Genomic DNA, 142,362 nt, shown 5'->3' on the forward strand with positions numbered 1-142,362 from the left:
TGGCACCTTGCTCTGTGCCTTGGGGCCTACCCCGTGTGGGTCTAGAACCTGGTGTGTTTCCCCAGGATGCAGCACAGTGCTCTGAGGGCACATGGAGAGGGAGGGCTGGTGGGCGTCCCCGTGTGGGCACCAGTGCTGAGTGTCTTGTGGGGTGTGTGCAATGTCCTGTGAGAACACGGCTCTATTTCAAGGGCCTGTTTCTTCCTCTCTAGAACCATGGTCCATGGTACCGATGTCTTCAGTAGAAGTGAATCGCCCAGAGTTGTCACTCAGCTTCTAGCCCACATGGGACCTTATTCCTATGGGTCAGTGACCGATTGCCTGAGTGGCCTTCTGGAGGCTGTGCTCGGCCCCTCAGGCTCAGGACCTGCTCCTGGGCTAGGATGCTCATGTGCCCATACCCCAGGTAAACTCTGTCACCTGGCCCTGGGCAGCTCGCCACGCTAGGCTGATTCCTGAGAAATCTGACCACGTGTGCACGCAGAATCCACCGCCGAAAACTTAGGGGTTGCCATGTGGCCTGAGTGATGGGGAAGGGTCACCAGGACCTCCAGGACCCTTGTCCAGCCCTCCCGGGGCCACCTGCTTCCTGTCTCTGGCCTCCAGGAGGTGCCCTGCCTCCCCAGCCATCTCCCTCTTCTCTGTGGCTTCGTCTAACTGGGTGTGCGGGTTGTTTTTGAAACTAGAACAGGAGTTCACCGAGGGGACCCTGAGCTCTCCTCCTCCTTGCCCTTGAGAGAGTGCAGAGAGGGAGCGAGCTTCCACCCTCCTCTGAAAACCCAACCGAGTGCAAATGTAAGGATGCCCCTCTCAATCTGACTCCACAGGGGATGAATGCCTTCAGAGCAGAAGAACAGAGCTTCATTGTTCAAGGTCAATTTTCCGTAATTAAAAAAGCAAGTTGCCTGTGAAACTGGAAGCCTTGTTAATTAAAAGTGATTTCTATAGGAATGTTTCCTGGTTTCTCAACTTTTCAAGTCTTTTTCTTGTGATCCTACTTTGAAATTGGTCTTGTCATTTGTCTTGAAACCTAACGGGTATCTACTTATTTATTGTACAGCTAATTCTAATAAAATGAAAATGCATTATCATAATTGGACTATATTTTAAAGTAAGAACATGAGAACTTTCTACATCAAATAACTATAACCAGGACTGCTTTTCATACCCTGTATTTTTCAAAGGTAATGAGAGCAGCTATTTTTCTTGTATTTGAATTGTCACTGCTTAACTATCCCAGTCTAATTACCTTCAAGGTTTTAATTTCATAAAAGTTACAGAATTATTTGAAAATAATAGTTTCGGCATCGACTAATAGAATTATACATGAAAAAAGTTCCATCCTCTGAAGCTAAAAGGAATCATGACAGCTTTAGACGTCTCTGCTTCTCTCTTTTTATTTTTATAATTATAAGTATTAGATCCCATCATTATGAAAAAATAATACACTTAATTTATTAGGAAAAAAACGGATTGTGTCTGCTACACAATGAGAATCCGATTCTCAACTCATTAGGCACTTGGGGAAATTCTTTGAGATGGCAGAATTTCCAGAAACTTTCTTGCCAGAGTTGACTTTCAAGGTGAATCATCCACATTCTGGATAACTTCAAGTGCCTAGGAACCATAACCTGCTCCTGCAGAGGCCCCAGCCTCCCCCAGGCCTTGGTCTGAATTTTTCATGTGTGAAGGAATCCACTTTATTCATTTATTTTTCCTTTTCAACTAACTATGACCCAAAGCTACCTGTTGGTGAACATGCATGTGTGGCTGGGGGGAGAAAGGCAGGAGAAGGGTGGGTGGGCTGCCTGAGCTCCTGTCAGCAGACATCCCAGTGCAGATCTCCCCTCCAGAGCCAGGTGTCCAGCCGCCGGTGAAGTGGCCCCCACTCTTGCTTCTGAGCTGTGGGACTCAGGCATGTGGTCAGGGAAGTAATGGTTTCCCCTGTACATCCCAGTCCTCAGAGCCCGTGAACGTGGTACCTTAAGTGTGAGAAGGGACTTTGCAGGTGCGATTAAGGATTTTGATGTGGGTACAGGGTCATTAAGAGTGTCCTTAAAAGACAGAAGAGGGGGCAGGAGGGTCAGAAGAGGAGAGGAGGCAGCAGGAGCCGAGGTTGAGGTGACAAAGGGCACCAGATGAAGAACGCAGACAGCCTCGAAAGGCTGGGGAGGCAGGAAAGGAGTCCTGTCCTGCACCCTCCAGACGCAGCCTTGCCCACCCACGTTAGCCTCTGACACCCCTGACGGCACGATGACAGATCTGTGTGTGCTGATTTGTTAGAGTTGCCCTATGAAACGCAGACAGAGACAGTTCACGAAACCTCACGGGGTTTTCCTATTTAAAATGGGCTAATTATGCCTCCATCACGGTAGGATAAATGTCAAGTGGCAAAATGTGAATGTGTTTCAGAAACGAAAGCAAGACGTGTGCCCACCAGAACCCCCACAGCCCCATCTCCCTTGATGCCTCAGGGGCCATCAGGCGTCACCGTGATGCCCAATCCGTGGCTTTGAGGGCCTTGTTTCTGACTCTCATGCCCGAGCTGTTGTCTGGCTTAGCTCCCTCTGCAGTCAGAACTCGAGTAGGCAAGACGAGGTTGCTAGGTGGGTAAGTCCCTGGGGGCTGCTGGGAGGTGGTGGCAGCTTGAAGAGTGGACCCCCTGAGAGGGCCCAGTGGGGTCGCTGGGGGTATGTCCTTGAAGGGGACTGGGGGAGCTGGACCCTTCCTCTCTCTTTCTCTCCCCCTGTGAGCTGAATGGTCTTTCCATGGGCTCTTGCCGTGGTAGGCTGTGCTGCCCCAAGCCCAAAGAGATGGGGCCAACTGACCAGGGAGTGAAACCTCCAAATCTGTGAGCCAGAATAATTTTTTTCCTTTCTTTTGTTGATTATCTCAGGCACTTTGTTACAGAAACAGAAAGTAAACACACAAAGACTCTAGCAGCTGAGAGGGGCTGGCCAAGGCAGCACCCAGGTGGCGAGTTGAGGCTTCTGAGCACCCTCTGGCTTCAAAGCCCAGGGCCACCTGCTGGCTCTGAGGCCATGAAGTGTTTACCAGCTGTGAGCCACATTCCCTACCCATCAGCACCACTTCCCTCCTGTGGCTGTGGGGAGGAACAACCCGGCAATTCATAGGAAGTGCTGAGAGGAGCCTCCTTGATGCAGGGCACAGCCTGTCACCCCATCCTGGCCAGGGGTGCAGGCTCCCCACTTTCTCCCCACTCCGCTGGTCTCGAGGATTTGAGGGTGGCATGTGGTCAGGGGATGATTCTGTGCTGCTGTCTCCCCTGGGGAGTGGTTGACCTCTCAGGGCACAGCGGCAGCTATGAAAGGACATGGCACCCTTCCCAACAAGATCAACTGGACCCAGAGCCCGCAGGACACTGGAGAGGAATGAATCTGCACCTCCCCTGCCCTCGAGAGTGTTGCCTGGTCCCGGGGCCCTCTGCTCTTCAGTGCCCCGCGTCCCCTCCACCGTCTGTAGGTAAGGATCCTGTCCTGTAATCTCCTTCCTTAATGTTCAAAAGGGCAACTGAGAAAGCTGCTGGTGTCCCATGGGAACACACCCGAGGGACAGGGGCATGATCGTCTGCATCACGAAGCTCTTCAGGGAAGTGTGCAGGACTGCTCCCTCCTGTGGGGTGTCCTGCAGTGGCTGCACACACCCACGTGCCAGGCTCGGGACTTTAGACTAGAAGATGTCTTCGCAGTCCTGGGTTTTGGCCAACTCATCCTCTCCAGTCTGGCGGCTAGACATGGGGGCCTGTCCCAGTGTGCTCTGGGAATTCCTGGGAGTCCCTGGAGGGACAGACTCACATCCCAGCTACGTTCACGGACACCTGGTCCTGAGCTCACAGCTGTGTGGGTGTGTGGCTGCTCTGCTCCTCCTGGTCTCTCCGGCTCTGGCTCCTCTTAGCCACGATGGCTGCCTGGAGCCGGTCTCAGTTCACCACCACCACTGCCTACCAGGGAAGACCAGCGTCCAAGCAGATCCCTCCAGATGTGCCCAGAGCACCGGCCCCTTGAGACGCCGGCTCTGCACCCAGGCAGGGGTGGCCCCTGGGCTGGTTCTGACCATGGCCCCACCACAGTACTTCCTGGAGAAGAAGGAGAAGCTCACGCAGACAGACTACTGTGCAGCTTGACAAAGGTCCTCCTCCATCAGACTCTGGCCAGGTCCCTCTGAGCCCTCCTCCTGACGAGGCCCAACCTTGGCCTGGGCTTCAGACTCAGCTAGAGCCACTCCACCCAGCCTCTACGTGGAGAGACTTACAGAACACCAGCAGAGCTTCCCACAGCTCGAGGACATGTCCTTGGGGGTAGTGACCCCAGCTCCCTTAAGCTCCTGCCTCGGGGAGTTCCGGGCTGCCAGGAAAGCCTGCCATTGGTGTCACCCACACCTGGTGGCACGTGGACGGGCTCCTGACGTCCCTCTCAGAGCAGGGACTGGAGAAAGCTGGCCACTGTAGGTCCCTGCCTCTCTGCAAGGCCTTTCTTCCCCCAGAACTGTCTTCTCTAGGACCTTTGGGCCGACTCCAGAACCCGCAGCACCCAGGGGCAGAGCCGAGGCCTGACCTGGAGGCTTGCTCTAACTCCCACCACTGCTTCCTGTCATAAAGACACCAGGAGCTCATCTGTCCTCTGGACAAGCACCAGTTAGCCCACGCAGACATCCCAGTCACACGGAGCAGCCCATCTTAGCACACTCCAGGCTTGGAGAAGTCCCCTGGTGATCGTGTCAGCAAAACGGAGCTGAGTTCGTGCCGGACCCTCTTTCCCGTTGCCCTGGTAGCTGCTGAGTAGAATCTGTTCTTCCCACTCGCCAGGGTCAGGGCATCCTTTCACAAGCTCATGGGGAGGACAGCACAGCTCCCTGGGCATCTGGTTCTCACACCCTGACCATCAGAGCTGCGTGGGACCAGAGAGGGACAGACTCACATCCAGCTGCTTTTCTGGACCCTCTCTTCCTCTTCCCTACAAAAGGCCTCATTCCCCTGAGCTTCAATCCCAGGCCCCCCCCCCCCACACACACACACAAGGGAACAAATGAAGCCCTGTTGAGAGGGAGGCAGGGACTGAGATGGCTAGGCACGGCCACTCCTCCAGTGAGGTTGCCCTTGGTCTGCTCCCTGGTTCCCCTGAGCTCCTGGCTGAGGACCCAGAGCTGTCCTAGCACAGTGCAGTAGCCACACCATGCCACACCCAGAGAGACCTGGTGGCCAGCTGCAGGCCACTCATCCTGGCAGATGGCCCTGGGCAGCTCTCTGTAGTGGTGCCTCCCAGTTAGCCTGCTCCTCGGGCCCAGCTTTCTCCTGTGAGAATTCTCCATGCCCCAGAAGATGGCCCAGGGTCTTTCCTTCTTGGAAGAGAGTTGCCCCCCCTCCTCCCCTCCTCCAATGCAGCCTGGTCCCTGACCTGGTGCTGCTGAGCGGCTGCCCTGCCCACGCCTCTCACTTGAAGCCCAGCTCACTTCTCATCATCCAAGGGCACTGCCGTGAGCCCCAGGACACTGGACAGGAACGCATCTGCAGGCTGCTTTCCCTCCCCTACCCTCGGTGGTTCTTGGGGACGCCTTCCTGGGAACCTCCCTGGGCTCTTCACTTCCCGCGACTCTTTCTTTCGAGCCATCATGTGGCTTCCAAAATAGAACACTCGAGAGGGAAAGTGAGGGAGACCATCCGAGTCCCAGGCATTCCCGCCCGTCCCTGGCTTGGCTTGGCTTGGCTTGGCTTTGGGTTAGTTTTTGTTTTTGTCCTCTCTGCACACACGTTCCACGTTCTGATGATAGCAAGATTGATCATCAGGAAGAGAGACTCTGACGGAGCTGTCGGTCACACTCAGATTGACCTGGCCAGACCCACTCTCAGGGAAGTATTCAAGCAAGTGCCACAATGCACGTGTCATCTCATACATGCCACGGTGTGCGTATCCTCTTTTTTTTTTTTGCCAAAACTTATTGGATGAAGCACAACCCTGCCCAAGAAGACAATGCAATGTCCTGGTAGATATCAAGAAGTCTCTGGCCCTTTCTGAACACTGCATTTGTAATCACACCCACAATACCCCCTGACTCCTCTCTTCACCTGCCTTTGATGAGACACTCCTGAATAACTCTTCGAGGTGTTCTTGTACGTCATTACCTTCTCACTTACTTTCTGTTGTTTCTTTCTCTAAGAAAGTCAAGTCCTTCTTTAAGTTCTTCTCAAGAAACTACTTCGTTTCCTTCCAGAAACAAGCTCAATCTGTCCACAGGCTGTTTCTTGACTCATCCTCCATTTCTGTGGTCTCTGTGCACAGGTGCAAGGCTCTTGTCCATTTCCATGTCTTGACCCCACCCTCCCACCAGCCCCCACTTGGCCTGGGTCCTCCCAATGCAAACTCTGGAGAGGGTGGGTGCCGGTGACCTCCAGAGCCTCCCCTGTCTCCTGTGCTGGGTCCTCCCTTCTCCTGAGGGCACAGCCCCTGCCTGCAGCTGCTCATCCAGTCCCTGATACTCTAGATGGTAGGTGTTCTCCTGCGTCTGGCCCTGCAGAATTCTAGCTCCTTATGGAGTATGAGGTGTTTTTCCTCGGCCCTGGAGACAAGGGACACACAGGACTGGATTTCCATCCCTATGGATCTTATTAAGGGCGTTGTGATCAGTTAAGGGGCCTGCATCTCTGTCGGAGTTGGTGGTGAGCTCTTTGGCAGTTTGATGTCCTGAGTAGAAATGATGCTGTTGGTGAATTTCTGATCCTTAGAATGTTCAGGCCAAAATAGAGACATGACAGAATGCTCCCACCCAAAGTGTACCTGGCTGCAAAAGCTCTCTTCAGAGGAAGAATGTCAGCTCTTCCCCAGGATCCAGTGGCCCTGGCTGTGGGGTCCCTATTGTGATGACATTTGTGCATTCTTCAGTTTCATTTTCCACGATCACGCCTGAGCTGAGACATCTCTGCTCTGAGGCTCCCAGCTCCAACGCTGCTCTGGAGGGCTCACTGCGTCCCCACCTCTCGGCTGCTTAATTAGGGAATTAAATTTTTCTAAAGACTTTCAGTTCACTGAATTTAATCGACTGAGGTTTTTTTTTCTTTCCTGAAATTGCTCTGTTGGTAATAAGTTCTTCAGTAGGATTTAGTATTTGGAGTTGTTTAAAGCAAGTATTCATGTTAAATGGAATTACTTCACCACTTTTTATGTTAATGTTTTACAGTCTTGAAATGATTAAAAAGATGCCACTGTTTGGTAGGACATCTGTTTGGGTGTCATGTTTGCTTTTGTTTTGAAAGATGGTAGCATAGTTTCCCAGCATTTCTTTGGCATACGCATAGGACCAGAGAGTGGCAGCTACTTAGAGTTCTTTTGTGACCCTCTTAGATGATGCACAGGTCAGTGGAGTCAGAGGGGCCACTGGGGAGGCCTGTGGCTGTTTGCTTTCTGTCTACCCCACCCTCCAGCCCACTCCACACACACACACCCTGAACCCCGTCTTGTTTATTTGTCTGGCTTAGCTCCTAACAAGGGGAAGGGACGCCCCCATGGAGTATGAAAGAAAGCAATCCCATCATATTCACACACCAAGAAGGTGAAACCAGACCAGGTGTTTTTGCCTCGTGACCACACAGACTGCTTCCCTGGGGAAGAGCCGGGCTGAGCCAGGAGTTGCAAGTGGCGGCCACTGACCACCCGCTGCACTGGGCTTCTCACGTGACAGGGAGTGCAGAATGCACGCCTCTCAAGGCCCTGCTGCTGTCTCCTGGAAGCTATGTGGCCATGGGTTGCCCTCTGATAGCTACTCTCTCCTCCGTAGGAGCTGAGCGAGCCTCCTCTCTCACAACAACAATTCCCGGCAACCTCTGGGACCAGGGGACCGTTACTAACTTCTCTGAACCATAGTTTAAAAATATTTGTAAAATGAGGTTAATAGGGCCAGCTTCCTCATTGGGCTCTGGGAGCACTCACCAGAGTAACGTGTGCAGGAGTGTGTGCAGGCCTACCAGGAGGCAGAGGCCACCCCAGCTTTGGACCAGACACAATTCAATGCCATCATTGATAATGAAGTATAAAGTTGTCCACTAGTTGATCAAAGGGATACAGAGAACTCCAAAGTTTCATGGAGGTTGTTCTACATTGATATCTGGAATGTCCTTCAAAGGCCCATGTGTTGAAAAATACTTCCCATGGCCCCTTAAGGAGGTGGGGGGTCTTCAGGCCTTGGTGAGTGCCCTTGGAAGGACTTGTGAGATCCCCACGCCCCTCTTTCTTTTGCTTCCAAGTCATGAAGTAAAGAGTTTGCTCAGCCTGTGCGCTTGCCAAGAGGCTAACCATAGGCTCAAAGCAAAGGAGACAGCAGATCATGAACTGAATCCTCTCCAGCTGTGAGCCAAAACCCCTTCTCTTTTTAAATGGATTATGTCCAGCATTTTGTTACAGTAACAGAGACCTGACTATCATAGCCAGCAATTGCAGGAAGCAGCTACCATCTTTTGAGCTGGGAAACAAAGGAAAGAACTGGTGTTATTAAAGTTTATAATCTAATAGAAAGGACACAGGGAGCTAAAATTCCCAATTCTGAGGTGCAGCTTGGCTGGTGCTGATATCTTTGGGTGTCTTGGCTGTTGCTGGTTCTGTGAATGTGGGGAAAACCACAATTAGTTTCAGTGGGGATGATGCCTCTCCTTCCTCCTCCAGCCTTGTGGGATTTCTACCCTGGCCCCTCTTAGACGCCTGGAAGTGGCTGGCCAAGCTGAAATGTAATTTGTAGAGTCTGAGAGTCAGGATCACAGAGCAGAAGCACAGGAGGAAGACTTTACAAGACCCATCATCTCTGCCATTAATTTCTATGAAACAAACAGGTCATCTTTTCCTGCCTTTTTTTCTTTTTTTTGCCTGCCTGGTAGTTTTTGGATGTCAGACATTGTGAATGTCATGTTGTTGGGTGCTACACTTCATTGCTCTTCTTTAAAGGGTGTTGGCTTATTTTTCTGGCAGGCCATCAAGTGACCTGTGAACCTGCTGGGTTCTGGTAAGCCTTGCTCTTAGGCCTTGTTTGGCTGAGTCAAGAGCAGCCTTAATTCTGGGAATCATTGCTCCTGTTACCAGGGCATGTGGGCCTTTACTCAATGCCTGAGTGTTTCGAGGTTGCTTCACTGTGAATTATTTCCAGTTCCATGGGAGCTCTGGAAATTATTCAGGACTTTTCCTGGCCTGGGGAGGTTTTAGCTTCAGGGAATTTTCTTGCATAGATCAGTATCCAAAGACTCCAGGGAATTCTTCCTTCACAGGCCTCTGCAATTTTCTCTGTAGCTCCTTACTCTGCCCTTCAGTCTTGCAGACCTCAGTCTCCCTGGTGCCCAGGTATGGGTGACCCTTGGCTGCGTCTTCCAGAATGAGATGGCGTGTCCGCCTCAGTCACACCTCTGTTGACACAAAACGGGGCCCTTGTCCCAGGTGATATTGTGCAACATCTAGTGTCCGTGGGCCAAACTCTAAGCCTTCAGGGGTGGGATGGACAGAAGCTGGTGGACCAGAAAAGGAGCTCACCCACAGTATGTGTCAGTTCCAGTTAAGATGAATTATGCTCTTCTGGGTCGAAGGGTTCTAGTGACTTCATCTTGCAACCCAGTATCCCACTGGTCTCCTGGAGGCTGGAGTTGTATCAGCAGGTCACCTCTGGTCCTCCCTGATGATGAAGGGGAAGGAGATACTTCCCAGATCAGTGACCACAGAGCATGTCCCATGTCGCTTTCCTCTAGGAGATACCACATCGGGAACAGGAGGTGAATGGGGGCTGCTACTTGGTTGAGTGTGAAGCTCCCTGTGTATGTCTTCCAGGGCCTTCTAGGGTTAGGTAGAGAGCAGACAGTAAGTGAAAGAAGTTGGTGACGTTCCCACCCCCAGCATCCTCTAGGTCTTGGAGCATGGCACTATTTTCTGCCAATCCACTGGAATGTGACTTGATTTTTAAAGTTTATGATTGCAATGGAAGTGAGGCAGTTTTAGAACTTCTGCTCTATCTTCCCCTCTGTGAGCTCTCAGGCCAAGGACCCAGTGTGGAGGCTCTACCCATTGCCCAGTGTGTCCATTTCCAGTGGACCCTTTGTGTGGTGAACCTGGCCAGGGCTCCATTGGTACTGGCCTCTGCATTCCTGCACTCCAACAGGGAGGCTGATGCTTTGGGTCCCCGGTTTCTACAGGGACTCTGTAATCAGCAATTTTCAAAATGTTCGGGCGCTCTCCTTTCCCAGTAACTGACACTCGCGCTAATGGTTAGGGGTCCTCTTGGGGAATAACTGGGAAAATAACTGCACACAGTGGCCTTCATGGAGGTAGATCCTTGCTCCTGGGGACCTGGCTGCCCTTTCTGTCAACTGCTTCTGGGTCTGAAAACTAGCTCCACTCTGAGAACCGGGCAAGGAACCTTGACTTACTACTGACAGGGCCGCACTCCCCCTGTTGATCATCCCACTTCAGGTGTTGGTGTAGGATAGATGGGTTCCTATGTAGACGAGATTATATAGACCAGGGTTTCTCAACCTTGGCACAACTTACATTTTGAGCCAGATAAGTCTGTACTATGAGGGGCAGTCTTACCCCCTGTGGCCTGTTTAGCAGCACCCCTGGTCTCTATGCATTGGACCTACATAAGACTCCTGATCTGCCTAGGCTGTAACAATCAAAGATGTCTCCTGGGGTGGGGACAGAGGGTCACCCTGCTCCTTCTTGGAGAACCACCAAGTGGAGGGAGGGCCCTCTGTGCTAGTTGCCCTCTGGCTTTCCTCCGTGGCGCCATGACTCACCACACCTGTGCCCACGTCGCAGTGCAGGTGAGCCTGCTGGCTTCTCTCGGTGCTTTCTGCTCTTCCTGGTGATTGCCCTCACCTTCCTTTTGATGGTTGGATGTTATTTCTGGATCCTACTGTCCAGTTGCTCTCAGGAAGCCAGTTGTGTGATGGCTTCCCCGCCCCAGTCCTGGCTGCAGAGCGCAGACACACGGGCCCTCTCAGGGACGCTGGGCCCTCATCAGCACGCCCCTTACTGCTTCAGCCCAGGCCAAGCCCTCCCTGTGACGGCCCAGAGTGTGCCTGCATTGTAGCACGCCTTCCTCAGCCCTCTTCACTTCACGCCATAGCGCTTCTGGCAATTCTACCGCAGCCATTGCTACCTCGGCCTGTCCCAACCCTGGGGAGATCAAATGCCACTGCGGCAATTGTAGGTGTCATCTCTGTGAGAAATAGACAGTCCATTTCAGCCAACAGAATTTAGCCTCAAACGCAAAATTACTTGGGGAAGGCAGCAGGAAGGGAGAGCAGAGAGGAAGGTTACAAGCAGGTTAACCCCAGAGTGGGAACAATTCACATCCCCTTGATAAAAAGGAGGGGAGGGGGAGGGGCTGACCAGACCACTGCTCTGCACCAAAGGCTGTCAATCCAGGAGAGCAAGGGAGGGGAGTACACAACTTTAAATAATCTGAAGGTGCACAACTTTAAATAATCCAATAGGAGGCAGTAAAGCCCAAGTGATGTTTGGGAAGATGCACCCCATGGTACTCAGCCAGTGAGGAACTGGTGGCGGGGGCTGTGCTCTAGGGGATAAAACTGATTGCAACCACTCTGGGGTGTGCCCGCTCCCCGGACACCTGATCTTGCAATGCTGTCAGTAAAGTCTAGCTTTTTGCTGTACGCTGTGTCTCTCAGCATATTCTTTGGGTTGGGCAGGTGAGCAGTTGTCTCAAAATCCCCCAGGGTTTTCCAAGAGAGTCGAGCCCGTGTCCTGGGGGGTTTCCCTGCTGATTGACATTCTCTTGTTCAACTTTATGTTCTCTCCTGCCAGTGCCTCCCCGCCTCCACCCAGTACCCTGACAATCCAGCCCCGTCCCATTCTCCTGGCTTCTGCCAGGAACTGTTGGCCGGGTCCTGCGGCTCTTTTGGGCACAGCCCTTGATGAGCTTCCCTCGTCAGGCTTAGCCAGTGCATGTAGTGATCTAACCTCATGATGGCCTGGTGGCCGGGAGGGGAGATGGGCAGCTCCTGGGCCAGCTATGGTCTTCCTAGATAGAAGCCTTTATTTCTCTCACGCAGTGCAGCGGGAGCCTGGCCTGCAGCAGGAGGAGGAACCTGTCCTACAGGCCCCGGGGAGACAGGGAGCTCAAGGGCTTAGGGGATGTCCTCTCCATCAGACCCTGACGGTGCAGAACGCTCCCCTCTCTGAGTATCCAGCTTTCTCTGGGTTCTGCTGTGCCCACGGAGAAGCCGCTGGCCCTTCCTCAGCTTTGTCTGCCTGTGGCTCACAGCAAATGACCTTTGGCTCGGAGGCCCCAGACTTCATCCTTGGCCTTGAATTCTCCATAGTCGCCCCAGCCTTGCCTTATTTCTCTCCACAGCCTTCGTTTTCCCACGGTCCTCTACCTCCTCCTTCCCGCCACTTCTCCAGGAGTGGCCTCCTTTCCCTAGGTGTGCCACCCACTTCCCCAGGCGAACAGCAGAGCACTGCAGGCTGCTGCGCTCCACGGTGCCTCCAGGGGGACGGCCACCCAGCAGGGGCCCAGCTCCAGGTGTGCTTCTCCCTCTGCTCTGGGCATCTCGGGGCAGGTCAGAGCACCTGGAGGCAGATGGAGACGAGGCCGTGGGGTGAACCTGGAGATGGCCGTACTGGACCCACGTGGGAGTGAACGGGCAGGACAGCCGGAGGAGCTGGGCCCTGGTTCACACAGATGAATTAGCCTGCTGACCTGTGCAAGCTCTGGAGTCAGGGTGGGTGACTGTGGAGTGTCCCTGCAAAGGGACCAGGGAACACTCTACCTTGGGGCCAGGCAGCTCCCTCAGGCTGGGAAGACTCTCTCTATCAACAAGTTGGGAGCTGTGTCCATGAGCAACATTCTCAGTCATTGAGAGAATGAGCCCCTCAGTCCTGAGAGGACGGGTTTGGTGGTCTACCCTGTGTCCACTGTGGAACCGACCTTGTCTCTGGTCCAGATGCCTTGGTCAGCCTGGGTGTGTAAGAGAGCACGCCACACAGGCGTGCTCAACAGCAGCAATTTGTGGTCTCAAGATTCTGGAGACTGCAAGTTCAAGATCCAGGTGTCATGTAGCTGATCCTGAGGCCTCTCCTCTCTTCTGGGCCTGTAGATGGCCTCTGTCCCCCCTGTCCTCACACCCCTCTTTGTGCATCTTGACGTCCAGAACTCCTCTTCTCATAAGTACACCAGTCATTTGGGCCGGGGCTCGCCCCGTGGCCTCATTTGACCTTGACTACCTCTCTAAAGGCCCTATCAACAAATACTGTGTCAGGACTTCAACACGTGAAATGTTGGGGAAACAATTTAGTCCACAACACCAGGGGAGAAGGCTGGCTCTGCAGAAAGGCTCATGGATTGGCAATTCTGGAAAGCACTGAGGAGAGTGGATTGGAGGACTTTGCCTGTTTGAAAGTGGGAAAGGAAAAATAATTAAGGAACTTCACAAAGCGCAGTTCGGAAAGCTGTCAGGGCTGCTGGAGTGGAAAGTCCTATCAGCAGGTACTCAGCGTGGCCTTCAGCACCAGCAGGCTTTGCCTACAAGTGCCCACAGGGCTTTTCCTCAAGGTCCAGGTAGTCCTATCAGTGGACCGGCCTGGACAGTTAATTGGGCTGAAAGGAACTGCATGTTATAAAATGACCTTTTCATCCAGAAACAGAGAGAAATTTAAAGCTTAAGCACACAGAAGCTTCAGGTAAGATTGTAACTTTAAAATTAGGAGAGGAGACGAGGCTGAAGTCCACCCAGCCACGGGATGGATTTGTCTCCAAATCATTTCCTTCTCTTCTGTTGGCTGGTACCTTTGAAGAGAAAGAGTGACCTCGATGACTTCAAGGAACATAAGACGTCCACCTCTATTATATGAGGTGGCCAACAGCTCTGCAGGGGTGGGCAGGGAGTGGGGCAGCTGGTCTGTGAGCAGTGTCACAGTGTCATTTGCTAACACCCCGCCAGGCCAGAGCTCAACCTTTATGCTCATCTGGTTTTCCTTCAAAATGTCAGTAAAAACCCATCATCTCAGTTTAAAACACGTTCATTTTGTTAGAATTTTTTTTTGACATTTTAGAAAGCTGGATTCAAATTTGACAGCAGAGGTTTTTGAAAGATGCTTTTCCTCATTTTCAAAAGAGAAAATTTTTGCATGTTGGGTTTGGAAAGTGAATCTCATGTCATAAAGCAGGAGAACTCTTTTTCCTACAGTGGTGTCATGGTGGTGATCACTGGGATGTTGTTCCCTGGGTAGTTTTGGGTGACAGTTCTGTGCTGGCACCATGCCAGGTATGAGCAGTGAAAGAGTGACCAGGGTTGTAGGTCTTTCAAGGGCTTAAAGTCCAGGAGGGGAGACAAGAGCTGAGAAAACCACTGCACCCATCAGTGCGCTGTTAAAATAGATGCTTCCGGGAGAAGCTTCTAGAGTCACATTGTGTCTCCACATCTGCAGGCAAAACCTGGACACCCCGTGGGTGGCAGAGGAAGGGGTGAAGTTCAAGGCAGCAGGAAAGATGAAGAATCAAAGACAGGGGTTCACAGCTCCACCATAGGGTGGGGGAGGCTGGGACTTGGGGTCCGTAGGTACCCACAGGTTGCTTCCCTCGCTGTGGGTCAGTGAGGGCAGGAAGGAGAAGGCAGTCAGGAAGGTGGGCCACGTGGTCTCTGTTCTAGGGAAGATGACCACATCCTCTGTGCTGAGGCTTCTGGTTCACGGTCCAGACAGCACTGAGCACTTGCATGGTGGGCACCAGGGGCCACAAAGCAGGAAGACCTGAAGCACCAAAGCAGAGGAAGGAAGAAGGAGGTGGGTTCTTTTTCACCCCCGGTCCCCAAACTGTGTACAAACGATGCATTTGACACAGAAGTCTTAAGAGAGCCCTAGACCATCAGTGCACAGTGTCACTGTAAATCATCCCAGAGATTGCCTGGTCCAACTCTGCCCCTTGTGGCAGTGTGGTGCCTGCAAGAAAAGGAAAGGAATCTGTCCCTATTATATACACCTTTTTTCATAAATTATAGGACCACAGGTCTATATTTCAATTCAGTGAGGGTGAAGCATTCTGTAAGATCTAATGGATGAAGTCGTAGATCTGATTCTTCTGAAGTTCCTTCGGCATTTATTCCCCAGTTTAATATATTTGGAGCATATATTTTGCTGAGGTTGGCAGATGCAGAGTTTAATATTTCTGTATTACCAGTGGAGGAAATCAGACACCGGGCAAGGGAGAGACTGCGTCAAATTCAGGCATAAGACTCTGCCTGTGTGAGCATCTGGTCTAGGTTTCTGGTTCTCGATCCCATCTGCTGTAACACTGTTTGCATGATCTGATGGGCGTCAGATTATGGGGCATGTTGAAGTTGTTTAAATTAAACACACACACACACAGAGAGTCCACCCTTTATATCTACCAGTTCCAAATTTGAAAATTCAATCAACTGAAGTTTGAAAAGATTCGAAAAAAATTCTGTCCATGCTGAACATGTACGGACTTTTCCTTTTTTCTTAAACAGTACAGTACGACAACTGTTCCCACAGCATTTACCTTATTAGGTGATGTAAGTCATCTTGAGGTGACTTAAAGTCTAGGGGAGGACGTGCAGAGGTTATATAAGGGATGTGAGTATTCACAGATTTTAGTATCCACAGGGATCCTAGAGCCCACCCCTCTGGGACACTGAAGGACCACAGCATGTAAAGTAAATAATAGCCAAGGGACTCTAAAAGAGGTGGGAGAAGGGGAATGGGCAGGAGGCAGGAGGAGAAGGACGCCTGTGGAGCTCGGAGGAGCAAAGCAAGCTCTCTCTGTGTGTGTGTGTGTGTGTGCATGCGTGTGTGTATGGGCATGCGTGCGCATGCGTGCATGTCTCAGCATTGCTTCAATCTGTGCTTCTGAGACTCGACCTCTTATCAGAACCACATGGGAGGGTTAAAAGCCATTTGTTGTCCTTGTCCCTGGGGAGGCCTTCATTCCTTGGACTAAGGGCTGGGCTTGAGGGGCACCACAGCCCTTGAGAGTCCCCGGGGGAGCTGGTGGAGGTGTGCTGGGGGCCAGCCTGCAGGTGGAGCCTGCCCGGGAGCACTGTGGGGGGCCATGGGGTGTACACTCAGTCTCGCAGGTAACCCCAGACCACCAACCTCCCGTGGCAGTGTAGCTCCACTGTGTGGCCACCCTTGATGTTTGCTGTGTGTTCTCGAGCACAGACTCGGCTCCCCATGCCCAGCAGGAGTGATGGACCTACTAAGGACACCCGGGGAGGTCACGTGGTCTCAGGGCTGCTTCCTCCTGGCCTCGCTCCGTGGCTTGCAGATTACATCTTCCTGCTGTGTACTCATTGGTCATCCTCTGTGTCCTGGCCTCCTCTTCTCAGAGCTCAGGCACAGACTCAGTGCCCACGAGCAACTCTGAGTTAGGAGGACTGACTCCCACGGGAGCCGCAGGAGAGACCCAGCTTCTGCTTTGAGCTCCCACGCTCCTGTCTGGGGAGAGGAGGCAGTTGACGGGTCAGCCTGGGGCACTGCTCTGCACAGGGAGGAGGGACATGGGGGAGGGTGTCAGGGACCCTTGTCTTGCCCGTCTCCTTCCTGGGCTAGGAACTAGGATGCCCATGTTCATTGTGCCTCAAGGTGTTGTCTTGTGTCTGTTGAGGGTCCTACAGGTTCAGGAATGAGCCAAAGGGCTGAGCCTCTTCCTAGAGAGGCTGGACCAGGAGGAGGCAAGGAGACTTTTAATCACGTCCAGGGCCCATGCTGAGTCTCCTTCCCCGAGCTGTGACAATCACAGATAAATTCAGCTGCTCTTTTTTCTTGTCACAGCGTGACTAAAAACCTTGAGAATCCACATGCATGTCCAGGCCTGCTCCGACACCACCTGCTGTGTCCTTGTAGCGGGGCTGTGAGCAGGAGGACAGATGTGGGGCAGGGGACAGGGGAAGAAATGGCGAACTCAAAGGCCCAGGCTCATGGCATCAAGGGTAGGGAGGGTAAAAGCTCCTGGGAAAGCCAAGAGGGACGGGGACAGCAGGTACTCCCCTTCCTGGAAATGCAAACCTCCTTCATGCCGACATTGGAAAGCGTTCTCCCTGTGTGTGTACCTCGTGTCCCCAAGTAAGCCGCTGGTAGCACCCCTGGGGCCACCCTGCGTCTCTCTGCCTTTTCTTCTCTCTGTGCAGAACTGGAGCAGCGAGCTCCCTGCCATTCTCCTCTGCTCCACTAGGTGGCTCTGGGTGCTCTCAGATGACTGCGGGCGCTCAGACAGGTGAAGGAATCTCATTGGCTCACGGGAGGCGTGATGCCACCGGGCAGCTCTTTTTAAGAGAAAAGCCAGGACCTGAAGCAGCGACCCCTGAGCAGTGCTCTCTGTGCCTAGCGGCGGGGACGGGCTGCTGTGTGGAAGCCAACATGAGTGAGGTGAGTGATTCCTGGGCTTCAGGGGGAACTTGGGAGCGAGGAGAAGGGGTCTTCCACATGCCGCGTCTCAGGAATCGTGAAGGGCTTAGGAGTGGTGCCTGAGAGGAAATCAGCCCTGCAATTATGTGCTTGAGGACCGATGCTCTGCATGTCTTGGTTTGACTGGCAGCATAGACACTGGATAACTTTGCAACTTTTAAAATCAGCCTTACCAAGAGGAAGGGATGAATTGTTTGCTTCCGATTTTATTGTGACTTTGGAAAATGCTTTGGCTTATACAGGGAGCGGATGGTTTTATTCTCATGGAGATTTGGTTTTATTCTCATGGAGATTTGGCTTCTCCCAGCAAGCCCGTCTTGCCATTGTGGACACCTTAGCATGCAGCTACCTGGGGGAGATCAAGCCTGGGATGGCGGGGAGCTGGGGTGAGGATTCGTGCTGGGGTGCATCTCATGCAGGCACACTGCCACTACAAAGTGCACCTGCAGTTAATCACAGCACCAGGGACAGGCACAGACAGTAGGGACCATGGGAAGCCCAAGGGTGTCGATATGTAGCTCCAACACCGGGGGAGGCACTGGCGGAAGAGCAGCTAATTTCAAATGGAAAGTCGCTTCTGCATATGTGTACACGGAATGTTTTGTTGGGGCAAACTGATAGCTTGTGTATTTTTAAAAAGACTATAATCGCTTTCTCTCCCACAAGGCAGATTTGGGTTGTAAATACCATCCTCATTCAGTCTGATAACCCGGCCAAGTCCTCGTCGTTTCCTCTTGGATGGCACTTTAATGATTACTTTTAGAGAACTCTTATCATCTTTGTATTTTTAAAGAGATCTGTTGGACAGATGGGCGATCTTTTTTTGGAAGTTTAGAGTAAAATTAACAACTTCAGGAATAAAATGCCTCCCCCTGCTCTTATCTCTCGGCTGGGTGACTTAGGATATTGACATGGTGGGCAGGAGGTCAGAGCTCTGACAACTTAGGAACTGGGCTTGGGATGGGCCAAGAGCCTGAGGTAGGAAGGCAACGTGGGGTGGGAGATGGGCCGTCTCCGGCAGGCCACCTGGCAGGCTGCCAGGCAGATGTGGTAACAAGGGTGAAGCGCTGGGCACTGTCCCCAGCATTCCTGAACCTGCCCCTTCTTTGAGCCTCCCAACTCTCCTCTGAAGTAGGTGCCATTATTATTCCCAGTGGACAGATGAGGAAACTGAGGCTCAGAGAAGTGAACTAGCTGGCTCAAGGTCACCAGTTATGGACCATCAGAGCCAGAGCTTGGACTGCAGTGCTGGGCAGTTGGCCATCAGGTGCATGCTGGTGTCTGAATGTGGGTGGACTCTCTGAAGAGCTGGGGCCGGAGGAGGGTGCGAGGCCAGGAAAAGGAGGGTGGGGCTCTGAATTAGGGCACTGCCTGCCTGCTTAGGGGAGGGGCTTTGCATTGGACCCTCGGGGATCTGAGGAATGTGTGCTGTTGGTGGTCAGCTCACCTTGCTCACCAAATGAAGGGATGGCAGTGCAGATGGGTTTTCCTTTATACAAAACCTAGTGGGTAGAAGGGGCCAGAAGCCACATAGCCCTGGGGCCCCTCTCTTGGGTCAGGTCAGCTAACCTGGAACATGAGCTCAGTTGCCCATCTCCTGCTGAGGCTCCTTCCCTATGTGGTCTTCATGAGTTCTGCAGGGTGCTGGGCGGGGCAGGGCCACGTACCATAAGTCTCCAGGGAAGAGCATGCATCCCAGAGCTCACCCCAGGATTGGGATCGTAACCTGGTTTCTGTTGAATGTGTAATTAGGGCGCTCTGCAGGTCCCGCCCCGCCTCCAGCACATCACGAGATGGAGCGCTCTGCCTTGCTCCTTGAGTGTGGGCAAAGCCCCCAGCATGCAGTCCCTGCTGCCCTGCCCATCACCCGGCCACTCCTCCTCGTTCTCACCCTGTCACCTTCCACCTTGCAGCCCCACCTCTGCCCTCCGCTCCTGGCTGCCCTCCGCTCCTGGCTGCCCTCCAGGCTCCTGGGCATGCATGCATTCCTTGGACAGCAGGAATTTGTCCTTTGACTAAAACTTAAATCTGCTTAAAACATTTAATAAAGTGGAACAGAAGTTGCTTTCTGAGGACTGGGTCCCCCCTTCCAAAAGTTCTTAGTTGGATGAATTAAAAGTGACTTTTTTTCGTTTTAATAACTCTCAGGCAAGGATGGATTCCAGATGATCATTTATTTGCTCCTGTGACTAAGAGTCAGAGGGCCGGGCAGGGTTTGTCAGTTTCGTCCGACCTCAGGCTTTTGGAGGGTCTGGTGGGCAGATAGTTCCCGCTTGGCTCCTGGAGCTGGGCTGGCTGTGCAACTCCCAGCGCACTAGCTGTTCCTGGGGCTGCGCAGGGAGCCGGGCTGGGCTCAGAGCACCTGAAAGGGGCAGAAGGGTCTCCAGTCTGGAGGACAAAGGCAGAACAGCAAACTGAGCCTGACGCTGGCTTTAAACTGGGCAGCGTTATGACACAACATCATCTTCATCCCCTGGGACAACATTTTTTGGGGGACTGACATGTGATTGAAAAGAGCAGCTCAAGTATTGCAAGGAAATAAAGTCCAAATTTAGGGCAACGTGAGAGTGTGGAGGTGGTTTGTGGGGGCGTCTGATTTACATTTCGGTATTAAAGTGTGTCAGATGTGCCTGGAGCAATCTATGAGATGACTCGGGAGATAATTTAGCAGGGATCAAAATGCAGGCTGGAGTCTATTCGCTGGATCAGAAGCCCAGCTTACAAAGCGCGGCAGCATCTCGTCTTTGGTCTCACTACACACAAGAGAAAGCCTCCCTTTGTTTTCAGCCACCTTAAGAAAAAAAAGTCCCAGTTTGTCACTTAGGTATCTGTTTTAAGTTGCTTTTCCAAAAAAACTTATTTAGTGGGGCCAGGAGTGAGATCTTGATGGGGCCAGGCGCACGTCTGGAGAGGGATGTGAACCTTGGCACACCCGTTGCCCTGCGGGGCGGCGGTGGGGAGACTGTGCCCATTACATAACACATCAGCTGGCAGCTGTTAGTGAGACTGGAGACCCCTGGGGAAAAGCCTCCTTCTAGGCCTGAGCTTCCCGTCCTGAGGGCTCTCTCCCGGCTTTGGCCAACGTGGGATGGCGTGGCTCAGGGTTGTGACTCAGGGTGGTTTTCCATCTAGACCTTGGCCGCAATGAAAGGATGATGCCTGCCAAAGGCACCGTGCAGACAACACTAGCAACCTTTGTGGGCGAATCTTTAGACACGTCTGTCGTGAGCCTGAAACACAATCATCGCTGCTGTGTGCTCCAATTATACAGCCATCTCGAAGGAAACTCGGGAGCACGGGAGGGCCTTGTTCTGGAGGGACATTTTTCAGGGGAGGCTACCCTCACTTAAATCTTAGGATGGGGGCTTAGAAAAGACAGGAAGTTCTTTTTGTTTTTGATCAAAAGTAGACATTGGTTTTAAAATACCATGCAACATTGTTTTAGGGAGCAGGTGCTGAGCTATCAGGGTAACCCGGCGAGGGGACAGATAATTAATAAAACAGTGCTAAGGTCAGAATTATTATTGTCGTTTGGTGTTTCTTATGATGTCACAGGGAACTGAAAGGAATGCTAATGGATGGATGGTTAGGTTTGTAAGGACCTATGTGTTTGAGAGTCCTAAAGTGCTGATTCTGAGGGTAACCACATAGATTTTGCAAGTGGGCCCAAAGACCCAACGATAGACGGCCGATGGCACTTCACATCCTGATGTGATTTTAACCTCATTTAGGGGTGTAACCTGTGTAACTGCAGCGGAGATACAGGAGGGTCCAGTAGGATCCATTTGATTTTGCTGGTCCACACAATGAGGGCCTCTGCTCTAATTGGGGATATTAAGACGCTGACTGCAGCTTAGATTCAAAGCTTGACTTTTCCTAGCAGGGAAGAGGCCAAAACTAAGCATAAAAATGTGTTTTCTGGGCTGGTGACTTTAATGGAGAACCATAAAATTTATTTCCCCATCCCGCACTTCATTAACTAATGCCGCAGGATTAAAGAATCTCATTGTTTTTCTTTTGAATTCTAAGAATGTCAGAGCACAAGATGTATTATTACTTTTCCCCAGAAAGAAAAATTGAATCAATGACTCACAGTTTTATTTTATTAAAGGTTTATTGGAGTGGAGGGATCAAGACGAAAGGGTTCTGTAGTGGCAACTCCCTTGAATCCGAGACGGACACACTGTCAGCATTACTGATTAACATCCCGTTTCTTCTCTGTGTTTCATTAGAGGTGTTATCATAGGTGGGAGACGTTCACGATTTGTTGATGCTCCCTCTGTTCCCAGCCAGCTGGGTCCGCGGAACTATTTGAGCACACATTGAAGCCTCCAGCTTGGGGTTTTTCATTAATTTCAAATGGCTTTCTGGAAAGGGCTCACACTGGGGGAGGAGAAGGATTTCAGGTGCTGCAGAGACACAGGTTTATATTATATTTGAGTGAGACTTTTGTACAACACAGCTTTTAAGAGCATGCTGTGGAAGGGTTACCAGTTGCACGTCATTGATCAGAAGGTTCCTCCCCAGGCTGTGAACTTCCTGGTGGGGACAGTTCTACGTTGTCCACAGGCCTAGACCCTGGATCGCCTCCTGGTTTAGGTCTAGTTCCTGAATGAACTGATGAATTTCCAAGAAAGGATTTGTCAGTTACTGTCACAGATGGGCCAGGCACCCTCTTCTCTAAACCCTGAGACTAGTGGTTGAGGTACGATCCGAGGGACCCAGGGCATCTTTTGATCTTTCTCTTGGGTGGAAGCCTGGGTTTGCTGTGCAAATCCTTTTGAGTGGGAAATGGGTACACGAGCATATTTGCAAAACAAATGCTTTCATGGCCGAAAATGAGTAAAAAATGGGAAGTGCCTCAGCAGAAAGAACTCCTGACATTTGGGGAAATATCAGAAAAAATACTAGGGGGGATGCTAAAAGTCTAATGTCTGTATTTCATGTCACCTTCTCCGAGACCATTTCACTTTAGGTACGTCTGTTGGATTTCTAACAAGAGAGATCATACTGAGACGCAGAACTCTGGACACCTATAAAATCAGAACATCTATAAAATCATTGAAACAGAAATGCAGTTTGACCGTAATTAAAAGAGAATAAGAAAGAGTCTAAGCAGATGTTTAGTAAGAGAGCTCCCAGCATCAAATCACAGTCAGCCAGGAGTAGATTCTGGCACATTATTGGAGGTAAAATAGATTCCACATCCAGAAAGCAAGTTGCACATGTAAATATTTTAACTAGCAATTAAATATATTATCAATAATTTTAATATTGTTAATAGTGATTAAAATGATTACTTCCCTTAAATTATCTGTGAATGTTAGTTTATGTTTGGACTAGGACTATATGGCGGTTCATACACAAAAGGGGATCGATTGAGATTGGTTCTCTGGGGATCTGAGGATCGCATGGTGACCTGCGTCCTATGCAGCATAATAGAATCTCTGCTTCTCTGTATCCCAGCCATGCGCCATTTACTATTCTTCTCCCTATTCAAAATGAACAAACAATGAATAAACATTTTCCATTTGACCGGGAACGGGTGCCTTTGAGTGCAGATGTGAGGAAGTTCTGCAGGTCTTATTTTGTGCCACAAACAAAATGCCCATCAATGTCTCAAACCTATAAATTCACCGTACATTTCTGACTTCCTCACATGGACAATTCAGCCTAACTTACACGTTCCAGGCATCACGGCGCTTGTGAATTGTTTGTGCCTTGCAAATAGCTCTAGATTTATGCTTCAGAATCTCACTGAATTACTTCTCATTCCATTTCTGAAAGGGAAACGCTTGGCTGTATTTATGACATTGTCCAGGAAAAAAATCAATCACCCAATAAATGCCATTATTTTATATTTTGCTCTTAACCTGCCACCTTCTAAATAAAAGTGAGACAAATTAGAATCATAAAGCAGGGATGTGATCACCCAGAAATTGCAGGCTCCCCCGCAGAACATCCAAAGGAAAGGAAGTAAAGTGAGAGCCATCAGGCCACTCAAGGAGGCCACCTGCCCACTGCCAGGGAGGGGACCAGAGAGCAGGGGAGGCCTTCTCTCAGCGAGGCTTCTGCCCTCACTTTGCAGACAGAGTTGGACTTTGACGAGATTAAAATGGCCACAGTTGCACACGCTTCTCTCCTCCACCCAGTGGCCTGAATCTCAGTGCTGATTACGGCTACTTGGTGATGTTGAATTCCAAACCTGAAGTGGGGTTGTGAAAAAAGACATGGTCGTCTGTCATCTGTCCCACAGCACCACACCTTTTTTGGCTTGGCTGACATTCTAACAAAGTGACTGGTCATTTTAATTTTTACAACCCTGAGAGGAGGACTCCAGAGTCGACCATACTCATGGATGTTGTCTCAATCAAAGAAGAGGAAAAATATAACAAGGGAATATGTTGTCTCTTTCCTAAGATTTTTTAAAAAACTCATACCTAAATCCATCCATCACATACCTAAATTCCAATACTTACAAAACAAATTAAGGAATTATTCATGCTTTAGAATTTAAGTTTCTTATGTGTATGATTTCCTTATTAAGTTGTACTGTTTTGTTAGGGATTTAGAAAACTATCACTTTTTTTTTTTCCTTCTTGAGCCTAGCAAAAGGCTACGTGTACCTAGGGTTTTCTGTTTCTAATTGTACTTTGCTCCACACTTCTTCTGATGTGAAAGAAATTCCTGATTGCATGGACAGGTGAAAGTCTGAGCTGGGGAATGGCCCTATTGGAGCATGGGCGGGGGGCTAGTGAGGGGTGAAAGCCCATGACAGACACCAGCATCAGCACTAAACTGTCACATCAGGACAGGGACAGGGCTAAGCCTTCCTTCAAAGAATCATGTCTTAGAGGTTTCAGGAAGTTCTGGGTGGAAAGAACAGGGAGCACAACTCCATGATGCTGCCGCATTTCCTCTTCGGAGCAAGGAAAGGGGTTTGAGCAGACAGCAGCCTCTTGCCCAGTGAGACGGGGTCCTCTCCCTGTCCTTCTCTGGTTCTCCGTAGTTAGCTGTCACTGTCCTAATGATAAGCCTCCCATCCAGCCTGTAGTTGGGTGGCCCTGCCTCCTCAGCCCACCTACAGATCTGGGACAGGGCAGGGCCGTGGCTTCAGTGCTCTGGAATGCGGTCCCCAAAGTGTTTGTTAATAAACCCCGTGGGGGGAAAATCTCGAGTGTGTGTGTGCACAGTAGATTTTTAGATGTATTCTCAAATTACACACATGTGCTGCGGTGCTACTGAATTAAGGTGCAGTTCTAAAATACACTAAAAACACAATTTAAAAAGAACCCGGGATTGATGAGACAAGCTGTGCTTTCAGCTCTTGTGTGGATCACGATGGTTCACGAGCCCAAACCTCAAGAGACAGTGCCCGCCTCCAGGAGCGAGTGGTTTGCGGGAGAGAGTGGAGAGCCGTAGCTCAGGTTCTCTCTTGGTAGCCGCACTTCTCTCTGGGCCTGCTGCTGGCTGTGGTTTCCAAGCTTGCGAAGGGCTGGGGACGTTGCTGTGACACTGGAGGTCAGCTGGGCTCTCTCGGCGCCGCTGTGTGCTGGCGGAATCCACATCATTTTCCATCTGTGATTTAGGCAGGATTTTTTAAATTGTGGTAAAAAAAACTTGAAACTTGCCTTCTTAACCATTCCTAAGCGTGCGGTCCAGCAGTGTCCAGTGTGCTGACACTGTCGGGAAACCTGTGTCCAGAACCTGCCCAGGCTGCAGAACCGAAACCCTGCACCCGAGGAACACGGGCTCCCCTTGCTCTTCCCAGCCCTGTAGACCCCGCTCCACTTCCAGGCCCGGCTCCTGGGGCCCCTCGCGAGGCCGTCTGTAGGAGGAGCTATGCCACATGTGTCTTTGGCTTCCCTTACGTGGCTTGGCCTCTTCAGGGTCACCGTGCAGTGGCAGGTGACCGTGGAGTAGGAATATAGAACCCCTTGTCCCCTGTGGGAAGGCAGGCTCCGTTAACGGCGGGTCATGGAATCTGTGCATCCTCCTAATGGAGCCCAAGGGACTGCCACGCAGCGCACAGTGACATTCCAGGAGCATATCATCATGAGGGCGGCGGGGACAGTCCCCAGCTATGGGTTCTCCCTCTTCCCGGCCCATGAAGTCCATATCCACCTGGATACTAGACCTTCATGGAATCTGATTCCTCACTGATGGTGGATCACAAACAAATGTAAACAGACATTCTCACTCTTTACTCCATGAGGCTGCGACCCTGAAGCACCCTACACCCTGGAGGTGCTGTCCACTGTGGTTTGTGCTGGTCTGGGGCCTCCTGGAGTTGTGTTGTGCACAACCTGTGCAGCCGAACATGGTGTCCTCCCTGTCCTTGCTGGGCTGGAGTCAGCCTGCTCAAGGACCAACAACCTAGAGAAAAGCGGTGGTTTGTATAGCCCCACTTCGATGTCAGAGACTTGAAGGGGGCTTTCTCACTTCATTCAAAGTGATCCTTTTATTTATTTACTCGAGACAAGCTTTGCGAGGTTGCCCCTGCTGGCGTTAAATTCCTGGGCTCAAGTGATCTTGCCTCAGCCTCCCAACAAGCTGGGACCACAGGCGTGTGCCGCTGTGCCTGGCTTCAAAGTGTTCATTTAAAAATTGGGACAAGTGACCCAAAATTAGTCTTGCCAAGAAACCACAGAGCTCTTTAGGAAAAGCGGGTCCCCGTTTTGCTTGTGCATTTCCCATCCTATTGAAGCTCCAGTTTCCTGTCATGTTCTGGATACAACCCAATTTCTCTTGCACCTGTCCCAATTCCATCAAGACTTGGACAAGAAACACATTAAAAATAGACTGGCCCTGGGTGTTTTCCTTGTCTTGAGTGAAGAGAGAGCAGAGACGTCTGGACACAGCCATTCTTTCCCTCCCCGAGTCCCTGCCCTGTTTTCAGGATTCCGGTTTCCACCCTGACCTCCTCCCCTCCTCTGTCCTCCCACACAGGTGAAGGTGACAGATGCCCGTGTCCCTGCTGCATGGCCTGTCCCGATTCTCTTCTGTTCGCCTGGCAGCATGTGCTTGACTTTTGAGCCTTGTGCTTGCCCTCCACTGCTCTGATTGAATCAGAGAGCGAGTTCTGAAGGCCCCAGTACAGAACCCCGAGGACACATCGGCCTGGAGACCGTCAGTCCTTGCTGTGGTCAGTGCTGTTGCCTGCATCATCAGTAACCACATATGTCGGGCGCATTTCTTTCTGTCTGCTACGATCATGAAATTTTAAGAGACGGTGTCTTCTGTACATTCCCATGTCCCTAGCACATAGCATGAGACACACATTGATGTCTTAGGATCCGTTATGTGTTGGACATGCCGGATGGAAGAGTTTATGGGCTAGTGGGAGAGACAAGGTCACAGAAAACGAGCTCTAGCGCACACGGCACAGGTCTGGTCTGTGGATAAACCAAGTGCCAGGGAAGCGCTGGATTCCTGGTCATGGTGCAGGCTGGGAAGGGAGGCAAGACAGAGACCAGCAGACACTTCCCAAAGCAGCCATGCTCACAGAGCTAGGGAGTCCACACACTCCCTGAAGATCAGTGCCACCAGCACTATCGGGTAATAATTAATTTATTTATGTGTTTATTTATTTAGGTACCAGGGTTGAACCACTGAGCCACATCCCTAGCACTTTAATTTTCTTTTTTTTTTTTTTTTTTTTGAGATAGGGTCTCATTAAGTTGCTTAGGGCCTCAGTAAGTTGCTAAGGCTGGCTTTGAACTTGCAGACCCCCTGCCTCAGCTTCCTGAGCCACTGGGATGCTGTCAGGTGATCTTAAGAGTCGTGCATTTTAGCACCATCTGAGAATTTAGCAATCTCTTAGGTCAATGGATGCCTGCACATCAAGGCTGATGCTATAGTTAAGTTTCAACTGCTCAGTGTTAAAAGCGGCTTGGAACATACTGGACATTTTTTTCCCCATTCTTATTAATGAATATGGAGCTCTATTGACTTTTCATATCTCCCTTTAAAAGTGTGAAGTGAAAAAAATCTCTTCAGTACATTGGAAATAGGTCTCATGAGGACAGCCACTTACTTTTTTTTTTTTTTTTGGAGTTATACACATGACTTTATTTTAAAATCTGCATGTTCTAATTGTGAGAAATGTGTAGGCGAGTTTGAAGGTCAGTGATTGGCCTTCCGGGGTCATCTATCCATGGCGGGATATCACGGTGCTGTTTAGACCTCGGGGTCCCTGGAGGCTTCTTGCTATTGTTATTCTTTTTTTCTCTTTTAGTCCGTTCCAGGAATGGACTCATCCTGTATTTATAGCTCCCTTCTCACATCTGCTGAAGTCCTGTCAAAATACCTAGATAATACAGTTCCATGTCTCCAATATTATTTCTGGCAATGTTCTCTACCCCAGAAATGTGGGCTATTTAACTCTTCTTGAAGAAAATTTCTTAAAATAGACATAGCGATTTGTCAAGCACCTCCACCAAGTACCTCCTCCAAGTTCATAGCTATCTTTTCATCTGGATTTAATCTTCCCATCTTTCAGCCACTCGTCTCACTGGGGGGCCGTATTTTATGAATGTCCACGTCATGGGTTTTCTGCTGAGTTCTTGCCGAAAGCCAGATTGGCTGAAATTCATGTGAGAGTTCCCCCAGGGTTGAATTTTGAATGAGGATTTTAAATTTTCAAATGACAAAAATACAAATGCAGCCTAATGTGACTCCACTGCTAGGAGCAGTGGCCTCGGGGGACCTTTGTTCTTGCTTCGGGGGCTCCGGGCTCTGGTGGTGTTGCCCCAGGGAAGGGACATGGGGTTGAGCCTCCAGGACCTCCAGATCTGTCAGAAACGCGCTGTGTGAGAGCAAGACCCGTCCTCACCCTGTCCTCTTGGGCACCTGTGCCACAGACCTCTCTTGAGGGGACAATGCTCAGAGGTGGGACATCTAAGAAAGCTCATGTCCTGGTCAGGAAGGACCAGGACAATATGTGGGGCCTGGTGAGAACAGAAGTAGGGGCCCCTGGATAAACATTATTAAGAATTTCACGACAGTGGAAACAGATCAGAAGGCCCGGCTTGGGGCCCTTCTGAATGTGGCCAGTGTGACTGCCTCAGTCACACCCCCATGAGGTCAACCCTGGGTAAAGGCAGGTGGCCTGACGGCTTTTGAACGAAAAAAGAAAAGGAAGAAAAAAAGGAAAAAAAAAAATAGAAACAGAGAGTGGACAGAGCACGACTCTCTCACTCTCGGAGCGCGGAGCCTCGTGTGTGCAGAGAGTATCCTCCCTGTCCAGCGGGGACTTTGGCATGGCCTGCGTCTGGCCCTGGGAGGAGAGGGCTGAGGGTCTTCCCCAAGTCTGTGGCACCTCCAGGCTGGCATGGAGGAAGCCCGCCTGCAGCGAGCTTGAAAAAGAAGTCGTCTTGGCTGAGGGTGGGCTTGGTTGACCCTAAGAACCGGCGACGAAGTAATAAAATCAGTTAAAATGCACTTAGAACGTGTGTGTTTATGTACGTTTAAAAGCATCTAAATGCTAAATTCCAACCTCAATGTGAAAATTTCCCCGAATTCTGATTCCTAAGATCCTTCCCGGGTATTGGTTGCTTATTCATGTGAAAGGTCACAATGACCAGTTTTGTCCAACGACTTTTTCTGTCCTCACATCTGGCTTCACCTCCTCTCCTTGAGCGCCCCGTGTGCAGGGGACACAGAACACAGATGCTCAGGCTTGTTCAACTGAAGAAGCGCGCTTACTCCCTGGGCTTGGGAACAGTCGGCCTCAGCAACACAGGGTCAGTGGGTGCAGATGTGCAGCGATCTGGTGGTGGAGTGACCCTGTCCTTGGAAGACAGCCTTTACCTAAATCAGAAGTAGCTTTGTTTTGCAGCAAATTAAATTGTTCTGGATTTCAGAGGGATGCAAAATGAAATACGGAGCAAATGTCCATCATGAAGGGCAGAGCTGTCGTTAGAGTGGGCAGGTGGTGGGGCCCTGTGCATGCTCTCACACAGAGTGGGAGAGTTTTACCTCCCCAGGGTGCAGCTGGTCAGTGGCTCCGTAGCTTTTGGCCAGTCTCCGGATCCATCTCATTGCATTTCTTGAGCCAGAACAGTTGATTTAGGACCAAACATTCCCCTTACTTCCCAAAGAATACAGCCAGGCTTCTAGCATATTCTGAAACCACTTTCATTTTAGTTGAGTGGGAAAAAAAATCTGTTTCTTTATTACCAAAGAAGCAAATCTCCAGCTTCGGAAGCTCGGAACAATCCTCCTGGAAACTGTTGTCTGTGGTGCCAAGTTAGCATCTGCATTTCATCACAAGAAGTCACTGCCGAAGCCAGGGCTTCAGCTTTTATAGCAAGAGTGTCCATAGAGTCGTGGAACTCACGGACGGACAACCAGAAAACCCACAGAGTGAGTGACCGAGGGAGAGCTTTTTTTTTTTTTTCTTTGTACCAGGGACTGAACTCGGGGCACTGGACCACTGAGCCACATCCCAGCCCTATTTTGTGTTTTATTTAGAGACAGGGTCTCACTGAGTTGCTCAGCACTTCACATTTGCTGAGGCTGGCTTTGAACTCCCGATCCTCCTGCCTCAGCCTCCCGAGCCCCTGGGATCACTGGCATGTGCCACCGCGCCTGGCTGGGAGGCCTGTTTTCATGGTCCCTGTAAACCGTTCTCGCAGGTGCAAGGAGTGGGCAGGCGGACCTTGCGATGGAACAGAATCAGGACAGTGAGCTCTGCTTCATCCAGTTCCAGGACCACCCTGTGGGATGTGTTCCTCCATCTTTTACGTAAAATGGCCCAAAGGGTTTCACAAGCAGACTTTCGTGTGATGTCATGAATGTCCACACGGGTCCTTTAAAATAAGGAAGGGCAAGAAATGAGATTCCTCCTCTGCAACCAGATGGACGGGGATGGTTGCACAGTTGGTGGCAGAAGGTGTCCTCAAAGACAGGGCCTCCGTCTTCCAAGCCAACGTTTCCCCCTCTGAACAGGCGAGAATAATGGCGGGTGCCCTCAGTTCCAAGTCAGCCTGCCCGGGCTCAAATTCCACCCCTCTGACTTGGTGTCCTTGCTCTGACACCTCCCAGCGTCTCAGGTTGTGCCTGGTAGTAAGCGTAGGGCTGTTCCTCTGGAATGGAAAGTCACTGTTGTCGTGGTGCTTGAGAAAATGTAGCTGCTCGCATTTCAAGACTGAGCCTGGAGCCTTGGGGAGAGGGAACGAAAGGGTCTATTTACTTGGCAGCGTGCTTGGGGCTCCTCTTGGATAGCCCCAGGTGTGCTGTGGGCTCTTTCTTTCTTGCTCCACTTTTTCACTTAATGAACAAGCTGAATGCAGCGCCTATGGCTCCTGGCTCAACTGTGGGGGAGCTGGTGGGGCCAAGCCCAGATCAGGCAGCACCCAGGATGGGTGCTGGGGGCCTGCAGGGTGCCACTCTCCCAGCCCTCTCCCAGCCCCCAGGGCTTCTTCCTTCCGTTGTCTGAGGTCTTTCTTTGCCTTCTCTTGACTGGACTCAGCAGAGGCTTTTCAAGCTGTGTTGGCAAGGGGATCAAGCTGAATGCGGGCGCTGCAGGTCATTGAAAAGAGGCCTCTGTCACCATGGCCAGTTCCTGTCCCAGGGCGACCACCTGTGGGTTTGTAGCCACACATTAGCTTCTCTGGCCCGTGAAACACAAGAGTGCTCGGGAAACCACATCGTTCCAGGAAGGGCAGCTGCGCTTGGTGCTTATATGGATTCCCTTAGATCAGAGGTTTTCGTTACTTCCAGAAAAGTGGCTCTGCCTATAGGTTCTCCCCTGCTCGTCTCTAAGGTGAATCTGGCCTTAAATGGTGAGCTGCAGCTGTGTCTCCTCTCTGCTTCCCTGGTCTTTGGTGGGCAGCACTCCATCCTCTCCCGGCTCCTGACGCTGGCTGAGTAGCCACCATTTCTAGGAACAGGGAGAAGGAACAAACCTCTCCTGCCCTCTCTGCTCCACCCAGTCTGGCGCCTTCTGTGGCTCCTGTGAGAACGTGCTAGTGATTTCTGGGTCCCTGTGCCTCTGTTGAAGGCTCGCCGTGCCCTTCCTCAAGCAGCAGCCGTGCCATGTTGGCAGGCCTCTGGGCTTCCCACCAGCTGCCATTACCCTGAGGATGATCTGAGGAAAGGACACACACGATGGAGGAGGTGGAGGTGAGGGAGAAGCTGCAGAAGGTGAGCACGGACATCCACGTTCCTGCAGCCTCCGGACCTCACAGAACCTCGGGGCTCCCTTTGGCCGAGCAGCAGCTGCTGCCGCATGTTGAATCTTGTGTCCTTTACCCAGCTGCAGGCTGTGGAGAGTCGCAGATCAGGCCGGGCATGCCCCAGTTGTGCCAGGGCCACTGGGCTCTCCCAGCATGCCCACGTTCCTCCTGGACCCTCCCTGCAAGGGACTTGAACCCAAACCACAAAATGCATCTGTGCCAGAGTCAGAGGCCCGGAAGCTTCCACAGGAATTAGTAACTTCACGCCTAGCAGGGAGGGCTGCGTCCTTCATGAGGAAAAGGTCACAGATATTAGTCCTTGCTCTTTGGATTCTCATAATAGCCATGTGAGGTATGTTTAATTTGAATTAATTCACCATGAACAAGAAATTGGCAGATATAGCAGCTGAGGCGCCCAGTAGTGCAGCCCTTATTTGGGGTCATTCGGCCATATGTGGCCAAGCCGGATGTGCTCTCTGCTTAGCCATAGAGCAGGTGGAGCACAGTGGAAGAGAAATGGGCCATCTTCTCCCCCATCCCCCAGGCCACTCCCCCAGTCCTCTCCCCCTCCCCCTCTCCCTCTCTCCCTCTCTCCTCTCTCCCTCTCTCCCTCTCCCCTCTCTCCCTCTCTCTCCTCTCTCCCTCTCTCCCTCTCTCTCCTCTCTCCCTCTCCCTCTCTCTCCCCTCTCCCTCTCTCCTCTCTCTCCTCTCTCCCTCTCCCCCTCCCCCTCTCCCTCTCTCTCCTCTCTCCCTCTCCCCCTCCCCCTCTCCCTCTCTCTCCTCTCTCCCTCTCCCCTCCCCCTCTCCCTCTCTCTCCTCTCTCCCTCTCCCCCTCCCCCTCTCCCTCTCTCTCCTCTCTCCCTCTCTCCTCTCTCCCTCTCCCCTCTCTCTCCTCTCTCCCTCTCCCCTCTCTCCCTCTCTCCCTCTCCCTCTCTCTCCTCTCTCCCTCTCCCCTCTCTCCCTCTCTCCCTCTCCCCTCTCTCCCCTCTCTCTCCTCTCTCCCTCTCTCCTCTCTCCCTCTCTCCTCTCTCCTCTCCCCTCTCTCCTCTCTCCCTCTCTCCCTCTCCCCTCTCTCCCCTCTCTCTCCTCTCTCCCTCTCTCCTCTCTCCCTCTCCCCTCTCTCCCTCTCTCCCTCTCCCCTCTCTCCCTCTCCCCTCTCTCCCCTCTCTCTCCTCTCTCCCTCTCTCCTCTCTCCTCTCCCCTCTCTCCCTCTCTCCCTCTCCCTCTCCCCTCTCTCTCCTCTCTCCCTCTCTCCTCTCTCCTCTCTCCTCTCCCCTCTCTCCCTCTCTCCCTCTCCCTCTCCCCTCTCCCTCTCCCCTCTCTCCTCTCTCCCTCTCCTCTCTCCCCTCTCTCCTCTCTCCCTCTCTCCCTCTCCTCTCCCCCCCTCTCCTCTCTCCCTCTCCCCTCTCTCTCCTCTCTCCCTCTCCCCTCTCTCCCTCTCTCCCTCTCCCTTCTCTCCCTCTCTCCTCTCTCCCTCTCTCCTCTCTCCTCTCTCCCCTCTCTCCTCTCTCCCTCTCCCCTCTCTCTCCTCTCTCCCTCTCCCCTCTCTCCCTCTCTCCTCTCTCCTCTCCCCTCTCTCCTCTCTCCCTCTCCCCTCTCCCTCTCCCCTCTCTCCTCTCTCCCTCTCCTCTCTCCCCTCTCTCCTCTCTCCCTCTCCCCTCTCTCTCCTCTCTCCCTCTCCCCTCTCTCCCTCTCTCCCTCTCCCCTCTCTCCCTCTCTCCTCTCTCCTCTCTCCTCTCCCCTCTCTCCCTCTCCCTTCTCTCCCTCTCTCCTCTCTCCCTCTCTCCTCTCTCCTCTCTCCCCTCTCTCCTCTCTCCCTCTCTCCCTCTCTCTCCTCTCTCCCTCTCCCCTCTCTCCTCTCTCCCCTCTCTCCTCTCTCCCTCTCCCCTCTCTCCCTCTCTCCCTCTCTCTCCTCTCCCCTCTCTCTCCTCTCTCCCTCTCCCTTCTCTCCCTCTCCCCTCTCTCTCCTCTCTCCTCTCTCTCCTCTCCCCTCTCTCCCTCTCTCCCTCTCTCTCCTCTCCCCTCTCTCTCCTCTCCCCTCTCTCCCTCTCTCCCTCTCCTCTCTCTCCTCTCCCCTCTCTCCCTCTCTCCCTCTCTCTCCTCTCCCCTCTCTCTCCTCTCCCCTCTCTCCCTCTCTCCCTCTCCCCTCTCTCCCTCTCCCTCTCTCCCTCTCCCCTCTCTCCTCTCTCCCTCTCCTCTCTCCCCTCTCTCCTCTCTCCTTCTCCCCTCTCTCTCCTCTCTCCCTCTCCCCTCTCTCCCTCTCTCCCTCTCCCCTCTCTCCCTCTCTCCTCTCTCCTCTCCCCTCTCTCCCTCTCTCCCTCTCTCCCTCTCTCTCCTCTCCCCTCTCTCTCCTCTCTCCCTCTCTCCCTCTCTCTCCTCTCTCCTCTCTCCCCTCTCTCCCTCTCTCCTCTCTCCTCTCTCCCCTCTCTCCTCTTTCCCTCTCTCCCTCTCTCTCCTCTCTCCCTCTCCCCTCTCTCCCTCTCCCCTCTCTCCCTCTCTCCTCTCTCCCTCTCTCCTCTCTCCTCTCTCCCCTCTCTCCTCTCTCCCTCTCCCCTCTCTCCCTCTCCTCTCTCCCCTCTCTCCTCTCTCCCTCTCCCCTCTCTCCCTCTCTCCCTCTCTCTCCTCTCCCCTCTCTCTCCTCTCTCCCTCTCTCCCTCTCTCCCTCTCTCCTCTCTCCCTCTCTCCCTCTCCCTCTCCCTCTCCCCTCTCTCTCCCCTCTCCTCTCCCTCTCTCTCCTCTCTCCCCTCTCCTTTGACCATTCCTATGCTGTTGGATTCCTTTCAGGGACCAGGTTCTGCAAAGTGAGCATGTAATTCCCACTACCTGGCACAGTAGTTTACTGCTATTCCCATTTGACGGAAGTGGGGACTGAGGCTCACTAAAGTGGTGTGACTTGTTCAGGGTTAGGAGGCTCCTGTGTGACAGGGCTGGGTATCCTGGGGGGTCTAATTCCAGGACTCTGTTCCACCTCCTCCTCTTCTTTCTTTTTATTCATCAGGGTTTTCAAGGTGCACTTTCACATAGTCACATCTACCCTTTTAAGTTGCATGGCTGGTGAATTCTGACATTGAGATTTAGACTACTGATTCTCTCTGGAAAGTTCCATTGTGTGCCTTTGGAGTCAGGGCCTCCCCTTTGCCCTCAGCTCTACAATCCACCTTTCACTAGCACACTGTGAATAAAACGAGCCCAATTATGGTACTCACCAAATAAGCCCAAGGTGTTTACACTGCTTTGAGAACAGCATGATCTTACAGACTTGCACATAAATTAACCCACGTGCAGCAGTCCTCTCCTATCCATGGGGGATGCATTCTAAGACCCCTGCAGATTCCTGAAAACTGCACACAGGGCCAAGCCTAAATATACTGTTTTTTCCTATCTATATAAAGACCAGCAACAATAACTAATAATAAGAGAATAATTGTAGCAATATAGTGTAATCAGAGTCAGTGAATGTGCTCTAACTCAAGCATCTTAAGTTCCTCTTTGCACTATAGTAATATTTTCAGAATTTGGTTGGTTGGGGTCACTGAAACTGCAGGTAAGGGGGGCACTGTACTGAAACAACTAATAAATGCTGCCTTATAAAGAACAGCGGAAGTAGTGGAATTGGAACAAGATGGCAGAGAGTGACCGAAGCTGCCCTCCCTGGGCGCTGCCACAGGATCTCAGCTGTGGGCGAGCAGGGTTTCGGCTACGATGTGGCAGCCCCAGTTCTCTGTTTCAAGAGGAAACTCCTCTTAAACTGACAACCAGCATTAATACTACCGTGGCCCTGTGTGTCCCTGGGGAGTGGGGTCCTAGGGACATCAGCTGCTGTACAGTGACCAGGGAACCAGCTGGAAACGCTAATCTGTTAGGGGTCTGAATCTCAGGGTGCTGGAGCAGGAAGGAGGTCAGCGCCGTGGAGAGGACTCGCTTAGGAGAAAGTGCACCAACAGTTGGGCGGTGGTGCACGCCTGGGATCCCAGCGGCTGAGGCAGGAGGATCCCAAGTTCAAAGGCAGCCTCAGCAAAAGCGAGGTGCTAAGCAACTCAGTGAGACCCTGTCTCTAAATAAAATACAAAATAGGGCTGGGGATGGGGCTCAGTGTTCAAGTGCCCCTGAGTTCAATACCCAGTACCAAAAAACAAAACAAAACACTAACACCTTAGCTCATACCGCTGCAGAAGTTGTGGTGGCTATCCAGAACCTTCTGTGCCATTTGTTTTCAAACAAAGTTGACAGCAATGTAAACATCAGTCTGAGTCTTTGGGGGACTAGGCTGAATAGGAAAAGCCAAGCCGCTTTACTGGCATGCACGAGATACGTAGGATTTGAAACCTTGGAGGTATTTACTCCAAATGAATTCAAGAGCCTCAGTGGACATTTCACATGACACAAGAATCCATGAAGTGAGAGGATGTCTCTCGAGGCCTTGGCTAGCTAGCACTGTCCCCTGGTTGCCACATACACCTGTTGTGAAATTAGATGAAGGATGTGCATTTTAATAAGACGGAGACAATATCCACGTGTGTCCACTCAGAAGAGTTGGAAGGAAGTGTTCTAGGGTGTCAGCACAGCTCAACACGAGCCGTTGGATGGTGGATGGTTTTCCCACTTTCTTCCTTCTGCATGTCCAGTAATTTCACAATGACCACATCCTGCTTTTGCAAATAGAAAACAGAGTTCTTTATAAAGGAAATGGGCACAAAGAAGGTTTTTTAGGGTAAAAGCACAAATTTTTAAAAAAATTATGACTGTGGCATAAAGTAGAAAAAGCCTTTCAATAAAACGAATCACGAGTCCCTGCGCAGGAGGACTCCTTCAATAATGGTTTGCTGAACCCCCAGTGAGGCCAACTAATTCTGGCACCGTAAAGGTCAGGATAGCAATTCTAGGAATAGAAGTCGGCATTGGAGGCAAAATTTCAGCCTCTGGGTCTTGCAGAGGGGAAAGTGAGAGCGTGAGGAAGAATTAGAAAGGTTAATGAGCTTGTCCTTGAAAACCTCATCAGTTTTTTCAATCAACTTTAAAAAAAAAAGCTGAAGTTTTCTTTTGACATTAATTTCTACACCTTTAGGGATTAAATCAGTGGAGCTTTTAATGATCATTTTTTTTTTTTTTTTGCGAATGTTACTAGAAGAATTATAGATGATTTAAAAATATCAGTGGCAAGAAATTAAATCTCTTCTATTCTTACCGCAGAATGTTGGCATTAAGGTCTCTGCTGCTTTTCTGAAAAATCCAGAACTCTAATTGGAAAGGTGCCTTTAATGGGGTCCCTTGATGTTGCTCAGTGACCGAGGGCCCTGGCTCTCATCCACGACCTGCTGTCCGGCCCAGCTGTTGCTCTGTTTATCTGTGCTGCCCTGTGGCTTCACTCCCCCAGTTTATTTAAAGTCTCATCATCAAGAGACCCGTGGTCCTTCCTCAATAAAACATTAAAACATAATGCATACAAACATGCCTTTTCCCCCCTCTATAAACAGTGATCAAAAGAAAGCAGGAAGAGACTCTTGGAAGGGCGTCCTGGGATAATTGGGATGGCTCTGCACTTGGTGTCCCTCTGTGGGGGCTGTCCCTTCTGCAAAGAATGTGCAATATCCAAACCTTCAAGGTCCCTGAGCACAGCGTATGGCAGAGACACGCGGATTTGTGTTTTTCCTTTAATTATGACTCTTCTGAGGAATCGCCTGTCGACAGGCTGCCATTTCAGGGGAGCTAGAAACCCTAGAATCATTAGCAGCGAGAACATCATGATGCTGCGGCGGGAGGAGGACAGCACCACAGAGAGGAACGACTTGGGAGGAAAGGCATGGCGGGGGCCGGGTGGTGTCAGCAGCCGCTAACAAGCGCTTCCAAGCCATTTCCTTGTTTTGAGGAATCCCTGCCACTGCTTGGTAGGCCGGGCCAACAGAGGCCAGATGGCAGGCACAGAGGCCCAAATACTGAAAAGCACTCTGGGACAAGAACGTCCCCTTGTCTCCGTACAGAAGCCTCCCACTGGACAGTGCCTGGTGATGACCTCTGGCGTTGGTGGACAGGCCCCCGACACGCTGCAGTGGGCCCAGTGACTTGTCATCTTTCTTTCTTGCAGGGAGGGGACTGCGGCTCTGATCAGGGATTTCCCCAGCAACAGACAGCTGGTGGGGGCCCCCGGCTCACGCTCTCCCCCCAGACGTGAGAGCCGGTGTGAGCTAGGGGTCCCTTCCAGGCCTCTGGTCATAGTTATTCATGTGGAGAGGCAGAACATCACAGCAAGAGGGCATAATAGAGAAAAGCAGTTCACCTCGTAGAGGCAGGGGGAGAGAGAGAGAGAGAGAGAGAGAGAGAGAGAGAGAGAGCGCCCCTGTCTCTGCCATGTTCTTTTCTCTAATGTGACCAAAGTCAAGTTTACATGTGAAGGTCTTTCCAATAATTGGTGACCAAATGGGCAAGTCTACTGAGCAGAGGGGAGTGACAGGGAGTTGTGGGTGCAGCCCTAAGGAATGTGGGGTGGTCTGGGGCCTCATTGCTTCCGGGGGCTCTTTGTTCCCTAGCCACAGGAGGCTTTGGAAGAGGTGAACTTCTAATCATGTAATAACCACCCAATTAAGTATCAAGCTGAGTTCCTAGAGCAAATCCAACTTCACCCACCTAAATGCTATTGGTGTGGATTCAGAGAACATTCCAAACTGCAATTTGGATCCCCCAAATTAACCAAGCGGTATCCATTTCATTTTTCATATTCCTCAACATTACAGAATAAGCAATGATCGTGGCTTTAATGGGAACTTGTGTTTCACTGTCGAGATGGACCTCTACGAGTACTTGGCTGAATGGTTTTCTGACCAGGTGTGCTGCCTCCCTGGTTCTGGATCAGCATTAATAACGACACAGGTGGTGGCGGTCTGGCTTCTACACGGCACAGGACTGTGTGCTGGTTTATGGTTATGGACGGCAAGATGTGAAAGACGAAACTCTTCCTGGGGTAGTCCAGACATCATAGAGTAAAAACTCACAAAATGACAGTTTTTAGCCTGTAGTCATGGTCCATGGTGTCATGAAAGGGTTTCAACAACTATACGGTGTCAGGATGACGGCCTAAATCCTTGGAATTACTGGGTTTCTGGGTGCTTTTACTCACTTTGAGGAAACTTGGGGACTTGTACAGAGTTGCGTCACACTGGAGCCTGAGGCAGATATCAGGAATTCCAATTGACATTTTAGTATCTTTTTCATCATAACTTCTTGCAGTACTTTTAATTTTTAAAATTATTGTTTGAAAATATTATTTATCTTGATTACTGAGTGTGTTAATCAGCTTTCCATTGTTGTGGCAAAACACCCGAGAAAATCCACTTAGAGGAAGGAAGGTTTATTCTGGCTCACAGTCCCAGAGGTTTAAGTGCCTGGTCACTTGGCACTGTCACTCTGGGCCTATGGCGAGGCGGAACATCACCGTGGGAGTGTGCAGAAGATCAGAGCTGCCGACCTCATGGCAGCCAGAGAGCAAGACAGAGGAACGCAAATGGAGAAACACGACAGAGAGAGAGAGAGGAGAGGTGGAGAGAAGAGGAGGGGAGGGCAGGGGAGAAGGGAGGAGGGGGTGGGGAGAAGGGAAGAAGAGGGGAAGGAACCAGGGACAAGACAGGCCTTCAAGGACACACCCCAGTGATCTACTTACTGCTATTAGGCCCCACCTCCTACATTCCCACCACCTCCAATCATGCTAACCAAATTATGAATCCATCACTGGGTTATTCCACAGCTGAGGTCAGAGCCTTGAGGTCCTACTTCCCAAGAGCCCCCTCCGTATACTGTGGCACTGGGGATCAGCCTTCCTTTCACACATATTTTTGGGGACACTCCAGATTTAAATGGTAGCGCTGGCTCTTTATTCTCTGCCAGGTACAAAATGCACTGTGAGCCAGGCAATGCCAGGCTCACCTCGCCCAGGGGTGGCTCTTCCAAGGATGTGGTTTTGAAATAGATTCACCAGGAAGAACAGTGAACTGAGAACTCATCCAGTGCCTCACGACCAAAGGAAGCAGAAGTGGGTTTTGAGAAGGCGTGTCCTCAGGTCACTTATGAGTCTGCCACTGATATCCAGGACACAGTGCATTTTCTATTCAAGCCAACGCTGTTCAGACCTAGGTATTATTGGTGTGCGTGCCATCCTAGATGTAGCTCAGAAGTGTCCAGACATATCTTAATACCTGTTCTAAGCTAAGGGTAGAGAGAAATTGATCCAAAGCCAGCTATTTACTGAGAAATTGGTGGGCTCTTTTCAGCTCGTGGGGCATTGGTGATTTTGCAACTTGGTCGAAAGCAGTCTCAGCAAGTTCCTGTGCTCAGGTCGGGGCGCCTCTCACATGTCACTATAGACCCTATCTGTGGGGACCCGAGTGGGTAGCCAGCTCCGCACGAGCTCTACAGACTCTAGGCAGGTCCTCCGTGACAGCTTGTCATCTCCTGCCCACACCGAACACCTCCAGCTCCACCTCCTGCCCTGGAGTGTCCTCCTCGACCCCTGGCAGATGCCAGGCGTGAGGCTGCACAGTCCAGGCATCGGGAATCAATGCTCTGTGGGATGCCTTGGATCGATGAGGGACAGGAGCTGGGGATAGCTCTTCTGCCCCACCTCCTCCAGCGTCTGTTCTCAGAGTTTTCAGAGCCCTTGAGGGGATCAGCACTGGGTGGCCCCCCCCCCCCCCCCCCCCCCCCCCGCACCGCGCTCCCGCATTGCCCTCTCTATTAAAGCCAGAGCACGAATGGCCTTTGCCTCGGGCTCTGCTTTCTGGGAAGCCCAGCTGAGACATATTTTTTTGTTGTTGTTATTTTCCTGCAGATCTTGGTGCAATGAGACTGTCAGGGAAAATTACTCCAAAAATTATCTCTTTAAATACCTCTCCTGCCTGTTATGGATACTTGGCACATACTAGATCATCAAAAGGAACGTTTAAAGGCACACGAGTCTCTTAAATGTGCAACTGTTGTTTAGGTTTCTTTCAACTGGGTTTCCATTGAATTCTGAAAAGCTGTAATTTTATTAATAGCCGCCGATAAGAAAGAAAACCTCTCTTTCTAAGCCCTGTAAGTCCCTTGGTGGTGTCCCAGGATTGGGGACCGAGAGTAGTTGTCATCTGGCTGTGGTCTGCCCTAGTCTGTCTCTGTGGCTTCTCAACAGACTTTACAGCACACATGCTCGCCACCAGGGTGGGGCAGAGGAAAAAAATAGCTTTATGCTGTAACTTTAAAATTACGTGTTGTGACCTTGGGTGGATACTTAGCATGTCCTAATCATGAAACCAGGACAATACTGAAATGGATGATTTTAGGGAAAATGTGTCTGGTTCTCAAGAGCCAAGTAGTTTTATGATTTATGATTGTCAAGGAAAACTGAGTGGAACACACCGATCCCCAGAGGGGCCCTTCATTCCCCGAGAAGGTCTCTGGGTGATAATAGGACCTTGCTTGATGAAGTTTCAGGAGGGAGGGTCACTGGGCCCCCAGGAGCTTCGGCCATGCTCTTTCAGGTGCCTGAAGGGGGAGGGACTGTCATACACACTTGATGAGTGTCGAAGAAGATGCCGCGTCTGCAGGGCCTGAGGTGTTACGGACGGTCACGGTCCCAAACAGGACTGGGAAGCCCAGAGCATGAAAGGGAAGCCGCAGGGTGGGTGTGAGTGGAGATGACCAGGGGAGGACCTGAAGGAGAACATCTATGCGGAGGACCATGACCAGGGCCAGACGGCAGGTCTCCTGGTGGGGTGCCCCGGGGAGAGGAATTCTGAGGAGGTCCAATGTGCTGGTTTTGCTGTGATTGAGATGGATGTGGATCTGGGGCTCCACGACCACTCTCTGGCCTCAGAAGAAACAACAGAGAAACCCTTAGATACGCCAGCTGCATTCCTCTCCGTGGCCATGACACCGACTCACTCTCCAGATCCATCGGAAAACATCAAAGCAGGGTCCTGGTCGCTTCCAGAGACTCTCAGGGCACGCGCGCGGTTTTCCAGACGGTTCTGACAGGGTGTTTTCCGGATCCGCCGTAACCTGGTAACTGGGGCTGTGTGTGCTCACCTGGGGAGAATTTTCCCGGCTTTTTGCATTTCGTAAGGTATTAAATTATAAGAATATTTCAACTGAACCACACAGTGGTGGTATTCACGGTACTGATGAATCATTTCTGAAATTCCCAGGAAACAGCTCAGAATTCTAAAAGCTCATACCACAGTTTACTCTGAAGTCCGTTTATTGTGCCCTTCTCTTTCAAGACTTGACTTTCATTATAAAATTGATTAACAGATGATATTCTTGAGGCAGGACTAGCTCTGCTCAGCAGTCGGTGTGGGGGCTCAGGATGATGAGGTCATGGTTGGGATGGTGGAGGGTGGCTGGGGGCCGAGCTTCTGTCATTTGGGGGTGGGAGGAGGATGAAGAGAAAAGGCAGTCTCTTTCCCTAGGACATGAACTTCTATCACCTCATGGAAAAAAAAAAAAACCCTTCTCTCATGGTCTTTTAGAGAATGGCCTTCATCACTCCATCCATCCACCCACCTATCTACCCATCCTCCAACCCACTCATCCATCCATCCATCCATCCATTCATCCATCCACTTATTTCAGCATAGCCCAGCTCTGTGCTTGTGCTATTTAAACTTTAAAAGAAAAAGACTGCACAGCATTTCTACAACCAAGGCCTTCGTCTCTGGTTTGGCTGCTTCTTCCTGTAAGCCAACGTTCCTCCAAACTCTCAGCCTGCGGGTGCTCATGAAGCTCCTGTCCCCTGCAGACCTTCGTCTGCCTGTCTCCTTACCATGGCCTGCTGTGGAGGCCTGCAGGGACCTGCAACACAACACTGCTCTACACAGGGGCTGAGAGGGAGGCCTGGTCTTTGGGGTTTGGATTCTGGCTCAGTTACTTCCCAGCTGTGTGGCCTTGAGCAAGTTCCTCTGGCCTTGTGTCCACAGGTGAAGCAAGGCTCTGGGAGCACCCACTTGGTTAGGGAGCTGTCAGAATTCCCCGAGTCAGTGAAGCTTGAGAGAGTGCTTGGGGCCCGGCCTCCACGGCCGGAGCTGTGACATCTTAATACCCAGCCTGGCATGGACCTTCTACCTCCAGGAAACCCACCACCTGTGTGGGTGTGGTGGCCAAGCGGTCATGTGTGGGGGCCAGTCTCCAGGAATAGGTTGGCTCTTGCAAAACCTCCTACTGCCCCCAGCCTTCCCTTGAAAATGTCACCAGGTCTCCAAGAATTCTGTAATAACGCACTTCGAACGCCTTGTTCTTTTTTGTCAGGATCGTTTTCTGATCCATGACACCATCTCCTGTGACATCTATCAGCTTCATTTTGCTTCCCTCAAAGAAGACCTGACACAAAAATCCCGTCTTGGAAAGTCTCAAAAGCTGACTTCTTTTCTCCCTGCGCACATTTCTTTTCAGTCTTCCGCTGGTTTCTGGAAGGCGATCTTTTGTGAAAGGTGGCATTCTCGGCACTTGGAAGGTGTTCGTGCTCAAGCCATTTCAGGCAGTGGGGCCACCCTGCATCTCTTTTGTACCTGCATCCCATTTCGTAGGACTTAAAGCACCGTCCTTTTGTTCTGCAGAATGTTCTTTTTCCTGAGTGTCTGTGTGTCGGGCAGAGAAGGGTTTTAGAGACTGCGTAGTTCACCACCTGGGGCGGCTGCGTCACTGACTGGGCTCATCTCAAGGGTAGTTTGATTTCCATCAAGTGCAACTCATCAGCTCTGTGCTGAAATAGAAGAGGCCCCCAAGTCAGGACAGAAAAGAAGAGAGGGGTGTTTTCCTTGCACTACTCATTATCTGGCTTCAGTCCAGACGATGTGTATTCCAGGTTCTCTTGGGTGGTAGGGGGTGCCGGGCAGGGGATCTGCGTGGTGGTTTGCTCAAGAGCAGTCAGTGACGGTGGGCTGAAGACTGCCATCTCCTCCCTCCATGCAAACACCGGCAGGAAGAAAGGAGGGGCCCACATTTCTGTGACCTTTCCAACTGGTCTCCTTTCTTCCCCATTCCTGCCAGAGACAGGTGGAAGCCTCACAGAACAGGGAAGAGCCCCCTAGACCCGGGTGGGCTTTTGCATTTGTGTTGACTGGGATGCAGGGTGGGGGTGTCAATGACACGTGAGTGGCGTCACTTTGCCTCTCCAGGTTTCCATCCACACAAGGCAGTGAGCATGCACAGCATGGCCGACTGTCAGCACCAGCCGTCATCTGGTTCCCTGTTTACTTACACTAATCAGAACCCGCAGGCAAGGGTTTCCCAATAATCATGGCTGACGAATGAGCTGGGACATTCTCATGACAACATTGAATACTAAAGGGAACCGATTGCTATTTTTTATGAGATTGCTTTTAGGCTGAAGTCCTTGACCTCAGTATGAATTTCAGGGTCAGTGGGGGTCACCCATAATGGCCTGTAGTCACCTATAGCTTTCTCCTCGCTCCGTGTCTGTCTTTCCAGGACTCCTCTTAGGCACTGCTATGTCCCAATGCCTGCTGGACACTAACCTCGGCGAGGAAGCCAGGTCCCAGTCTTGATTCTACTCACTTCCTCCATGATCTTGAACAAATCATGCCCCCAACCCGCCTCGTTTCCTCCTGCAAGTTTACAATCACTTCAGTTCTTTTCAACTCAAAGCATATTTTCTAATGATGGCAAGAAGATTGAATTAATAAAATGCCTCTCCCTCCAGGTCCTAGAATAGTTGGGAAGATGGCATCGGGCTGGAGCAAATGGGTGATGTTCACATGCGCAGTCAACGCCACTCAGCTCCCAACTACCCACCCAGGAATCACACCCAAAGCTCCAAAGCAAACTATAATAACATCTGTGACACTTTTGTCAGTCTCACAAAATGAAAATGCACAAGTTAGCCATAAACAGCGACAGGAAACAATAGCTCAGAGAGAGGAGGAACTCTGACTTTTAGCATCAGAGTTGTTTAGTTGAAAATGATATTTTTAAAAAGAAGACCTTGGGCACAATGAGTGACAGGAGAGTGCAGCACTGTGAGGGCTGTCACGATGAAGGGGACGTTTCTGCTCCTGCTGTTGGCCCAGAGCCTTGGCTCTCTCCCTCATGTTCTCAATGAGGTCATTGTCCATCAACAGTAGTCTCCCGTCTGGCTTCCCTTGTGACCTGTGAGATGCACTGAGCAGGGGCAGGAAGGGGGCTGCGTCTGCGAGCCTTGAGTCCCCCCTTTCCTGGGCTGTCCCTTTTCTGAGTTGTCTCACCACTACTGTGTTTTAACCATCTGAGCTAAAGTAGCACAGAACTGGATATAATGGGAGAGGCATTTGGCAAGAGGAAAGAGACAGAAGAATCCTATTACATCTGATAATTTCTTAAAAATGTTTACTTATTTATTTATGTATTTTTGTTTTTAGCGACAAGGTGCTGGAGCGACCAATGGAAAAGATAAGACATCAGGCGAAAACGGTAAGATGACACGGTGTCCTGCCCCTTCCTCTTGCCCCTCCGCAGCCTTGGGCCCCAGCAGGGGTGGATCATGCCTTCCATCCAAATCTGCTTACTATTTATGTCCCTGCGTCAGTCTGGAGTGGGTTTTAGCAATTCACAGTGAGCACCCTGGTCTGGCTTTACAAAGAAAACAGAGCTAGCTAAATGCGGTGATAAGAACAGTTTCCCTCCCAAAAGAGGACTCCCATTTGGGGTAACAGGATAATTACAATGCAAATATAGTTCTCTGCTTTCTTCATTAGGGTTGGTGAGAATCCATCCGAGTTGTTGTGAGGATAAAATGAGATCAAATGAGATAAGTGCTTTGAAAACTGTGAAGTGCTCAACTTCTGAAAGGAGGTTTGGAGACTTGCTCCCCTGTTCCTAGCATCCAGAGCAGGGTGCAGGTCCCTGGGGTGGTGCTCAGGGGCGACTGGTGCTTTCAGGGTCACCAGCAGACACAAGTAACGGAGGAGATAGGAGCTTTGGCCTCCTGTCTCTGCAGGCTTCACTACAGCCTTAAGTTTCAGGAAGGAGCATCATATGCTTATGGATTGGGAAGCCAAGAAAGGTGTGGGGGTGTTGGGGTGTGGGCAGGAACGGAAGCCAATGGATGGTGAAGGAAGTGGAGCCCACTTCCCCCCAGGTCCCTAACTTTAGCAGTTGAGATGGCAGGTGACATCATAATGGAAGATCCCTGCAACGCAGAGGAGTCCAGCATGCCCTGGATAATCTCACTTGTTATTAGTTACAAAATGAATCCTCATTTTGTGGGAAACAACTCTTGCCTCTAGTCAGATGGAATCTGTGCTGTGTTGACCAATCATATTGCAAAATGCCAATCTCAAATGCACCTGTAAGGATTCCTTGGGGTCCTGAAGGCACTCTGGGTTTCTGAAGTGAGTCTGCACTGGGGCCTGAGCAAGACTCAGTTCCCTCTGTGCTGTCCTTGTCCTTCTGGGCAGGGTCAGTGGGGTGACACCTGAGGTAAAGGGGTCATCACCTCAGTAAGTAGAGGTTGTCCTGTTCAAAGCAGGGCGTGGGGAGAAAGGAACCAGGGTCCTTCCCAAACCTGGCCCAGAGCCTTTTCTGTCTGCTGTGAGGAGCTGGGTGTGTGGGGGGTACTGGCAGGATGTCAGAGAGCAGAGGAGGGAGAAGGAGGGGGTTTACAAGCGAGGAGGGAAATTGTAGCTGCCTAAAAGAGGAAGAACCAGCTGCCTGACACAGGGGAGCGTCCTGCATGCAGGTCCCGGGGGCAGCATTTTGTCACCCTGCTGATTTTCCTGGTTCATGCGTTCACATCCATCTGTCTCTGCAGTTCATTGCCACGGACCCTCCAACTCACCCTCGGAGCCTTACAGCCCCAGGCTTCTTAGAGATCCTCTGCTCTGTCCATCCGCAGGCCTTCTGCTCTCAAAACTCCTTTCCATTCTTAAAAATGCCTGAGGACCCCAAAGAACTTTTGTTTATGCTCCTCATATCCACTGGTGGCTGCCTTATTAGAAATGAAAATGGAGCCCTTTAGGAAGGTTACTTATGAATTCACTAGAAAAGCAATAAACCAGTTTTCTTGTTAACCTTAGTAACACTCTTTCTTTAGGAAACGCAATCACATTCTCCGAGGCAGAAAGGGTCTTTAGTGGCAAGGTGGCAGTGCTAAACCTTTCTGCACCTCTTGCATGTCCCGCTCGGCAGAGGACGGCTGGGTTTTCCTGTCTGCATCTGCATTCAGTGTGTTGTGACAATGCATGACACGCAGCCTCTAGACAATCCCACTGTGCCCTTGTGAGACGAGGAGGTTTTAAAAAGCAAATAACATCTTTTAAGGTCAAATAACATCTTTCACGATAATACTATCTTTCATAAGACCAAAAAATGCGTTTGACCTCCTGGGATCCTCTAAAGGAGGTAGGCACCCAGGGCTCCTGGTCCACGCATGGAGGACCAGGGCTTTAGTGTCACTCCTGGCCACACCTGAGCAGCCGGGAGTGTGAAGATGTGGCATGTGGGGGCCGTGTCAGTTCTAGGTGCTGTGTGTGTGGGTCCCTGGTGCTGGCTTTCCCTGGCATCCTACCAGTCCTGGTGGGCACAGCCAGGTCCCCAGCTTTGCACCAAAGGGATCTGTCAGCTATCACCCAGGAGGGGACTCTCTGCCGTTCCAATGCTGGCAGTTCTTTCAGCTGAAAACCGGCGGAAACACCAGTGGAAACAAGAGTGAGCCTTTTCTGGAGGTATAAAAATTAATCGAATGGAAAAATTGAAGACGCTATGAATAAAGCTCTTCATTATATAATTCTAGATATTAAAAGATATTTGCCTCTGAGTGGTAAAGGGGAACTAGGGATTATTGGATAATTATAGGATAGTGTCACTGTATAAATCTAAATTATTATCACCATGCTCTACCTTAATTTTAGGTAAAACTGCTTATGTATACTTTATGCACAAGATATATAATTATAATAGTCAATGTTTTTTTTTGAGACTTTTGCCACTAAAAATGAACAAAGACAAAAGCCAGCAATGGTACAGCACAGATTGAGACGTTTCTAGAGGTGGGCCAAGGGTCATTTTTCTAAAGAATCTGTTACTTAATCTCTTAAATCTTGAAATTTCCATTTTAACTTAATATTGCACACCAGTGAAATTCAAAATATATTACTGTCGCCCCAGCTGTCCAGGGAGGTCTGTGGTGTTAATGTGTTTCCCATTAAAATCAAATGACGCTGCCTTCGTGTGTGCAAGGAGAGCGATCCCTGAGAGGAAGTGTGCCCTGTGAAACCCCAAAGCACCATGGCATTCCGACAGTAGCTGCTTAACCATAGCGAACATTCCCACCTTCCGGAGCCATCTGCAAGCCAGCTTGTTTTTGTCCCAGGTCCTATAAATTTAATTGAGGCTTCAGCTTGACACAGAAAGAAAAAAAACTGATAGGTGCTTTGAAATTGTATCATAAAAGATGTTAGGTCAGGAGCATTAACATTTCAGAGGGTATGTACATTCTTGGGCTGCTGGAATTTTGTTACCTTAGTTAAAAATTGTCTCGAGAGAGCTCTAGCTGGGAATCCGGTTTTCTGTAATTCTTGTTGTCATGGTATTTATTGACAAGAAATCTGACACACAGCTGGAATGTCCCTGGACTCCTCCTCGTTCTCCAAGATCTCAGTCTCTAAATATACAGCCCAACAATCCAGACCTTCCTCATGGCTCTAGGTTTTGCAGAATCATCTGCAGTATGGATACAGAATTTTCAGAAATAATAGTTATAGATTTATTTTTTAATTTTGAAAACAAATTCATCAGGACCTGGGCAACTCCAGTGACAAATCTCTGTCCATCTAGAAGCCTAAGTGAAAGTCACACATGTTTTCTAAGTACAGACACAGCCATCTGAATCTGGATTATTTCTCACACATTATCTGCTTGGACACAGTCAAAGGATGTTTTCATGAGACAGTAATTTCCCTGGATACTTTGACGTGGATTTTGATATTGGAGACCCCAGGAGTTAGATTTCTTTGTTGTTGTGCACAGGTAGACACATTTCCGGAGGAGATGGAAGAAGAGATTTATGAGTACTAAGCCTCCCGATGGCGTGTGGAGGCTTACCCAAGCTAAATTGAGTTTCTAAAATGGGAAGGGATTTCTCAAGACGGTGAGCTGTGATGCATTTGTTTCCAAAGGCTCTGACTCGGGGGCGGAAGGCTAGGAACACACATCTGCTCCCAGGGAAGAATCCCTTAAGTCCCCGCTGCAGGGAAGCATCACCCAGAGCTGCCCAGGGGCCTTGAGACAACTGCTGTGTCTTCCTGGTGTGTGAGCCTTGCAGAGGGCAGGGGCTCCGGGCTTGAATAGGCGTGTCCCCTCTTGCAGCTAGAGCCCTGAATTGAGATGGCTTTGGTAGGTGTGGGGGTATGCTAGGAGCTTGTGAAATGCAGCCTGATTTGGTATGGTTGATTACACGATTGCTAATACGAGGTGAGATACAATGCAGCTGTGCCAAGATTTCCCCCCATTTTGAATAAAACCCAAGCCTTAGGAGTTTAGCTTCCTCTCACCTTTGGATTTTGAGGGAACCCACCACAGGTTCACACAGAGTCATTTTCTTATTTTTCTGCTATCAAGAAAGTAGAGAGAGAGACAGCAATTGAGGAGGACCTGTGTTCATAGACATATTTACACTTCCACTAACTAAGCCAAGTGACTTTTAAAATAAGAACTAGAATCCAAATGCTCATTTCCAGAGCACTATCCACTCCAACCCTGCCCCTGGGCTCCACATCACCAGCTAGAGGCCACCTAGGAGACACCACACACTTGCATTTACCATTTGGTGGTCTTGGTGCATGGTGAACTCCCAAGACCCACACCTTGATTGGGCAGGTTTCACCTGGGATGCACTCCTGTCTCTCCTGGCACTGTGCATGTGTCAGATGAAACCCCGTGTGACAGTGGGTGGTCAGCTTGGAGCAAGGGGAGCTGATGTTGGATGCAGGGACAGAAAGTGGCTGAAGGGCATTATCATGTCCAGGAGAAGGTCAGTTTTGGCAGGAGGCGCTCCCTGGGTGACCTTGCCCCTGTGCACACCCAGCTAGGGTGGAAGGCTAGAGGCAGAAATGCAGCTGCTACAAGGGCTACAGAGGGCTGATGCCCTGCAAGAGCCTCCCACAGCGGCATGGCTCTGTTCGGATTCAAACATGGCACGTGATCAGGTCAGAGATGAGGATAGATGCAGGGAAGAGCAGCAGCTGGCAATTGGAACTTTTGCTGTTCCCGTGGGCTGGAATGTCAAGGTGCCCGGAGGCCAGGGGCGTGCAGCCTGGTCTACCCCAAGGACGAATATGCCAGTTCTGCACACATCTCAAGAGCTTAGATGCAAACTTACCATGCTGGGACAAACCTCCGGAAAAAGGCAAAAGCAGCTTACAGTGTGTAGCAGTGACAGGAATCAGAGACGCATTGTTTATAAGTTTATGGCTGCACCGGGGGAAGGCAGCTCCCTGCAGTTTCCCATCTCTAGGTGCTCATGTTTCCAGACCACAAAGCCTTCAATCTGCAGTGGAACCGGTGCTGCAGAGCTGGGGCCCCCTGAGCTGAGAGACCCCGAGGGCTGCTGTGCATGCCACACGAAGCTCACAGGAAACTCAGAAAATGCTGGTCTCCATCTGGGTCCCTCTGCTCTTTTTCTTCTCCCCCCACCCCATATTTTAAGCTACCACAAAGAGAAAAACACTTGAAGCAGGAGTGGCTGGGACTCAGGGGAGAGTCCTTTGTGCTGTCGGCTCTGACACTCACATGAATCTGTATTCCAAAAGGAAGAGGCAGATGCACAGGTGGCTTCTGCTATTTATCCAGATGGGGAAAGGGCGACGTTGTGATTGCTTATTAAGCAGGCCTCTGACCCATCGGGGCTCCAACAAGCCTGCTCGAGATGTGAACTGTGCACCAAGTGAACCCCGGTGAAGGTTATTCCGTGGATTGCTGCTGTCAACGCATTTATTACCATCGATTTTGGTTATAAGAGTGACTTTTTAAAATTTGTTTGCCCTTCAGTTTGAGCTTTATAATAACATCAATGAGTAGGTACAACCTCAGATAAACACAGTGCTTCTAATCCGCTGTCTGTGCTCGACACCTTGTTAACAGAAGTGGAGATCTGTAGCTGTCTCTGGGTCTAATCCTTTGCCTCTGAACGGGTTGCGCAGTCTGAAAGTGGCCTCGTGTGCTTCCCTCCCTCTGGGCCCTGGTGGCCTTGAGAGGACTGGGAGGCTGTCTCAGGAGAGGTCTCTCTGGAGCTCCCGGGTTTTCCCCAAGGTCATCCTGTAAGAGAGGTTTTGGTCACCTGGTTTGAGGTCCACCCACCAGGTTTTCTCCGTTTCTTCTCTGTCATGAGTTCTCTGATGACCAGAGACCAGAGACTTGTTGATAACCCCTTGGGGCCTGGACCCTTGGAACAGGGTGAGGTTAAGAGGCAGCATCTTGGTCAAGCTGGAAATCATGTCCCCACAGCACTGCCACTGATGTGGTTAACAGTCTCTGGCAGATACAGGTGACCTCAGGCTAAGGACGGGCACAGCCAGGCTGGTTTCACAGTTAAAGCACTGAAGCGATGTACTCGGGGTCCGCCTTTCCCCTCCTCTCCCTCCCCTCCTGCCCTTGCTCCTCCCCTTCCTTCTTTTGGAGCTTGAGCATTGGTAACTCTAGGCAGCCGCAGACCGAGCCTTACTCCACATCCGACACAGAAGGCCCACGGGCCCGGGTGAGAAGCCGAGGTCATGGAGCGTGCTGGAAGGATTGCTATCAGGATCTTCTTACGCCCATGAAATGGCTTCAACTAGGGCAAGGCTGGTCCTTCAGAATCCAACTCCAACGGGACGACAGGAATGTCTAGGTCAATCCATTATTTCATCAAAAGAGAACATCACAACAATTTAGAGATCTCAGCTGGCTTTTATTTGCAGTTCTAGAAGCTGGCAACACCTCCACGTGTGAAACAGAACGGGTCGGAGGAGCGGAGCAGAGGAGACGGGTTTTATAGACAGGAGGGCGAACAGAAGCAGAAACAGAGCAGAGAGCAGACTGGTCTTTCAGTGACCTCCCTGAACAGAGGAGAGTAGAGGGGCCTTCCTCACCATGCCAGCTGGAACTGACCCGGGCTGGCCAGCAGTTCTCCTCCCTCCCTCCTGGCTTCTCAGAAGCTCGGATAAGCAACTCCAGCAGGAGGGACTCCATTTGATTGGGCCTGCTGGGCCTAGCGCAGGAGCTCAAACCCCTGGTCTCCTCTACATTAAATTAACAATTTGTACGGAGACAATATTTCTCATGGGCTGGAAAATGTTTTGCTCTTTTAAGTAGGCAAAGACAGTTGTAATCTCAGGGAGACCCTTGGCCGGCAGTTCTGGAAGTGAGAGCCACCTTGAACTGCCGCTGCTCCACAGGGAAGATGGACCCAGTTTGTAGGTTGGCATTGGTGGGACTCCTCTGGGCTAGGAAAGTGTGTGGGTGCCCATGCTCCTTCCGGACCCCAGTGCATCAGCTGACGTTCTGCAGAAGGTGCATCTTCCTCTCGGGTCTGGATCTGTCTTCCCAGCTACATCCTGCAGGGAAGAGAGACTGCTCTGAGCTCTTCTCCAGCATACCTTCCAGTACCTTCCAGGACAGCATCTGGGGACTGTCCGGAGCTGTGTAAATCCCACTCAACGGATGGATCGTTTTCTCCCAGCCTTCTTAATCAGAAGCAAATTGGAGTTTCCAATCAATACTCATTAATCTTGGAAGATTTGGGTCAATTCTTTGGACTGTTCAATCAGACATGGTGATTTTGCTCCCAGTATATTTTATTCTCCCCTAAATGGTACTTTTCCTGTTTCCAGGAGGGGCACAAATTTTCTTAGTTTTAGTCAAGCTGAGAACATGTTCAGTGCTGAATCATTTCTTTAAGAATTCAGAATGTGAGTGTGTATTATTTGGGCCCTATGCTAAAGCCTAGCCCAGCAGACTGGCTGGTGATACTGTGGCTTTGCCATCTGGAGGGCAGGCGACTTACTCTGGGGCATTGGGAGAGCAGCTGAGGGTCACCACACAGCAGAGTGGGTGTGGAAATTACAGCAATTTCACCCAGCCCCCTCCCATGCTCTGAAGGCAAGACTCCAACAAACGTATTCCCTATTGTCCTGTTTGTCATTTCTCTGTTTTTTTTTTTTTTTTTTTTTTTACTATCCATGAAGGACAGAGCCAGCTGCATCCTCTGTAGGTCCCAGTGAGAAATGAAAGCACAGGGCCCCTTGTTAGGAAGTGAGAAGCAGAGCGTTAGACGAAGCCCCCTGCGTGTTGCTCAGTCACCCGACCAGGAAGCCAGCCTGTGACGAGCGTTGCAAACAGACTTGATTTTTTAAAAAGGGCAATTAAATGTGTATCGTTCATTTCACAAGCTGTTTTCTTTCCGACACTTTTAAACTACTGTCCTGCTTTAACACAGTGAATGGATCATTGGTGACGTTCTGGTGTTAATAATTCATTTGAGGGTCTGAGGTGGTCTGTGAAAATGGTTTGCCCTTCTCTTGATCCAGAAAACCCCACAAAATCAGGCAAATCAAGAGGCTCAAATGCTCAGGTTTAAGAACACTCGAGAAACTGTCCAGGCCTTGGAGATATGCATATCCAAAAAGCCACCAAGTATCTGAAAGCCATCAGTAGGTGCCTTTGCAGGGGTAGAGCATGGGTCTTAGTTGTGCCCAGGACAGACCATGGCCAGTGACCTTTTAGAGTTTTTGCACATTCTTTGCATGCAGAGTGGTTCAGCTGAACTAGAGGGTTTAGGTGCAGATTCCCAGGTCATCCAGCAGGTCCAAGACAAGGGAACTGTCCTCGCAGAGCTCATGGTCAGGTCAGTCCTTAGGTGAACTCCCTTGCCACACCAAGATGATCCTCATCAAGAAGGAACAGACTGCTCCTCAACCAGAAGACGAGGATGCACAGAAGAAAAGGCTTCCCAGAAAGAAACAAAGAAATAAAAACTTACGACCAGAAAATAAATTATGCATAAGATAAATGTGAATAAATGTAAAAGAAAAAAGTTACTTTGAATCTCATCAATTTCCCAAATGAAGGGCATAAAACTTCCCTGCTGTTTTTATTTTTCCTTGCTTTTTAATGGTCTTGGCTACAATTCCTGGATTCCTTTATTCTGGTTGTAATTTCGTATGATTTCTCACTTGGCACTGTACCTCGTGGTGGGAAGAGGGCTGCCAAGTCCTGGACACATGGAGAGGCAGTTCTAAGCCCCCTGCTCTTGCATCTGGGTGACTGCGACTCCTTAGTCCAACAAACAAACAAACATGGCAGAAGGGAAATATGGCAGCCTCTGTGCCCAGCCCTAAGGAATAGGCACCTTCCACTTCCCGCTCTGGAATGCACCCTGTGAAGGAAGCCAGTCGCCATGTCAGATGTCTGACCGCCCTGAACCACCCCGCTGTGGGAAGCCCAAGCCAGCCACATGGAGCAGCGCATGCAGAGATGCCAACCAACCGTGACTGCGCCAGCTGTCCCCGCCCAGTGCCAGACCTGTGGCTGAAGAGCCCTTCAGATGGCCGCAGCACCAGGATCCTCTGACTGCAACTGCAGGGGGCGGCCACCCGAGCCGGCAGCCCACAAACTGGGAGAAAAGAGTCAATTTTTGGGTTTCGACTTCTCAATTCTGGGACACTTCATTCCACAGCAATAGTTGACCAGAACACACCCACACCGCTGATAATGGCTAACCACCGCCCTCCTCTACCCCATCCCTAGCCTCGTGCATCCTGGGGTGTTCCTCTGCCCCATCCCTAGCCTCGTGCATCCTGGGGTGTTCCTCTGCCCCATCCCCCCCTCGTGCATCCTGGGGTGTTCCTCTGCCCCATCCCCCCCTCGTGCATCCTGGGGTGTTCCTCTGCCCCATCCCCCTCTTGTGCATCCTGGGGTGTTCCTCTGCCCCATCCCCCCTCGTACATCCTGGGGCGTTCCTCTGCCCCATCCCCCCCTCGTGCATCCTGGGGTGTTCCTCTGCCCCATCCCTAGCCTCGTGCATCCTGGGGTGTTCCTCTGCCCCATCCCCCCTCGTACATCCTGGGGTGTTCCTCTGCCCCATCCCCCCCTCGTGCATCCTGGGGTGTTCCTCTGCCCCATCCCTCCCCCTCATGCATCCTGGGGTGTTCCACTTGTGCTGCTTAGAATACGTTTTTTTCAGGATGCCCTGTTAGACCCCTAGCGACCAGGAGAGGGATGCTGCACCCCAGTGTAGACTAGCTTCCCTTCTCTCACTTGTTTATTTATTCACTCATGAAATATCCTCTTAGCACCTACTATGTGCTACACACCACAATCAGAGCTGATGATGGGCTATTTTAAAAACACAATGGTTGGGAGGGACAGGAAGTCCTTGAGGGTGAATGTGTCAGTCACGGTCCTGGAAGGAAGTAGATGGCACAGCTCAGCTGGGTCCTTGAAGAGCTTGCTGCAAAGGGCATGTGCACAGGTGTGTGCTGGGCTGAGGGCACCATCTGAGGACAGTAGTGGCAGGTCCTGTAGAGAGGGAACCAGAATCCAGGGAGGGGTCTGGGCGGGGACAGCCTGACAGGCCATATGACCTTCTGTTGAAGGGCACAGCTGTGTCATGGCATAGGGTTATGTTTAGCAAATAAAAATACAAGATGCCTGCTCAGCTTTCAATTTCAGATAAACAGACTAAGGCAAACCATTTTGAATGTATCCCATGCAATGTTTGGAATAGCTACACTGATTTTTTTTTAATCTGAAGTTTGAATGTAAGTGGATATTTCATCCACTATGTGGCAATCTGAGAGAGAGAGGCAGACCTCCCTCTCTGCCTTCTGGTCCCCTCTGGGGCCACCACTGACAGACCCAAGCAAAGCCACAGAGCTGGGGTTAGATGGGGCGGGGAAGGTGCGGGGAAGGTGCGGGGAGTGAATCTGGAGGCAAGAAATGAAACCTCACTTGTACCCAGGGTCTGGGGTCTGTTTTTAGCCTTCCTCAATGCACGTCCTTCCTTGACCCTTGTGACAGGTCGTCTCTGCCCATCAGATCTCTAATTGAAAAAAAAAGAGCCTTTTATACTCTAAAAATTCTCAGCAAGAGTGATTTCTACACTAACTTTGGATTGGCTTTTTTCAAGAAAGAAAGAAAGAAAGGGAAAGAAAGAGGAAAGAAAGAACAAAAAAGATAAACATGTCCCATGGACGCCACCCCTTTGATTTTTATTAGTGTCCTTGGCTGGATTGATGCATTTAAAGGAAGGAGGGCAGTCAGACCTGTTTTGGGAGGGGGACAGCTCTGACGTGCCTAGAGCTGTTAGGCTGCTCCCGTGAAGGTGGAGATATGTTCTTGTTAGCTGAAGCCCCTCCGCCCACCTCTGGTGTCATCCAGAAGCAATGGGGCAGGTCCGCTGGCTGGGGGTGCATACTAGGAAGCAACCAGAACAGACCCCTGATGGATCCCAGGTCGATGGCGGAGGGTGGAGCAGAGGGGAAAGAGGGCAGCTTCCAGACTCTTGGGGGTGAGGGACCCAACAGGGTGGGGTGTGCCAGGGCGGCTCTGTGGCTGGGGCAGGAAGCCGCACAGGCACACACCATGGGCTTCCTGAGGCCACTGGGAGCACCGAAGCTGCCCCTAGGGGAGTCCAGCTGCCCTGATCCCTAGGAAAGTGGGCAGAGGGTAGGCCTGCAGGTGGCTCCAGGTGTTCCCTGGGGCTGAATGGCTGCTGCCCCTGGCTGGGGGTGGGTTGGGGGGTGATGTGGATTCGGGCTGGGAGATAGCCTGATTCCTGCAGCCAGCATTTCAGAGGACAGGAGAGGATCAAGGAGGTTTGCTCTCCTTTAGATCCCTCCTGGACGACTCAGCTTTGGAATCTTGAATTAAACTTCAAACTAGACTGCAAGCTCAACTGCTTCAAAATGTGAGCAAGGACCATCTCCTTTCAATGAAATACATCTTTTCATTTCATTCCCCCCCTTTTCCCCACCCCAGGAGACTTGTTCTTTCCTGCGCCACTGTAGGGTCGCTGAATTTTAAATGTAATAACTTAGCACCTGGCTTCCCCAGCCTCTGCTTAAAGGTATTCACATCATTATTATCATCTTTCCAGAGCTGTACCTTGTGTTTCTGGACTTTCACTATTTCTTCCTCCTGGGAAGGTCCCACACTGTCCCCTCACGGTTGGCTCTGCCGTGTCTATCATATCATTTCCCTCATTTTCCTTGTGAGAAGAGTATGAATTATTTGCATATCACTAGATGTAATTTAATAAGATTTTTTAAAAAAATTGTGTTTCCTGGAATGTTCTACCTGTACCGAGTGGTAGATGCTTCTTACAAACTTCCTGGATTCCTTTGGGTCCTGGACCCAGACTTGCTAGATCCACTGCTTCTTCCCCTTTTCATGGTGTAGCCTAGTGATCAGCTGAAAGAGTGTTGTTTGGCTAGACTCGGCTGGACCAGGAGAAGAGGGGAAACTAGGAAGCCAGCCATGGAGCTCCATCACCAGTTCAGAAAATGCTGTATCGTTATGTGGGGGGAAGCTTGGGGCTATTTCTGTGCTTGGCCAATTAGCTTCTCCTATAGAAAACACGTTCTTCTCTGTCTACCCTTCTATCATCCTAGACCCTGAAAGTAATTGGGACTTGAGCTGTGCTCTGTGCTCATTAAGAAGTCCAGGTCTCCTTGGATGTCAGAGAATGCTTGGGTGGCTGGGTCTGAGGAGCAAAGCGACTGTGATCTGAGTCACCCCCACTGCAGCCAGCTTACAGGACCCCAGGGCAGTGAAGGAGTCACCCTCCACCGTTCAAGGATCGCCAGCTGCAGGGATCACAGATGAGTCCTCTGGTCTCCACCCTCTCTTAGATTTAGAGTTTTGGTGTTTCAGTGCAAACATAAAAGCTTTGGCGGTTTGGATTGACGTGTGCTCACCAAAGTGAAACTTCCCACGGGTTCATTTAAAAAAAAATAATAATAAAGGTGCTTTTATAGTATGCTTTGAAAATGGCCTGGAACATCTGAAGGAGCCCAGAAAGAGGTTTTTGTTGATCACGATGCACTTGCTGGTACAGAAAGTGCTCTGGGTGTTCCACCTGGGGAGCTCTGGGCTCAATGATCGTTCCATAGGAGGAAAAAAAAAGGCAAAACCCCCCAAGATGCTTGGCATCAGCTTTTGCTGGGTTTATCCATGGGCTTGCTGACACCATGCAACACTGATCCCAGAACCTAGGCGTGTTAGCAGATGCCTTTGGATCCTCTGTCCTCTTTAGCCAGCCTGAGTAGCACCTTGAGCCTGCTTGGCCCTGAGGCCAGTTCCAAAGACTGTGTCTGAACCTTGGTTTGCTGCTGAAGGGATGGGGTGGCGTGAATCCCAAAGTTACTTCCACCTCTGCAATTCTGTGCTTCAAGCATTTGCCCCAGCCCCCCCCCCCCACCCCCCAGTGACCCACTGCACCCTGAGCAGTTATAGTCCCACAGGGGACAATGTCATCTTAACCCTCTCCCCACTTCTAATTCTGACTCTTTACAAATTTGAGGCTGGCTCTCTTCCCTGGGTCACTCCAGCATTTTGACTTCTTTTCATTTTGTTTTGCACGTATCACAGGAATATTGCCTGTGAGCTCAAAGGAGAAGGGCGGTGGTTTTCCTTGGTGGAGACAGGACAGGGGAAGGAAGGTAGAATGGGCAGGATCTGAATGGCATTGTCATAGGCTGTGAACACATGACTGTGACACAGCTGTTTTGTTGGAAATCACTATTTCAATTAAATGGGAAAAATCAGTTTTTATCTGGGGAAAAAACCCTACATTTCCAACCAGCTGAGTGTGAACCACGGAGCAGGTGTCTTGGCCTGGGACACTTCCAGAGGGTGCTTCAGGTGTGCAGGGAGGCTGCTGGCTGGGACTGGCCTGCAGGTGAGCCCAGGTCAGACAGCCACTGTCCACTGTCCCAGAGACAGAGGTGGTGCATAGAATCGTTAGAAACTTTTAGCTGTCTCACCCTTGGGCCTGGACAGGGCCACCTGGCTCCAGGCATTGCTGGGCCCGTGTCCAGGGAATGATGGGTACCTGGCAGCACCTGAAAAACGCTGTCCTGCCCTTTCTAGGAATCAGCCTCTGGACTTGTGGCCAGTGTGCAGGAGTCGTTCTGCACCTTTGAAACTCTGGGCCAGGTTGGTTTGTGGAGGGATGAGATGAGTGAGGTCTTAGAGGACACGGAGAGCTACGTGTGGATATGACACTGTCGCACGCGGGTCTCCCATCCCAGAGTTGAACAAAACTCTACGGTCTTGCCAGTTATGTGGCCAGGCTAGAGACAGCCCGTTAGGTCACACTGGCCACCACGCTGGGGAAATAGAATTCCCCGCCCTGCATTTCTTGGATTCAGTTTAAAATGACTTTTGTGAAAGGTGAGATGTGACCGCCCCTCGATGCCTCCTTCCTGTGATGGCGTCCCCTAACCAGCTTCCGTCAGTGTCTCCTTGAGCTCCTGCAGTCCCCAAATGGGTATTTCATCACCACTTAAATCTTGAATCTAGACAGAGAGGCTCCTTACCTTTGTTGGTGATCAGAGTGTTTCAAGCAATATTTTCATGCTGGGCCTTTGGAAAATTGTGCTTTTTTAAAAAAAACAATTTCAAAATTGTATAACTGTGGTGTGACACTGGGAATTTCTGTCTCTGGAATTTCTCCTTTTCTTTCCTCTGGGGCTGCGAGAGGAATGTAGGGTCTTATATGTACCGGCCAAGCACTCTACCACCCAGCTACATCCTCAGCCCTTTTAATTTTTTTTTTATTTTGAATTTTTGAATCAGGCCTTGAACTTGGGATCCTTCTGCCTCAGCCTCCTGTCTAGCCAGGATTACAGGTGTGTGCTACCATGCCTGGACTGGAATTCTTGAAATAAATAAAGGAAAATGCTTTGCTTTATTTTCATTCCTTTAGAACTCTTTACATGAGGAGGCTTTGATGGAATCCACAAAGGGCGGCATCTTGAAGGGCCGGATGGTGGGCCAGCCGCTGCATTCTCCCCAGGACCAGCCTGAAGGAAGTCTGGAGCTTTGCTCCGTTTCTTGGAATTAGTTGTCAAAACTAGTAGTTTATTATGAAAGCCAAAACCTAAGTTTGACTCCTTAGTTGAACTTTCTGAGCCCAGGTACTACATGTGGCTCAGCTACCTAGCCAGAATAGTGCTGGATTTATCCCTTCTTGTGTATTTAGTTTTACTTTATTCTCCTTTTCTGATGTGTGAACCCACCTTCCTGGTACGTAGAAACAGGCCCAAAACTCCAGGTGAGCCATCTCTAAAAAGAGATTTCCCACCAATGAGCAGGTACCTGGCCATGAAGATAGAGCATCTCACCAAAGCACGGAGGTGAGAGGACTTGGCTTCAGACCTAAGAAGAGAAGGCCAGTTGGTGCAGGGTGTGGCTGCAGGTCTGGGGAGTGTGGAGTTTACTGTCACAGGCCAGCAGTTCCTGGAACTCGGCACACATTTATGTTTAGACAAAAAGTCACATTATGGATATAGGCATACCTCTGTGCAAAACCTGTCCCTGCCCTGTGGCATTCCTGTGCACACACCTGACTTGGTTGGGAGTGCCTGAAGGATGTTTTGAAATAGGAGAAGTCACAGATGCATGCAGTGATGTTGATTCCTGCTCCTCTTGACCCATAAGAAGGGCAGGGATTGCAGAGAGGCTTGCGGGAGGCTGGTGGCTGGCTGGAGTGAGGTTTTGAGTGGTGCCTGCCTCAGCTCAGTTCTGCTGGATATGAGATGGACTTGGCCCTGGCTGTGCTTTGCAGAACGATTTTCAAGACCAATCAGAGATTTGCATCCAAAGTCAAATTCCACACACAATGGACCCTCCATTTGCATATAAGTAAGACTGCACAATAATCCTCGATAATATGCACAGGAAAAGAGCCTAGCGCCAGAGGCTCAGGGCTGAAGAGCCAGGGTGGAAAGGTGTCCTGGGAGATAGGGCTTCAGTGGCTCAGCTGACAGCAGGGCCCAGGGTGGCGGGGCCTTGGAAGGCTGGGATGACACCACACACTGCCAGAGAGGGCTTTTTTTTTTTAATGTGAGGATTTTAAAATTAATTTGATTCCCTTGTTTTAATTGGTGCATTTTTTATAGTTGTAAATGATGGTGGAATTTGTTGCTTTGTATTCTAACATGCACACAACATAGGAATATAATGTGGCCAATATCATTCCCTAGCACTTCCCCACCTGCCCCCGCCCCCCCCCCCAGCCGAAGGAAACATTTCTGTAAAAATTGGGGTTCTTAAAATCAAGGCCATGAAGAAACGGCCATGGGATCAGAGAGATGTTCAAAGCAGAAGCCTGTGTGTGGCCAAGGGGAGAAGATGGACCCGAGTGAGGCAGCGTACCTTATTTTATGACCACATCGTGTGGCCAGAACTTAATTGCATGACAGTATGAAATAGTCAGGAGGCTGGGAAATTTTCTTTGGGTAAACATGTGCTCAACCCTAAGCCAGAGATTTTGTAGCTAAGAAAAAAGGGGTCAACAGAGGCGTCAAGGAGACCAATCCGCGTCTTCTGCTGGAGTGGCTGGGGCACTGGACGGCTGGCTGTCCTGCAGAGGGTGTCTGGAGTGTGGGTGACTCACGTGTTCTCCATTCCCTTGACAGCAGTAGCTTTTCCCTGGGGAAGGGCGAGGAGGGCAAATGACAATATTCCGTGTTGGCTGTCAAGGACTTAGCTCCCCATTCCAGGGGAGGAATTCCAGTTCTTTCTCTGTGCTCAGAAAGCAAGAAAGCCCTTGGTGTGTTCTCCCCACTCCTAAGGGTTCCCAGTACTCTCTTTCCTTCAAGACACACCCACATTCAGGAAAGCTTGAGGTCTCATCTCTGAAAGCAGGGCTCATGCCCTCCCTGTGTCTCTGTTCTTCTCCTCCCCACCCGGCGTAAACTGGGTGGCTGCAGGAGGTGACAGAGGCCACACAAGCCACCCTTGCGAGTCTTGGTACAAAGGGTGCTATGACAGGGCATCGATGCCTTGCGGAGGTTCTGGAAGGCAGCCTGGGTGACGGAAGCCACACGGTGAATGGTCCTAGCAGGAGCCAGGCTGCTCCTGAGGCTGCCTGGCACGTGGCGCCAGCAATGGGCAGTGGGTGGGGCATCCCCAAGAACCCCACTCTGTGCCAGAGAGGTGGGTCTTCCTGAATTTGGCCGTCCCCGGTGCGTTCTGCCTTCTCAGGTGCATTCTGCCTTCCCGGATCCTGACCTGGCCAGCAGAGCTCTAGTCCTGTCTTCAGTCCCCGTGGCGGAGGGAGGGGCTGGGCAGACTGGCCTGCGTGCCAGCATCTGGGGTGGCAAGTACTGCATCTACGGCTCCTCAGCTGCATCTACGGCTCCTCCCGCAACTCACAAGCCTCACGAGAAAACATGCCTGACTCCTGCTCATCTCCCTTCAACTGCGAGGGAGGTTGGAACCTCAGAACCACGGTCAAGACTCTGGGCTTGACTTCCTGCTGTCCCCGGTCAAGCTGTTTCCCATCCTGCCTTGCTGCTCATCCCTGGTTTCCTCTGAACGAGGCAGGCCTTTTGATTGGTGTGATGGGCTTAACTGAGTCCCTGCCTTCACGTGTGGAAGCTGTAAGTGCCATTCCCTCCAAGGTGGGGTCTTTAAAGAGGCAATTGTGATTGGACACGTAATCCCAGCGGCTTGGAAAGCTGAGGCAGGAGGATCACGAGTTCAAATCCAGCCTCAGCAGCTTAGCGAGGCCCTAAGCAATTCAGCGAGGTCCTGTCTCTAAATAAAAAATAGAAAGGGCTGGGGATGTGACCCAGTGATTGAGCATCCCTGGGTTCAATCTCTGGTACCAAAAATAAATAAATAAATAAATAAATAAATAAATGAAGGCAACTCTGATAAAACCAGGTCCTTAGGTGGACCCTGGTGCCATTTTAAGAGGAGACCAGGACACCGACACAAACTGAGGGACAACCGCGTGAGGTTGCAGGAAGGAGCTACCTGCAGGCCAGGAAGAGAGCCTCCAGAGGCCCAGCCCTGCCTGCACGGGGACCTTGGACTTCCAGGCTCCACACTGGGGCAAATGCCCAGCTGTTGTTTGAGTGTCGCCAGGGTGTGGGTGTGGGACTCTGTTACAGCAAACCAACACCACTAGGACCAGATTCTGCCCTTCCAATAGACAAAAACCCACTTTTTCCCCAGTGGTATGTGTGTCTCCTTTTTGCTGCTGACTTCCTGGGCTTAACGAATCTGGGGGGAGAGTTGATCTCCCCAGAGCTCCTTCTTCCTAGTTGAATCTCACAGGTCCCCACTCCCTGGACCAGCTGAACGCACGGCAGGACAGGTATTTTACACAAGCCAGAGCACAGCCCATGGCAGCTGGAGAGCAGGGATGATGCAAGAGGCAGCCCAGAGAAGCCGGCAGTGAGCCGTCCCTTCCAGCTGACCAAATTAGGCTTCACGACAACCAGAGCCCTCGCAGCAGGGCCCAGGCCTGTGGGTTTCAGAGCACCTCTATTTTAGGATGAATGATAATTGCTCTCTCCTGGAAAGGACCGTGGGCCCCACAGAAGGCTCCAACCTGGTAAATGGAGATAGGGGAAACTGGAATGGCGTTTTTATTGGGCTCGGGGAACACAGTAGATACAGAAATTCCCCTGCCTGGTGCTGCTAATGCCTGACCTTGCTCATTAATCTTTGCTTCTTAGCAAAGGCCTGGAAAATTACAATGCTTTGCACCAGCGGCCCCTGCTCAGTAAATGCATGTGCAGTGGCTGGGAGCTGTGAGCTGGCTGGGGGTCCTCCCCTGCCTGCCAGGCAATGGAGTGACTGTTTGTCACCCAAGCACACCAGGTTGAGGGACGCCAGGGCTCTCTGTGTGCCTCATTTCTGGATTATAAAAGGACATATTGTCCTTTTTTAATGGGAATTTCATAAATATAATCATCTATGCCAGCATTTCTGTGGCTGGGTGCTTGAATTTACTTTTACTAATTTTTTCTCAGAAGGAATTGACCTTCTCCCTAGCACTAGATGCCCTATTTTTTGGCTTAAAGGATGAAAATTGTAGCCCTCACGAGCTTTTTTTTACCATCTTGCTGCTTGGTGGGTGAGGGTTTCAGTCCTTGGAAAGGAACCCACACTGGCTCTGCATGGCCCCTGGTGGCCTTGATGTGAAGGAGCTGTGGGCCCCAGCTAAGAGCCCCCAGAGCTTGGGCCAGTTAGCTTAGTGACACCAGGGGCCACACAACTGATGGGTGTTAACTCTTTCCCAGTTAATACACCCTTAGAAATAAGGTGGGACGCTCTGCAAACCTTGGCATTCAGACGTCTCATTTGCAAGGCGTACTTCAGCTAAATGACTGTTATTTCTTTATAGCGTGCTAAAACTTCGGTCTTTTATAGAACGCTATGTGCTTCGACTCCTAATGATGGAAAACTCCTACTCAGGACAATTATATCTCAATTTACTGCTTATGCACAAATTTCTGATCTGCAGGATTAGGCCTTAGGAGGTAATTTGTTTCTATCAAATAAATCTTAAACTATAGAGAACTATAAATATGTAAATGAGAGCGTTGCCCATGGTGTGTGTGTGTGTGTGTGTGTGTGTGTGTAAAATAAAATCTATTTTCATGACTTACTGCCCAAACCACCACTGGACAATGATTTTGCATCATTGTAAACTAGGAAAAAGATCTATATATGGTTCAGATTGCTGAACTTAAGGCTACTATTTTATGTATATAGGTTTTTAAACTTTTTTTTTAGTTGCAGATGGATACAATACCTTTATTTTATTTATTTATCTTTATGTGGTGCTAAGGATTGAACCCAGGGCCTCACACATGCTAGGGGAGTGCTCTGCCACTGAGCTATAACCCCAGCCCCTGGGTATAGTTTTGTTTGGCACTAGGGCTTGAACCCATGGCCCAGGGCCTTGCTCATCAGTGAGCATGAGCTCTAACGGAGAGCTGTGCCCATTCCAACCCATGATGGACTTTTGAACCATGCTGTGTGTTTCAGACTCTTTATCTTGGGCTGCTTGGGGATCCAGGAACAGCTCTGTCTTTCTCCAGGTGCCTTTTCATGCCTGTTAATTCCTAAGGAATCTATGTTAAGTGTTTCAAGTCTGCTGCTCAGATAGTGAATTCATAAAAGAAGAAGACTCTTTCAAAACGTGTTGTCTCCAGGTTATTAGGAGCCCTGCTGCCCCTCCCCTCCTGGCAAGTGGGTCTTGGCCTCCGCCCCTCCCTGCTGGCTCCTCCCCAGCCCTTGTGGACAACCTGGACTGGGCAGGCCAGAGCCTTCCTACCTCCGCATCAACAACCTACTTGGTTTTGGGAATCTCTGAAATTCTCTTTCTCTCCAGTGCTTTTACCTTTCTCTTTTCTGTTTTCCTCTGGGAAGCAGGGACTTGAGTGTGTCCTCTGCTGTCCCCCACCCTCAGATGGGGACCATACTAACCTTTTGAATGACTTGCTAACTGAGTGAATTCCATACGAAGTCCTGACCCCAAGGGCAACAGGTTGATGTTGAGGGTGGATGGATTGTGGTACACGTTTAGACTTGGACTGTTTAATACATAATTTTCCCCCTAGAGACCTTAATTGGTCTATACAGAAACCTGTCATGTTGACATACATCCAAGGAGCTGAAAATAGTGCAAGAAATCTTCAGAATCACCATGAGATCTGGAGTAAGACCTGGATCCTGAGCCAGCCTTGGCCAGGGTGTACGGAGCAATCCTGGGCGAGACCCAGGGTGGACTCCGAGTCTTTGTGGAACAGGAACAAGGGATACTTCTTGTAGCTCTTATGAACGGGTGCATAAGTCAAACAAGACAAAGACTCTAAAGCTACTTTAAAATTTATAAAGTCCAAAAGTTAGATTAGGTGTGCCCCTGCCCCCTCCCTCCATGGCCGTTCAAAGCTCTAGCTTCCTGGAACTCAGAATGTGACTGTTTTGGAAACAGTGTCTTTAAAGAGAAATGTTAAATGGGGCCATTAGGGTGAATCCTAGTCCAACAGGACTTGTGTCCTTGTATGGAAAGGAACTCTGGATGCCCAGAGACACCAGGGGTATCCCCTCACCATGTGAGGATACCGTGGGAAAGTGGCAGGCAAGCAAAAGAGAGAGGCCTCAGGGAGCCAGCCTGCTGCCACCTGCATCCCATCTCCAGAACCGGAGAAAATGAAATTCTATTGTTTCAGCCCCGGCTCGTGGTATTTTGTTATGGAAACCTGAGCAGAATAATCCTGGTGCTCAGCACGTGGCTGTTTATGGACTGTGGACTGATTGGAGATCTTCCACTCCAACACTAGATTCAGAGTTTATCAGGACAGATAAATGCAAACATAATTTTAGTCTATCAAACCATCAAACCATGACATCCCATGGATTGTCATGATGCTACCAGGAACTTGTAATGTGCATTTGGGATTGTCTTCAACTGGTGCTCCTTCCTTACTTTTATATTTATGATCATCTATTTTACATTTGCCCATCAAATGATCTGTAAAAGAAAACCCATTTAGGTATATAAGGAAGCTCTATTTCATGCTCAATAAAGAAAGTCTCTTATTATCATTGCGTTTTTAAGAGGAGCTTCCTGAAAGTTTTTCTCATGACATAATCAAGCATAATGTGCTACCATCTAGGGGCGCTGGGTTCACTGTCTCCATTCAGCAAAGAACTGAAGAACAGGACACAGAGATAGCAAGAAAGTTGCAGGTTTATTGAAGAGCCACAGAAATACAGAGATAGACTTCTCCATAGAGAAGGGCCCCAGAGCTGAGAATCTTGTGGGGACTTTTGGCTTGTTCTTTTTATGGTCTCCGGAATTTCCTCCTTTCCTGATCTCCTCCCTGTCCGTGCGCTCCTCGCTATTATTGACTGGTGCCTCCTCTGTCCATGCATCTGTTTTAGTTTTTCTATTGAATCCCCCACTTAGGAGCACAAGCAGGGAAGTGTCCATCTGATTGTGACCCCCGCTCGTGTCCACAAGCACTTTTGTCTAGCAGGAAGTTGACCTCCTCAGAAGACCCTCTCCACGCCCCTTTGTTCTCAACCTGCCCCAACCTCCTCCCTTGCCACCTTGCCCTGGCTGTCTAAACACCCCCTCAATAGCAGAGGGAACTTCTGGTCTCAGTTTCTGCAAAGAACAGGCAGTATTTGGGGAAGTAGCTTAAGAAGTATCTACAGCAGCAGGAAGTCTAACCTGGACAGGGCCGCAGCTTCCCAGGGGAGGCCGTGGCAGATCTCAGCCGGAGGCCTCTTGGCCTTCTCAAAGCATTGGTTTTTCCTGGGCCCCTGGCAGAGCTCTGTGCCATGGTGGTTGGGTGAAGTTTCTGCCCATTTGGGGGGAGGTGTGGAAAGCCTAGTTGCTTGGGGGTCGTTTTGCAAGCTTTGTGCTGTGTGTCTCAGAGAGAGAGGAGTGAGGGGGCAGAGACAGAGACAAAGAGGACAAGCAATATGATAGATAAGGGACAGGTGTACAGATAGCTGGACGCTTAACAGAGGGTGCACCGGTAAATAGAGAACGTAGCAGCTATGCAAACTATTCAGCCTTGTAGGTTTCAATTTCCGCTTCTGATGAGATGAAGTTTTTCAGGGATGGACTTGAGAGCGGGGGAGTCTGCAGGGCCATGGGGGTCCTGCCTGCCCAGGCACACGGGACATTGTTCTTTCCCCAGCACGTGGCCAGGAAGTTGGGTTTTCCCTCTTCCTTCAATGGAGCCATTCTCTTGACCACTTTCATGGGCACATTCAGGATTTCAGAGTGTTCGTACAGAAAAGGAACTGACAGAATTTCAGAACCTCAGACAGATACAAATAAAACCGTGCAGCACTGGACATTTGCGGGGTGTTTTGGTAAAATATTGCTTGCTCAGACCGACAAAACTTCACCATTAGGAGCTGGGTAGCTGATGTGCTTTTCCAATTTAGGCAGCAGAATCTTAAATAAAAATGTCAGGTAGCGCCCACCCAGTCCAGACACAGCTTCAGACATTTTTTATGAGAGAAGAAACAGAAATAAAGGGAAATGGTCACCCTGCCGTCCGGAAATGAGAAGGACACAGGTTTTCCCTGTGCTGCTAATTGAGACGTACTGCTGTCTCCGGGGCAGAGCAGCCTGCACCCACAGCTGTGGGCACTGGGGCAGGCTCTTCGACACTGTTTCAGCTTTGTATCACCAGACTTTTGGGTTGTGGACTGTACTGGTTGGTGTGGAAAGTCTCTTTTTGAATATTCTTATTTATTTAATTATTTTGGCATAACTTGAGGTTGAACCCAGGGCCTTGAGCATGCTGGGTAAGGTCTTTGCCACTGAGCTACGTCCACAAGCCTTTATGTATATTCTTCATGGCTTGTATTACTGACCTGGGGCTGACCCTGTGCCAAGGCCAGCAAACACAGCTGCCCACACTGGCCGTGCGGCTGGCTATGCTGAAAAGTGCATCCTTCCTCTCTGAATTAGGGACATGCAGCTGAGCCCGATATCATTTGGGCTGCAGTTTACCTTGTAATGAGGTGTCAATCTGTGTTTAACACTGCAGAGCTGGGTAGCTAGGTAGGTTAATCTTTTCAAAAGTGGTTTTTACTTCTGCCTTTTTTAAACGAGAAAACTGAGTACCAGAGGAGCTAAGAACCCTCCCCAGGGTCACACAGCAGTAGGAAGCAATCTCCAAATCTTCTGTCAGCTGCGTCCCATAACCCTACTTCTGCTGGGAGGGTCTGGGGGCTAGGAGAGGTCAGCCTCTCCAAAGAGGATGGGGACTTTGTCTGCAAGGGACACAAGTCCTGCATTTAACTTTTTCCTGGCCAGGTGTGTGTGACAGCCTCTGTTCCAGGGTGGAAGAGCTTAGAGATGCCCCCAGAGTCCCCTAGCATGGGAGCCCACCTCTGTGAGGAACTCTGCCTCTGCACAGGGCTTTACAGTTCCCCTGGGCTCCCATGGGCTCCCCGGTGTCACAAGCCCTGGGCCCGGTGGTGGGAGGCCACACCTGTGCCCCCCTGACCTCCAGGCTGGCCATCTGCCCTAGTGCCTGTCCCTTCTCTCCATCTGGGCTTCAGCTTTTCCTGAAGCCCTGCCCCTTTAACCAGCAACATCTCCTGACTCCTCCCACCAGGACCACCTTGAGGCATCTCCAGGCCTTTAGAGATTTGTGCTGATCTCTGTGCTGAAGGTCTAAAGAGTTGTCCTTTCTTAGCTGCCACCCATTGCTGGCCAGGTCAGTGGGAGGAGCTCATGGTCCTTGGATGACCTTGCAGACCTCCCCAAGGCGGTGCCAGAGTCCAGAAGCAACAACTCCTTAAAGACTCGTGGCTGCTCTGTGAAGGTTGTCCAGGATTTTCAAACAAAGGAGGAATTCATAAATTACTTTTGGCTGAAAGTATCAGTTTAAAATACAATTTGTAATGTTTGTGTTGATGACCCGTCCTTACCGTCTTAATGTATATATATTCCCTAAATATACATAATTCTCTGTTCTTCATTCGTCATTTGTCAAAAAGTGAGATTATTGCTTTTTTTCATTATTATAAAAGGGAGAAGATTAATCAGGCCCTTTAAGAACTTCAGGTTGCAGTAACATTTCAATTCTAAAAGAGATATCCTCCATCTTCCCTTGGGTCGGGGTGAATTTCCCCTTTGCACTCACTAAACAGTGATGCCTGCATTCCTGGGGTTTGGGACCGGACGTTATGAAAAGAGGCCATTCCCAGGGCTGCAGCTGCCCTCCATAGCCACGGACAGTAGTAGTACTAAAGGTTTATTTCCATTAGCACAAGAGCTGGGGCGACTGCATTTCAGATTCTTGTCTTCCAGTCCGGGGATCATGGGACGACATTCATTAAGCATTTTACAAATATCCACTTGAGCCACAGGAACTCCGCCCCTTCCCGATGGTCCTGACCCACAGTCTTCCCTGCAGATTGGGAATGTAGATTGAATACAAGAGGTTGACTGAACTGGCACAGTAGGAAATGATTCCCATGCCCTCTGCATGGTTTGGGCTCTCGTGGGTCACACAGGATGACACCCAATGTCCCCCGACGTTGGTGCCTTCAAAGCTCTGCTCTCGTGGCATAGGCAGAGATCTGGGAGAGAAGACAACAGTGCTTTGATCTAGGTCATAAATCGGTGAGTTTAACGAGGCTGGCAAGCCTGGAGCCAGTGTCCCCCACTCTCAGATGTGATGGGAGGGCTGCAGGCAGAGCCCACTTAGTCTCCAGGAAAACCAAGGAGCCTGCATGTGAGTCTGCGAGGGAAACATCATTCAAGATCTATCTGAAATAAATGATGGTTCTCATGCATCTCCCTACCTACCTACCTACCATGGGTCTATCTTCTACATCTATCATCCGAATCTGTCTACCATCTGTCATACCTATTATCTATGTCTATCTCTCATCTATCATAACTGTTATCTATATCTATCATCTTTCTCTTCTATATCATCCCTATCTATAATATCATCTATACCTACACATTTTCTAAATCTATCATCTATCCACCCACCCACCTACCATTGATCCATCCATCTGTGGGGGGTGACAACATAGCGAGCAATAGAGAACAAGCCTCCCTTACCCGGAGTGACCTGTGTCCCCCACCCGCGTGGTTAGGGCTGCTGCTGGAGTGTTATTCTGCAAGGTCCCTGAGAGAGGAAGTGGCTGAAGCAGATTAGGGTTGGTGAGAAGCTGGAGCTTCCTGGTGACGGTCAGAGTGGTGTGCACACCCTGCTCCCTGGCTAGGGCTCTCTCTCCAGACTCAGGAGGTCTCTTTGATTTTCTGTCCCCGGGCTGGAAGTGCTCCAGGTGCAAGTGCTGGGTAGCAGTGAGGCTCTTGGGCCAGGTCCCAGGGGAGGTGGGTCCTGTCCCTGGTTCTGGTTTGAGCTAACATTGGGGCTTATTTGCTACTTTACCTGTCAATAGGGGGGTGGATCCCGACTCTGGCTGTACCTGAGGGTCTTTGCAAAAAGTGTGAATGTGTGGCCTCCCCCCAGGGACACCAAGTCATCACTCAATCTTGCTCTCAGGAGACCTTCCCACTGCAGCAGTGCAGGGAGGCAGCTGGGGCCCCAGTGTCTGTACCGAAAAAAGAACACACAGGACATTGTGCCTCGAGGGCTGGCCTCGGCCCTCGCTGGACTGGAGGATTTTTAAAGACTTTCCTCTTCTGTGGATGGGGATTTGACTTACTTATTTGTTTTTACAACTTGGCTGGAAATTGTCCAGTGCTCAGAAAGGTGCCCAGCGTGATGGGACAGCTCACCCAAGTTGTGGTCACTTCACTCTGGCTTATGAATCGGTTAAAGCCTTCTGCCTTGGCAAACACATTGCCACACCTACGTGGGAGGAGTACAATGCATGGTTCTGAAACCTCAGTCTAACTGTGAAGGTCAGTGGTGTCCTGAGGATGATAAGAACCCAGGCTGCGATCACAATCAGCAGACCTCGATGGCAGCAAAAGTATATACAGAAACTCAACGTGTTACTTGGTTAGCTCAGAGCTCTTGTGAAAATCAGCTAACACTGGCTCAATGCCTATAGCAGTATTCAGACGATATCTACGTGAGATACCAGGAGAAAGGACCAGCGCAGCTAACGTTTTTAAAATCCATGTAAACTGTCTCCAGTAGGAACCAAAGATCAGGTACAGAAAACACACTCCGCATCCAGACTGTGCCCTTGACTTTCACGGCCCCTCTCAGGGTCGAGTTGAGGCAGCTGGAGGGCAGTGGGCTCTGGACTGTGGGCTGCTCCACCGTGCAGGGCATTTTACTTTGTGAATGGGTCTTATGCGGGAGCAGTGTCCTAGCTCTGAGGGTGTCACTGTTTTCTATTTGCAGCTCCGATTACCTCATGTTTGTGTTTTTCTTGCTATAGATGGGCAGAAGAAAGTTCAAGAAGAGTTTGACATCGACATGGATGCACCAGAGACAGAACGTGCGGCGGTAGCCATTCAGTCTCAGTTCAGAAAATTCCAGAAGAAGAAGGCTGGATCTCAGTCCTAGTGGGGGACCCCCTTCCTAATCTGCTTGAAGACCCTGAATTCAACCATCATCTGTCAAGAAACTAAGAGAACAACACCCTAGACAGAAGTCATCCACAGGAGATACACACACGCACCGCAAACCTAAATGCATGTACAGAAACCCATAATATTTATACCCTTGTATACAGGCGTAGGCAAGGAAAATTTGAGTAGCTTAATCTCTATGTTTATCTCCATTCTCATTTCTCCTGCAACTATTTTCCTTGAAGTTGTAATAAAATGAAGTTAAGATGAGTGATTCAAATGCCTGTTTTCATCTCTCTTAATTATATTTTTCTGGCACTGGGGATGGAACCCATGGCCTTGCACACACTCAGCACATGCTTTACCACTGAGCTCCACCCCAGCCTCTCCCTTGGTATCAACCTAGGAAGTCACTCGGGTTAGAGCTTGCTGCAAGCCAGATGTCCATTTTCACCCTGTCTCCTTAGAGATGGACGCGGTGGCTTCTGTTAGGAGTGTTTGGGCCGAGAGTAAGAGATCCCTTCTCAGCCATGTCTGTCTCACTTGGAGAGTGCTAACATCCTATGGGCAGTGGTGATAGATTTTTTTCTTATGATACAGCCCTGTATCCTGGGGTGACAAAGCCTCAGAAGTTTCATTGGAGAATTATGAATCACGGAGAAACAGCTTCCTGAGAGAGTGGGGTACAGGTGCCATAGAAATGAGCCACACTGAGATGTGGTCTCTGGAGCTACCTATGTGAAGTAGCCAGGGCCAAAGGAATCTTATTTAGATAATTCATATTAGTCCCTCCATGCTCTTCCCAGCCCCTACTGTTCTCCCACCCCCTGAATATTTCACTCCTGGGGAGTGGGGTCCGTCCTTGCTGGGTGGGCTCTACTCTGACTCCAGCATGGGTCTTCTAGCCTCAGACCCTCCTGGAAGCTGATCTGGGAAACTTTTCCCCAGGGACCCTCTGTGGGAGCAGTTCCTCCCCAGTCTAGCCGAGGGTCTGAGCACTCTCAGCCCATGAAGGGTGAGGATGGGGGAGGGACCATGGACTTCGGAGAGGCTCCTCAATGGTTGTGAGGGCTTCTCCCATCCCGACCACAGGAAAGAGCTTTAGCTGATTTTTTTTGAGCCACAGGGATGAATTGAATTTTTTTTACTTCCGGGGGCGGGGTGCCTGATGGTCTGAAACTCCAGCTAATAGGGAGGGGGAGATTCCAGATGTGTCCCCTCAGCATGGGCAATTGATACATTGTGTCTGCGGCCTCGCAGAGCCACAGGAATAGGTGGCTTGTGGCTGCAGGCCCTGGAGGACCTGTGGCTCCCCCGGGCTGAAGTGTTCCTCCCCAGGGGAGGAAGGCGCTCCCCCGGGCTGGCACACATGACTTGCAACTTCACTGATTCAATTTTGTTTCACTCCAGTTGATTGAATTCCTACTGCATATGTGACCTTGGTGCTGTGACCACAAAGCGGGACAGTCCTTGGCCAGGTGGAGACTCGGTACAGATGAAGGGAAGGCAAGAATGGGGTGGTGACAGAGCAGCTTGGACACCTACTCAGGTCTCCCATCAAGGCAGCCGCCCTGCAGCAGACTCAGGGACAGCGGGAGTTTCTGGGTTCCTAAGACCTGGTGGCTGGTGTCGGAGTGCCTCAGCGGGGACCTAGGGGAGGAGACACTCAGCTTTGCAGCCACAAGTCTGGATTTATGAGCCCACCCCAGCCTGGGGGTGTGGCTCTGCTACCTGAATTTGGAGAGGTCAGGAGGCAAGACCCCAAGCCCTGAGACTTGGAAATGATCCATCTTTGACTTACAGGTGGCCATGTGACCCCAGAGAACGAACTTACCTCAACAAGCCAGTTTCCTTAAGAGCCAGGTGGTGACTTGGTCAGCAACTTGGCTGGGTCATGTTAGGAGTTTAAATGAAGCAGGTAAATGCACGAGAGCTTGGCTCACAGTAGAGGCTACCGTGGGGCCTCATTGCTGGTGAGCCACCCTAGCAGTTGGTGACGGCCTCCTTGGCCAAGGCCCTGCCTCCCAACCCAACCCACACCGTGGGACCCACTTCCCTTGCCAACAGCAGCTGGACCAGGTGCGGCCACCTGACCCACGAGGCCCTTGCTCCTGTGAGTCTGAGCTAATAGCAGGTGAGCCACCAGTCATGTGGGGGAAATGGCAAGAGGTGGGCAGAGTGAAGCTCCACAAGTGATTTATAGATCATTAATTCTACTGTTTATTTACTCTGACTGTTACTACTACTGCTACTACTACAAGCTTCTGAAAAAGGCCATTTGAAGGGAGTGTGGGAGGATGTAGGAGAGGATTCAGGTATGTGGGAGAGGTAGGCTACGCTGAGTCGGTCCTTTGCAATGAACAGGAGCCCCCCACACACACTTAGCTAAAAAGAATTGTTCAGGTCTTGCAGACATCTATGAACAGGACATCTAAGATGTACAATAAGAAACCAGGATGTTCTGGGCAGGCAGAATTACATTAGCTTTATAAATAAACACACGGGGGAAGAATTGACGTCTTCATGTTATTATCTTTGTAGCATTTTATGACTTTCAGAAAAATTTTATAGTTTTCTTCACATAGGTCTTGAACATTTCTTCTTGTTCTATTTCTAGATATTTCATATTTTTGTTGTCCTTCTAAATAGAACCTTTACCCAAAATATTCTCTAGTTAGTTTTGCTGTCATCTATGAGAAACCCTCTTACTGAACTCCATAATATATATTCATTCACAAATAGCAATCACTCTATCTTTTCTCTTATACTGGTTTTAATGCCTTTTTTTCTTGTCTTGTCTTTGTTATAATCCACTCTCGTATCTTGAAGGAGCCTTGGACATCGTTGCTGTCTTGATAGTAACAGTGACAAGCCATCTTCTGATGGTCATTTGTCTGGGTCATTGTTTTGGGCTGATGGACTTTAACTTCATATGGTCTCATTTGTCAAGTCATATAGGCCTCTTGCTTTTCTTTGGAATGCACACAGTGGATATGCCCTGAAGTTGACCTAGACAAATGAGCGGGATGGCAACAGAAGTCTGGGGGGTGAGGAGGTCAGAGTGAGAGCTCCTTTGAAGGACAGGATTCCCATGCATGCTGTGTTTAGGAGATTTCACTTAATTCCAACCAAATCATGCATCATAGGGAGGTGGCCCCTGGACCACTCTGTAGTGTTCAGTGTCCTAGTCATCTTGTTCTGGGTGGCTTAACCTATAGACATTTCTTCTCACACCTTTGGAGGCTGGAAGTCCAAGGTCAAGGTGGACTTGGTTCCTGGTGGGTGCTGTCCTCCAGGAGAATATGATAGAGGTGGGTGGGGGGAGAAGGAGGGAGGTTGGGAAAGATGGAAGAAGAGAGAGAGAGAAAGAGGAGCATTCTTCATTCTAGCAACTTTTCCTCTTCTTCTTTTTAGATGTAGATGGACACAACACCTTTATTTTATTTATTATCTATTTATTTTTGTGTCGTGCTGAGGATGGAACCCAGTGCCTCACATGCAAGTGCAAGGCAAGTGCTCCACTGCTGAGCCACAACCCAGGCCTCTTCTTCTCTTATTAAAAGGGCATCATGCCATCATGGAGATTTCACCCTCATGACGCTGTCTAAGCCTGGTCACCTGCTAAAGATCTCATCTCCTGATTCTGTCATACTGGGGGTTAGCTCACCCTGGGACTTCATTTTCTGAAATCCGGTCAGACTGAATGATACTTGAACTTTGTCTGCTCTCCAACTGCTTCACCACAGGACCTGGTTTTAGGTTCACCACTGGCTGCTGTCCTTTCTCCGTGTTCCTTACGGCCATGACCATGGGCTCCTTTCAGTCCTGCACTGCCCCTATCCAGGGCAAGCTATTGGTTTGTCAGCCAACAGGTGCTTAACTGAATAAGAAATGTGGGTAAGCTGGGGACGCAGAGCCCTGCTGTGCTTTGTGTGACCTCCCTGGGGCACAGGGTCTGCAGAGCTTGGCCACAAGGGGCTTGGGCTGATGGAAAGGTCTCTGTGCTGCTGAAGGGCAGGGTGCTTTCAGGCTCTAGGGATGCAACGCCAGAGGATTGCTAGAAGTGGAACCAATGAGCCTTTTCTCTGCCCCGTGAAACTGATTTGGATATGAATACTTCTGCAGCCCCCTAAAGCCACCACCCTCGTCATTTCCGGGTGACTGTACTCCAGGGCCTCTCTACACTGAGGTTTAAAGAGCGGCCATCTTGAAATCCACAACTGCTCACTAAGGATGGAGAGGCACTTCTCAGCTGGGGACTGCTCAGACTCTTCCTCCAGCCTTTCCTACTATCCTGCCACTACAAGGTCATTTCCTCGGCTGCCTGTGCACGGACCCCGCCGAGCTCAAGTTAGATGAAGCCTTATTCAAAGCAGGGCTGTATCTTTGGCTTAGATGCCTGTATGGAAACAATGCCTAACACCTGTGACATCACACAGATTTCATCAGTCAGGGAGGGCCCAGATGGAGCTGGTGTTAGGCTCTCTAATTACTGAGGGTCCAGAAGCCTAGAGAGAGCTACTAGTGGGGTCCGAGCTACCCCATTCTGCAACTGGATAATTCCGGCAGCCATTCCCCCGATTTCACCACACGGTGTCCACCTCCTCTCCTGGGGCAGCCAGAGTCATATTATAAAAATGGGGATCAGATGCTCTCATCCTTGCCATGACTTCCCGTCCCCAAACGAAAACTCCTTCACTGAAGGAGCAGGTCCTTCATGTGGCCCGTGAGGACCCACACTGGGCCACCCCTCACTTTCTGGATATTTCTGTCCTTCTTCCCCCTCCCTCGCTGAGACGTTAGAGTCTGGTTCTGCAGCCCTCTGCCTGAGTCTTTGCATCTTTTAGGACTGTTCTAAGCCACTGTGCCCTTCCTGGAGAGGCTGCGGTAGAGGTGGCTGCTGTAAAGCAGGAGCCCCACGTCCCAGTTCCCTGCCTGTAGGACAAGATGCTTGCTGCTGTCGCCCTGGGTCCTCTGTACCCTCCGCTGGAAGGTGCTGTCAGAGGTCCATCATGGGCCACACCCGCGGTGACCTACATCCCTTCCACTGGTCAGAGGGAACGGCCTCAGCTATTTGCAGGGGAAGTTGGGAAATGTGATCTACCCGCGTGCCCTGGGTGTGGAGGAAACAGTTTTGGGGGAACACACTGTGGTTTGTCACAGCCCCATCTCCTCTCACCTGCCCCCTCCCTTCTGTCCTGCTCCCTCCCACACATATACCCCCACCCCACCTCATGTCACCAACACACACAAGGGCCTGATCTTGATGGCACTTATCACAGCTTTAAGTTCACATGCATCCGTGCAGTTATCTGATTAATTCCTCTATCTGCTCAGCTCCATGAAGTCAGGGACATCCATTTTATTGACAGTTCCCTTGCTCTGTAAATACTCGTGACAGGACGAGTGAATAAATAAATACCTGCTAAGCCCGGGGAATGGACTGTGAGAAATTCATCCGCACACATGCTGCGGGCAGGGGTACGGGATGATAAAAGAAACCACCGCGCTTCCTTCAGTAAACGGCAGAGGAGACTCCGACCTGCTCAGAGGGCGCGTCTCTCTGCTTTCTGTTCTTCATTTCCCCCTCTAACGAGGGTCATAAAAAGCCACTGGGTTGTTGGTAATCTTGTCATCCCGGTTTATGATGGAAAGACACAGAATGGAATTCAGGACAGTCACCGAAAAGCAGGGACATTTCTAGGATTCTCTTACCCCCAAAGATTGACCAACCCTCAGGCCTGTAGTGGCTTCGGGGTCAGCAGGGTCTGGGCACGCAGAGCCCTGCCTGCCCTGCCTTCCTCCTGCCTGCCCTCCCTGGGAGCTGCCAGTTAGCCGGTCTCACCCTGGGAGCAGCTCCTCGGCCTGCGGGCAGCTGCTCAGGCTTGGCCCTGACTCAGACACTAGTACTGGGGTTGTCCTGGGAACGACCCACCACCTCCTCTGGCCTCAGTCCCGCCCTGGGCAGCACCCAGGGAGGGAGTGGAAGACAAGGCCACCTGTCATTTCTCCGTGTTGGGCTGGGGCAAGCTACACAGCTCTTTAGGGGCATGGATTCATTAAACCTTAATGGTCTTACGGAGTAGTTCTGCATCCTAATTTTCCAAAAGAGGAAACGAAGGTTCAGAGAGGATGAGGAGCACACTGGGGATGGGCAGCTAGTGAGGAATAAGGCCCAATTCCCCCTCTGGTTCTGTTCTGAGGGTCTGAAGCCTTTGACACCCACTTTACCCAGCATAAGGCATTGAATGTGACTGTCCACACAGGGTGCTGTTTGGGTTCTACGATCTCTAGGGACCCTGTGATGCCTCTCTCAATGACTCAAATATTTTGGTGGCCTCTGACTCCCAAATAGTACTGGTAGACTGAATTAGGGACCCCAAAGATGTCCACGTCTCCTTCCCCAGGATGGAGTGAGCATGTTACCTTCTACTTTCAAAGGGACTTGTCTAAAGAGACAGCTTTTTATCCCTCTCTGCAAAGATGGTGCTGACCCTAAAGAAGGGCTGAGTAATTATCTGTTGGGCTTCAAAACTGTGGCACAGTGGTGAGGCTATTGTGGTGACCTCAGATCATTGTGTCACCAGTCCCCATCTCTGAGGATAGTAGGTAGAGTCACATCATCATGCCAGAATCCCCAGGGGCCCCTGGACAGGGTGGGTTGAGGGGTGCAACAAGCTGGTGGCACTGTGCATCCACTGCTTCCATGACCGGCAATGGCGGGGAGCTTCGGGGTGCTCTGTGCCCAGCGTTGGCACCACCACACCACACATTTTCTTCTAGGTGACTGGTGCGCAACCAAGCCAGCAGCCCGGGCAACACCGGGCACGGAGCCAGACTGATAAACCTAGTGAGCGGCTTTGCCACGGCAGAGCTTCCGCAGCTCTGAACCTTCTGCGTTCCTGCCTGAGACGCACCTGGTGTCCCTCCCGAAGCACCAGTCTCCCAGTGCAGTCACCTCTAAGCAAAGGGGCCGAGCATCCCTGCCCATCTGGTGTGAAGGACAGGTGGGGAGGCAGCAGCAGGGAGCTGTGTTCTCTTCATTCAACAGCCTCCAGGGGCGCGCATGGGGCTGAGGGAGCTCCGTGCAGCTGTGGAGGGTTGCTGGGCTCGGCTGAAGAAAGGCATCTGGGGTGTGGAGGAAACAGTTTGGGGGGAACACACTGCGGTTTCTATCACAACCCCATCTTCAGCTCCCCTCGGAAGGCCCGGCTCTCCTTTCCCCAGGCACCCCCGCCCCACCTCCTGGTGCCCTCTGATGTTCACGTTCATAGCTCAGGGAGGGTTAGTACTGCAGCTGCTCATCCAGTGCACAGTCCCTCCACAACCTCTTTCCAGCCTTCCCTCTCCTTGTCCCTTCCTGATGCTGGACGTGGACGAGTGGCCATCCATCTCAGTCCACCAGGGAAAGGATTTCATGCAACACTCAAGCAGATGGAGCCTCTCGGCCATGACCGCAGACCAGGCCTAGACATGGAGTTCTTTAGGGCTGGCACCTCTCCTGGTGGAGCCTCACACACAAGCCAGGCAGCCACGACCTCTCCATGATGTCCCACCAGGATGCAAGGCTGTGCTTTCCCCGTTCAGGCCCCCAGAGTCTCTGGCTGGCCCGGTGCCCAGTTTGCTTAAATTCCCTGGGAATGGAAGTGGAAGAAAGCTCAGGAGCAAATGGATAGTAGCCCCTCTACTGCTATTCCAGTCCATACCCCAGGAAGGAAAGGGTAAGAACTTAAGCTCAGTGCTTTAACTGGCACCCCCAAAACAGGGGTGTCACCAAGTATTCTCCTCTGCTTCACCTGTGACTGTCTGGAAGAGGCTCCAGGGCTGCTGTGTCGAGCAGAACTTCCGCCTCGTCCAGCCATCCTCAGGTCCTGACCTGCTTCTCATGGTCTCACCCCTGTGTCTATGCCCAGCCACAGCTGGAAGGATGGACATGGGGGGACAGTCACAGTCTGCACAAAGGCCATCTTCCGTGTCCTAACTATGGAGACGGGCATGCGTGCAGCCTGAGTTCCCCAGGCCACAGGGACCTGTCCACTTCTGCCAGCACCGAGTCTCTTCTGGCCTGGGCATGTGTGACCCCTGTGGGGTCAGATGGTCTATACGGCTGCCTTGTCTCCCCAGAACCTGTCCTTCCAGTTAGTGCCATGCTTCCCTGGCCTGCAAGCAGGGCGGGTGCAGCCTTCCTGCTGTCAGCCATCATGGTAATGCCAGAGGGGTTTGGAGGATGAGTGGCCCCTGTCTTACTCTGTAGGCAGGTCACGCAGAGACTCCAGAGCTCCCTGGTGGCCAGGAGCCTGTCCAGTGACGAGCTCAAGGAAGCCATTTTCCCCTTTCTCTCTTTTCCCTGTGTCCTCCCCTCCCCCTCCCCCAACACTCCCTGGGACAGCCTCCCAAACAAGCGCTCACGTTTGAATCCTTGTTTCAGGTTTACTTCTGGGAGAGACCAACCCAAGACATATGGCAAGGGAGACGTGGCATTTTTAGCTCAGACTCTGGGTTCTGAGAATCTAGACCATATGGACCATGGTTTTGTTTACATCATAGTTTAGAAAAATCTCTTTTTTATTAGGAAATCAGCCTCCTCCCATCAAAATGGACAAGAACTGACTTTGTTTCCAATCCACCAAGAGTTGTTCCCTACCCTGAAGGAGAGCTTCCCTGCAAGGGCGAGGGAAGCCATGACGGGTGCTGCAGCCCACCTGCTCTGCGGGACCCCGAGTCCTGGGGATGCAGCGGGGAGCGTGGTCTCTCCCTTCCTGGAAGGCGCACTCCAACAGAGGGCAGCCAGGAGCATGGGGGTCCCAGCGGAGCATGGGTTCATGGAAATGGGAACCATCCCGAGGAAGGGAGAGGTCCTGTGGGTGAGCTGGGGTTGGGGACTTCTAGAGAGGACTGGAGGGATGGGAGGAGCAGGGAGATGGCAGTCCTCCTTGAGAGCCACGGCGTCCTGCATCAGCTCGCCTGCTTGACACAGGAGCTTCAGCCACAGCGCATGCAGGTCTCCTGGGAGTTGACCAGGCCCTTTCCCTTTGCATTTCCAGGAACGTGAATTCCAGGGGCTTCAGAGATGCTGCTTTCTTTCCTGTTGTTGGCTCTTGGGATATGCAGATGTCAGGGGTCTGATTCTGCATCTCAGGGTACACAGGGCATGTGCACCCTATCCTGCCCCAGCCCTATTACCCAAGACCAGCTCTTGACGTCTTCCAGGGGTCCACTGACTTGCTCTTCATTGAAGATCCCTCGGTTTCCCACCGTCTCCATCGTGCTCTGCCACCCAGAGAACAATTGCTGGTGTCTTTCCCACCTGGGCTCCCTGTCCTCAGGGCAGTGTCTCCCAGGCAGCTCTCTGGCACTGGTGCATCGCTTCTCCCGTGGACGCAGCTCTCAGTGGTCATGGTGGTGGAGGAGCACGACTCTGTCGCCTGTGGTCAGCCGAGCTGCCCCAGCCCCTGCACTATTCCAGGACTGTGAAAAGCAATTCCAGGGCAAATCATTTCAGTCTGGGGTGTCAGTGGTTTCACTGTGGTCCCATTTCCCTCTTTCCTATGGAAAACAGTCTGTCTGTCTTCCCAGGAGGAAGGCATGGATGTGCCAGCTCTGGGCCCTGACACACAGCACATGCTCGGCAGACTTCCTCCCTGTCTGACGCCCCGCTGAGGAGTTTCTGAGGATTCTCATTTAGACCCTTACAGGAAGCCCCAGAGGAAGACACTTTCAGTTCTCCAATTTTCAGATAAGGAAACAGGGGCACAAAGTCACGAGGTAGATTTCCCAAGGCCGTTCTCAGAGCACGTGCCTTTCTCCCCTGTAGGATGCTGCTTCTAACTGCACCAACCCCTGACCATTGGTCCTTGGGGGACATTGTCACCTTCCCCACAGTCCTCCAGCCTGCTTCCAGAGCCTCCCTTCCTCACCCCTGGGGGCTGAGCAGCTGCAGCTCAGGGCTGACTGGGGGCTGCTTTCCCTCCAAAATGCTGTCTCACCCTGGGTGCCTCTCGTCTTTCCTCTCCCCACGGTGACTTGTTCAAGGGCACATCAAAGGCGGAAGCCACTGCCAAAGTTCTTACCTTCTAGTCCAGAACCTGGAGGACACCAGTGGACAGGAGTGACGGTGCAGATGTCTGGAGGTGATGGAGACAAATGTGGACAGCTCACCTGCCGAGGAGAAGCAGGCAGCGAGAGGAGCCCAGGTGCCCACCTCAAGCACAGCCTCTGACTTTTGAGGGAGTCTGCAGATTCATTTCTGTCTTGGCTGCTCTCAGAGATGCATTTCAACAGCTCGAGCCCAATCTACATCGAGCTGCAGGACATCAATTGGCAGCTTGTTTGAAGTGGATCCAAACTCCGTTGTCGGAGTGCAGCCGCACAGCATATCTGCAAGTGAGAAGCCTTCGGCTTCATGGCGGAGGAGGAGGGGACTAGGGTGACTTTCCCTCACGCCGCTGCCTCTTCTGTTCTGGAAATTTTCTTGCTGGCTTGCAGAAGACCCAGAAGGGAAAACCAAGCTTGTATAGTTTTGTGCTTCATTACTGATTATTGATCCAGATCTGTCTTCTACGCAGAGCTGACAAAAAAATAAATATTTTTGAAAAAAAAGAAAGACCCAGAGCAGTATGAGGTTGGAGGAGGGGTAAGAAGAAGGAAGAAAAGAATTCAGGAAAGGGAGAGGCTGGAGGGAGGAGAGAAAAGGAACAGGGTAAATAGGTGGGAAAGAAAACCGTTGCCTCTAGCTTGGTTTGAGGGTAAGATAACACACTTCTCTCCATGCCCTTGACAGAGCACAGTCAGTGCTATTCACATCTGGTAAATCTACCCAGGCTTTCTGCGGAGGCAATAGGTTTAATTCTAGGAGCTGGATGGCTGTAGTGGGTCCACAGGGGACAGAGGACATCTGGTGGAATGAGTCGGGCACCTGTTCTCTTTGTACTGCTCTGCATGGGTCACTGTGCCAAGTCCACGGGAACAGAGAAGGAGACAGCCAGGCACGGGCTGTTCCTGGGGGTGCTTCACTTAGGCACCGTGTTCAGACACAGCCATCTGTCTGCAAGGAGTTTGCTTTCTAATGGAGGTGACAGACAGACCCACAAATTAGGCAAAAGTGGCAAGTTCTTGGAGAGGCAGGTGGATGAGAAGTGGGAAGGGAGAGGGATCAAATTTGACTCAGACAATCCTTGGAGAAGCATGGGTCTGAGGGGAGCCGAGAACTGGAACATGTGGGGACAAGGAAGGGCAGGCCCAGAGGCAAGGGGACACTTCTTTTGGGGAGTAGAAACTCCTCCAGTTTGGGAAGTGTGTGGGGAGCTTGGAGTGAGGAGTGGAATCCAAGCCCGGGGAGGAAGGTTAAGGCCAGGCAGAAGGCAGATGCACTGGGCAGACCTGGCTCACACTCGCCAGCCTGCCTCTCCTTGCCGTGGGACAGTTGGTCAACACCCTCCTGCCTTCCTCGCAGCGAGGTGTGGCCATGTGGGAGGGCCCTGGCTGAGGAGCGCTCAGGGAAGAAGCCCTGTGAGCCACTTCCAAGCCAGGATCATTAAAAGAACTTGCTGGGCAGTCCTCCACCCTCCTTTCCTCCAGTAGCCAGAAGGGAGGTGCCACAGGTGGCTTTGAGGAGGACTGCCACTGCTTGGATGTTTGCCCCCCCGCTCCCTGCCAAGTCCCTTACCTGGAGTGTGAGGGCATTTGGCAGTGGGTCTTTGGTGGTGATTAGGCCATGAAGGTGCAATCTCTGAACAAGGAATCTGGCTGCATCACCTGCAGACTCTGTCAGTGGATGTGTCCAGCCTCCAGAATACTGAGAAATACATTTCTGTTGACCCAGTGTTTGGCGGTTTTGTTATAGCAGCACGGACACACCAAGATAGAGGCAGAGCCCCAAGATGGAAGGAACCTGGGTCCCTGCGGTTCACATGGAAGGCCACTAGATGCTCAGAAACACTTCTTTGGGATTTAATATGAATAATAAACCTTTGACATGTGAGTGCCAGAGACCCGGGGTTCATGTGCTGTAGCAGTGAGCACCACTCTATGTCACACAGTTTTAAATGAAGAGTGTGGAGTTTATGTTTCATCAACTGGCAGAGGAGTCAAGGTACTCTCTCTCACATGCATTGGGGGGCATGTCTAAGATGGGTCTTGTCTTCAGCCCAAGTGCCACAGATTCTTACTGAGGACCCTCAGATAACAAATTATCTGTCCCCTTTGGGGGTATAAGCACCCTTAGTTGGTGTGTATGCTCATTATTTCACAAGTCCATTTCACACTGTTGAGCACTTTTTATTTTCAAGTTCCTATACTTGAAATAAAATAGAATTCTTGCTCTTGAGATATTCACCCTAATAAGGAAGAGGAGTAAAGATTGCATTGGAGAGCATTACAAGGCAAGGTGTAACCACCAGAAAGCAGGGTGTTGCCACACATGGGTGCGACCAGGCCACACAGGTGTGCCTCCTCACTCCTGTGCCAGCCACCACCACAGCCAGGTGGGCAGGTGTCCAGCACACGTGCTGGGCCGGGCATCGTGAGTGCACCTGAAGCTCAATACGGGCCTTATGGAGTGGGCTCTATGATAATCTCTATTTTGAAGACAATTTAGCCATTGGCTATGTCCTGGATTTAGGGATTTTAGCCTCCCTGTGCTCTTGAAGTTCTTAGAAGCTGATTCTTAAAGCATGGTATTCACAAAGTGGTTTAGGCTGCATTTTCTTAATCATCTTGATCACGAGTCTTGTAAACTCTCAGTTAATCCAGGATGGTTGTCTAGCAAAAGCATAAACAGCACATGGTCCTTCCAAAGCCAGAGTTAGCCAAGCGCGGCAGCCTGTGTGTGTTCAGCACAGTGCCTCCGTAGCGCTCCATGATTATGACTTTCCCTCCATTAATAAAATTATCTGGAGAACAAATGGAACATTTTGTTTGAGAAATAAAATTGGTGCTTAAAGACCTGACCTACCGAGGAACAGAAAATTGATGAAGATGGGTTTCAAAACACAATGTTCCGATTGGAGTGCCGGGTTCGACCTGGCACTGTTAGTCCCCGTGTCTCAGCCACCATTTGTGACCTTGTCCTCCATCCGTCCTCTGACCTATTTCTGACCTGTGTCAGTCCTCCCAGCCTCTCCACTCCCGCTTCCCTTCCGTTTTGTTTTCAGCCTCTGCTTCCAGTTCAGCTCAGTGGTATCAGAGCACAATTTCCCTCTGGAGGTAAGGGCTATTTTATCTACTTTTTGGTGTTGTTAAATTTTACTTTAAAAAATGTCACATGCTTCTCCAAGGCTCAGAACAAAGACAGCAGGGCTCTGTCCCACCCTTTCCTTCTCCAGGTCCTCAAAGGCAACACCTTTCAACCTTTTTCACACGTTTCTTTGAACATTTCCCTCCGTATTTGTAAGACATGCTGGTGCTACTCTTTCTTAATTTTTCAGTTTCAGGGGTTGTATGACGACTTCTTAAATGAAGCATGAGGGCTGTCCTCTGCTCCCCGATCTTCCCCGTCAAAACCTAATCTCTATGACTTACATTTTGGTGTTTTCAATATTACGCCAAAGTCGACATCATCCACAGCTGAGTCATTCAACGCACTGTCATTGCATTTTCTTTCCTGAAGTTAGTAGTCATTTAGCTCTTCCTTTACTAAGTACATAGGCTTTTATATAATTTATATGTATATATGATGTTTTTCTGAGATTCTCCTCCATCTTCCCGTCCAAATAGGGCTTATCTTTTACCCTGGAGCGTCTTCCTCATCCCTCAGACAGTTGGCTAACTTTTCTTCTGGTTGGAGTTCCTGCCTTCTGGTTCTCAAACGTTCCTCTTTCTTGGCTAACGTCCTTGTGTTGGTGGACTATGTCTTTGGAATCCTACTGACAAAGAAAGCTCACCTAGAGGTACCGAATTTTTGAAGATGCATTTTGCCTGAACTCTTACACTTGATAGTTTGGCTAGGTGTTAAATTCTAGGCCATGAACAATTAAAAATATTTTTACATTTTTTTTTAATCAGCTTTGTGGATGCACAATTTACAGATAATAACCTTCACTAATTCTTAAAATCTAGTTTTATGATTTTGAAAACTGTATACAGTTGTGTAATCCCCACTAGAGTCAGGATACAAAACAGTTCTACCCAAACAGGCTTCCTCACACTGCTCCGTAGCCAAGCCACAGCGGCGCTGTTCTGCTTTGTCACGTAGTTTTGTCTTTCTCAGAATTTCATACACATGAAATCATGCACAGGTAGATGTTTCTTTTTCTGTTTTCACTTAGCATCCTCTTGGTATTTCATTCCTCTTATGGCTATGGATATCCTGCAGTTTGTGCCTTCACCAAGGGACATCAACTGGTTTGGGTATTTTATTAGTAATTCTGTCACAATTGCATATACATCTTTGTGTCCACCTGTGCTTTTCTTTCTTTCTTTTTGAGTGGGATCATTGAGTCGTTCGGTAAATTTATATTTGGGCGCATGTCAAATGGCCAGACTGTTTTCCAGAGTAGCAGACCATTTTGCATGGCACCAGCGTCATGTGAGATGTCTACTAGCTCCACGTCCTATCAATACTTGGTGTTGTTTCTTTAGCGTTTTGAAGCTGTTCTTCCTTATGTTACAGCCTCCGTCTCCAGTGAGAAGCCCAACACCGTCATCACTGAGGAATCCAACATCTCACTGATTTCCAAACTCTGTGGCCTAGCTATTGATCTGGACCCTTTAAGGTTTTTCTCTTTAGTCCCGGCTCCCTCGTCCACTGGTACTGAATGTTTAAGGAAACCTCCCACGGGAGTCTCAGGCCCCTCAACTCCTAGAAGTTTTTCTAAATTATTTATGTGGTAATTTCTCTCCCCTACTTTTCTCAGAACTCACTTTTTAGAACATCTATTATTGGGATGTCAGCTTCCTGGAACATTTTTTTTTTTACTTTGTTATTTTGCTTTCCCATTTTTCATCTCTCCCTCACTTTATCGTACTGTCTGGAAGATTTTTCAGTTTTGGCTTTCAATGCTTCTATTGTATTTTCCATCTTGACCTCATATTTTTAGTTTCCAGGGTCTGTTTTTCTTGTTGTTTTTGACCAAATGCAATTGTGATCTCACCTTATTCTTCTTTTATTAAAACAGTGTAGGGCTGGGGCTGGGGCTCAGTGGTAGAGCGCTTGCCTAGAACGTGTGAGGCCCTGGGTTTGATCCTCAGCACCACATAAAAATAAATAAATAAAATAAAGGTATTGTGTCCAGCTACAACTGAAAAATAAATATTTAAAAAAAACAGTCTATACTCATGTATATCAGGGTATTAATTATAGGGTTTTCCCCAAAGATATATTGTTATCCCTGGATCACCCCTCTTTTCTTTTAAACAAACCATGCAAAGATCTAATTTCCAGAATATATAACTGGTTACATTTCCACAATAAAAACACAAATCAATTTAAAGATGGGAAAATGATCTCAATACATACTTTTTAAAAAAAAGATACACAATGGCTAATAAATATGAAACGATGCTCAACATCCTTGTCACTAGGGGAGTGCAAATCACAATCACAAAAGAAATACCACTTCACACGCATTGGGATGCTCACCTTAAAAAAGGGACAGGGGTGTTGACGATGTGAAAAAACTGAAACCCTCCCTGGTAGATTGCTGGTGGACATGCAGATGCTGCAGCCACTGACCGTCTGGCAGTTTCTCAAAGTTGAACAAGCACATGACCCAGAAATCCCACCCCTGGGCAGGTGCACAGAGGAATTGAAGACGTGTTCACACAAAACACTCAAAAGGTAGAAACCCAAGGCCTGTCAACGGATGAGTAAACAAAACGTGGCTCATCTACCCAACAGAATATTTTCCAGTGACAACAATGAAATTACATGCTGTAAATCACCCCTCTTTTCTATTCCTTGCTTTAGAATCTGTCTTCCTTTTCATGTTAGAGAAGTGATTCTCAATTGGGTGCTGTGTGCAGATATTTTATCCTCAAGGAATATTTGGTAGAATCTAGAAATGTTTCTGTTGGTCACAACTTGGGTGGGCCATGTCTAGTTAGGAATAGAGTTGGAGAGGGCAGGGGTTTTCCTAAGTGCTTTATGACATACAGGATAGCCCCTCACAACACGCGATGATCAGGCTCCCCATGTGCACAGTACGGGGACTGAGGGACCCTGTCTGCTGGGTGCTCCTGTCAGATGACCGTGGGTCCTCAGCTGGCAGTTCATAGTTATAATGCAGTGGATTCAAAAGTGTCTTTAGGCAAGGCTTGTAGCCTGGTGGCTTCGAGGTAGGGAGGTTTGCCCCTGTTTTGAGTGGCATCTGCTGCCCAGTGGTATCCATCCTCTGACCTCAGCCCATCCTCTCTGTGACTCATCCCCTTCTTGAGAGTTGACTCTGCTTGTTTTCCAGTAGTTGCAGTGCATCCTTCCAGTTCTCCTTGTACACCTGTCCCACGCCTGCTGGGCCCTGAAGCCTCAGCACACGGATGGTCTCAGCTGCTGTTTTACTGAGAAGTCATTCCCATGTGGACTCCTAACCCCATCCTCCTTGGACCACATTTCTTAGCCCTGCCTCTTTTCTTGCTCCTGATTGTGAAGAGGTCTCTGCTCCCTGATCACCGTGCTGGGTGGCTTCTTCTGGTCTCTTCAGGGCAAGAGCTCCAAGTTCTACTCCATTCCTTGAACACTCAGTTTCTTTCTCCCAGCACAAATCTGGCTAGATGTGCTCTGTATTCCAAATCATCCCAGGACCCGGGTGGCTCCCAGGACTCCTGTCCTTCCTGTCATGGCCACGCCTCTTTAAAAACATCTGTGTTTCTTGAGAGCACTTGTCCACACTTGGCAGTTGTGGACTGGCCCCCATTCCCACCCCTCCAAGTGTGGCTGATGGCAATCTGGGCTGCACCTTCTTAGGGACAGATCTATGCCCCTGTCCTCTTGCTACTATCCCTTCTCTCTGGTGAGTTCCTTTCTCCCTTTATGGGATCTTCCTCCTACTCCCACTCACTGGCATGTGGGGGACCCCCTAGGCTCTGCACCTGCCTTCACTCCTTCTCCCCAGGAAGCTCCTGTATTCTCGTAGCTTGTATCCGCCAGGCCCCTGAATCTCCATCCCCAGACTCCTGGTTTTAAGTGCTCAGAGCCACATTAGGCCCACCTGAGGGAAAGAGCCTTTGATTTTAGCTTATATGTGTATATTAATCATATCCTTATTTTCTGTATTTCATGATGCTTTGATCTTCGGGGTCCTGGAGAGACTACCCCTCCCAGGGCCAGCTAATTCCCTGAGATAACCAACACCTTCCCTGTGAACCTGCCTTTCATATGCAAACCAGCCAGCTCAATCCCATATCCCCAACCCCTTATCCAACACTCACACATATTTCCTCTGCTCTAAATCACCCCTGGACAGGGGCTAGGCAGCTAAAGAACGGAGCCTGCCAGAACTATTCAAATCACTCAATCCTGAACTGGTTCAAACTGGTCTCCTCTGCTTCACCCATCCTCTGCTGAAGTCACAATGGGGGGGTGCTCTGGGCAGCTTTCCCTGGGTCCTGCAGGCCCTGGTACCTCCTCCGGTGCCCTGGACAGCAGGACATGCTCCCTGCTCCTGTGAATTGTGACTTTCAGCCCTTCTGTCGCTGGCTTTGGCATCTCTGCCTTCTCTCGGTTACCTCTGCCAGTTTAGTCCTGGCACATCTGAGGCAGTGAGGGAAAGACAGAGGTCAAAGTATTGCTGCAATGTCTGCGTGCATATGGGCCAAGGACAGCATCCTGTCACCCTTGGCCATTTCATGGTGAGCTCGCAAGGCCTTCTGTAGAAAAGGGTCTCTCACCTCAGCAAAGGGATCTCTTGGTATCTCTGCCCTCCTTCCCATTAAACCCTTACCTCACTCTCTCTTAATTTGGTCCGTTTTTATGCCTCTGAGCTATTCACTCAGCTATATTTCTCTTTTTCAAATTACCCTGGAATTACATTTAGTGGTCCACTCTGCAGTCTTTCTTTCTTTCTAAGTTCAGAATAAAGCCTTATGTTTATTGGGTTTCTCAGAGCACAAAGGCAAGCAACCCTCTCCTGCACCCCACATTTGCTCATTATGCTGCTGCCCTGGTTGAAGCCGTGTGGCTCCAGTTCTCCTTGCGCCTGGCTCCCACTGTAATCACCCAGGGAGCTTTTGAAAAGCACCATTGTTTGGGCTCCTCCCAAGACCAATTATGGGGCTCCGGCACCAGTATTTTTACAAAACTGTCACGTGGTTCCTTCTAAGTGCTGCCAGATCTGAGATCCACAGTTGCAGTTAGGTGTTATTTTCTTTGCTCTTTTGTTCTTTTTTGGCCAAGACTCAAATTTTACTCGAGAGGTTCTCAAACTTCAGTGAGTATTAAAAATCACCTTAAGAAACTTAAAGGTAAGGCAATAAAGAAGAGAGGTGGCACTTCTGGGGTCATGAGTGTGAGCCTGGAGGACCCAGACACGGATTTTGGAGGCTCACCCTCCTGACTCTCAGGCAGTAGGTCTGCGCAGGGCCCCAGGGTTTGCACTTTTGACATATTCCCAGGTGAGACCGTTGCTGCTGTTGGTCCAGGGATTACAGGTTGGGTTCCGCTGCCCACCTCTGCCGTGGGTGCCAGTCTGGTTCTCATAGTCTGAGTAACCCACCAGTCTACATTTTGACCATAAAAGTCCCATTTCCTGGGAAACCCCTCAATTCCAGAAAAACTGGGGTAATTGGTCACCAAAAAGATGTATCTCATCCTAATCCCCAGAAGCTGTGAGTGGACCTTGTTTGGAATCAGGGCCTTTGTAGATGTAATCACATTCACGATCTGGCCATGAGATCATGTTGGGTACTGAGGTGCGCCCTAAATCCAGTGATAAGTGTCCTTATCAGAGTTAGGTACAGAAGATTATACAGACAAAAGAGGAAGAAGCCGAGTGACCACACGGTTAGAGAGTGGAGGGAGGCAGCTATGAGCCAGGAGTGCTGGGGGCCACCAGCAACAGGAGGAAGCCAGGAGCCATTCTCCTTAGAGCCCCTGGAGGGAGCACAGTCATGCTGACACCTTGATGTTGAACTTCTGTCAGAACTGTGAGGGAATATATAGCTACCCGTTGTTTGAAGCCACCAGGTTGTGGTGATCTGTTATAAAATGAATCTGCAGGAAATGAATATGGTCAGCCTAACCTATAGAGGGTACTTGGCGGGGGCTCTCTCTTATGCTATCAGAAGCAAGATGTTCTGAGTATAGACTAGTCCCCAGAAAGACTGGCCGGCTGACCAATGAGTTTACAAGAATACTTCCCAGAAAGAACAGGCTGGGTAGGGGCCATGGCGCAAGCTAATCTGATATAGTAAAAGTACTAAAGATTATCTACAGTAGGTCATTAAGCAGCAAATGATGTAAAGAGAAAAATCGATTAATATGAAACGTGCCACTTTGTTTTGCAGAACACGGTGGCCTGACATTTGTGGGCATCTCCTGGAAATTCCCAGGGCAACAGTGCTTTGGGTCCAAAGATAAGACCATGAAGGAGAGGGTCGGCCAAGCATCCTGGGCCCTGGGCCAGCCCCGGAGTCAGGTGTGGACAGGCCCTGTGTGTTCTGAGGAGGCCTTGCACCTTCATGCAGTTGGGCATCACAGAGGCAAGGCCCAGCTGGTAAGCCTGGGCACCCTCAGGCCCATGCCTGAGACCTGAGGCCAGAGAGCTTGGAAGATGGGCAAGATATCTGTGTAAAGCCCCAGAAATGGCAAGTTGCCCTGGGGTCAGCTGGGCCAGCTCTGCTGTGGAAGGCCCCATGAGGATCTGTGAGGGCCTGACCGGCTCACTCCACTTTCCACCTCTCTGTCTGCCTGGCTGAGTCAGCGGCTTCTGCTCCCACACCCGTGCCCAGGCTTGAGTCATGACCTTCTCTTGATCATCCACCTCTGGACTGTTCTACGAATGCACCCCTGTAGGAAGAATCCCTCCCAGTTGGCTCTGCTCAGCACGTGCCCATCAAACACCATGAGGTATGTTACTTTCTGGTTGTTTTCTTAAAGTCAGTCATTGGTTGCCTGATATGCACTTTGCTGCATACAGAGAATATAAATGATTTTCCTCTTTTTTATGTTTCATTCTGTATATTGAAGCTTTTTGACTTAATGCTTTCGTACATATGTACGCAGGAAGGCAATTACCGCAGTCAAGTAAATTAATGTGTCCCTCATCTCACATAATTACCTTTCTTTTTCTTTTTCTTTTTTTTTTGTGGTAAGAGGACTAAAAATCTACTCTCTTAGCAAATATCCAGCGTGCAATGCAATATTATTAAGAATGGCATGCAAGATGAACAAGACCTTTCTATGCTTGTTCACTTGCAAACTGTGTCTTGAACGCGTTGACCTATGTCTAGCTCTTTCTCCCAGCCTCCAGCCCCATCAACCTTTCTACTCTCTTGTTTCTATGTTTCTATGTATTTATTTATTTTTTGAGTCTGCATATAAATGAGATCATGCAGTAGTATTTTTTTTTGCTATAATTTGGATCTTGAATGTCTCCCAAATGCCCACATCTGGCAAAGGCTTAGTCCTCAGCGTGGCTCTACTGGGAGGTGATAGAATCTTTAAGAGGTGGGGCCTAGTGGGAGGCTCTAGGTTGCTAGGGGCATGTCCTGGAAGGGGCTTGAGGTCTCTGAGTCTCTTCCTCCTCCCTTTGTTTCCTAGCAACCCTGAGGGGAGTAGCTTTGCTCCACCTTGGGGTGCTACCTCACCACCAGCCCCAAAGCAACAGGCCAAAACAATCATGCACTGGGATGTCCAGAACTGGGAGTCAAAATAACAACCTCTCCTCTTCATGAGCTGATTATTACAGAGTCTTGTCTGTTTGCTTTAGCATGGAAGCTGGCCAACATGCTTGCCCCGTCTGGCTGATTTTGCTTGGCTTAAAGTCCCTTAGCTAGGTTCATCAGGACCGGCTACTCACTCCCTAAAGACAAGGATTGGCTATCTGCTTCTGCTCACTCCCTAATCCCCCAGACCTGGCATTAACGAACAGTAAGGTCTTATCTGCACAGGCTGATTTTTATTTTCCTACCTTTAAAAAATGTAACTGAATCTAAATATTAATAAAACCTTTTGGTTCAGCTGTGAGTTGGATGGGGGCCCCCTGAGTGGATCTGAAGCCTGGCTAAAACTTCTGGGAAGTGAAGACCCAGCTCCACAGCTGGGAGAGAGCAGGTGGAGCCCTGGTGCGGCTCAGCAGGGGCAGCTGGCGCATCTTCAGGGACTAAGTCCTGGATGAAACCAGGGGGCAGCCAGCAGACCCAGCACCTTGCAGTAGGAAGGATACAAGGGTGTTTCCCATCAGAGCCTTCTGTTTGGAAGCTCAGCTTTCAAATGTCTGTATTTATGAGACTTAGTTTGGAGACCATAGAGGGGGACTCCAAGTCACCTTTAAAGGCAAGTCCAGCCCAGGACTTAAGCAGGGCCAAGGCCCCAGCGTGTTTGAAATCTGTTATTCCGAGCTTCACATCCCAGTCTCCAGCACTTGCTATGTAAATTTCTCACCAGAGAATGAAATCACTCTTTGGGGAAGCTGTGCGTGTTGGTTTGGTTACTTTATTTCTCACTCCTTCACTGCTAGGTGCCCTGGGGCTCAGGAATCTTCTGCACAGCCCTCAAACACAACTGGCTCTGAGGACAGTTATAAGGAATCGTGCTAAAATAGTGATTTTAAAGAGGGAGCTTAGGATAAATCGACATAGCTTAGAATAAGTGAAGATGTAAGATCCAATGCTTAGTTTTCCAGGTGCTTCTACAGCTAGCTTTGGAGAACAGCCTCAGTGAAAATGCAGAGAGTTTCCTGCTAAAAATAGAAGCAGCCTGCCAAGATGCAGCCAGCCAGCCAGACTGCAGCCTTCTCCCCCAAACATGGAGTTGTCAGTAAGCTAAAGCGCTGTGTGATTTTAATACACAGGTGTGCCGCAGCAGCCTCTGATATGAGAAGACCAATAGAAAAAATGCTTTGCTGTCGATAACTTAGAAGATGGCTTCTGGGATTTGCCTACTGGTTTTACTGAGGCTTTGCAGTGTGGGCACCACAGAGTGACTGTTCTGAATGCTGTCGGTAAGCTACGAAAAGGCTCTGGATTGGGAAAAGAAGAGGACTCAGAAAACCTGCTGCAAATAGGAAGATAATGATTTCAAATACTAAAAATCTTTATTGATCATTCTGCCCAATCAGGAAAATTTTTCTGTTGGTTCCTTATAAGTTTCCAGTTGCCTTTATAATGGTGTTTTATTCCTCACTCCCAAATCCAAAATGAGTTCAGTGTCTCCTCCCACTCAACCCTAAAACAAAATATAGCCAAGGATGGTCAGGTCTCCTGGTGCCAAGAACTGACCAGTTCTTCTCCTAGTTGCTATTCTAAGGAACAATTTCTAGAAGTTTATGACTGTCTTTAAAACTTGGAGGTTCCAGCCAATATCATTCAAACAAGCAGTTTGATTTATGAAAAATCAGTTTCTTCCTAGTTCTGGCAAATCAACAAACACTGCAGAATTGATCTGTGTTCTACAAGTTCTGACCTTGAAAGTTACGGCACATGGCGGAATGAGGCAAAATAGAAATAGCATTTTACAAAATGTTAGAGCGAGTCTGCTGACTCCTGATTTTAAATGTAGGTATTAGTTTCCAAGCATTCGATGTGAAGAAGCTTAGAGGTAAGAAGTCAAGTTTAATAGAAGCAGCAGCACTTCAGGGGATGTAGGAGCGAAGCTTACCTGAGCAAGAAGAGTTTCTGTGGGTGTGGGGTTCCCCTATGGAGCCCCCCTCTTTTATTTGTGGTGCTGGGGATTGAGCCCAGGTCCTTATGCATGCCAGGCAAGCTGGACCTCTGAGCTCACCCCAGTTCCCGGAGCCCCATTGTGAGGGGCATCTAATGTGCCTGTTAACTGCTCTTCCAAGTGCAAGCAGGCCCTCCTGCAGACCCCACCCCACAGGTACCCATCGCCACTGGGCAATCCCCATGTTAAATGACGAGGGCTTGGTGGAAGGTGAGGCGTGGCTGTGGGCTCCTTGGTGTTACACAGCTGTCCTTGTCACATCTGCTGAGTCACCTTTTCTCCAAACTGTCCCCAGAAACTTCTCCCGAAGTGGGTGTTTTGTGGCTAAGCTGAGCAGTCCGGTTACGCTGGATGTTCTTGCTTCTTTTTTGAAACGTGCTGACCTCATCTCATGTTTTCCACCTCAAATTTCAAGAGCCAGGTGGATGTTATTTTTTTTTTTGAAGTTCAAGTTCTATAAGTCTGTGAGTTCTTTTTAGCTGGAACTCAAAAAGAAAATAGGCAGGACTTTATAAAGGAGTGACTTTTTGAAAATGTTATTTCTGTATTTTTAACAGTTTGAATAGACATTTCAAAAGACTGCTTGGCTCCATGTTAGCAAGGAAGATCATAGAACGAAATCTTTCTTACAAATTAGGGTTTAACTAAAAAATGTCATAAAACACGGCTGCTCGGCTTCAGGTAGGGATCCCCTTTACCTTGAGGTAAAGGGGCAGAGCGGGTCTTATCTGCGTCCACCTCAGACGGGGAGGCCTCGCTGGAGTGCTGGCGGCCCAGGGCTTCCACCTTCTGGAGTCCGGGACCTCCGCCCCATTTCAGCTCAAACTGTCCCCAGTGGCCTTCTCCTGGTCTTATAACCTCCTCGCTGCTCCTGTGAACTCCTCCCTGTGGCTGCAACCCCACCTCTTCCTCTCCCTGCTATTTCTCCATGGAAGCCACTGGAGCCATGCCCTGGCCCTAGTTCTCTCAGGCTGTTGGCCTCTGCTCCCATCTCGCCACTGGACCTGGACTAGACGGTCAGGCCCCTTAACCGTCCTTCACAAGTGTTCTGCCTTCAGCATGGGCTTGAATCTCGGCGCCTGGCTTGACTCTGCCCACTGCCGGTTGTGTTCTGTGTGCTCTGTGTGTCTCTATGCATGTGCCCAGGGACGTGTGTTCTTCTTGATGCTGGGATTCCCGATGCTTGCGGAGAAGGACACTCAGTAACGTCCACCACTCTGCGCACAAATGACTTCACGCAGCCTCCTCCCGACTCGACGGTTCTTGCCGACAGACAGGACGGCTCTGCCCTGCTGTGTTACCTCTAGGTTCGCAGCTCACCTCTGAAGGCTAACTAGTGTCCCCCCTTCCTCAGAAGATGTGGGGATACAGACTACCCCCTCGGGGCCTCTCGCCCGACATCCCCACATTCTCAGCACCCCTCTTCTCTCCTCTCTTGCCAACAACTCAGAAGACAAAGGGCTTCTCTTCATTTTTCATCATTGGAAAGTCCTCAGCCATCATCTCCTTGAATCTGACTTCTGCCCCATCATCTCTCCCTTCTGTTTTGGAGACAATATATACAACCCACATGAGGGTCCTCTGAGCCCCCTCGGACCACATGTTCTCAACTGTTCTTTACACTCTGTTTCTTTCTGAAAGTTGGATGGTTCCTATTAGCTTTTCTTCCAGTTCTCTAATACTCTGCTCCACGCTATCTTAAAATCTATCATTTTATCTTTAGATATTATGATTTTTTTCCAATTCTAGATGCCTGTTTGATTCTATTTGGAACCTTAAATTCTTCAGTAAAATTCTCTGGAATTTTGTCTATTTTGTGATATTTCCCCTTCATTCTAAGAAACATGAGTTGAATTAAACTCCTTGTCTGCTGGCTTTACTACTTGGTTTATCTGTGATTCTGCTTTTATTGAATGTTTTTTCTCCTAATGATTAGTAATGGGGTCTTCTTCATTCACATGTATAATTATTTTTCCCTTCACATTATATCTAAAAGAAGGGCAGACACTGTAGCTACTGTTCTTTTCCGCAGAGAGTCTTATTCTCTCCTTGGTGAGGCAGAGAGGGTAAGAGAGTAAATCATCAGTGTGCTCGCCCCTGAGCCATGCTGGCTGCTGAGCTGGGCTGGCTGGAAGACCCACGTCCATCTGGCTCACCACTTTGCAACTTTTTGACTGAGAGCCCAGAACATTTTCATCTCGGCCCTGAAAGACTGCAGAAAACTCAGTTCTGCCCCCCGGAGGTTTTCTGTTTAGCTCTCGACCTTTGCATGGGTGTTAGTTGTCTATTTCTACATAACAGATCACTCTGAGTTTGAATGCTGAAAACAGCAAACATTTGTGATTTCAGTTTCTGCAGGTCAAGGTTTGGGAGCAATTTAGCCGGGCGATTTGGCTGAGGGTCTCAGGAAGCTCTGGGCATGCTTTTGGCCAGTGTCTGCCATCAAGCTGTGAATAGGGCTAGGCAGGAAGACCTGCTGCCAATCTGTCTCTTGGCCCTCAGTGGAGACTGCTTTGCTCTCTGGCTGCTGGCCAGAGACTCATTTCCACAAGGCCTCCCCACAGGGCACTGTGTGTCCTTGTGACGTGGAAGGTGGCTTTCCCCAGGATGAGTAATTCACAAGAGAGCAAAAGAAGTCACAATGCCATGGAACTCACTCAGGCTCAGAGCTCACGCCGTCATTTCTGCCACATCCTATTCATTAGAAGCAGTCACTTAGCAGAGGCCAGGGCGAGGAGAGGGGTCAGCGCTCCTGAAGGGGAGAACATTCAAGGATCCACAGATGCATTTGAAGAGCCCCACACCTCTGCATAGGTCTTCCCAGCTCTGGCAAGGGTCTTGGGGGAGGGCCCACCTGGTGTTAGAGGTCACAGGAGAAGGCAGGAGGATTCTCTTCACTGAGAGCTCTCCTGGCTCTCCCTACAGCAGTCCATTTGTCCGGATTCTGGGTCCTCTCCTTGAATTGAAACTCCCCCAGGGGAAACAGAACCATCTCCAAGGAGATGGAAGATGCCATCACCATGTCCACTCAGCCTGGCCTCCTGCACCTGGAATTGTCCAGCCTTCGCTGCCTCCCAGTTCTCTGATGCTTGAAGATGCGATTTTTTCATTTATCCCTCCTTTTGTGGTGGTTACTGTTAAGGGGAGCATTGGCCACCGTGCCTGCTCCATCTTGCCTAAAGCAGAAGTAGCACTCTCTTTGTAGGGAAAAAATGTCTCCGTTTTGTGTCCTGTTTCTGCCCCAGGACTGTGTGGTCCTGTCCACAATGTCCACACTCTTTCCTGTCTGTCTCCTTCAGCGTGGAGACATCTGTATGTCTCTGCTTTCCCCCCAAAACATTTTTAACCCTAACGTTTCCTTCAAGCCGCCCCCGCCCCTCCTTCAGCTTGCAGAGGGCTGCCCATGTCTTCTCCTCTCCCACCTCCGTCCCCTCCACTTTGGCTTCTGAAGACTCTTCCTAGTGTCCTTAAGTGACCTCAGGATGACAAAGTGCAGAAGCATCTTTTCAGTCTTCACCCCAAACGCCCAGCTGCTTCTGCCGATGCACACACCCCTCCATCCTTTCTTGGGTGTTCCTGTGGGGTGAGGTGGGCTTTTTAGCACATCTTTTGCCACCTACTCTGGTCTTTTGCTACTGGACAATCTCTCTTTGTTTCACTAAAACCCAGGGCTTCAACATCCACGTCTGCTTGAGTGACCCCGGATTTCCGTCTGTCATCTCTGACTCTCCCTTGGGCGACAGCCCCAGTTCCAAGCACCCATCAGACATCTCCATACGACTGGCTCATTATTACTCCGAATGCATGACTTTGATCTGGAATTTTAATTTTCATAACCTGCATTCATTTGCTTAATGGGGAACTTCTGGTGGGCTGGCAATGTCCTGTAGTATTGTTAAATAAATTCCAACAAAATCACTTCCAAAAACATCTTGCCCAGCAGCAACAGCATTGGAATCAACGGGCATCTTTCCACAGTGATGAAAACTACCCGTTACATTTATGCTATGGTTTTTAATGCTGGTCCTTTCCAAAACTCCTGTTGGAATTTCACTGCCATTGCAACAGTATTAAAATGGGGGGCCTTTAAAAGGGGATCAGGACTTCAGGGCTCCATGCTCATGAACAGATTAATCCTTTTATCATGAGTCGCCTTGTTACTGTCGGAGTGAACTGGCTCAATTCTGGTCCCTTTGTCTTCCTTTTCTCTTTTCCCTCCCCCTCTCTTGAACTTTCTGCAATGTGAAGCCTTCTTCCATGCAATAAGATCAAGAAGGCCCTCACCAGATGCCACACCTTGATCTTGGGCTTCTCAGCCTCAGGAACTATGAGACAGAATCTCATGTTCTTTATGAATTACCCAGTCTTGGGGATTTTGTTCTAGTAGCAGAAATATGCCAAGAGAGTCTGCCAAAACAAACAAACAACGACAAAAAAAACCAAGCAGAAGTGTGACTCAGTGTTCACACTGGGCTTAAAGCACACAGTCAAACAACTATGCACAAGTTCAGAGACTGACCATTTATTTAACAAATACTGGGAGCTGGGTATGAGGCACAGCACAGAGCAGTAAAATAATTCTTCCAAAGACATTAATTATGAATGACATTCTTCTTACTTTTGGTAATCCTTCTCCGTTTATGCTGGATTCGAATTTTTGAAATTGTGTAGAATCATTTAGAGTTGAGAATACTGAATAAAGCAAATCAGCCTCAGGTCTTCTCTACTAATGAAAGACAGGCTTTGAATAAATAATTTAGGCTGTATTTCTTGGATCATTTCTAAATGGTTCCTTAAGCCGTTCCAAAATGGCTGCGTGTGCTTTACCACCATGGAACTCAGCTCCTGGAGACTCAAGGTGACGACTTTTGAGGACGTAAACTTCATTTTGATACATAAATTCTACCACAGTCTCATTATCTCTTTTTCACACCTTGCTCTGAAAGCCTGTTTAAACACCTTGTGAAGAGGGGACAGATCCTTCTCTTAGCGAGACTGGAATATTCAGGCAAGAAGAAAGAGACTCAGCCTCCTTCTTGCCGTGACCTCCTGAGAATTAGCATGGTTGAAATGATAGGTCCCTCTCCTGCCTCAGGCTAGGAACCTTCCTGCATTTTAGATTAGGTTTTCTGTGCCTCTAACACAAGCATATCTTTGGAGAGATAAATTACATTTAGAAGCTGCATTTTTATTTTGATGATATATTGTTGATTGACTTTGTACTCAATTTAATAGAGTAATCATCTTGCTCCCCAGCGGCTCTGACACGCTCAGTGCCCTAGGCTGCAAGCCAGAGACAACATCCCGTGTAAGAAAGTTATGGAGAGCTCTTTACCCAGGAAAGCCAGATAATAGATGCCCTGCTCCGCCCCCTCCAGCTGTTTTCATTTTCCTCTGGGCTCCAGAGTTAATGAATTATCTTTTCCAAAAGAGCAATTCCAGCTCATACAAACTGATGTGTCCTCAATGGACAAAATAGGTTTTTGGGTTGCCATAGGCCAGGCATGGCCTTGGAGGTATGGTCAGGGTTACACATTTAGCTTTTCAAAATCTAATCTCTCTCTCTCTCTCTCTCTCTCTGTAGGTTGTAATTAAGACTTCCGGGACATCTCATCTACAGCACTGGGCTTTCCAGCTCCACAGGGCCTCACTATTGACAGCACACATTCTGTAGAGGTGAACTTACCGGAGGTGAGAGAGTGACCCTGTATTATGGTTTGGGCATGAGGTGTCCCCCCAAAGCCCACATGTGAGGCAATGCAAGAATGCACAGAGGTGAGATGATTAGATCATGAGGGCTGAGACCCAATCCGGGGATTAATCTACCGATAGAGATGAACTGGGTGGTAGCTGTAGGCAGGGAGGGGTGGCTGGAGGAAGTGGGTCACGGGGGTGTGCCTTTGGAGCGTATGTTTGTCCCTGGCCCCTCTCTCTGTGCTTCCTGGCTGTCAGGAACTGAGAACCCGTCCTCCACTGTGCCCTTCAACTGTGGTTCTGCCTCACCTTGGGCCTGGGCCCAGAGCATGGACTTGGCTGACCATGGACTGAACCTCTGAAACCATAAGCCAAAATAAGCTGTTCCTCCTCTAAGCTGCCCTGGTCAGTCCCAGGGTCACAGGGATGAAAAGCTGACTCACGCTCCCTGCTGGGCCTGGGGTACAAATCTTTGATCTGGCCTTCTGCCTTCTTTTTTACAGGAGTGTTTGTCAAGCTTGACTTTTTCCCTTTGGAAAGGAAAAGCCATCTTCTGGATCCTTGAGACAAACACCAAAGTTAAGTGCTGCCATTTTTGATTGTTGCATCAGTCCATTTCATGTTGCTAATAACACAGTGCCACAGCTGGGTAAGTTATAAGCAGTTGGATCACAGTTCTGGAATGGCATTTAGTGACAGCTTCCTGCTGGCAGAGAGCATGCTGGTGTGTGTGGGTCTCCACTGGTTTCTCTGCTTCCTGTAAGGCCATCCGGGGTGGGGGTGGTGGCTGCAGCCTAATGACTTTATTTCATCCTAAGCTCCTCCAAAATTCCTGCCTCCACATACATGGTGGAATCATTTTTGCCTTCTTAAACCTCATCGTGGAGATTAAGTTTCAACAAGAAGCCTGGGGGACCCTCAAGCCACACCTGAACCACAACAGTGGTCAGTCATCTGGGCTCACAACATAAATCCAGAGGCAAACGTGAGCACCCAGGTATCCAGAGTGTGCTTGTGATTTTAAAGGTTAATATCAAAGTAAAAACTCACAGTGTAAAATTGCACATTGTGCTAGGACTTGAGGGTTCCCTGAAAATTCAGTCTCTGGATGGATAAAACGCAATGATGACAAAGAGTAGTTTATTTCTCTCCTGAGTGAGGACGTTGGGTTCACTGTCTTAGTGCTAAAATGTCTGCATCAAAGATTAGTCTTGTTCTCAAACTCAAGCATCCAGAAAAGCACCCTTCTTTCATGTTTATATCCTAAGCCCCCTTATGATGGTGGGGTCATCTAACATAAGCACAGCTTCTTCCGGCAGCCCGGGCCTGCTTCCCACCTCCCTGTAGTGGTGTGTGAATGCAGGGGTGATAGTTTAGAAAGAGCCACATCCTGAACAGGGTGGCCTGTTCTGTCCTTAGGCCTTGTGTTAGTCCCTTCTTGGCTGATGCAACAGAATTCCCCAGACTGGGCAATTAAGGATAAAAAGAAGTTTATTTCTCACAATTCTGGAGGCCAGGAAGTCCAACACCAAGGAGCAGAGGTGTGGAGAGGGTTTCCTTGCTGTGTCTTACGTGGTGGAAGAGCAGCCACGTGTGACTCGGGTGGCTCTTTTCACCAATGCCATCATGGAGGCCCCATCTGATGACCCTATCTAGCCTAAATACCTCCCAAATGCTCAGCTTCCAAACACCATCAACATGACACTAGGGACTAAGACTCCAATGCATGAACGTTGGGGGACACTTCAAGTCATGGCAAATGTCAAGGTCCGTTTCTCTGAGCTTCTGAGACACGCAAGGTCTCATTAGATCAAGCATCCCTGACCCACCTAGACCTTTCTAGGTCTGCTCAGCAGACTGCTTGCCACTTCCTTCAGCATCCTGCAAGTGAGGAAGGGGTGATCTCCGGGAACTACATGGGGCTGGGCAGCCATCACTCCCACCCTCCTGCCTGGTACCGTCCAGGGTGGGTGGAAGCCTCTGCTCTTGGAACCCCCTGCTGTTCCAGGTGGGAGGGTCACGTATCATCTTTACCTTGCATTAGGGTTTTTCAGAGAAGCAGAACCAATGGGAAGCACCTGTGGCCACATCTCCCTTCCTGTGAATTCCTACCTACGTGTAGATATATACTATTAGGGACTGAGTGTGTCCTGGTGGAGGCTGCTATAGGCAGGAAATTCAGGTGAGCATTATCATTACAGTCCTGAGATCAAGTTCTACAGGCCAGAAACGCAGCCAGGACTTTTATGTCATCATCTTGAGAAGTCCTTCCTCTTTGCTCTTAAGGCCTTCAACTGATTGAATGGGGCCTACCCATCCTAGGAGGCCAATTTTTCTTATTTAAAGTGTGCTGTTTTAAATGCTGATCACATCTACAAAATGCCTTCACAGTGGCTGGTGCGTAACCACACGACTGGGTGCTGTGGCCCAACCAAGTCAACACGTGACACTACCCCCCCCCATCAACCTGCATGACTCGGCCCCAGATGACAGGAGCAGTCTGGGTGCAGTGTCTCGTCTCGACACCCCTGACCCATGACTGTCGGGATTCCTTCCTGTGCTCCCTCACTTCAGGCTGAGACGTCTAAACGTTCCTCTACAGAGCAGGACCACGGGCCTCACCTTCTCTTATGTTCTTCAAGACTATTGTTCAGGGCATAAAATGTCCTTCCCCTGGCCCTTCAGGATCCTGGCGTCTACAAGTCACATGGCTTCTTCTTCTTTTTTTTAATAAACTGGTTTCTCCAGTGAATTCCAAAGGTCTCTGTAAACTCAGAAGCTGGGCATTGGTGCCGGGGTTCTGTATGTCGTCCCTTCCCCAGGAAGGGCTCCTGGAGAATCTTGGCTGCCAGCAGACACGAGGAGCCACAGTCAGAGGACGAGTCACTGCAATGACACATGGGGGCCACCTCACGGCCATGTGCCAACTGCATCTTTGTGATGGCAAACGACTACTTCGTGGGAGAGTCTGTGCCACAAGATTACACCTATGCTCTTCACCAGGACCAGAGCCACCGTCACCAGCACCTCACCTGGCTTTGACCACTATCTTCGTCTGCTTGGGCTGCTACAGCAAAACACCACTCACCAGATGGTTTACCAGCAATCGAATCCATTACGGTTCTGGGGGATGGAAGTTTGAGGTGCAGACTGGTACCTTTGCACCTGGTGGGAGCATCTTCTCACTGTGACCCCCCCACACTGAGGGAGAGGCACGGGGTCCCTCTGGGCACCAATCCCATTCTTGAGAGCTGTTCCTCCACAACCTAGCCACCTCCTGAAGAGCCTGCTTCCGTACACCCCTGACTTAGGGTTGGGTCTCAGCTCATGGACTCAAGGTGGGGCCCTGGCCGCCATTCCTTGGCTCTGGCATCTGGGACTCCCTCATGGTCTCCTTTCACTGAGAAGTTGTTGGATGCAGCTAAGGGAAATTTCTAGCTTCCCCTCAAGTCTGAAGGGAAATCAGGATTCATCTCCTGCAATAAGAGTGACATTTCTTGGCTGGCCCTGTCCTTTTGGGTGGTTGGGTGCTTTCATGACCTCCAGAGCCAAGGGCTTACAGATTTGCACTTTTCTGTTCATAAGCCCTTTCCTGTGGTTTGACTCTAAGCCAAAAACCCATCTATTATGTCACTTAGATCAATTATTATAATTACGTTCTGAAAAATAAGACTTTCTCAGTACGGACACAGAATGAGGACTGAGCTGCATCCTGATTCAGTGAGCCCTGTGTGCCCTTGAAAGGAGCCTCCAGCTTGTCTCAGGAAAATCGGGTTTTGTGGAATAAGGCATGTCTTTAATGGCTGATTAAGACCTATACAAATCCAGGCTTTCAGTCTCCATTCAAAGGTGCATCAGCTGAACCAGTGTCAAGAAGGCCCTCGATTTTTCCTGTTGACTGAGGGAGTGTGTGTCAGTGATAAGCAAGCTCATGTGAAGTGGGAGACAGTCACTGGGCCACAGCGGGGACACGGTCTGTGGGGCCCAAACTGCTTGACATTACTGACCTGGGTGTGATCACATCCAGGATTCCTGGGGAGTGTCAGAAGTTCTAGGGTGAATGCAAAAGCCACTTCTGCTGATTGAAGCAGCGAGGAAGCTTCCAGAAGTAAAGGGAGGTTTAGAGGACCTTGCTCAGAGAAAGGGCAGTGACCGAGGCAAGGGCAGCAGCAGGTATGAGGCCAAGGGCTGGGCGTCCTTGTTGGCACTGTGGCCTCTGCTGTTGTCCAATGCCAGCACTGACACACTAGGCAGAGGTCCCCACCCCAGACTTCTGTGCCCAGTGGTTTCTCCACCCCCGGTACCCCCTCCTGCAGCCTCTCCCCGCCTGCCTCCAGCTCCACCCAGCTAATCCATTCAAACAACAGGGACTGATGGGTCACAGCCCTCACGGTCCAGCCACTTCACCTCTGAACATTCCTGCACTAGCAGGAGTCTTGAGGGACTCCTTGTATCCACACCACAACAGTGGCAGGACCAGCTGTCCACGGCCAGCACTCGGTAACAAAAGCTGAAGCCTGGACATCCATCTCTCTGCGTTTTCAACGCCGTCCATCTGCCTCTTTCCACCCCCACTTGATTTCTCGTTTTATTTGTTCTTCTCTTTCAGTGCCACAGGGTCCTCTATTTTTTTTTGGGTCAACTAATGTGCACCAAAGTCGTCAAGGCTGAGAGTGGCTGAGACGCCAGCTCTGCAGAGCTCGTAGTGTCCGTGCCGTGGACTCACCAGGATCTTGAAGTCGGCAAGGCTGAACGGGTGCGTCTCAGAGGAGACGCCTACCTGCAGGTGGAGTGACCAGCGCTCATTCATTGCCGCTCTGCGCAATGATGCTCCCTCTGCTCTGTATCCATGGCCTTAATGACCACAGCTCCTTGAGATAGGTGTCGTTATCATTTCCACCCCAAGTTTCCGATGGGAAAACTGAGGCTTGGCCTTGACCCTGCTCTGAATGACCCCTGTGCTCACTCCAACCCAGCTGCACTGTTCCCTGCAGCTCCTGCCACGGCCACCCCCTCGGGGGTGCAAAGGCGGCTGGCGGAGCGCTGGGCGGGGGCGCTCATCTTCCAATGTGCTTGGAGCCCTTGGAGCCAAGGACTATTCTTACCCTTGAAGGAGTCTGTGGCTGTTGCTGGGCTAGTTGCTGATACACAGTGCCTGGCTGGTTTGAGTTAAACCAATCTGCGCTGGACCCAACTGCAGCTCCTGGGACCTCCCAGTGACTTCAGTGAGGAATCTGTGCCCAGCAGGCCTGGAGCCCAGGAGCCAGGAGGCTCTGATCTCAGGTCTGCAATTAACTATGCAAATCAGCAGCCCTAACTATGTAGCTTCCTCCGCAGACGGGGAGAAAACATCTGTTCCTAGGTTTGCTGTGACATCGGAGGGCACTCGGGGGAAGGTGCCAGCTCACAGTAGGCCCACTGTAAATGGCCACTGTTGTGCTCTAGAGAGGAGAAAACCATAACCTACATTCCTGGCCACAAAGCCAAGACACAGCTTTTCACTGATTGCGCCCCAAAGTAAACCAGGAGGAGGGTCCTCTGCGGTCACTGACCTTTCCTCCACTGGCCATTGGAAAGGTTTTCTCCTGATCTTTTCTGGACGGCTTCATTAAAAAGACACCCAGCATGGCTCCTTTTAAAAGATGAATCACAGAAACTATGACCTTTGTGTTCTAAAGCGGCTTTTATCTGGTGAAAACAAAATATTCAAAATGCCCTGAAATGCTTTCAAGGGGGGGAGATTTTCCAGAGCCCGTGACCAAGGAGGAGGGCCTTTTAATTGATGGAGCGCTGGCTCCCCTGAAAGATCAAGCTCAGAGATAATTTGTGTCAAACAAATCTGCATTTAAAGAGTTGGATTCTGTGATTTCCTTCTTTTTGAGAACACCAGGGAGACTTTATCTTTTTGAGGAAAGTGGCCCCTCTGGTAACATCTCTCCACCCCCAGCGTCTATGGGGCTTTGATACAGAGGGTGATTCTCCTGGGCCAGGGCCTCTGCCCTGGGAAACGGATTAGCTTCAGAGATGGGCAAAAGCCGATAAAGAGTCCCAAAGCAGCAAGGGGTAAGTGTTGGGTCCTGCATTTCAGGTCGCTGAAGTCGATTTTGCAGTGTTGGTGTGACATGGTTTTGCTGATCCCCTGTGCTGAGTCTCCAGGAGTGCCAGGGTGAGCCCAGGGCACTTGCCCATGGTGGCCAAGGCACACACAAGAATCATGGAGGGGTGTGGGTCTGAGGGTATCTCTGGACACCGTGGTAGACATGGCTCCCTCTCTGGGTCGCCCCGCCATGCCACCCTTTCTCTGGCACACATTTGTGTTGCAATACCCTTTCTGTTCCTGGCTTCCCTGGGCACAGAGTTCCTCTGCAGCCTCCGCTTTGAGCTGATTTCTGGTATGAACTTTGTGTTGGGGGTTTTCTATTCCACTCAGTCACCAATGTCTGTGCAAATATTCAGATTTATTTTTGGTTAGTGTGTAGATTTACCCGATAGAATGTTGACTCTGTGTGTGTGCGTGTGTGTGTGGTTCTGGTTCATCTGGGATTTTCCAGCCACATACAAGCACAGATAGCCTGAGGTCTGGCCTAGAAACCTGCATCTGGCCAAAGGCATAAGCTCTGGAATATTCCCTGCTCTCAGCCATCTCTACTCTGGAGCCACCCCTTTAGCAAGCAGCAGACTCATGAGCTGTGTCCCCAGAACAGGGTCAGCTCCGTCTCAATCCTCAGTGTCTCTGTCCTGGGGCAGCCCGCCGAGGCAGGGAGGTATAGCTGAACACCCAGAGCTCTCCTGACCTGAAGGCCTTCCTCTGTGACCTGCCACCACTGGGAAGCACACACAATCAACGTCGGACTGAAGGAAACCTCAGCAGCCTGAAGTGCTCTTGGCTCCAGGTAGCTCAGAGCCAGGAAGTGCTGGCTTACTTTATTCTATTCTTTATTTTCTGCCGCGAGCTCATAGCTGCTCCTTTAAATTACTTCCCCCAAGTCCTGGTGATGGTCTGTGGATAAACAGAAATGCCCTTGAACTGAGTTTGTGGGGCAGCGTCACAGGAAGGACGAGCGCCGGTCAGGGCTGTGTGTTCTGCAGCGTCTCATTAGGAAAACCTCCCAGAGTCCCCGCAGGGTCTCCCAGGGACCTGGATCTGTGCTCAAGGCCTCGACTGCACATCCGAGATGGCCAGCGGGTGAGTCATTAGGACCTCAGAGGAGCCACAGGCACCAGCTCTTGGGGAAATGGGTGACGTGGGTGCAGCGTGCCAGACACACGGTGTCCAGTGGTGGCCTCTGTGTCGTCTGCCTCTTTCCAGCCTGTGACTGCTACGGGGCTCTGATGTCCCCCACAGGTTCCTAAGGTCCAGGCCTGAAGGCGCACTGTTCTGCCAGCTGCTATGTTTGGGAAATCCATGTCCACCAGCTTTGGAGAGGCTGAGACCTGCGTGTTCAGGTGCGGTTTCTAAAACCACAAACTGTCAAGACACAAGGTCCGTGCCCTGGTGGCAGGCAGGTCCCCCGCGCTGAGGGGAAGCTGAGGTGGTCAGGGGTGTTCTCCGCTGGCCCCAAGACCAGGGAGGTGGCTCACAACAGCACGTGTCATTCTTCCCTAGTTCCAGAGGCCAGGAGCGCAGGACATAGGCAGGGCCCACTCCCGGGGCTCGTGGGCGCTTCCCTCCAGCGCCAGAGCCCAGTTTTGGGCGGCCTCCTCTGCGCCTCTCAGATCTCCCTCTGTCTTGCTCTTGGATAGGGGTCAGCGCACTCAGGGCCCACCCCGAATCCCGATGACGTCACCCCGCGTTCCCTATCTGAACTACCTCTGCCAAGGCCCTCTGTCCACAGGGCCACGCCCACAGGCTCCCACCACGTGGCAGAGAAAGGCTGGGGTGCTGCCCTCACATTCCAGCGGGGTTTGTTAAGGAGTCGGAGCTGCACCAGCAGGTGCGTCTCTGTGTTGGCGTCACCCACGTCCCCCCACCCCCAGTATACGATTTGGATCTTAAGTCACGTACTACAGGATTGTCCCCAGCCCCTGGCACTGTTGGGAGGTGGCAGAAGGTGTAGGAGGTGGGGCTTGTGGGAGGAAGTTAGAATATGGGGGTGTGCCCCTGAAGGAAATACTGAGACCCTGGCCCCTTTGTGTCTCTCTTTGCTCCCAGCTGCCATGAGACTTCTTCTGCTATGTGCTCACCATGATGTCTGCCTTGCAAAAGCCCCCACAGGGCAATGGGCCAAGCAACCATAGATTAAAACCTTTGAATCCGTGAACTCCAATAAACCTTTCCTCCTTTTAAGTTGATTATCGCAGGTATGTTGTCACAGCAATGGAAATCTAACCAACACACTAAGCTAATGTTTCGAAATTCCCTGCATGGTGGCTAGAAGGTGGCCCTTGGTAGAGTTCTGGAATTGTTAATATTCGCAAATAAAAATAGAAACCTGAAGATAAATACTTGAATGAAGCAGGAGTACTGTGTCAGCCCACTTCGTGCTGCTATAACAAAATACCACAGATGTGGGTATTTATCAACAATGAAAGTTTATTGATTCTTCAGCTCCCTTTATCCACAGGATCCTTGACCTGTACTTTTACTCCTGTGGGTGCCATCTTCCCTAGCAAGAATCAATCACATAACAGTACAATTCCTTTCCTATTTTCCAGGATACTAGAGTACATTTGACAAGAAAAGAGACCCCTCTCTTTGGAGGAAGACTAAAGTTCAAGCTAGGTCATTGTCTTGGCCCTGGGGAAGTCACTTCCCTTCTCTTAGCCCCAGTTCCCCATCCTCAGTGTGGAGAGTCCCACCTGTGACATGGAGGCAGCGCAGGAGCCACACATCAGCCCCTGCACACGACTGGTGGTTGTCATTATGATCATGGGGCTGGTTCCCGTGACATATCAGTATGAAACTTTCTTGAGAAAGTACGACAGTGGATCAGTTGCATGTATTTGAGAAGATGAGAGGCCTCCGGAGTTGGCCACAGTCTAAATTGTGAAGAAGGAATTCCAAACCCCCCTGCTTCCTCGTCATGCCTGCCTTCAGAGTGGCCTGCAGGTGAAGTCCCGTGTGTCCCCCACACTTCATTAGCTCACACATTGGCCCCCAAAGATGGGGCAAGTCCCTCTCCCTGGGACCTGGATAGGAGTGCCTGTGGCCGACCCCATTCATGCCCTGGCCGTCACCCCCCCATCCTTTCTCCTTTCTCCCTGGTTTCCTTCACAGGCGCCTCCCAGAACAAGGCACATTAGTCAGAGGCAGATGGAAAGGCCTCAGTGGTCACGGCCTCAGAGCTCCCTCGAGAAATCGGGCCCTTTCCCAGGGGTTTCCAAGTTTAATTTCTCTTATTCAATCTTCTTGCCGTCTAAACCTGCTGGCAGGCGATAAATTTCCTGTGCACAGAGGTTCTGCTGGCAGAGGTAATTTTTGGAGCTATAAAAACCTTGGCACAGTCGGAGAAACACTCTGGTGGTCCCAGCCCAGCTCCAAGTGACTGCTCCATTAAGTCCCTGACCCCAGAGACTGCTACCAGGAAGTCAAAATCCAAAAGAAATAGACATTCCAGTCCCCCGTCCTCTTCCGGTAGATGAATACAATCCTTCCTCTTACTTTGGGCTGAAAAGACTAACTGTGAAGAGTCAGAAGTTTCTGTTGTTGATGCTCCTTAAGAGAAGCCAGTTCTCCCAAATCGTCAAGTGCTCTGTTTGTAGAACAAATGGAGTTTTAATGGCCTGTGGTGTCGTTTGAATATTCATGCTAATAGGTATTTTCCACTTAGCAGATAAGTACTCACAACCAAGAATTAATTCCATAGCTGGCGGTTGTTATAGGCAACTAATTCACATTGATTGTTGACTAGAAGAAGCAAATTGCCACATCCATTAGGGACAATAAAGCTATCTTTTCCCTTTACCTGCAACAGTCAGTGGGCACCTCCTCCTACACCTGCTGAGCACCAAATGCCTTCCAAATGTGTTTTTTTCCAACCATTAAGTGCACCGTTTTCCATGAACATGACTCATTACAACAGTGGAATCCAATATGGAAAACTTAGACTGAGTGTAAAACGTTGAGTACTCAGAGCACATTTGAGTAGGTTCTCCTGGTAAGAAAGAGGTCACGCAGAGGGCCCAGCACGTCTGTAAGTCACCATTGTGTAGATCAGAAATGGTTGCCCTTGAGCTCAGTCAAGTCTGTAGGCTTCAAGACCCAGAGAGCTGACTGGGGCAGGAGGACAGCTGCTCTTCCTGCCTCACTGGACACACCAGAGAGGATTCTCAAGGAGACAAGGTTGGCCTGCGACGTCCCAGTCCTCATGCAGGACCATAGGAATCCTGTCTTTCCTTCAGCATGGACAGGTGAGAGTCCTTTGAGCCCAACTAAAGCCAGTGCCCTTTCTGAGAGCCATTCCTGCAGGGTCCACGGTGGTTCTTTGCGGCAGAGTGACAGTCTTAAACACGCCCACCTGGACTCAGAGCCAGGGTACAAGAGTCTCAGGCCCTCTTCTGCCACTACGTAGTTTTGTGAGCCTCTGTGTCTTCTAATGACTCTGGGCCTCAATGTGCTCCTAGCAGAACGATAGGATGTTGGACTAGACCATGCTGAGGGTCCGTTTCTACTTGATCCTCACGGAGACAACAGTGCTCTCCATCAGTGAAAATTTATAGTACTCCAAGGCTTGAAAAAACAAAAGAAAGAAAAGAAAAGGAAAGAAAGAAAAAGAAAGAAAGAAAAAGAAAGCGACGAACAGTGCTCTAGGCGTTCAATGGCAACTGGAATGTTCTAGACATGGAAATATATTTTATGTTTCCAGTGTAACAATGCTCTCCCCAAAACTCAGCTGTCCATCAACTCTTCTACCTCTGTCTCCAGGTGTACCTCTTTGGAATCAGTGTTTACAGATTTCTCCAGAACGTTCTCTTGCTGTCTGTGAGAAGACCCTTCCTATGGGGTGAGTCGCTGTCCTGCCCTAAGTAGCCATGGTAGGTCTGCTCGGTAAGTGTGTCTTCTCTCCACATGATGCTTGTGTTGTGAGTGTGCCATTGCTCACTGTTACATTCCCACTGTCCGCACCTGGTAGGTGATAAGTATGTATTTATTAAATGAATAACGAGATAAATGAATGTGACCTTCATGCAGGCTGCATGCTGGCCCTCAAGTACTGGACACGAATCCCTGATCTGCTGTTATCAGAAGGAGACATCTTTGTGATGCAGAAACCTCCACTTTCATCTTACTAGTACCTCCCTTAGGTTAAAGGAGAGACTGTTTAGGGGACCGGCTCTGAGAACCCAGTCTCCTAGGAGGTGCCCCTCCGGTTGGGAGCTTTGTTCTCCAGGCCTTTCCCGCTGCCACAGAGGCAGCCTGGAATTTGTGGAACCGAGAGAAGCATTTCACAGGATCCAGCGGGCGAGGGGCAGACTCAAGCATCGCTCTCACCCCGACAGCAGGCATCTTTAGAGGTGTCTGTGCCGGGACCCTGCCTTGCTGGGGAGGGAAACATGGTTAAGATTGGTTTCTTATTTTCAAAGGGGCCACATGGCCTTTGTGCTCAGCCGCTCCGTCTTTAACTCCCAACACTGCGTCCACCTCTGTGGCGGTGGTGGTGGGGGCTCTGTGAAGAGTGACCAGCAATTGTCCCTGCTTTCTGCACCTGCCCACTGTGTGCTCACCAGGTGGGGTCCAGGAACACGTTCTCCTTGGCAACAGGCCTTGCTTCCCTCACTCTCACACTGTTGGCTGAGACACCCCAGGGAAAGAAGGACGAGGGGCACGGGTCTGGAACACGCTCAGTGTCCACAGAAGAACCGTGCAGCTAGGATAACAGGCCTCCCACCCACCATCGCCAGCCACCCTGGAGCTCGGTGAGAGGGAGCCATCTGAGAGGGCCAGAGCCTGGCCACCCTCTCGCCAGGCAGCACCACCCAGCCCTTGGCACCACGGCCTGCCCGTCCCCTACCAGCTCACGGCCATCTTCCTCCCTCCCTGGCTCCCTGCCTTCTTTCCTCTCTCCCCCTTGCTGTCTCAGTTCCCCCCTCCCTTCTTCCTCATTCTCTGAAACCAAGGCCACAGAGATGTAGGAGGAACCCACTGCTTTCTGCCCAGAGCTACCCGCCGGCATCTCCCCAACCTGCAGGTCACCTGCTGGGATTTCCCAGAATCCCCGGGGTTCCCTCTGATCTTGCTTTTCCCAATAAAGTCACTTTGTGAAACATCAGTAGCTGAATTTCTTGAATGCTTGTAAAACTTCTCATAAATAAATTCATAAGTCATAAAAATAATGTTATTTCTAAATATGTTTCATGATTTTGGTTTGGGAAATACATATTTTAGAAAGTACACAAAGAGACATATTTAAATTGAACAGCGGGAGAAACAAGTTAGAGAATGAAAACTCAGGCTCTAAATAAGACCGAGGATGTGGTGAAGGGTGGTTCAAAGGCGTCTGACACTCTGTCACAGTGGTGTGTTCCTAACATCACCCAACGGGGAGTGACTTGCAAGTGGCCCATGTCACAGCACGGTCAGGCCAGTCCTGCCTCTCTAGAAGGAGCTCTGAAGCTCCCCACCCACACCACACACACACCCACACACCCACTGCACACCCACACACAGAATGCTCACACCCACGGCATACCCACACACACAGTGCACACACCCACTGCACACCCACACACACAGTGCACACACCCACTGCACACACATACTGTACAAGTACTCATAGACATCAGACACACACCATACCACAGCACACATGCCATATACACACACCACAAATATATACACAGCATGCAAACACATATCTACCACACACAGGACATATGTACCCACTACACAAACCACACACACAATACACACACCGATACTCCCCACACACAAGCAGCACACACACACATGCACATACACACAGACACCATACACCCATCATACACACAACACACCTACACACATGCCGTATATACACAACACACACACAACCACACTTCAAAGCCCCCTGAACTCTGACTTCTCCGAGGCCTGGAACATGACTGGGTCCCTCTGACAGCAGGCGTCCTGTACAGTTCCACTGCTCTTGAGCTGAATGGTGAGCACAATTCAAGTTCCAGAGAAGGGTCTGGGTGGGAATGGTGGAGAAAGCCCCTGGACACCGTGACCACCTTGCTACAGAGCCACAGCTGAGTGGCAGCTCATGGCCTTGACACCAGCTTCTCCCCTAGTGCTCTGTGGCAGGCAGGGTGCTGGCCCCGGGGTTCTCCAAGTCTGTCTCTCCAATCTGCTAGCAGGAGCCAGCAGGGGACCTTCGGAGCTGGAAAAGTCTATTTGGAACGCAGTCTCTTTTTCAGCTGATCACATCTTTCAGGACGTGGTTAGGTGGGTTAGGAAGAAGGTACCGAGGGAGATCTGTGCCCATGGAAGGTTCAGGAATTCCTTTCTGAGAGCTAGAACTCTCCAAGCCCCGCCGAGTTCCTGAGCCTGGAAGCATGCACTTGGTGACTGTGTCCTCCCAGGGAGGAGGAGCTCCCTGAGATGGAGAGGGAGGGCGGCAGGGCCCTGGCAGGTGCATGTGCAACAGCCCGTGCAGCCCCTCAACTGCAGGGTGGACTCCTCTCCCTCCCAAGTCCAGGGGCAACCCCACACCCCAGGCCTCGGACTCCAGCCCAGGAGGCCGAGGCTCGACTCCACTCACAGCACACTGAGGCAGGAGAGATGCAGGCTTCCCACAGACAAACAGGCCACCTGCTCTTGCTCCTCAGGGACGGTGGGTGACAGCATCACCACCTCCCTTCCTCCCCCACAGCCCCAGAGAGGCTTATCCCCTGGTCATGGCCCTCCCTCTTCTGCCGTCCCTTGTCACCTGTCCCCCTTATTCAGTTGACGTCAGTTTCCCAGGCCCACGGGCTCCTTCTCTTCGGTTTCTTTCTCTATTATTATTGGCCCCGCTGGGGAGGGGACACGGGCTCGGATGCAGGGGCCCCAGGGAGGAGCCCGACCTTGGATGAAGGTTCCTCTCTCAGTCACCTGCCCCCGCATGAATGAGAAGCTCCGTCCTCAAAGGGACCCGGGCACTGCCAGGGTACCCCTTGCACCTCTCTAGTTAAACCCCAGCCTCAGGCTCTCGGGGTTGCTAAGGGAGCAAGCAGGGCCAGGCCTCCGACCAGCCTCAGCACGTCTCCCAGGCTCCGTGCAGACCTGGCCTGTGGCAGTAGCACAGCCACAGCTCTGAGCCAGCAACGTTTGCCTGACTGATAACTCACTCGGCCACCCGCTGACACAGGTGTCCCTTCTCCTACATTCCCCCTGGGATTAGCACCGTCTTGTTTTTATCTGAATTTTCTGGGGCTGGGGACTGATGCAGAACATGGACACTGCATCCTGTTCTGGTCCAGCTCACCATGCTGCCACCCTCCTGCTGGAGACTCAGTGATTTAGCCTCTAAATCGGTCCCCAGGAAGCAGGCCTGTCTGCCTGTTAGGGCCCCACACCCTGCTTGCTTTTAAACAATAGGAATTGATGTCTGTGGACAGCCGGCCTGCCCAGCCCTGAGCTACTCCATGGCGAACAGAGCAGCGGTCTTCAGGCTGGGCCTCACCCTGAGTCACCCCACTCTGTAAGCAGCAGCTGGCCCTGAGCTGCTGCATCTTGAGTACAGGGGCCAAGGGAGGCCACGCCACACCCTGTCGTACACGTCCACAGCCACCAGCTGCCGGCACCCCCATAAACTGATAAATAACTAATATGTGCCAACTTATCAAACTGAATCAGGACATCCCAAATCACATCAGACGAGGGAGCTTATCAACCTCACCAGATGCGACCCCCTCACTTAAGACCCATACAAGGAGGAGCCACCTGAGACTAGACAAAGTGGCACCCTGACCCTGTCACCTGGTCACTCATCAGGAACCTTGTCCAGGACAATTGCCACAGCGATGACCCCTCAGTTTCCTGTTCCCATCAGGCTTCAGCTGAGCACAGTTTCCCCTGGGGTGACACCATGCATGGCCCACCCCACGCTGACACCTCAAGCTGACCCTGAAATGTACCCTGCCCTCCACCTGGACCCTCTGCTTTGACAGTCTGTAGAAGAGGTTTGTTCAAACCCTCCCGGCCACAGTGAGTCTTTGCCATCATTTCTCTGTCTGCCTGTGCCCCGGCTCAGCATCTGTGGCCCCGAGGCCACCTTAACCCCTTCTTAGTGTTCTGTGACCTATTACGTATCATTCTGTGAAGGGTGATGTGTGACTTGAGTGTTATAGTTTGAAATAAAAGAACAGCGTTTTCCTGGCTTACAACTACCAGGTGACGCACGAGTGTCCAGTGAACTGCCCCTGTGCATTTGCTGATATTCTGACATTGTGGACACGGACGTGTCTGGCCCCGATCAGCAGCACGGCTGCTCTGGCAAGGCCTCTCAGTTCTGGAGGCTGGATGGCACGATCCAGCGGCTAGCAGACCTGGTCTAGGGAAGGCCCACCTGGCTCTGGATGCCACCTACACACTGTGTCCTCATGAGGCAGACAGGGAGAGGCAGGTCTCTGGGGTCTTTTTCATAAGAGCACACATCTCATTCACCATGGCGTCACCCTCAGACCTAGTCACCTCCCAAAGGTTCTAACAGTGTCACATTGGGGGATTCGATCTCAACATACAAAATTGGGGGAACTCACACATTCGGACTGCAGTGCGGCCTGGCAAGGAGATGGAGCGCAGGAGGGTCTTGGGAGCAACCTCTGTCAAGGGAGGGAATGAATATTTCTATGTCCCTTCATCTCTCATGTGACAGTCACCAGTTCCTCCTATTTTACCTCTTAAACATTTTAACAACTCTCCACTCCTTCAACAGTGTTCTGACCAAAGGCACTGGCTTTGGGGACTCTTGCAGCTGGACAAGGGCCAGGCCTGCAGGGAGCTGTACCCACACTCGGTGGGGGGGGGGTGCGCAGCCACTTTGCCAGTAGGTTTTTGTCAGGAGGGTGAGGTCGGCCTAGTCTCACACATAGAGGTATTCACAGATGTGCACACACGCCCGCACACACACACTCACAAGCTCACAGCTCTTGTTTATACACACACACTGCTGACTGCATAAGCATCGAAGTTCAGTCTTTTTACTGAAGGTTTCTTGGAGAAACAAGAAGGAAATCAGGGGAGGGGATGTGGGCACAGGAGGGACAGTAGAAGGAAACAGACCTTGTTACCTTATGTGCGTGTGTGACAGCATGACTGATGTGATTCTGCAACACGTACACTCAGAAAAATGAGAAATTATACCCACCTATGTATGATAGAGCAGAGAGCATAAATGCACCCTGCTGTCAAGTGTAACTAATTAAAAAAATAAAAATTAAAGAAGAAAAAGATGCTGCACACACACAGGAATCCCCCTCAAACTCCCCTTCCGTGTCTTCTTCCCTTTGCCCCCAAGTGCCTCTCACTGGACAGTCCTGTGTCTGTGCTTCCTGCCTCATCTCCTTTCTCCCAGGTCTTTCTCTCTGCAACCTTCCATCTTCTCTCGACTGCTCATTTCCCTCTCTCCATCCCGGGTCCCAGGAGCACCAAGCTCAGGACTAGTGGACGAAGAAGAGGGCTGCTCCCCCGCCTTCCTGTGCTGGGGCTGCTCCCCCACCTTCCTGTGCTGGGGCTGCCTAACAGTGGTCACAGGTGTCAAGGTTTAAACAAGAGGCACGACCGTCTCTGGGTTCTGGAGGTTTGAAGTCCAGGATCAAGGTGCTGGCAGGTGGCCTCCTCCTGAAGCTCTGGGGAGCCTCTGCTCCAGGGTCCTCCCCAGCTTCTGGTGGCTTACTGGCTGTCCTTGGCATTTGGGGCTGTAGACACGTCTCCCAAATCCCTGCCTTCTTCTCCATGTGGTGTCCTCCCCATGGGGTGTGTGTCTCCACGTGTCCCCCTTTTCTAACAACATACCAGTCCTATGGGATTAAGGACCTTCCTGCTTTGGTATGACCTCCTCTGAACTCCTTACATCTGCAGCAGTTTCCAAATGAGGTCACACTGCGAGGTACGGGGGGGTCAGGATTCAACATGGGAATTTGGGGGAGGGAACACAATTCAACCATAACAAGTAGTGAAGCGAGAAAGGGATGGCGAAAACCTTCCCTAGGATTTTACAGAGCTTCCTTCAGTTCCTGTTCCGTGGGTAATCCTGGAACCCCAGCTGGCCTGCAATATGGGCAATATCATATATAGAGATTTCTGGTGGTGGCCAAATGGTTCCTGGGCCAGAATGAAACTCTTGGGTTTTGTAGAGACTCACGTCCCTGGGGACCTTTCAGAGGCAGGGCTCTCTTAGCAGGTAGAGCGCACACCATGGCACTTGTCCACTGGACTCTTGGTGGCGTTGCAGGGGGAGCATCTGCTGTCCTTGGGGCGAGGGCAGTGGTTTGAAGGTTGAAAGCTGGCTGAGGACCCCTGAAGGTAGCAGTTAGAGGTTTTTAAAGTATCATGTATTTACGGTGATGACAAAAATACTAATGACCCCAGCACTTATTAGGGTTTCCTACATGCCAGGCACTGGGCCCAGTATCTGACATGCTCAGTATGTGACACATTTGTGTCAGATGTGGAAACAGCTCAGAGAGTGTAGGTGGTGTTTGAAGGAGGGTCACCCACAGCTCTGTGGTCTCAGCCCCTGGTTCCTTGGGCATCCACTGAACAGTGATGTACAGAGGAGGCTCACCAGGTCAGGGGAAGAGCTGACCTGAGAAGCCAGGACGTGCCCTGCCCCACCCACGTTGCACACCTGCCCCAGTGCCCTCTCAGGTGTCCTTGTTCTGCTCTACAAGTAACACTGTGCTCACACTCCTTGCTCCTCTGCCCCTGGACTAGGACCAGTGGTTCTCAAAGTGGGGTTCCGGGGGCCGGCAGCACCAGCAGCATCAGAGAAGCAGTTAGCAATGCAGGATCCTGGATCCTCCTGAGCCTTCCGAGAGGGCCCCCGGGGTGGGCCTGCTTCTCCAAGCCCTCCAGGAGACCTTGCTATGTTCTCATCTGAGAAGCAGAGAGCTGCCTGCTGGGTAAACCCTCTGCCAAGAGATCACTGAATCCAGTGTGTGCGGAGGGCCCAGCAGCCCACACAGGGGCTGCGGAGGGGCAGCCCCATCCCTGAGTGGGGACCTGGTCTGACTCATTCTGCCCTATGGTGTCACTTATCATCTGGTTCCCTCTTTCAAGTTATTCCTAAAGCCTGCCCATTTTGATAAGACTTTTTATTTTCCATCAGCAACCACATTTTACTTTTGGCTCTGAAATTCATTTTAATTACTAGAAACCCTTAATGGCTTGTGATGTTTGCTCCCCCATTCCCAGATAAGTGTCAGAAGGAATGCTGAAAACTAGTTACTTCTCAATTTGCATTTCCTTATAAATTTCAAATTCTAAACACTTGACTCCCAGGGATGTTGAACACATCCTTTTCAATAATTTATATGCTGGGGAGGAGCCGTCTGTGATCTGGCCGTGACTGAGAGCAAATGAGACGTGTGCATTTGTTTTTGCTACGTCCACAAACAGCTCCCCCAGCTCCCATGGCTGACTAGCCCACTGCTGAGAACTGGAATCCTCCAAGGCCACCTGGCCCGTGTAGGTCAGCGTTCAGGATGAGGCCAAGTGGGGATGGCAGGCAGTGTGGCCCAGCTCTGCCTCCCAGTGCCTCTTGTAGTTCTTGGCCTGTCCTGAAATGTGTAATTAGAAAGGCACAGACAGGATCCTCAAGTTTCTGGTGGCAGAAGTCACCAAGATTCATTGTCTCACAAGTCTGGAGTCTGAAAGTACGAGATCCAACTGTGGACAGGACTGATTCTCTTTGAGGCTGTGAGAGAAGGACTTGACTCCACCCTCATGAATGGATCAATAGACGTGGTTGAGGGAATTGGCAACTTTTTGCCCTTCTGCATTCTGCCATGTGAGGACACAATTCCTCTCTTCTGGAGGACCAAGCCTTTGGGCACCATCTTGGTAGAGTAGTCCAGACCCTGAGTGGCCCTCCAGAACAGTGAGAAATCCGTTCTGTTCTTGGTAGGTTACCTGGCCTTTAGTGTTCTGCTAGAGCAGAACAAAATGGACTGAGATAATCATCTTCCTCTATGTGTTTATCAGGGACCAAAGGTCTTGTAAGATACCAGCCATATGGGGTTAGGGCCCACCATAATGACCTCACCTAAATTTTAGTCACTTCTGTAAAGATCGTATAGCCAAATAAGGTCACATCCTGAGGTACTGGATGTTAGGGCCCCCACTTATCTTTCTGGAGGGCACACAGCCCATAATAACATGTGATGGTTCTCTTGGCTTCTGTGCTCACGTTGGGCTGCTGGGAATCAGGCCTTCCTCCCCCTCCCTTGCTTCTCCAGCACAGATGATTTCTCTTTTGCATCTCTATTAGATTACCTTTGGTCCCCAATGGAGTCAGAGTCTTCTCAGAATTTTACAGGAGAGCTGTGCTTTCGGTTCTGAAGTCATCTCACAGCTTTGTTTTAAGGGATTTATTTTTTTCTCATTTCTCATGTATTTTTTTCTCGTGCTTGACTTCTGGGAAGAGGTTTGGGGCTGCTCAGGTGTGTGCAGCGGGCTGGAGTGTGTGCATGTGAAGGGTGCTTGGGGCTGGAGATGAAGCACAGTCTCGACAGCTGTCACAGGGTGGTGCTCAGGGTTGGGGTCCTATTCAGGATCATCTTTCACCTTAGCATCTGTGCACTTAAACCCTGAGAGGGATTTTTAAAGACCCGGATATTCGGAACACATTTTTCTCCGCCCTTGTTTCTGGGGAGCTCAGGTGGTTTGTCAGCACTAATGCGCCTGCTCACTTTCCACGGACGCTTTTTAATAACCTGGTGGGGGGCTAGGTGGAGTTCTGTTAGGCTTGCTGGAGTCCAGACAGGCCAAGAGGATTTACCGACAGATGTGCTGCAACCCAGCTAGGAGACGGAAACGGGGCCAGCACTCTGACTCTTGGCCCTGTGTCCCAGCTTCCAGCCACGCTCTATCTAGGTTGACCAAATTTGGAGGCATCTGTCCTGAGGGTTCAGCGGAAGCTCTCTGATGCATGTTTTCTGCCGAGGCTTCACGTGGCTTTGTTGGATGTGCCCTTTATCATCTGCTGCTGTCCTGAAGTGCACGCTGAGTTTGCAGAGCTCTGACATTATGGGGTGGCTCTGCTGTTGGCCAAGCAGACGCTGGGAATGCCCTGCGGCCAGAGTCCAGATGCGTGGTGGGCCCCTCTGGAGTGCCTTTTATGTTTCCGGAGGGCCCCTGCAGCCTTTAGGTAAGGGGTTGTAGGGAAGGATTAACCGGCTCACATCTTCCCTGGCATTCATGGGCCCAGCAAAGGAGGGATGGGCCTCTCAGAGAGGTTTGACCTTTAAGTTGGTGCTTTCTAGTACACCCTGCTTGAGTTCCAGGGCTGCTCTCACTGGGCACCACAAACTGGAAGGCTTACAGCAATAGAAAGGTGCTTCAGAGTCCTGGGAGCTGGAGGTCAGAAATCGAGGTGTCAAAATGTTGGTGCTTCTTCTGAGACTCTGGGCAGATCCGTCCCCGCCTCTTCCCAGCTTCCTGTGATGGCTTCGTGCAGCTCCTTGGTTTGCAGCTGGGTCACTTTGGTCTCTGCCTCTGCCTTCACCTGTGTTCTCCTGTGTGTTAATGGGTCACACTTCCCTTCCTCATAAGCACACCAGTCATTGGACTGGGGGTTCACTCCAGCTCAGCATGAATTCATCTTAGCTTGCTTCCATCTATAAACGATATGCCTTAGTTGGAAACAAGCTGACCTTGGGATTTTGAGGTTGGGTGAGAGTCCCACATGTTTTTGTTGATAAGGAAAAAGTGATAACATTTGGAATGGGTTTTGGTTTCTAGGATTCCGTGAGCTTTCCAAAGGATGCTCCACAGATGCTCGATCCTTAACTGCTGCCTTCAGAACAGGGAACCCTGGATTTCTGCAGGACAGACCCTCTCAGACCCACAGCAGTTTCAGGACAGTAGCATTGAAGTTTTCCCTGTGCTCCTGCGAGTGGGGACAGGATCAACGCTGCGGTCACACAGTCCAACAGAAGGCACGGGTTGGTTAGCTTTCACCGGGAGCTGCCTGTCCTAGAATAGAGCCTTGACGTTGGAGGAATGAAGGTGACAGTCTGCACCTTGGAGGCCAGGAGAATGTCCACGTCATCCTCTGATGTACCGACACGGCGCAGGACAGAGACACGGACGTTTTCTGCTGTGCTTTTCTTGTGAAGTGGAGATGGTGAGAGGGTAACTCACTCAGGAAAAGCTTCCCTTTCCTGGATATCAGAAATAATACCCAGGACTCTTCCACAATTTATTGGGGTCTCATGTGTACAACACACGAGGTTTGCATGGTGGGACTCTGAACATGCTCATTAATGTTTCCAGGGTCTCCCTAAGTTGCAACCTAGGCATAAAAGATAAATACAAATTGTAAACATGAGGAGCATAACAATTTTATATACACTTTTAAAAAATATAGGGATTTGGGACATTTGAATATTTGAGATATGGGAATGTTAGGTCTTGCAAACTGCTGTCTAGCCAGTGGTTTAGTTTGAAGGATGCTTCTCAACCTAAGTATTACTGTCTGCATATGCGCATAATGTACCTTTGCAGGATAAGAGTACTGCTTATACAAACTACCGCTGGTCTGTGAATCAGGGAAATAGCTTTTGTTATCACTTAGAACAGAAGCAGGGGAAAAGAAAAATAGCATCATGAATTATGAGTCCTATACTCCTGTTATCAAGCTAGCAATTTGTTACTTACTCCTTCTTATTCTTGATAAGAAGCAGCTAAGAATATATTGACTAAGCTTGAGCCCTCTCTTTTCACACAAGCCTGAATGCTTTCAGACATCTGAACGTGTTTGTTTATTTACTCATGGATACCAGTGAAACTGCCTTCTTATGAGATGGCAGTCCACCGGCTGATGAATAAGAGACTCCCCCACCGCACACCCCGGACCCACCGGGAGGAGCTCTCTTCTCCGGGAGCCGCCGGCTGGAGGACACCCTGGCCAGCCGTGCTTCTGTCTCGGCCTCTTTAGTTAGAACAGTCTCTCTCCAACATTCAAGATTCTGCGCCATTCCTTTGCAAACTTGCTTGTTTTAGGCAGATTTTCCTCCCTGTGACCAAAGGACTTAGAAGAGGTGAGGCACAACATCATGGCAGAAGGGTGTGGAGGAGGAAAGCAGCTCAGGACATAGTCTCCAGAGAGCCCCACTCACCAGGTACAAAATATAAACCTCAAAGACAGACCCCTGGTGACCTCCCTCCTCCAGCCACCCCCTACGTGCCTGCAGTTATGGACCAGTTAATCCGTATCATTGGATTAATCCACTGATTATGTTACACCTCTCATAAGCGAGTGTCTCAGCTCTGAGTGTTCTTGCACTGTCTCACACGTGAGCTTTGGGGGACACCTTATATCTAAACCAGAACATCTGACAAGTTTGGTTCTAATCTCTCTTCTCCTCCTCTTTTCCAGAGACAGTAGTACCTCAGCTGCCTCCTCTGCCCCACTTCTCTGGGCCCTGGATCCTCTGGGGATGGGGTTGGGAGGTTGGAAGTGGGCACAGGCTTCCTGGTTAACAAAGGTCCATTTTACTGGCTCTTCTGGCCTCTGGCTGATGCTGACCAGCTTTGATGCTCTTCATAAGCTGCAATGCAAACACAGGGAGCCTTGTCACTGGACACCCCGATGGTTCTTTGGAGAGCTGCAGGGATCTCTATCTCCTTATGTGTACAGGAAGTCCTGCCCTCAGCTTCTTGCTGCTTGTCCAAAGAACTCTCTCTTGGTTGGGTCTCCACAAGTCAGAGCGACTTTTAGAATCCACTCGTGTGCCATCGAGGGAACTCCTGGATTCTGGCAGTGTCCAATGGTGAAGCTCCAGGCTGCTCCAGGGTGCCCAGTCTTGAAGCCCCTCAGGGATCTTCATGGACAAGGAGTGCTACCCTGCCTGGGTAGGAGGTGACCCAGAAGCAATGTTCAGGGGCAGATGATGACCTCCTCTCCTGTCCTGAAGAAAGCCATGGGGTGGGATGGGCAAGGTCAGCAGCTCCTCAGGAGGGAGGGACGCTTCCTGGAGAGTCCTCTGATTGGCTGCAGGGAGTCACCCTCGTGAAGACCCGTGGTTTATATCTTCATCATCAGTTTTGAATTACAACTCACTCCTTACATAAATTTGCTCCTCAGACAAACCCCATAAAACTGATAAGGCAGACACCATTTCAAAGACAAGAAAACATTCCAAATACCATGTTTCCCCTGCCACGTCACATCGCACATCACGCCTCACAGGGACGGTCCTTGAATACTTTTGACCTTTCCTCCATTCATCTAAATCTGCCCTCATTTTGAGACTAAGATAACTACTTCTCGAAGGCCCCTGTGGTTAGCCTGGCCTTTATGATCCCACTTCCTGGATGCTTAATTGAGCACTCAATTTAATCTGTTCTGTCTTATTATCTATGTCAAGTCTATTCATCTCATTTCTCGAACCAGAGGAGAAATTTTTAAAAGTGGAAATCACATTTTGCAGGACTTACATTCTTAATTAAGTAGAAACTGCTGGACATTTAAGTTGGTACTTAAAGATATTTCTTGATCAATTAGAAAGTGCAGCCCGAACTACTTGTAGAAGTTGGATGATTCCAGAATCTTCTTTAAGCCTTTTCTGGGCAACTATGATTGCAGGAAGAGCTCCATGATGGATAGAGGCTCCCCAGCTTCCTGATTTCATCTTGTGGACAAATGTCTGACCTTGAGCAGACCCAGCCAGGAGTGGCTTCATTCTGATGCAGAGATGGGAAGATGTGGCTGGCCCTCTTGTGAAAAGCAGAGTTCCAGCTGCTGATGGTGGCTGGCTTTCTGCGTCAGCAACCTTCCCAGTATCCCGGGGAGGAATCTCTCAACAATGCCTTTCAATGTGCCTAAGAATAGGGTGCAGAGGTTTCAACCACACTGAGGAGAAACGTATACAAAACTCACTAAGCAGGAAACTTTAGCTCCACCATGTGCACAAGAAACCCAAATCCCTGAGAGGTAAGAACATCTGTGCCGCCCAGTGGGGAGACCCAAGGGACCCTGCCTCTGTCCACTCTTGATCCCTCCCCTGGTGCTTGCTCCTCTTCCTGGCCCTTTGTTGAGATGTCTGGGATACTTGTGGTCTTGCCGATTAGAAATGGAAGGGGTGTGCTTTCCTGCAGGCACCCTGTGCATCATGGCTGCCACTCTGGGCCTCTCCTCCCCAGAAATGGCTCCTGTTTTCTCTTCATTATTTCAGGGACTGGTTTCTAAAATTCATTCTGTTTAAAACGAACACTGGGGACCGGGATGTGGCTCAAGCGGTAGTGCGCACGCCTGGCATGCACGGGGCGCTGGGTTGGATCCTCAGCACCACATAAACATTTAAAAAAAATTTTTAAAAAGATGTTGTGTCCACCGAAAACTAAAATAAATAAATAAATAAATAAATAAATATTTAAAAATTCTCTCTCTCTCTCTCTTAAAAAACAAAACAAAACAAAAAAACAAAACAAAACAAAACAAAAACCACGAACACTGTAGGCAGACGGTCACAGGCTTCAGCCTCTGCTTTGTGACTTTGGTCACTCCGCCTACCTCCCCGTTGGTCACAGTGACTGTGGCCACAGGACTCCTTCTCCATGGAGACAGGGACTCAGATGCTAAGTTATCAGAGGCCCTCAGCCCCCAGCAGGGTGGTGGGGACAAGGGCTGCGATTGCTGTTGGTGGCTCTGTGTCCACATACAGTGGCTTATATTTACACAACAAACCAAAAAATCATGTTGCTCCATCTGGTGCCAATACCCCAATTTTGATACCAATGACAAGCACTTCTGACATTTGCACACACAGTATTTCACATCTGCCACGAGTCGGACGGCTTTTTACTGTTACTGGTTTTTCCTGAGAGAGTCTCCTGAGGTTTACCTGATGGCATTGTCCGTGATGTGCGTGGACTTGCATCCCCTGCTCTCCAGCCTGAAGGCAGGAGCAGCTGCGAACCTGAAGAGCCCCCGGCGCCCTCATGCAGCCTGGAGCCCTCAGCCAACAGGGAGTGGGAGCACCCTGAATGTGGCGGACAAGGAGGAACAGTGAGAGGAGAAAGCAGGAGTTAAAGCAGCATCGAGAAGAGGCTAATCAACCCGAGACTCAAGATACAAAGGAAATTAAAGTGGAAGCTTAGGAAAAAATCCTCATCCAACTACAGGCATTTGGGCAAAGCAAGTCTAAGGTTCTCACAAATTGCTCATCTGGGCCCAAACCCAAGAGCATCTTTTGGCTGAAAATATCAACTCAAATGGTTTCCTTGAAAGTCTTGCAACATTAGTGGTGGAACTTTAATTAAAAATAGCCATTGCTCCCCGCTGTGAGAGCGTCTGTGTGATGGGGTACAGCGCGGAGTCTACACTATTCACAGCCCAGATTTGCTCTCCTCCTAATGAGCAAACTCAGAACCTTTTAGAAAAAAGAAAAAGATCGTATTGATTTGCTGGGCTTGGGTGTGTGAACGGCCCCTTTGCAAGGGACCCGTGGTCACCCTTCTGCAGTGAGGAGGGTCTTCCCTGAGACCCTTCCTGGAGCAACTCTTCCCTCCTCAAGGAAACGGTAGCCTATCCATCTGTTGACCCCGGGGCTCTCTGATAAAATGTGTCTTTTTTTTTTTTTTAACCATTAAGATGTAGATTCTCTTGAAGGCTGAAGAGACCCCCATGAATTTATAAGTGGACCTGAATCCAGCTGTCTAATTCCTGCCATTCACTCCTGGAAATGCTCCCTCATTAAACAACGCCCTGCTGTCTTTAAAGGACCCCTGGCAGCTTAATTGCTTCGCCAGGATCCCAGAGCACAGCTTCCCACCTGCTGAAGCTTCAAAGCATCCCGTGGTCAGCCCAGGGAGCGGGGCCGTGGCTAGGAACTCAAGCCCCCACTCCTGTCTCTGCCCCAGCAGCAGCGCTGGGGGAGTGACTACAGCTCCCTGGCTTCTGTTTCCCTTTAAGCACATGGAAAAATAAAGATTGTGATTCCATAGCATTGCCAGAAGGATCCCATGAGATAATGCCTAGGAAGGGGTTTCCAGGAGCCAGGCATGAGATAAGGAGCCCGTCTGGAGTGGCTGTCCACGACCCTTGCTGAGACTCTACTGTGCACCAGGCGTTGGGACGCCCCACTTAGGGGCCAAAGTTAGCAATGAGCCCTTGGAGCTCAGCCTGCAGGGAGGAGGCGTAGGTCAATCATGGAGGGCCAGGCCATCCTGGCTGTGGGAGGTGTCCCAGGGCGTTTGGGAGCATCCGCCCTGATGTGGGCTCAGTGAGTGACACCTCAAGGAATTCTGGTGGACATGGCTAAAACTCCTGAGGCACACCAGGAGTTCTGGAGCTTCAGGTACAAGGTGGGAACACAGGTGGAGTCTGGGTTACAGGTGCAGCCGGATCAGAGAGGCCCTGAGTGTCGTGTCCAGGGGCAAACAGAAGGCACCCAAAAGTGTAAAGGAAGGAGTTCTTTGGTCAGATTTGTGTGTTTGCAGGTGGAGTTTTGAGAAATGTAGGGGGGGGAGCTGGAGAGAGCAGGGCTGGAGTTCGAGGGGCTGATGGGGAGCAGCATCCCTCTGTGAGAGGAGAATGAGACTCAGCAGTGACTGTAGGGTGGACCAGAAGAGAAAGAAGAGGAGGTGGGGAGAAGGAGACAGCACCAGGAACCATGGGCAGCAGGAGCTGAGGGCGTGCAGGGTCGAGGTTGGCAGGCAGCCCAGGTGAAGCCAGTGACACCCGTCCCCACAGTCACTGGGGGTGCAGAAGCAGCTCCGGGTGGAGAGGAGGTGCTCTGGCCCTCTGGACCCCCGATCCTGCTCCCTGCAAGTCTCTGACCTTGGACTGGGGACCATCTGCAGGTCTCAGATTCCTCAGATGTAAAACGGGGCAGTTACCTCTTCCTGGAGTTTGCTGTGTGCATCAAGTGAGGGAATGTATGCTCGGAACACAGCTCCAGGGCTGCAGGTGTGGTCAGTGGGCCCAGAGTGAAGTGTCACGAGAATTGCTTGAGGGGCTAATGAATCACAGCCTCATGGTGACTGGAAGTTTTACCAATTGCATTTATGATCTTTTTTTTTTTTCAACACAGGTGATGACTTGAAAGCATCTGTGTGGGTTCTTATCCTGTCCAGGTCACAGAACTAAAAGGCATGAAGGTCACATGGACTAAGCATAGTCCTTCTTCCTGTAGCTGGGTGACAGGTGTAGAGCCTGGGGAGTCAGAGAGGTCTGGATTGGTTCTCAGCATCACTGCCACTGCCTAATTCCATCATTTTAGGTAAGGGTCTCACCTTCCCTGGTCATGCTTCTTTTCCCCAGAAAAGGGTAACAATGATTTTTACTTTCTGAACTATAGGAAAGATGAGAGGTCACATATGTTAGTATTTCAGTCAGCTTTCTATTACTGTGACAAAATACCGAGGAAAATCAACTTAGAGGAAGAAAGGTTTATCTTGGCTCATGGCTCTCATGGCTTCAGAAGTTTTAGTCCGTGGTCACTTGGCACTTACTGCTTTGGGCCTTTGGTGAGGCAGAACTTCATGGTGGGGAGTGCCTAGTGGATCCAGCTGATCACTTAATGTAGTCAGGAAGGAGAGGCGGGGGTGGGAAGGGGCTGGGGAAAAAATACCCTTCTAGGGCATGTTCCTGGGGATCTAGTTTTTCAACTACAGCCCCACCTCCTACAGTTTTCCCCCACCTCCCAATAGTCCATTCAATTATTAATACATCAGTGCATTGGCACATTGAGGGGGTCAGAGCCCTCACTTCCCCAAAGTTCCACCTCTGAACATTGCTGTGTTGGGAACCGAACCTTCAACACCTGAGCCCTTGGGGGACATCCAGACCCAAGCCACAATACCTGGCAAGAAATCCCAAGAGCCCAAGACAAGGTGAGGAGCTCTGGAGATTCAGAGGAGAGACGGATTCTGCAGCAGGCGATCCGGAGAGCCTTCCCTGGAGGGGGCGGGCTTGTGCTGGGCTTGGGAGAGTGGCTGGACCTGCGTGGTGGCTTCACATGTTGACTTGACATCTGCAGTTTGGAGGGGCAGGAGAAGCAGCATCATGGTCCCTGAGCCCTTTGGGGTCAATGCACAGGGTCAGGCAGCCTCACTGCCCAACCACTTTGTCCTCGTTAGCCGGCTTCCTCCCACTGACTGTCCCCTCCACTTGCTGGCTCTGGGCTGGGACAGGCTCAGCTCCATGATAAAGAGGTCTGCAGAGAGAAAGGAAGGGCACCTTCTCCTGCCCCGGCCCTGTTACTGAAGCTGGGGGCCGAGAGGTCAAGAGACCGCAGAGCCCAGCGTTTCCTGCACCTCACACCCGGGAAGGCAAGGCGGATCTCAGACGGCCCCACTGCATGTTCACGTCCCCGAGGTGCCCTGGTGGAGAAGATCCCAAGAAACCACTCCTCTTGTCTCAGGGACCAGGCACTGTGACTGCCTGCTTCTGGTAGCAGGCTTCAGGCTCCCGCCAGCCTGTGGAATTATTTAGACAAGCACATCTTCTGTGGGCCCAGGGGCCACTCCACCCTCAGGTGGCAGTGAGACCTGCCTCCCACAGCCCCCTGGTCCACTGTGCACCAGGTGCAGCCCCAGCTCCCCAGCATGGGGTGTGGCAGCCTCCTCCCCAGGGGACAGCCCTCAGTCTTACCTGTGCTTGGAATCCCTCCCTCTGCAACCTGGAGAAAGCAGGTGTTGGGAATGGAGACCACTCTGTTCTAGACTGTTCTCATGGACTCTGGCTCCTGCTGTGGGCGCCTCTCTCCCCATTTCAAACCCACCCTGCCCTCCGTCTCCCCACCCTCTTCCAGACAGCAGGGCCAGCACAAGGCACCAAGAGGGCGGCCGTGCAGGGCCGTTTAACCTGCTCCTGGCAGAGGTCAGATCCATGAGAAAGACAGATGTCACTCCTGATGGCTTGGTTATTGCATTTAATCCTGACTTTTACAGACTTCAACTCTTACAATGAAGCTGAAGAAATACTAGGGCCTGAAAAGTCCCCAGGCGGTGTGGAGAGACCCGACGTGTCGGGGCCCTTCTCCTCTCCCACCTTGCGTGCTGGACAGGAATGCACTTTGTTTCTGCAGGGCTCTTTTCTGCAAGGAACAGGGAGATATCCTCCCTAACTCATGTGAGCACCGTGACCCTTGAGCTTCCTCTCCCCTGCCCTTTCTTCAGAGGACACATTCGTTCCAGGGAGGAACGTGGTGGCGTCTTGGCAGAGGAGAGGGGGGTCTTCTGCAGCACCCAGAGCTGGTGCTTCCTGGTTCCGGCTGGGCAGTCTGTCCCGCCTGCTCCTGCAGCGTCCCCTCCTCCTACACCAGCAATGCTCTGTGTGATGCCTCTTCTGTCCGAGGTTGGGGGCCCCCTTGCGCCCTTGGCCTCAGCATCCCGGCAGAGGACGGCTCCTGCTCGTCTTGGCTCCAGGCACCAGGTCCTCTCAGCTCTGGGACTGCCAGCTCATCACAGGGCTCCGCCCCTCCCCTTCTCTTCTGTGGTCCTGGGTGTGCCTGTGGTCATTAGGAGAGACCCCACATGCATTCCATCTTTCCCCTCCCTTTCCCTATCCTGGCCTGAAGAGAGGATTTTTCCTTAGAAGAAACAAGCCCTTTGAAAAGTCTTTTCATCTTAAGCTGCAGCTTAAAAGAAGAAAAACCTCAGATTTTAAGAACTTGACATCTTTCTTTGCAGTTGACCTGACGACTCTGCTTTGGAGCAGTGGCCCAAGCGGGTTCCAACTACAGAAGGCCACAAGGCCTGTGGGTATGAGAGGGCACACCTGCCGCACGGTCCTTCAGCGTCCCAGCAGGCCCTGGGCTCCAAAGGTGGCAGAGGACTCAGAGGAGGAGCTGACGGATGATGGGAACCTGCAGAGCTGGCACAGGTGGCCTTTGGAAAGGCCAGGTGATTTGACACTTGAGAGATGTTTGGTGACCTTTAAGAGGGCATGCCTGAAAAAATGCCAGAAAGAAAACAAGGTCGGAATGGTCTTAGGACCAGCAAGGATTGCAAATACGGGAAGCGGAGTGTCAGCGTCTTACCTCCGAATCCAGGGACTAACAGGGAGACAGATGATGGAGAGTTCAGGGCCTCCAGGGGACACCCAGGCCCAAGCAGTGACAGGAGGATGTGCTTAGGAGGAAGGAGAGCTGGTATTTCTGTCGACAGAGGAGAAAGCCAAGGTCACGGAGCCATGGAGCAGCTGTGGGGAAAGCTCAGGTGGGAACCTCTGTTGGAGTCTCAGCCGCACTCCTTCTCGCTTGGTGACCTTGGGAAAGACACAGAGCCCCTCGAGCTTCACTTCTCCATCTGGGTAACTTCTGGGAAGGCGAGTCTAGGTCAAGGGCTTGCCTTGAATTGCGATGCTATTGCTTTTAGAAGACTTTGCGGGGTCTGAGGCCACTTCCACACACAGGGAACACACATGGAGCTTACTGAGTTAGGGCTTGTCATCCACATTGGAGGCACGTCAACTCACGGAAGCGACTCTGTCAACTCAGGCCTCAAAGCAGCACTCATCACTAAAAGAGGTCACTACTTTTATTATCTCTATTGTATAAATGAGGCAACTGAAACACAGAGGTTAAATGACTGCCCAAGAACCCCAAGCCAGCGACTGGCAGGGAGACCGGCTTGAGAGTGCCTTCTTCTAACCACAGTGCAAACCATGCAGCTTTGTGCTGAATAAATTTTTTGGATAAAAACGGATTGATTGATTTTTACATTGACCCAAGAAAGATAAGTGGAAATTGGTGGAAAACCATAGCAAAGAAGGAACAAAAGTACGGGATCAATACACCAAGTAGGAAGGTTGATCTGTGAAGGGTGAAGGATGTGACCAGGAGGAAAGATGGGGCTACAGGGTGACAGTAGCACTGTTTGAGCCCCTGGACCCAGCCTCTCCTGAAGCTGGATGATAAGATCTTTTTCCAAAATTTGAGTTAGGTCAATAGATTTAAAAGAAGATAGCTGGACACTCCCTCACTGGAATCAGAAAGAGGATCCCTAGTGCTGTCAGCCGACTTGGTGTCTGGTACAGAGGAGAGGAGGGGTACGCCGTCACTCCTTGTGGTGTCACTTTCCAGCTCTCTGTGTGGGTCTCCTCGGGTGGCTGGGGCACGTGTCACTGACTGTGGGCTCAAGGTAGCAGCTGTTTGTCCTCTCCCTCGGAGGCCACTCCCTCTGACGGCGAGGGGACCCTCTTCTCCAGCCTCTCCCTAAGCTTCTGAGGTCCTTGGCCTTCCTGGCCTTGTAGATGTGTCTCTCTGGTCTGCCTCCTCACACGGTGTGTCTGTCTCTGTGTCTCCTCTCTCTCGGGGAACACCAGTTCCATGGCATTTGGGCACAAGCTACTTGAGCAAGACCCCGTCTTAATTAACTTGCATCTGGGAAGAGCCTGTTTCCACAGTCACATGTGCAGGCAGGTGCTGTGTTTTGGGGGCCTCGAGGCTGTTGTGCATGGCTGTGCCTGCCCCGGCACCCTGATGAGCTCCCACCCAGGGCCCCGTACCTTTCCGCCAGCTTCCAGGCAGCTCTGTGTCTCCCAGTTCTCAAGGGAAAGAATGAGAATGTCTTGAACCAAGTCCAAAGTCTTGGTCTGTGAGTTCCCAAATCCACTCTAAAGGTAATAGTCTAAAAACCAAAGGGATTTTGACTGACAAGAGCTGGATTTTGTTGAGAGACAAAAGAATTTGTGGGGCCCAGCAGGAAAGCTAAGAGCTGAGCCCAGAGAACATGGAGGCTGGGGAGGCGGGGAGGCGGGGAGGATTTTCAATAGCTCAGAAAGGAAAACAAGCATTCAACAAGCAGAGAAGGCCTGAGGCAAGGACCAAGCAGAGAGCAGGCTCTAGAGACGAGAGTCACATGGAGGGTCTGGTGAAGCCCCCAGGCTGCCTACAAACACTGCCGGCCTTTTAGGATGGGGTCGGGGCAGACCACCAGGGCCAAGGGAAGCTTTCATCAGCAGAGGCCTGAAGACGGTGTCACACCCTGCACGTCCTCATCAGGAGCAGGTCCCCAAGGCTGATCAATGTCTGGAAGGTCAAAATGGAATAAAGTCCGCGATGACCAGCATCGTCACCATGGACTTCATCAATGGCCACCAGCCTAGTGCACTCCAAGACCCTGAGGGGCAGAGGAAGCAGGCAGAGCTGGAGGCCAGCCTCCTCCAGCCCCAGTGCTGATCTGGGTGTTGGTCCCTTTCTCCTCCCTCCCCAGCACGTCGACTGCCACAGAGGCAGGGAGGGGAGAAAGGGCAGGAGAAAACCTGGACAAGAGGACACTGCAGAGGGTGCTGGAGAGGCGCTTCCAAGTGGGCACGCCGCACGTTCCCTCCACCGCGCCGCTGGGGCCACTGGGTGTTTGTCTGTATTTACTGGCGCATTCCGACGTGTGGTTTGCTATGGAGAAGACAGAGCATCAGAGAAACCAGAACGCGCGTTCCTGCTTTTATTAAATCTAATAAATAAGAGTGACGGCATGTGGGAAAAGGGCATTAACGACTGTTTAAAAATTTAAACCTGCTTCTTTTAGGGCGATAACAACAATTCCTTTGGAGGATTAAGGTACAAATGCTGTCATGTAAACCGTCCTGGTAGACATCCCCGGAGAGCGGGCTCCTCCTCCACTTCTTCCTCCTGTTCCTCCCCACCTCCTCTTCCTCCTTCTTAAAGATGTCACTATAACTAACTTTATGACCTAAACTAATGCACATAAGCAGAGACATGATGTCTATGGGAATGAAGCCGCAAGGTGAAGCCCCTAAGCAAGATGAAGCGCGCCGAGGGTGCTGTCGGGCTGGGAGTCGATTTCAGTATCCGCGGGCAAGCGCCCAATCAGAAGCCTCGTGGGAGGGTTTGCCTTATGCTCCTATGTACAAATATAACAAAATGACCCTTTTCAGCCCAAATGTTGGAACAGTGTTGGTGACTGAGTGGGCTGTCTGTTGGGACATTCTCCATTGGCAGGTGTCCCTCAGCTTGCACGGTCTTACACAAGTGGATCAAACAGCATGGCTCATCACAATCACCAACATTCATCGGGAACCCATGTGCCAGCACTATTCTAAGCCCTTTAGATAAGTCCACTCATTTTTTTTTTTACTTCCAAAGTACTTAAAAGCAGTTACATTTATTTCCCATGCTTTATAGACGAGGAAATTGAGAGGTGGGATGAGGGAATTGGGATAAGTCATTCAAGAGTATAAACTTATCCGTGACACATGCTGGATCAACATTCAGTCTGTGCAAAGTTTCCCGTAGGGTTGGTACACACAGGAGTAAATGCAAAAATCTTGCTCTCATAATTAGTCACGTGATGGAAAGGCCCTGGCCTGGTGTAGCTTCAGGGTCTGAGTGGTTTCCATCTGCATAAGTGGAAGCTGTCAGGAAGCCTGTTCTTTTACAGTTATTATTTTTGGTTCAAAAACTAGCTCACAATAACTTTATAGGAAATGTCATTTTGGGTGATTTTCTGTCTTCCTCCCTTTGGGGATGCTGTGCTCAGCTCTAGTCAATAAACCCTTGCCGCAGGTGTTAGAAACATTGGACTCCTCCTAGCAGGGAGCATGGATTTCAACCACAAAGCAGGGTGTCACAAAGGATCCGGAAAAGGAAGCCAAAGTCAAATTTCTGGAAATGTGTTAACGGTTCCGCAGGTAGGCTATGACCTATAAATATCTTGTCGTCTGTCTTTGAAAGCCCTTACTGCTAGTCCAAATGTAAATCCTCATTAGGTTACAAGGCCCAGAAGGGTTTTCTCATCAGAGACAGTGCTAAAATTGGATGCTTCCTGGCTGAGCCCAATCTTGCCGCAGAAATCAAATGATCTCCCCTCATTGGCTTCAAAGATCTGACTGACTCACTGATCCCCCAAACCCGTCTATCCAGATGAGAAGTCCCTTGCTGAGTGCCTGCTCTAGCAGTGTCCTGCCAGTTCATCTGCCAGAGGGCCTGAGATGGAAGGTCCCCTCCCAGCACACCTCCACCTGACGGTGTGGGATGCAGGCAGAGGGCGGACCACAGTTGCTGTTTGCTCCCTCTGGACTCATGAGTGGCCGTGAGTGGCCATGCAGCAGATTCCCAAGGCTGCCTCCTGTGGCCCCAAAAGCTGCCCAGCAGAGAATCTTGCAATTCAAGAAAACACGACCTTACCCTTTCTCCTTGACTTTTGGCCAAGGTTTACTTGCACCATATATTGAGTAGCTCAAATAAGCACCTCCCCAAACCAATCTTACCTGTGGAATAAGAGATGAGATATTACCATTTCCAGTGCCACCTACTCATTCTTATTCATCCATTCAACCACTCTTTAAATTTTATTCATTTATCACTAATATTTCTTGGACATCTGATACAAACCAGGCACTAGAGTAGGTGCTATGGTAGACCAAAGAACAAGAACTTGCATCAGGTAAGGGTCTCGTCACAGTTTGGGTCTGCAAGGTCCCCCAGAGGCTCCTGTGTCGAAGGGCTGGTCCCCAGTGCACCAGTGTTCAGGGGTGGAACTTGGGGGAGATAATCGGATGATGAAGGTTCTGATCAATCAATGGGCTGATCCATTGATGAGGGTATAATTGAATGGACTAGGCCAGGTGGGGTGGTACACACTTGTGATCCCAGTGGTTTGGGAGGCTAAGACAGGAGGATCGTGAGTTCAAAGCCAGCCTCAGCAATTTAAGGAGGCCCTAAGCAACTCAGTGAGACCCTGTCTCTAAATATAATACAAAAAAGGGCTGGGGATGTGGCTCAGTGGTTAAGCACCCCTGGGTTCAATCTCTAGTACCCATGCCCCCAGAAAATATGAATGGACTATTGAGAGATGGTGGAAACTGTAAGAAGTGGGGCTTAGTTTGAGGAAGTTGGTCATCAGGAACATGCTCTGAAAGAGTATTATTTCTTCTCCTCCTCCTCCTCCTCCTCCCTCAGTGTCCTGAGCTGCTGGGTCTACAGGTGTGCACCACAGTGCCCAGCATATGGAGGAGTGTTTCTTGTCTGCTTCACATTCTCCCCCCTACCCGCTGCCCATCATGAGATAAGCAGCTTTATCTTCCACACCCTTCTGCTCCAACGTTCTGCCTCACCAGAAACAATGGAGACAGCTGACCCTGGGCTGAAACCTGAAACTGTGAGCCAAAATGAATTTTTCCTCCTTAAAGTTGATTTCCTCAGCCATTTTGTCACACCGATGAAAAGCTGACTTAACGCAGTTACCCAGACATAGAACTTGAGATGTGAATTATTAAAATGATACTAGGAGAAGACAGAAAGAGAGGTCAGGGAAGACAGTTTGGGAAGGTTGGAAGAAAGGATCTGGCAAAGGCCCAAAGATGAATTCTACAGAGTCCTGGAGCATAAATTGCAGCTCAGATTTGTTCCATCTTGAGGCAAGAGAGCTGGGCTTTCATATTCCGGCACTTGTCAGTCATTGGTGAAGGTCCTTCTGGGGGATCTCAACTCCTAGGCATTTGGGCTCTCTGTACTTATAGGAAGTGCAGTTCCTGTAGCTCGAGGGCAATCCACGGTAGGAAATGCTAGATGCTGCCATCAGAGAAAAAGCACCCAGAAGCCGGAACTGGGCACCTGGAAAGAGTGACGAGGGGTTTGAGGGATCTGGTGGAGCAGCCACCTGGTCTGTTGTGGTCCACCCCTTGCTCAGCTTAGATCCACTCACTTCTCCTATCAAATTCATTCTGTGCTGTCACGGACCCTTCAAGGTTGTGTTGATTTCCATTTTTTTGTGGGAGACTCTCTAAGAGGAGAGTTAGTGGGGCAAAACATAGCCCGATTGCTGCAGTCGGTCCCAAGAGAGTGTCATTCTCTTTCCTCCTGCTCTCGTACTCGGCTCTCTTCCACATGGGTCAGCACTTCTGCTGGTCTAATGGCTTGAGTGGTGAGATCGCCCAAGCCCTCATATCTGAGAAGACGGAATCGTTCATTGCCAGGCCTGTTTAAGCCATGATTACTACAACTCTGCATTCACAGTTAAAAATGGGCATGTGAGCACCAAGAGACAACTCAGAGATTCACCTGAGTGACAGACAGGCTCCTTTCTGCATCCATTACATGGAAACCCAACCTGCTCATGATGATCAAGGTAGGTCCCCCCACCAGTATGGCGACACCATGATTTGCCTTCCAATGTGCTGTTGGAAAGAGCCCAGAATGTCCCAGCAGCCGCTGTAACATTAGGTTTAATGTGACTCTTTCTGTTTATCTTGGTGGAAACACTTACCTATAGTAACTGGGACCTCTTGACCCGTAGAACCCAAGACGGTGGGGATGAGATTACACGTTGCCCTGTGACAGTGTAAGGTAACTCCCTCTTCTAAACTTTTGTTTAGAACTAATGAGGACTTAGCACCCTGTCATGGCTGTAGGTTTAAGGTATATACTTCAGTACCCCAGCCTCATAGGGTGTCATCTCCAATTCAGCTTCTTGGCTACATCTTCAAGTTGGTGTTACAGTGCTCAAGGGGAGCTTCTGGAGGTACTAGGACCAATAGAACCAATTGGCATGTGCCCAATGTCTGCTCTTTGTTTTACTGGGTCACTTGGTATGTGACAATATTTCATTACGTGTTCTTACATCTGTCATTCCACAAGCCCCAGATGTTGTGTGGGCCTGGGTTCTGGAGACAGCAAAGGCAGTGATGTATGTTACTCCAGATCAAATCCTGATACAATGCCACCTTCCCGGGCCAGTGAAGAGGAAGAAAGATGCTTTTTAAAAAGGTTTAATTTTAGGCAAAGTCCCAGTCTAAGGTAGTCTTGCAGGGGAAAATGAAGAATAATTTACATGTAAGAGTTGATCATGCTTTTGGGCAAGGGGGCTTGGATTACACATTCCCGCCCAGTGCACTACTGGTTAAGGCCCTTTACCAGGGCACACAAACGTCTAAGAACTTCCAGCTCTCCTCTCTGACATGCCAGGCAGTTCTGGGGCCCAAGGAAATCTCTTCCAAGAGAGACACATGTGTACACCTAGAAGCAAACTTACCTGGGAGCCAGGAGATGGGAGGCAAAAGGTAAAGGCACTCGGGAGACGTGGAGATTGGGGACAGGAGGACAGTATCTTCAGTAGACCCAACTCCTCTGCCCATGCAGCTCGGTCTGGGGGGAGATGCAGATCTGGAGAAAACTGCTCTAACTCAGAGTGTGGGGCCGTGGCAGAAGCCCCAGGGTCCCTGGGTGTCCCAGGCTAACAGGCACAAGAATGCAGAAGGGATGGCTACTCCACCGGCAGCAACCTATGAGCTGAGACCACAGGGTGAGGGGTTATTCAGAGCAGGGAGTTGGGAGGTGTGGTGTCAGGCAGAGGGACTTCCATAGGTAAAGTCTTCCTGGTGAGATCACCAACAGAGAGCTACAGACTGGTGGAAACATGGCGCGTGGTGGGGAAGGGGTGTTAGGAGACTAGTCTAGACGAGGGCACATCACGAATGGTCTTCTGTGACATTCTGAAGAGTTTGGGTGTTTTACTTAAGACAATAAAAAATATTATTTAAAAATATGAAGCAAGAAATGACTCCGTGAGCTCTCCAAGCTAGAGAAAGCTACCAGGGAGCGGTAGAGAGAGTGAGATGGCAGAGGAGGAAGTACTGATGACAAGTCAGGAAGTCCTTGCTTGAATTCAGGTGAGGAGTGACACGAACCAGAGAAGTAGAGAGATTAGGAGGCAGAGGGAAAAGTCCAAGAGAGGGAGAGTTGAATGGATTTGGCCGTGAAGGAGAGTTGGGGTAAAGCCATCCGTTGCCCTAGGGGAAGCGGAACCAGGAGTAGGGGGGTCATCCATGACAAGGTTGAGGTTGAGGTTGAGGTTGCCTGAGACGCCAGGATGTGAGCGGAGAGCTCAGGGCAGAAGTTCTGGCCAGATATGCAATTAGGACTCATTACAAAATAGATGGTAACTCAAACTGCCATTGCTCATGAGATAGCAAAATGACCTAGGTGAGAAAGGCACAGATCAAGGTGAAACTCTCACATTTGAAAGAGTCATGGAGAATAAAACACTGTCCAAGAAATGGAAAAATGTCCCAAGGAGTAAAAGAACCGGAATCCAGGAAGAAGACAGTTTCTCCAGTGCTGCAGAGGAGATTCACCAAGACGAGGGCCAGCAAGGGTGAGCCCTAGCCCGAAGGCTGACATCAAGCAGGGTCTGCCGTAAGGGAGGGTGCAAGGAGAGAGTTCCCCTTCTTGATGGTGAGACTTGAGTGTCTTTATATGTAAGAGGGCATGTGAGAGTTAGCGGGGGGAGGGCTCTTGTGAAGGTGGGAAGAGCTTGGGATCCAGAGAGGAGATGGAGAGATGAGCTGCAGACAGGAGGGAGCCTCTTCTCCCACCCTGGGAAAAATCAGGACGGGTACAGGCTCAGAGGAGCACGGGGTGATGCAGACAAAGGAAGAAACGCTTCTTTGATGACCTTTGATGTTTGGGGCATCTGACTGCTGAGGGTGCCGGAAGGGAATGCAGGGAGCCTCCGGCATGACCAAAGGGGTTGGCATGGGATGTGCTGGCCTCATAGGGGCTGGGCTCAGGTGTGGTCCTCCAGTCCACATTTCCAAAGATGAGAGGTGAGACTACCTACCAACCAGGGTGCTCAGACCCCAGGGAATGAGTGGGCCATGACCACCCTGGACAGACCAGCAGGCTTTTCACCAACACCAGCAGAAATCTGCTAAATCCAATGCTCAGGCAGAGCCCTAGAGCAGCCTTTACTTAGAAGGGCCCCAGGGGACATCGATCTTTTCTACAACAGACCACAAGACTTTACGCACCCTGAAGTGAAGCCTCCAGTGCCTGCAACCCCCAAGGGAGCAGACTGTGTCCTTCCCTCCAGAAGAAAGAGCCCACACAAATTGCTGATCGTGGGGCTTACCAAGAAGGTGGAAATCCGCGCGATACTGGGTCTGTGGACATGGAGAGCATGCCCTCTGCCTCTCTTGGTGCAGCGGCATGCCCACGTTCACTTTATTCTCTTCCCTTTTAAACATTTACCAGTTCGTTTTGATGTCTGTGTTGAGTGACTGTAGGAGTACCCCCCTCCCCCACAAAAGAGGATAAGGTGGAGCTCTTGGCCCCATATAGACATTCACGGGCTCATACATTTTCCCCATAAGATGGATACGGAGAAGGACCATCTGTTTACTGAGAAGGGATTTTCAGATCTTCTGGTCCAATTGCTGTTTACAGATGTCCAAACTTGATGGTTTTGCTCGAGATCCTGGGGTGAGTTCTGCAGTGTTCTTGCTGTGATGCCATATGCTTTGCTGGCCCGAGTCTTCCTACATCCCTGCATCAGGAAGCGAACCCAATATTTGCATTCTGAAGAGTGAATACACAGGGTGGGTGAGCAGCAAAGACCTGAGGACCGTCTGACAGGGAGGGCACCTAGCTTCGAGGCAATGAGAACGCTCCCTTCCTGCGTGGTCTAATGAACCTTCCTGTGTGGCCTAATGACCCTCGTTGGAACTGTCATCAGTATCCTTGGCTCTCTTACTCCTCTTACTAGAACTATCAGCACCTTGATGTGGAGGATTGACTCCTGTTATATTAGTAGGCAAAGTGCTACCCACTAACCTAAGGATCATGGAGGAGCTTCAAGAGAGAATCGACAGGAAAAGAGAAGAGGGAGTTTCAATGAGGAAGGCAACAGTCAGAGGAAGAGGAACAATATTGAGCTAAAACTTCATCAAAATAAAATCCGATCTAGCATCTGAATCTCTTCCAGGCTGGTGCTTTACTTTTACGTTCAGGATCTATCTCTTGGAACTATCATCAGGTCACCTTCCTGGGTCACCGCAGAGCCACCTCTTAACTTGGATGGGGGACAGGTGTTGGAGCGTTGTTGGGGTGGCAGGTGGGAATATTGGCTTTGGGCTCAACACGGCATGGCAGTGGTTACACAGGGGGTGCTCCTGCCCAAGGGTCCTGGTGTCTCCATACCTGGGCTTCAGTCTGGATCAAGGTGCCACAGCATCATTGCTCCATTGGAGAAACTGAACCTTTACACAGACACTTATAATTTCGTATGCAGCAACAGGAAGCATCTTTCTAATAGACCGCTGAAATATTTCTCCACAGTGTAGCAAGAAGGGCTTTCCCTTTATTTAGTGAAGTACTCAGCCCTAGGGGTCCCCAGGATGAGAGAATGAGGCAATAACCAATTAACTCCTTGAGAGTGTAACCCTGTACTCTTGCACACAGGGCTGGACGTGCTGCTTTGTCCTCGCATTGTGATGGCAGAGGACACGGGCGCTGGCAGAAGACATGAGACTGAGGATATTATTATCAGCACAGTGATCAGCTTGAGGCCACGTCCTAACTAGTCCCCCAGTCCTCCATGGCCCACAGGGTGACCCAGAACAGTCCAGGAGGATGCCGTGTGTGCAGTGGCTTCGTGTTATAACTGAGGAACTCTGAGTTTAGGGAACCACAAACGTTTTCTTAATTCTCTCCAACAAAACTTTGTAGAATGTCTACTGTGCACTGTTCTAGAAACTGGGGACCCAAGCAGAAAAAAAAAAAATAGCCCAAAGCTAATATCCATAGGAGGAAGGACAGGTAATCAATAATACCATTACATATAAATAAATCGCATAATATTTAGAAGAAAATAAGGGTACAGACGAAGGACTAGAGCAACTAGGAGCTGGGGGCTCTGGCAAGCAACAGGTGCCAGGGAGGGCTATTGAGAAGGTAAGTTCGGACAGAAGATGCAATGAGGTGAGGGGCTGCCCCAGACCATCTGGATGGTCAGGACCAGGGAGGGTATGAACTCAGATGGCCTAGAAACCCTTGTGTTCAAGGAGACAGCCCGCAGACCTGCCCAGACTTCGCCTCAGAGGGAGGAGCTGCTTTTATCACCCTGATCAGCAGGCAGGTCCACCTTTTGTCCAGGGGTACACAGTGTCTCTATCTTCCAAAAAATAGTGCAGAACAGAAGCTGCCGAAACACCCGCTCAGAAGACACGCACAAATACAGGACCCATGCAGATAGTCGCCTGAGAGAGATGACTCAAGCCCGTGCTTGATATAACGCTGGGGTGACCCCTTAGAGTGAAGTCCTCCTGACCTTCAGCTCAGCTGGATCCTGTCCATAGCTGCCACCTGGCCCTGTGGTGAGGGCCAGATACTTGTTGGTCTGCTCGGGGCTCTGCCGTCTTGATCCTTCTCCCCCAGTTTGTAGGGCTGGCCTGAAGCGTCCTCCTTGACTAAGCCTCCCTGACATTAAGGCTGTGCCTCTTGGTTTCTAAGACCTACAGAACACCCATCCTTCCTTGCAGCCTCACCTGTGGCTGATGGGTCTTTTTTGACCAATGGTGAAGCAATGTGGGCCTCAGGAGCCTGGCTATTCTGATATGTTGTCTTCTCACGTGATCTTCTGGGAATGGAGGAACTCTCTGGGTCACATTCTTTAGAAAGTTGCAAGAAGACTTTTCAATAGACACAGGCTGTAGGGTTCCTTTAGGACCTCGCTAACAAAGTGGTCTATAGCAAACTAGTTCTTGGCTTCCCAATCCCAGGAGGCTGTGTGCCATGGCAGGACGTGGATTTATAGAATCCCTCTGGACCGTCTCAGCTGTTTCCTTAAAGTTGCACAAAGCTTTTGGCTATGGATAGTTCATGGATCATGGCACCATGTCAGAAGGACCTTCACTGAGTAGTTATCCACTGCTTATTTTAAGAGCAATTTAAGCAACAGTTTTTTTCTTTTTTTCTTTTCTGTGTCTTAAAATAGTATCAGGAACCTCTGTGGCAGGAGCAAAAAGATGATGGGATTAGAGCTTATCCAGTCCAGCTGGTGACCAGCTTTAAGCTCTTTAAATGTCCAGATTTCCATTCTCTTCCTTTAGCCATGGCATATGGGGGTGCAGGAAAGCTGTTGGGCACACGTGAATTAGATGGAAGCCCAGGGCTCCTGGACATGGCTTGGGAGCCGGGACCGTTGCTCACCTCAGACAGCCAACCAGACCAAGGCCCCAAAGGAAACCCCATCTGTTGACCCTATCACTACTGCCCAATGACCCTATAGCCTTCGGTCAGGGAGGAAAGAATGAATCTGAGCTCCACCATTCTAAGAGAGTACCAGCTTGTGGACTTGGGCTACGTGGATGACCTCTGTGAAACAGGTGAGATCAGAAGGCGGAGGCCCAGAGGAGAACTCACCATGCCGTT

At 50.4% G+C, this 142,362-nt stretch overlaps 1 protein-coding gene and 1 long non-coding RNA gene across 4 annotated transcripts; both read left to right on the forward strand.

Annotated features, from left to right (window-relative positions):
• Positions 1-17,242: 17,242 nt before the first annotated feature.
• On the forward strand, positions 17,243-71,895 carry Pcp4 (Purkinje cell protein 4). Its single transcript, XM_046439184.2, has 3 exons — positions 17,243-17,393; positions 44,989-45,040; positions 71,483-71,895. Exons 1-3 carry the CDS (start codon positions 17,385-17,387, stop codon positions 71,608-71,610), a joined length of 189 nt encoding a protein of 62 aa, XP_046295140.1. The 5' UTR covers positions 17,243-17,384; the 3' UTR covers positions 71,611-71,895.
• A 34,536-nt stretch (positions 71,896-106,431) lies between these two features.
• LOC124089172 (uncharacterized) lies at positions 106,432-112,304 on the forward strand. 3 transcript variants are annotated; one of them, XR_006850640.2, is made up of 6 exons: positions 106,432-107,305; positions 107,465-107,565; positions 108,272-108,420; positions 108,775-109,168; positions 110,984-111,062; positions 111,251-112,304. It is a non-coding gene; the product is annotated as an uncharacterized LOC124089172 (long non-coding RNA). The 3 variants fall into 3 exon arrangements; XR_009226217.1 differs by having other exon boundaries at positions 106,433-107,012; positions 107,233-107,305; positions 110,984-112,304; XR_009226216.1 differs by having other exon boundaries at positions 106,434-107,305; positions 110,984-112,304.
• Positions 112,305-142,362: the final 30,058 nt, after the last annotated feature.

The sequence above is a fragment of the Marmota monax genome, unplaced genomic scaffold, assembly GCF_021218885.2.
Source record: "Marmota monax isolate L192 unplaced genomic scaffold, Marmota_monax_Labrador192_F-V1.1 WCK01_AAM20220418_F8-fsc00125, whole genome shotgun sequence".
Taxonomy (NCBI): Eukaryota; Metazoa; Chordata; class Mammalia; order Rodentia; family Sciuridae; genus Marmota; species Marmota monax.

Coding starts and splice junctions, on each gene's coding strand:
- Pcp4 (XM_046439184.2), top strand. Junction 45,041..71,482: donor TAAGACATCAGGCGAAAACG/GTAAGATGACAC, acceptor TTCTTGCTATAG/ATGGGCAGAAGAAAGTTCAA.